Genomic DNA, 124,818 nt, shown 5'->3' with positions numbered 1-124,818 from the left:
CTTGAACAACAAACTCTCTATGACTTCTCCGATGAAATTATCAGAAGAGGGAGAATGTTGCGTTATTCCTTTATCTTATTTTTTGTTTTTTGCATTTTAACTTTTATTATTTTTGTTATAATCTAATTTTATTTTATAAACGGCGTAACCTTACTTTTTTATATATTATTTTACTTTTTTGTATTTCGTTTTATATTCTAATTTATATGTTAGAAAATGTATAAATACCTTAACAAAAGAAAAAGAAATTAGTTAATAAAATATATTTTTACTGACTCGAACCCCGCGCAATATCGTCACCATCCATATTCTTTGCACATGTGAAAATATTTATGTTTTTATATAAATTTACAAAAACAAAAATGTTTACTTAGCCGTAAGCCGTATCCCTTTTCATTCAATATATGCCTTAATTTTATACTATTTATTTTAAACATTTTCTTTTTAAATCCCTTATTTTGGCATTTTAATTATATCCTTTTTGATATATATCATTTATTTTATTATAACAAATAAAATATCTCTAAATAAAATTTTCTGCTGCCAGCCAGATGGCAAATAAAGGAAGAAAAAAAAATTTAACACGGGGATTCGGAATTTTTAAATATTAAAAAAAATCCGAATAAAACGTGGGGAATCAAGATTTCGAATCCCGTTGGGAAACCAAATCCCACAGGATTCCTTGCCTAAATAATCAGGATGATGAAGCTATGATGGAGACAAAGTGATTATCACCCATCAGGTAAGAATATTTTTGATATTTTAATGATTCAGCTCTGAGAAGAGAGTCATGTACATTATTAGAAGGGGTGCAAGTAAACCCCAGACTAAGGTTTTACCAAATACAGAGGGGACTATAGTTTTCCCGTTAGGGGTTTTTTATCTATGTTGAACATGGGTGGTTCAAGAATGCACGGCAGATTTGACTTATTGAGAAATATTGCAATATGTGTGTTAATTTTGTTGTGACGATAATTTTAGATAGGAATTTACAATGAAGCGCATGGCGTCCAAAACAGTCTGAAACCTGATTACATTTGTTACAAGTGTATTAGTTTAAAAAGTATGCTCAGGCGCAAATTGATAGCATAACGAAATGAGTGGTTATCTATTAGTTGATTGTTTAAAATACTGGGGTAGGAATTAAACCATTCATGGCCCGAATTGTTGTTTCACAAATGTTTAATTATTCGATAACATGTATAATTTAAATAATAGGCAATAAAAATAATTTTTAAATATAATTTTAAATGGATTATTTTTATGAAGTTGAAACATTATTTTCAAGCCATTTATACTAGAGGTTTGCAATAAACGGGTGTGGGAGGGCGAAAAAATTAAACAAGGGCGTGGGTGGAATGGTTATTATTTTTAAAACAATGATCAAGCGGATCGGATGAATTGAATATTTTTCAAACAGAATAAGCTTATATTTATAAAAAATTAATTTGGGTATATGGCTCATTTGTTATCAAAACAAATTCCAGAAAAAATGAAGTTTCAGAAGAAGGATTATTATAATATTTTTTGAAATTTAAGTCTACCATAAAACTAATAAAAAGGAAAAAATAAACTTTTATAAAATGAGAAATTAAAGGATTTGGAATGCAAAAAACCTCTATCTTCCTTAATACTAGAAAATTAGTCTTCAAAGGGTGACGGGTCATAAATAATTGAATCATTACTTCCATACTCTAAAAATAATTTTTAAAATATTTTATTTTAATTCACGTCATTATATTTTAATTTTCTTGTAGCAACGAGTTGAAGAGATCATGGACCACAATTACTATGTGAGAGTGTGATTAACTGGGTTTAAAATTTATAACGGTTACGGTTGGCTAGCCTACCTTCCGAATTGTCATTGTTTCCCTCCAAAATAGAGTGATGATTATTAAACAATGCTCAAATTTTATTAAAATAAAAGTTAAATAACCTTTAATAACTAAAAACAACCAAATTTTATATAACCTTTTTTAAATATATTATACATTTGCTAACTGAAAAAATATTGCAATATTTTTCTTCCAATAATAATAAACTTCGGTATTGTAAACAAAAGGATTAAACATTGTTTAATTCATTAAATATAATAAATTAAATTATTGGATATGTACTTGAGAAAATGTTTTGAAACTTACAATGGGTTTTAGGATTTTTCATTATATAAATATGAGCCTGATAATATTATCCCTGGTCTCCCCCATTAAAAATTTTAAACTATAATTGCAAAACATATAAGAATCATAAAGCCTGATATCCTTGCCCACCTCTTTAACCCTGTTCAAAACGCTTTAAATGTTAAAAGATAGGAGCTAAAATTCCCACTTTTAACATATATAGGGATTTAGAGGGAGTTTTTAAGAAGTGGACCTGACTTAATACAACTTTGTTTTATTCTAAAAAATTTATGAAAGAATATATTTATATTTTTTGAAATGCCAATATTTTTGTATATCAATTTCACCTATAATTATTATATTGCATTGAGATTCGAAAATTTTATTTAATGTTTATTCGATAATATAAACTAATTTAGGAAAAGATCAAATCAGAGTCTGGTCTTAACTCTTTCTGGTGGGAGGATTATTTTTTCAGTTATAGTTTAAAGTTTTATTGGATATTACTTCCATCAATCATATTAGTGTCGTAGATTTATATTATTATATATGGATTTTTATTTTTATATGATCGTTGATAATAGGTAATTTTTGTAATATATTTTAAAAATTGGAAAAATAAAAAATTAAGTATTTTACGATATTAAAATTTTTAATTTTAATTAAAGAATTTCTCTATTACATAGGCCGATATAAACCGCTACAATATCCAACAATTTTATTTTACTCCTTCTTAAAAGTTTGTCCATTATATCCTTAAAAGATATATGGAGGCAAATTTGCACATAAACGTTAAAAAAAGATAAACATAAATTATTTTTATAAGTTTCTTTATTTCTAAAAAAATAACTTTCCTAAACTTTTTAAAACATATTATACTTCATAACATATTTAGATTCATTAGACCTCCATAATTATATATTATTTATCCATATTAGTCCTAGTTTATTTTTTGTAACTTATAGTTTCCAATTTGTTGCTATATATGAAAAGCACGATGTATTTGTAAAAGGAGTAAAATGAAAGATATAAAACTGAGCCAATCATAATTATCGGAAGAAAGATTAGAATTACTTTGCAATTGAGATAAGAAGCAGAGTTGTACATTTGCTCAAAATAAAAATTTGAAGATCGTAAAATTTGAAGATCTTTTATTTTTTAAAAATTTTGTGTAACGATCTTCAAAGATCTTCATGATATTTATTTTTTTACCCCTTTTTTAAAAGCCCAGATGTTTTTCAATTTTATTAATATAATATTTCTTTTATGTTTTATACCTCTCCTCCTGCCTTGATGAAAATTGAAAAACATCTGGGCTTTTAATAAAGGGGTAAAAAAATAAATATCATGAAGATCTTTGAAGATCGTTGATCGCAGCGATCTTCAAAGATAAAATTTTTAAAAAATAAAAGATCTTCAAATTTTACGATCTTCAAAGATCTTGCTCAAATTTTTGAGCTAGATCTCGCTCAAAAATCTTCAAAGAAGATCTTTTGTACAACTCTGATAAGAAGTTTAACGCCAATCACTTTATCTTCTTTACAGCTGAAAGTATTTGATCAAAAGTATATGCATAATATTTATCATATGTTTAATTAGAAGTGGGGTCCATGTTAAAAAGATGTTGACCAAAAACTATTTTTGGCCCTCTTTTCAACACAAGACATTTTTGGGTATTTTTTGATTTGAGGAAAAAGTATTTTTTCAAAATTTATTAAAATTAGGTGATATATTTTCTCCTGATTAAACTCGGAGTTTAGCATCCCTAAAAGAATCTCTGCGGAAATTTATGTTTCATTACTAATCCCAAGCTATATATGACCATAAGTGGGAAATAAATTAAATTTCAAAATATTCAAGATAATTCTATACTGAAATTACATTAATGAAGGATTATGGGCAACAATAATCCTAGTATAAATACAGAGAAAATGTTAGCCAAAATAGAATATTAGACATCTAAAATAGCCAATAAAGATAATTAATCACTAATCAAATATGATAATATATGAATATAATAACCTTTTCTTTCGCTAGAAATATTAAACTTTAATTTTAATATTCCTCTTTATATACTTTATATATTATTATACCCCTATCCGATAAACTAAAAGCCCATAATAACCGAACTAATAAGTTTAGGTTCTAGGAGTTGTTTTGTTAGTATGTGGAATTAATAGTTTAGGAAATAAGGGTTGGTTATAGCTGATAGTGAGAGTTTAAAGATAAAATTGAATATTTGATATGTTTGAAATTTGTAAGTTTTTGTATGAGGGAGTTTGTAGAGTATAATTTATGAATGAAAAAATGTTTTTCTACTTTTTAAAATGCTGGAGAAAGTTATAAAATTTTTAATTCATTATTTGTATAAAAAACTTTATTATTCAAAACGATATGTCACGTCAAATTTCAAGTTATTTTATTTTCTAATAAGTCTAGTTAAGAGCATGTAATTAAAAAAATTTATCTTTTAAAAATAAATAAAATAGTTTAAAAAAATGTTAGAAAATTCACCTTTAACTGGGTATGATGCTGCAGTTATTGTTATATACTTTATTCTAATTCTTGGTATAGGATTTTATGTAAAAAAATTAATAGTCTCATTTTTACTTTTTCAGTCTTTTTTTATAGCAAATCGTTCAACTATCTCAGGTTATTTTTTAGCTGGAAGATATATGATATGGCTTACGGTATGTTAAATTTTTTTTCATCACAATGATTATTGTATTTAATTTTTCAATATAATAATACTTTTTAAAAAATTAGGACATTTTTTAAATATAGATTCAAATTACTCTTGTTTTACATCAAATTGTTATTACTAATTAAATAGTCAGTAAATAGATGTAGCCAGGGAAGGCCCTTCTTAGAAATTTGCCAATTTTTTTAAATGTCATCTTAAACTAATAACCCCCATTCTCTACATGCCCACACCCTCTTTCCCTCTCAAAATTTATATAATATATCAAATGATGATAGAAAAATAAGGAAATTAATTATTTTTTTAAATAATAATAGTTCAAATTTAACTGTTTAAAAGCAACCAGAGGCCTGCAATAGGTCATCCTATAGATTTTTATGACAGTAGAGTGGCCTATTTTTGAAAAATAGATTTAAAATGGCTTGTAATTCAAAAAAGCAATAGGCAAGTCAAATATATTGAATATCACTTGATAACAATACAGATATTCTAGTTTTTCATAAAACGATATTCAATTTTTGGTGAATAATGAACTTTTTATAAATTTTTAATTTTTTCATACCTCTACATGAAAATGTTAATTTATTATCTTAATTTTGCCTTTATTTAATTTATATATAATAAATTAACTAAAATTTACAGATTATTTTATAACAAAATAAATCAGATATTTTTTAAATAAGTGTCAAAAAACATGTTCTGCAATGAAAATATGGTAATAGGTCTTGAATAATCAGCTTGTGTAAATGAGGAGTAGAAGGGGCAACAAAAACTATGTGGGGCAGCCAAATTTTTGTTTCTATGTGTTGATTTTGCTTTCCTTTTTTTATTATTTGGATTTTTTTTGATAATTTTGCTAGTAATTATGAGCTTAACTCAATCTGAAACAGACTCCTCAAATGCCCTTAAAAAACTATTGGTATGGGAAGGCAAACTGCTGGTTCTAGAATTAATAACCAATGAATTGTATCATTCAATATAAATGCACAGGAAATAAAAAAATGTAAAGTAGTATTTTTTATTGACTTATTAACTTAATAGAAAAATAATGTGAGAGACAAGGGGTCCATACTAACCCAAAATTAAATATGCACTATCATTTTAATTGCAAAACTATTTGGGGTATTTAAATGAGTCCTTCAATTTTCTCACTTAACATGTCCTTGCAGATTTGAGAAATCCAAGTTAGTTGTGACCTGCCTCTAGTTCATTAGTTTATCACTCCGAGATCGAGAACTTGTCAGTTTACATTACTTAAGTCACTACTTAGCACATGTCCATACTATTTCAGTCTGCTCTCATTTATATTTTCCACAAAGCTAGAGTAATTTTTTTAAAGAAATTATGATGTGTGTCATGAAAATTAGAATAGCGTAATGGCTCGATTTAACCAATTTTAAATTGAGATTCTTTAGCCAAAATAATATTAGGCACGCCTCGAGATTTCTGTTAATAAATGTCTAAACCTTTTTTTGCCATCTATGAGAAAAATTTCCAGGTTTGCTTAATATTTTTTGGCTAAAATATTTATGGTGAACCGTTTTTTAAAAAACCAGCCGTTTATAATAACACTAAATTATATATATGAGCATTAAATAAATATTAACGGTCTATTATATAGGTTCCTTATATTTTGAACTGATGGCGCGGGCCTGATTTATGATTTTTCAAGCCCAGTTCAGATTTTAAAATTTTAAAGCCCAGTTTAGATTTTAAAATTTTTAAGCCCAGTTCGAATTATAGTAATACTAATTTCTCCAATTTTAATGAAACTCCCAATCTTCGTTGAGAATTCAAAGACTAAAAAAATTACACAAATATTGAAATAAAGAAAAAAATAGATATAATTACTAAAATGTTATCAAAACCTGAAAAACAAATGAAAATCAAAGACATCGCTAAAAAAAAACTTAAACACAAACTAAGAGAAAAACAAAAACAACTCAACAAATTCCCGAAACTACAAAAATCACCACGCAGACAAGAAATATAACTCGCGAAGAATGATTTTCTTTATTAATAATTCCCGAAATAAAAAACAATTTTATCACCATAAAAATCCGTAATTTTTTATATAAAAAGAAATTAATTTCATGAAAAAAAAATAATAATAATAAATTTTACATATATGTATTACATCTAATCTAGGTTGATTGGCATTCCGCGTTAAAAAAAATAAATAAAACATTCACGTATTTACAAATACGACATGCCACCCCTTTATGGGATCGTGGCATATCGTCAGATATAAAACAAAAAAAAATATCTAAAAAAACTTACAACATCATTTCAAGAATATTTTTACACATGATTTTCTTAAATCGACATTGGGTTAACCCATAAATCTTCAGCGCCTGCCGTCTGTGGAACACCAGCTGTTAGCGTACTGGTCACCACTCTTTGCAAAATATCCTCTCCACTTATACCTCGGGATCCATTCCAGAGTTGACCACGAGCATCAAAATGACGAGTATTGATAGAATGTCTCTCCCTATCCCTATCCGACCCTGAGGGAACTGAGTCCGTTGGTTGTCTCCCTTCTAAATCGTGATGCACGCGCTGTCGTCCTTCATAGATTTCCACTCTTGGGTTTTCAGATATTACTTCCAAAGGTACGCGAGTCTCCCGAGATGGCCGGGAACACTGATGCCGCAAGTGTCCCACCTCCTGACAATTGAAACACTTTTTCCGTCTACTCTCATACGTCGGTGGTTGATTCTCCTTCCGGCGTCCTTCTCCCAGGGTCATACCATCGTGCTTCTTGATTAATGTGACCTGGAGATAAAAATCTCCAAGGTCTACTAAACGTGAGACTGTTTCCATTTCTCGAAGGTGATAAAATATTTGTGGATAACTGGTTCAAGGCTATACGTGGACCTTTTCTTTATTTTGATTTTCAGAAATTAGTAGTACTGACTTAAAAAAAAACTTTATAACAACAAAACTTCAATTTAATAAAAAAAAATATAATTTACCGGTTCAAGAATATGCGTTGACCTTTTCTTTATTTTAGTTTACAGAAAATGGTAATAATGATTTCTTGTTACAAAAAAAATTGACTTTATAACAACAAAAACTTCAATTTAATAAAAGAAGTATAATTTAATATTTCGGAAAATTTAATTGAAAAAAAAATAATTTTATAATTAAAAAAAAATCTTTTACAAAAAAAAAATTTAAATTAACTAAACACTTTTGTTATTTAATTTTCCTTTTTAAAAAAAAAATCACTTCATACACAAAAACAAAATCAATCCATGATTGCGTTCCAAAACACAAACACGTTTTAAACTTTTCCTATTTCCTTTTACGGTATTCCACACATACACAGACCATTAAATTATAAACAAGAGAAAAGGGGGGGAAAGGGAAAAAAAAACTCAAACAAGAACTTTTAATTAATTATATTTTTTTTTACTTAAAAAAAATATTTTCCCAGTACCAATACCAATGTTCAACAACCATGATTTATCCTATAAGGCTATGAACAAAAATGTATTCACAAAATGAATTACAACTTTTCTATTCCTTTTATTTTTTACACTTTTATTCATTTACAATACATATATTACCACAATTTCAATCTTTTCCCTTGTTTATTACCGACAGCCGGAACATTAAACCAGTTTAACTTAACATTACATATACATACATATACTTCAATTTCCCGTAGTATTACCGAGATAACCTCCTCATTCAATTTCACTTTTTTACATAACATCTATCAATAAATTCTAATACCATCATATAATAATACATAAACTTAAACAAAAAAGGTTACCGACCGTTCACGTACATTTTACTCCTTCCTGCTTTAACTTTGCATAAATATATATATTTACCACTTTAAGATGAGCCCCTCTCCTATTTGATCCGTTAACTTCCCATTCCCACATACAATATGTTACCCAACCCTTCATTTACACATTATATATTTGCTCGGAAACGAGTCTAATCCTTCGGGATGCACCTTCATTTTATTTATACATATATTTTCATATTTATATAATCATATGAGGTACCTCAGATTTACTTCCGCGGTCTTATATGATCATTGTGGCGCATCACTGTGCCGCCCATTTCTAATTGAATCAAATTCAACTTTGAACCTCTGTTTACCCCAACAATGCCCCTGACCCATTTCTTGCCTTTCCCGTCAAACAAACGAGTCCATACTTTTTCTCCAACTTCAAACCTAATCTTTCGGTCCTCCAAAACTCCCTTCTCGTGACTCTCGGCCCTTAGAAAATCTAGGGGAACCCTAGTCCTCCGACCCAAAAACAATTCAGCAGGTGTCACTCCCTCCTTATTCCTAGAATTGAGGTAATACAACTTGGCCAAATACACCCCATTCCCCTGATTGCCGGCCTTTCTTATCCAATTCTTAACAATTGCTACCATCCTCTCAGCTTGACCATTTGAGCTGGGATGATAGGGCGGAGTCAAAATGTGTCGAATCCTAGACTCTTTACAAAACTGCTGAAATTTTCGCTAACAAAGGCAGGTCCTCCATCAGATACAATGGTATCCGGCAATCCAAACCTGGCCATTAATGCCCTCAATTTCCTTACCACAATTTTCGTGGTATATCCATGTACCTCCTCGTACTCTATCCATTTCGAATACGAATTCACTACTAAAAAATACGACCTTTTGTCTAAATCGAAAAAATCAACATGTAAGCGTTCCCACGGTTTTCTTGACCTAGGCCATATCTGACCCACCTCCTTTCGGGGCATCGCTGCACACGAATTACACGGTTCACATGTCCTTGTAATATTTTCAATATCTTTTCCCATACCCGGCCACCAAACATATTCACGGGCCCACGATTTCATCTTCCCTTGACCTTGATGTCCAGCATGTAACAAATTTAAAATTTTACCCCTTAATTTGAACGGAATTACAGCACGATTACCCCTCATTAAACAATCATCTATCACAGACAATTCCTCCTTAACCTTTTTAAAAACTTTACAATCCTCCTCCCAAGTCTTTTTCCCCATTACACATAACTTTATCCTAGTCATTTCTCTATCTCTCAATGTACTCAACTTAAGATCCTCCCAATTGGTAGGACCCCCTTTGAGCATATGCGAAAGCGAACAAACCAGGGCTTTTTCACTGTTCCGAACCTTATCCTTGTTCCCTTCATCATTTTCTTAACTTAATCCTAATCGGGACAAACTATCCGGCAAACAATTCTCTTTACCGCAACGATATCGGATCTTCACATTAAAGCTGCCCACCAACAACAACCAACGTTGTAACCGGGGAGACATCATTAACTCCCGATTGTTTTTCCGAAATAAGTGAATTAACGGTTTGTGATCAGTAAAAATTACAAATTTTTTACCAATCAAATATTCAGGACATTTTGTCAACCCGAAAATCACAGCCAGGGCCTCTTGTTCAATCACAGAATATCTGGTTTCCACCTCACGAAAAACACGCGAGAAAAACAATACAGGTCTCTCCAAGCCCTCTATTACCTGTAATAACGCACCACCAACTCCTTTATTTGAGGCATCTACCGCCAAAACAATTTCCAAGTCATTATCAAAACACACCAAAATTGGCTCTTTTCCAATTTTTTCCTTTAAAATTTCAAAAGCAATCTGCTGTACATCCTTCCACTCATAATGAATTCCTTTTTTCAATAAATCATATAACGGCGCCGCCACCTTTGCAAAATCTTCCACGAACCTATGGTAATAATTGACCATACCCAAAAAAGACTGCAACTCAGCCTTAGTGTTAGGCCGTTTCATGTTCGATATATTCTTCAAATTTTTATCCAAAGGTTTCACTTCAATTCCATTAATCCGATGACCCAAATATTCAACCTCCATTACCCCCAGAACACTTTTCTCCTTACTAGCTCTCAAGCCTTTATCACGAATTCTCCTAAACACTTCCTCCAAACGTTGATTATGCTGCTCCGGCGTCACTCCAGTAATTAACACATCATCCATATAGTAAAATACTCCTTCCAATCCTTGGAAAACTGACGCCATGGTCCGTTGAAAAATGGGAGCAGATACACTCAACCCAAATGGTAATCTACAAAACGCAAACAACCCCTTTGGAGTCGTTATCGTCAATAATTTACGGATTTCCTTTCTCAAAGGTAACTGCAAATACGCCGACGAAAAATCCACCTTGGAAAAATATTTCGCACCCTTCAACTGAGCCAAAATCTCTTCAATCCTAGGCAATGGATATTTAACCTCCACCACCCATCGATTTACCGTGACCCTGAAATCCGCACAAAGTCTCAATTTACCATTTGCCTTTTTAACAGGCACTAACGGATTTGCCCAATCGCTATATCCCACAGGAATAATAATGCCGTCCTTCACCCATCTATCTAATTCCTCATCGATCTCCTTCCTCCATTCGAAAGGAACTCGCCGACAAGTCAAAAAGATAGGTGAAAAACCCTCCCTCAGTTGAACATCAACTTGGTAATCATTTAAACACCCTAATTTTTCATCAAAAATAATGCCATACTGCCTCACTAGAATAGGAATAGCTTGATTAACCTTATTCCAATCCTCTTTTCCCCCGGCCACAATTTGCTTCTCATTTCCCTTATCATTATGATCTAACTTACTCGATTTCTCCATTATCTCCTCCGAAATTTCACAAATTTTATTATCAGTATTATCCAAATTTTCACTCTCTCCAACATCCATTATTACATTATCACTAGTATTAAAAATATTCCAATAATTATTGGGAGGACCAAGCTTGGTAATCCAATCCCACCCCATAACAGTCTCAACATTTTCCTTTACTACCCATAAATCAAGGAAAAATATAGTATCATTAAGATTAACCCCCAATTTGGCCTTTCCCAACACAGCGACTTCCGATCCATCAAACTGCCTGACACACATAGCCTCTTTTTCCAGTTTTCCCCCAGGCCAATACTTATAAAAATTCTCCTGCGACATTAGAGAAATACTAGCCCCGGTGTCAAATAGCATTTCTATATTCCTATGATCAATTTTCAAACTAACCCTCGGACACAAACATGGTCCATCTAATCTCTCCGTCATTAAAATATCATATGTTTTAATCGGAGAATCAGCGTTTATTTTATCTAAAATAATAATTTCATTGGCATTCTCATTGCCCCTTAAATTCAACTCGGAATTTAAATTTTTATTACTGACAATTACATTTCTTTTAACAAGATTTGTGGGACATCTTTCCCAAATAAAATTCTTAACATCCCTTCTAAAAGGATACCGAACAATATTCCTCGGATATTGTTCCCACCTAAATCGACTAACCTCCCTCTCAGAGGAATTACGAGAATGATTTCTTATTTTAATTCTATCATTTCCCTCATTTCGACTAATAATATATGTTTTATTATACAAATTTTTCCGAACTCTCGGAGCCCCAACTCCTATATGATTCACCTTGCAATCATATAGTCAACACGAATTTCGTGATACTTCCATGCAGTCCACAGCTACATGTTCCGGCCTTTTACACTTAAAACATAATCGGACCCCATTTAAACTAACCATTTTTACATTGGCATTTCCTATATCAGGTCTCTTTAACGGAAATCCATCTTTAAACCTTTGCTCGGGGACTACGCAGGTATCCCTTTTATGTCCTCGCCATCCGCAACGATGGCAAATGATCATTTCAACAAATCTTTTATTTTCCTCGTAATCATTAAATTTCTTATTCATATTTCTATCACTCACCTGGCTCTTAACCGGACCTTTGCTCTCCTTCATCAACGCATTGATGGCCTCTTTCATTTCTTTCATTTCCAGGAGGATCCTATCTGACCTCTCCCCAACATTTCCAGCCTTGATTTCCTCTAAAACATCTTTTAGATTACTTTCCAAGTCTGCTATTTTCTTCCCATAAATATCCGATATTAAATTAAAATACGTTTCTGCCATTTTCTTTTTATAAACATCTGACACCGCAGTGTCCTTCTTCCAATTGCAATACATGCCTGCCAGTACCGCAGTACCCCTTTTTACCAACAATTTCAATATAATAATCAATAAATACATCATTAATAATATTCCCACAGTAATCAACTGTTTACCTAAATCCAATTCATTAAAGTTCTTATAAATAACTTTATAACCCAAATCCTTATAAAAGAGAACCTTATCCCCAAAACTATACTCCCCACTAGGCCTAAAAAAATAAACCATTTGCTCATAAATTTTCTTTAATTAATACTAATAACCAATTACAAAAATTTAAATATTTGTAGAAAATATTAATACAGCACCTAAATTAAAAACTTCTCTATTAGAATCGTATAATGGTTAGTACAAATGCGCAGTCAAAAATTCTTAAAAAAATTATATAATTAAAAATTTTTTGTTTTACCTTCTAAACCGAATAACTCCTAGGAAACTATCAGCGTCACAAGACACCACTAAAAAAAAACTTAAACACAAACTAAGAGAAAAACAAAAACAACTCAATAAATTCCCGAAACTACAAAAATCACCACGCAGACAAGAAATATAACTCGCGAAGAATGATTTTCTTTATTAATAATTCCCGAAATAAAAAACAATTTTATCACCATAAAAATCCGTAATTTTTTATATAAAAAGAAATTAATTTCATGAAAAAAAAATAATAATAATAAATTTTACATATATGTATTACATCTAATCTAGGTTGATTGGCATTCCGCGTTAAAAAAAAATATAAAACATTCACGTATTTACAAATACGACAATCGCAAAATACGTCGAAATGTCTACGGACCGGTTCATATTTTTAGACGCGATACATTCCCAGAAATAAATGTAGATCCTCTAAAATAGTATAATATTCAAAAAGAGGGAGTAAGAAAAAAGATTCTTTTATAATTGAAAGATAAATCATACTTAATTGAATAATAATCTTAATATCCAGGAGAAGAGAAAATCCCCCCCCCCCTCCTCGGTAGTCCAAAAACGAAAAAAACCATTAGTAAATATATCAAAAATATAGGCGGTCTAAAAAAAGAGCTGGAAAGGAGCCTGATAGAAGAAATACTCTCGGGGAAATTATTATTCGTCAAATCTATTGTGTAAAGAATATTCCAAGATAAGAATTATATTTCTTAGATGAAACTGGAATAAACTTGCACGTTGTACCAATCTACTCCTGGGCGCTATACAATGTCCGTCCAATAATAAAATCCCATCCTCTAAAATGTAAGCATACTTTGTACAATTGGTATTGAATGGGTAATCCATTATAAAATAATCGAAGGAGCTTTTAATGGGTTATTATTCCGTGATTTTATGACAGAGCTTATCAGTGTTTTACCACCATATGCAATTATTGTCATGGATAATGCATCTATCCAGAAGCAAACTTATCGATGCTTATAAAGGTAGTATTGAATACTACCATATTCACCTAAGCCAAATTTCATCGAAAATTGTCTTAAAAAATAAATATTGAGCAATCAATCCCCGCCCTAATTCAAGAGATGAAACTGTTGGGAATATTATTCAGGTCTTACACGGATTTATTCTTTATGATTTTACTAACTTTTACAATCACATGCAAAGCTCTTTGGAGTTAGGTTATCGCGGACAACTGATTAATTAGATAATCCTTATAATTGATCTGTATTAATAATTATAATATTAACTCTTTTAATTTCTAAAAACGTACCATCATCAAATTAGTGGAACAATGGAATGATTTGATAAATTTTATTTATATTTTTTATGTATTAATTATTTTATCGAAGTTATTATATTATTTTATGGTATTATCATATTTTTATCTAAATAAATGGATACAAAATTGCAAAATTGATTACATTTAAGAAATTCTAAAATATTTTCAAATATTAAAAAGACTAAAGACTTTTTACAAAAAATGATTTAGAATTTTAGATGAAATTTAATCAAAAATCTTACTTGAGCATTCATAAAGAATCTCAAAGAAATTTTTTCATTTTTCGTCACAAAATATATATTTACAACATAATTTCTTTTTATTATTTAAACATGACGATTAATCTTAATTGCTTGTCCATATTTAATTTCAATATGTATTAAATTAATTAGAATCTTATTTTGTTTACCCCATTTTATTGTATATTTAATAATGACTCGTTTCACTGTAATAGGAGACAATCTATCCAATATCATCTGATTCTTTTTCGGTCAATTGACCGAAAGTATATTTCACCGGTCAAATACTCTAAAAAATTTTTTGTGATAAAATATATTGCATAATTATTGTCACACTTTAATAGAATGACATCACATTATTAAACAGTTGTACTATCTGCTGGATGGAACTACCCACCTTGCTTTTTAAAAGAAATGGCAAATGTCTTAGTAAACCTTCCATTCATATCTTCTTTTTTTTTCATAAAGGAAAATTTACGTTTGGGGTAATATTCATGAAAAGAACCGAAATCGATTTAAACTTTGACTACGGGAAGATTAGTTATAATAACTTATGATTAATTTAAAATATAAAAGGTAATAATAACAGTTGAATTCGAAAAAAAAACTGCCAAAACAAATTCTTTCTTAAATAATTTTTTGCACCTCAAGAAATTCGTAGTTTACAGGGTCTAACTTGAGAGGTTAAATTTTAGGTAGGCGATTCTATTTAAAAATCGCATACGTGGAAGAATGAGAGGCGATTAAATTTTTACTTTAATTAAAATTTTTTCTAAAAAATATGTTTTATTAATATTGAAGAAATTTTTATAAAATGTGATTTTAAATTCTTGGGGTAATTAGAGCCACCATTATATTGGGTTAGATCGGCAAATTAAAAGTATCGGCTGATATTCCATATTTTAAGATTGTACTATAGGACTATATTAAAAAAAACTCAGGTCTCAATGCTATTGATCTACCAAATATTTCGATATTTAATTGAATAAAAATTATTTGAATAACTATTATATGATCAAGGTCGGTGGCTCCTTGTTCGCTAGCAATATTGGGAGCGAACATTTTGTCGGCTTGGCTGGATCTGGAGCATCGTCGGGTATTGGAGTTGCGGCATTCGAATTCAATGTAAATATAATTTTATAAATATTAGTATCATATAGTTTTCTTGATTTATACTTTAGCAATCGTGATTAAAGTTGCTTAGTGTAAAAATGTTATATAAAATTGTAATCATTCTGAGATTAAGTGACTATTTTATATATAACATTCCTACTTCTTATTAAATGTAGTTTAATTTGCAGTTTCTTTTATATTTCTAATATTGAAATCCCACCTTTCTGAATTATAGTGGGACAATTATTATCGATTGCCCAAAATTAATCTATTCGAGTAATTTTATTAAATTGATAGCATTCCATGCTCAAATCTGTTTTATTATTTTTTTAAAAAATTGTTTGCTATTATAAGAGTGACCCCTAAAGATTTTAAATAAAATTCCTTATTTTTCGTATATTTTTTTTTAAAAAAAGTGTCAAAAAATTTTATCATAATCTTTTATATTAAGCCAAGACCTTTTACATTTTTTTTTATATTTTCTTCGATTAATAATATGGCCAAGAATACTTAATATATATTTTTTCTTCTAAATATAAAACCTAATATATTATTTTCGTGCCCACGAGGGATAATATTTTTAAATCTTATGAAAATAATTTAAATTTATTATAATGATTTTTACAAAGTATGAAACTCTCCGCCCATAGCGTTTAAGAAAAATAAAAATTTTATACAAGAGGAGGGTAAATTATTGATTCGCTAAAAGATCTTTATAAACTTGATATAAATATTTGCACGTAAAAAAATAAAGTTTTTAAAAAAATATACTTAATATATTTATTAAAAATTTTTTATTATCTAGGCCGCTATAGTTCTACAGTTGTTAGGATGCCTTTTCTTACCCGTTTACATCGCCAGTGGGGTTTATCTTTTTATATTTTATATATATTCTTTTTTTAAATTCCATGCCATTAATTTTTCCAAAACATTAAAAAAAAATCTTAACCTTTATTGTCTTAAAAATAAGATTGGTTTTTAATTTTTTTTATATATTGTTTTTAAGAGATAATCTTATATTTTTAACCCGCCCTCAGAATTATTTGTTATATATAATTACGTAAAACGAAAATTTTTATATAAAAGGATCATATTTGTTTTTTTTGACCTCTTATTTTAAACGTTCGTATATATATAAAACAAGATACTTTTAAAATATTGGTTATTAATATACCTTGTCTGCCAATGTCAATAAGATTTTTTTAATTTTATTTTTATATATGCGATGACGCACGCGAAAGGCTTTTTAATTTTTATATGACACCATTTTTAAAATAACCTTTTTATTTAAAAAAAAACACAAGTATATAAATTTACAAAAATTAAAATAAAAATTATATTTAAAAAAAAATCTTATGTTATTTATAATCTTATTTAATAATAGATAAGTAAGATTACAAATTGTTTATTATGATAATAATAATTCATCCATTTTTTATAACCTAGACCTGGGCGAAGAGATATTTGTATGTACCGATACTCACGATTTCAGTTCAGTATATGTGCAGTGTTAAATGGCTAGATTTGAGCCTAGTTTTGAAAAACACAATATTTTATCCAGAAAAATATTGCGCAAGCCTTAAAATTTTTTGCTCACTGAATTGAGGTGGACCTTTTAAAAAATCGGCTAAAATCCAGCCGTTAAACAAAACTAAGTAACGTATCGACGGATACTTTCAATTTTAAGTGAAACAAGTGACCGATACTTCCAATAATAATAAATTAATTTTTTTATGCAAATTTCTAAACCTTTACTGAATCCTCCCCCACGATAATTAAACATGAATTTTAGAAATGAAATGATAACATATTTAAAATTTAGTTAGAATATTCAGAGTACTTTGAACAAATAATGAGAGAACAAAATGGTCTCTTTTGATGGTATTGCTTATTTGATATTCATTTTTATAGTTGGTCAGGGTTCCTTTTAGAAAATTCGACTGTATGACCGATAATTATTTGGGTGGGTTTTAAAAAAAAATAAAAAGAGAATTTTTAGTTTTGGAACATTTGATTTAACATATTATTCTCCGATAAATCTACACAATTGCGATGGGTCGGATGCTTAGTTAATTACATAAATTAGTTATGAATAAATAAAAAACGATAATATTGATTAATTATCTTGACTTTTTTTTCAATGAAATATTCTACATTTTTATTCTTTTCATAGTGGGAGGGTTTAGGCCAATTAAAAGTCTGCAACGGGCGGGAAGATTTTAAATATTGGGCAAGTGAATCGGCTGGTAATATTAAAATATATTTTGGATGAAATGAGCAGATTGCGTTTATATTTATCAGATATGTATAAAGGTCATAATTTTAGTGCCGGCACGGATATGTTAATATTGGTGTCATTAGTTTTCGGTTTAGGCTAAAATAGTGGCATCGGTGCATTTCTGATTCTTTTTACGCTAGACAGGTTATTTTGATTACCAATTAGGTTTTAATTTATATATAGCTGGGAAGTTTATAATTAAATCCATTTAAATATTCATTCTTTTCTCATATTTTTGACTGCCCTTTTGAAACCATATAAAAATACGAACCAACATCATTTTGAATGTTTAAATTTTAAAAAAATCGATCGGGCTTATATTAATAATTATAATAATTCAATTTTAAAACAATTAGCCGTTATAATATGTGAGTCATGCTAAGATACTTTATTCTATCTTTTTACGAGATATGCTAATTTTTATGTGTATCATGGATCGTAAAGGTCTAATTTTTAAACTTATCTGGCTCAGATTTTTTTAAAAGTTTCATTTTCAAACCCTACAAAGGTCCGGTTATTTTTTTAAAAAATTCCCGAATTACGGCGCCCCTGGTCAGGTCTTTAGGTTTCTTGATTTATATTAATTTAAAAAAATAAAATTGAAATTTATAAAATAAATTTCATAGAAATTATATTTATCATAGAAATTGCGACTTGATATTCGAATGAAACCTTTAATTACGTTATTAAAATATTTTATCAACATAACCTTAAATATTACCTACTTCTTCTTAAATATACCTACGTCTCCCTCGTGATCATCTCCATGTAGAGTTCTTTCCGCCTCAGGGGTATTTTAAGACGATAATCACAACCTATTTCCTTTACAGGTATGGCAAATAAGAATGGCATTTGAATAGTAAGCAACAGATTTGCACTTTGTTTCAAAATTATTTATTAACAACATTTAAAAAAAAATTATTTCTATTCTCTCTTAAATATTTTTATGATTTATAAAAAACACCTATTTTTTGTCCATTTAATTCCCAAGAATTATAATATTAAAATAAGCATATATAAGGTTTAACATTTAATTTTTTAATTAAAATTGTATATCATCTAATCCACCCAGGCGAATACACTCCCAGAATATATGAAGAAACGTTTCGGGGGAACTCGTATTAGGACTTATTTAGCCTGTCTCTACATAATTTTGTACATTTTTGCCAAAATATCGGTAATTTTTTTTTGTATAATTAAAATAAAACATGAATTTTTTTTTCTCCTTCTTCCTTTTTTTTAAACATGCCTTTAGGCTTTAGTATTGTAGAGCTGTTATATATTTTTTGGAAATACTTACTAATAGTGCGCATAAATTCAGTGTTTGCTTTTTGCCATACTTTTTTTTAATAAAAAAAACGTACACATGCACCCATCTTTATATTGAGGCTGTTTTTGATTTTATATTTAAAAAAAGGAGTATGTTGTCGAATCAGGACATGGACTAATTGTTTACTACAATTTAAATAAAAAATTAAATAGTTTTTAAGGTTAAAATCTTTATTGAATTATGACCAAAAATTTATGTTACACAAATATAGACTCTTTTTAATAAGAATATTATTGAAAGATATAAATTTTTTGGAATAATTATTTTTCAATTATAAAATATAATCCTTATCAATTTTTTTTAAGGTTGACTTATACTCGGGTGCGCTATTCATTGAAAGAGGGCTTAATTGGAATATGTACACGTCGATTTTTTTCATCCTTTTTATGACTGTGATATGTACTGTAACGGGTCAGTTTATTTATAAAATTATTTTGATATATGGAAATTATCGTTATTTGTTAAACGGAAAAAATATTAATTAATTGCACGCGGAGTAAATATGGGAGTTAAAAGTATAAAATTAGAAAAAATATTTTGTTTGGGATTAAAATAAATTACTAACAAAAAACTAAAACCCAAAATTGCATAATTTATATTTATCAGGTGGCTTGACTGCTGTGATGTATACCGATACGGTCCAAACGTTTTTAATAATCATTGGAGCAGCTGTAACCGCTTTTATAAGTTTGTTATAATTATAAATTAAATCTCATTATAACTATCCCTTTAAAATATTTTTTTATTTGTGCATTGTTTTTTTTTTAAAATATTACATTTTTTATTTGCTTTCCATGCAATGGTCTTTTTATAGTTTAGATTAGATCCTTTTAATGTATTTAATTATTCAAACGCAATAAATAATTGAATTATCAGCAAATTTTTCACCTATCATACCGATCCAATATTTGTATTTATTCACCATCTCTATCTTTGAATCAATTTTATATAAAAATTAATAACATCTATTTAAAAAACTTTCACGAATAATTTAGTGTATTTTGTTTTTTTTTATTTTCCAAAAGTTAATAATCTCATTTAAAATATAGGCTGTTTATGGCTGAATGTAGTGTTAATTAACCGATTTTTAAAAACGGTCAAATCAAGATTTTTGCCATGATATTATTACCTAAGCCTCGTAATTTTACCAATAGATACACAAACCTTTCTACCATCTGTGGGCAAAATTTTTAACCTTGAGTAATTTAATTTTATCTAAAATCTTGAGTTAGTTATTTGTAAAAATTGGCTAAGCCTAGCGTTTAAACGGAATATGACTCGTTAGATATTTTTAAATCCCTTTGTTGCAGATAATATAAAAAAAATAATGTCTATTTTTATCTTCTCATTTTAATATATTCGATATTTTAAATATTACAAATAAATTGAGTTTATGTTCTTTTTATTAATTTATTATTATAATCAAAATATCAGATCAGTTTTTTTAAAAATATGGGTCATCCGATATTTTTTTAAAACGCTAAATATCAGCCCGATTCGATATTTAATATCGGCACAACCCTACTATTATAATTTTATTTACCTCAAGACGTTATCTCTAATGTACCCTTGAAATTAATTTTTGATTAAATATTCTCTATTAAAACTAGGTATAAAGCGGGTCGGAGGCTTCCAAGCCCTCAAATACAAATATATGAATGCCATTCCTACCGGACTTGAAGAAACATTTATAGCCAATACAAACAGTTTTATAGAATCAGAAAAACATATCCTAACCTCGCAGTTCAAAAATTTCAGTCTTTACAATGAAAAAATGATATCTCGGTTTGTAATTATAATATGCTATAACAATTATATTTTATTTATAATACCATCAACGAGAAAATTTTACCATATTTGTTTAAAATTTGAATTGAATATAATGCTTACTAATTCATACGGTTTAGCAACCTTAATCCAACAATAACTGGGTTCACCTTCTGCCCTTATAAATATCTTTCCTCCACCTCTCACGATCCTTGGATCTATAAGGCTATAGCCTATTTTCGCTAGCTATTCTGCACCATATTCACCCATCTCTTCTGCCTTCTACAGAGCTCTGTTCCCATCATCTATCTCATGATTAATTTCTTCACCCGATTTGTGATCCGTGCATAAACCATCTCGACTTATTTCTCCTTATATTGTAATACCTATTTTCTATCCACTGGGTTATCTATTACTCAATATAAGCATTACACATATTATCATCGTCGTTTTTTTATTGAGGGTTTACTGGGTTAAATTGCACAAATTTTTGTGTAAGGAATTATCTTCTTATAAAATTAATTAGTTTTTTGTATATCTATTCATTCCCATTTCAATTAGAACAGTGAATCATGTCAGCGATTATATTTTCATTATTGTACACATTTGGAAATGCTAGGTTATATAATTTATATAAAATTATAAATTTTTTCATACAAGAGAACTCTACTCTGAAAAATGTAATCAATTTAGAAATGAGCTTAGGAATAGTCGGGAGTTTTAACTCCTAAATTCAGAGTTTAATTTTTATAAAAGACTTTACCAAAGATTCTTTGAACTTTAAATTAATTCATTTTAAAAAAAATATTGATATAAATATTTAAATTTTAATTAAAATTAATTTGATTCGACTTATAAAAATTAAGTTTAAATAAATTTTTAGTAAATTCGCTCCTGAGTGTAAAATAAAATATCTTTCATGATTTATAAGAACAGTCAGATAAATATATTTGAAACTTTAAAAATATAGCACAATAAATATGAACAATTTAGTTTTTTGAACCATATTTAAAATTTGTTTTCTTCGTATTCTCGATTTTCCTCTACAATTTTCCAAATACAGCCAAAATGATGAAATTTTAAAAGTTCGCTTATTAAAAAACTGCTTCGGGTCAAAAATTATTTTAAAAAATCAGAGCCAGTTTTAAATAAATATACCAGAGACCTGCAGATCCGGCTCTTATTTTAATTTTTTTAAATATACCCATGGCGGGCTTATAATTTTTTTTAGAATATTCCGGCTGGGCTTAAAATATATATTTTTTTAAAATACGCCGGTCTAGTCGTATAATCGCCATTATTATATATGAAATTAAAAATAAATATAATTTATTTTATAAAAATTCGGGCCAGACCGGGTCTGAAAATATAAAACCCGGACTGGGCTGGACATCCAGGTCGGACCATTTAAATGATACCTCTGCAGGTCTCTGAAATATATGACCTTTGTTGGTCTCAAATATCAAAATGGAGTTCAATTTTTTAAATTATTTTAATCTTTGTTGATTAATAATTTCCAAAGTAGCTACCTACTATTATTCGTTATTAAGCCATCAATGCATAGTTATAATAGCGATACCAATTTATTATTATCGCCCTATTTATTGACTTGTAATTATTATGATCAGAAAGGTATTCCACTCTTTTTAAAATAAACTACTTTTTTAAAGGTACAATAAAGGTTGCAGCTTGCCTAGGATAGATGCTTGGGTCTTATTACGTAATGCATGGAACTCTGATGTTCCTTGGCTTGGAATATTTCTCGGGCAGACCACTGTCTCGCTATGGTATTGGTGTACTGATCAAGTTAACTTATTCAGTTTTTTATTATATAATATTTTTTTGGAGTAGAAATAATAATATTTCTAATTTTTATATATTTTTGATAAAAGTAATGGTAACGCGTTTCTCTTAAGTAAAGCTTTGCATATTTTAAATTAACAAATCTTAAATTTTATTAATTTAAAGTCCTAAGAATAATTACATGATTTTTGATATAGAGATAATAAAGATTATTGGAGAAATATGTATAATCTGCTACTTTTAAAAATATTTTTGAGCCAAATTATAAATTACATATTGAAGCCTATCATTTTTCTCAAACAATGGAAATATTATTTTAAATTTGATATTTGTTATCAAAGGCCACTCATTTATAGATTGTCTACATAATAAGCATATATACTTTAAATCAGATATATCTTTATAGCCTATAGCTATGTCTAAACTGATGCTATCAAGGGTATATTTAAATCATTGATTTTTTTTTATTAAAAGGTAGGATTTTATATGATCAAAACTTAAACATGGGGATTTATAAAAAAAATGTGATATCTTTATTTCATATTAAATTAAAGAAAATACCTTCATTCATACATGAAAAGGTAAATTTTAAACATATTATAAACGTAAAATGGATCAAATTTACAGTTTGAAACACTGGTCTCATTGTAATAGAAAGAAATAATTTTAACTACATTATGGAGGCATAAAACATGTTAAAAACTAACCGTTTTACAAATATAAATTCTCTAGCAAACAGCCGATTTTATAAAAGAACAAATTTTAAATATTTTAAAAATTATCATTTTGTTACTGCTCTATTAAAAAACGATCCTAGTGACGTTAGACAGAACATGCTAAATGATAGTATTAAGGTCAATTGCAAAGACTTTGTAAAATAAATTTGTGCTAACAAATATTAAATGTTTTAGAAATTATTTTGTTACTCCTCTATTAAAAAAGAATCCTAGTGACGTTAGGCAGGACATGCTAAATGATAGTATCAAGGCATATAATTGCAAAGACTATGTAAAATATATTTGTGAAGAAACCCAAAAAATATTAGAAAAATAGTTTATCAAAAAGTTATGAATAATAGTAAAAAGATTAGCAGATTTTTTTAATGATACTAATTTCAATCACAAAATCTTGTCGAACATATCAGATTATGTCGAACAATGATTAACACACTCTGTATTAATAAGTAAATATCCAACAAAATCATCAAAAACGTTTAGTAAGACAATGTTTTCGCCTTCCACAATAATTTCTTGAACCTTGGTTGTGTGTATTTAAAATAAAATTTTCGTTGGCGATAATACAGAAATAATTTTTAATCAACTTTTATTGTTCATTTAATTATTTATCATTTATTAATTTATAATTAATAGAAATATATTAAATTAAAAGAAATAGGAAATAAGAAACTTTTACATGATTTTTTTTTATAAATTCATAGCATAATGTATACTATTTTTTTTTAAAAAAATTATAAATGTTAGTTATTATTTTTAAATATCGAATAAAATTGAAAGTATCGGCCGATCCAAACGACTTCGAGAAAATGTTTGTCCAAGCGGATCGGTCCAACTTTAAATTAATTTGAACTCCTGATTAATCTTATTAATATCGTTTAAATAAAGCACAATTCAAATAATGTGATTAACATATAAAATTTATTATTAGATAATTTGATCTATTTACTCATTTAAATCCTTTTTGAGCAGTATTTTTTTAAAGCAATTTTCAAATCAATGTAAAACGTTTGACAAATTATTTTAATGCTAATTAAAATGTCATAATTTTTTTAAAATCAAATCCTAATTTTAGATGATGGTTCAGCGAGCCTTAGCCGCTAAAAGCTTGTCTCACGCCCAGGGTGGCACGATATTTGTCGGCTATCTTAAATTATTACCCTTGTTTTTACTCATAATACCTGGAATGGCCAGCCGAGTTTTGTACACAGGTTAAAAAAAGATATATTGCAAAGGCTTCACTAGCCTACAATCTCAGGGGGCTCAAAAAATTATTTTCTTTTTTTAGCTAATCTAAAATTACCTTTTTTTCTTTTTATTAAAAAAAATTTAAAGGGCGCGAACCCCAGCGCGCCTCCCCTCCCCTAGTGACGCTACTGATATATTGCCTTAAATAACATTTCGAAGACTTAATATCATTTTCCAATCCATGATATGAATATTATTAAAAATAACCTCCTTTAAAAAGAGGAAGATTTAATATATTTAGTTTTTACATATTCAAAAAGTGTTTTTTTTTCTTTTGAAACAAGTTTTTTTCATTAATTTTATGCATATTTTATTGAACTTAAATTTTGTCATTCATTTTTAGAATGGTCATGCCAATTATTCTCAATCCATCTCAAATACCTCCATTTTTTACGAATGTCCATCTTCGATTTAGATTCACCTCCAACGCATTTCTCTCGATATAAGCTTATGTATTCTTTCCATTATTCCCCGTCAGCTTCTCTCTTTAATGCTCAAAACCCAATCATTACCTTTTTTTCGAACACGGGGGGGGGGGGGGGGGGTGTATATATTTATATTTGGAGTAATGAAAGATAAAGCCAATAAAAACTTGTTAGTATGTGGGATCAATATTACAGAGTTGCAGAAGACTAGGCTAAGATTCAAGGAAAGCATAAAAAATGTAGACATTTTGTGTATTAAAAGACTTCCCCTCACGTTGAACTCAACTGTAAGATTTTTTTATGAAACAGATTGACTTTAAATAAAAATGAAGAAAAGGGACGTCAAGTCAGAAAAGAAAATAGATCGATTTTGGGAATGATAAAAATGATCGTATTAGCAATGATAAAATCATTAAAAATAGAATATGGGAGAGCTGGTCAAGGTAGTCTAGTGGAACGGACCATATAATTATGTTGGAAGGGGGAAGGGTAGTAGATTTTGGCAGAGATGGCAAGTGAAAAAGGGAAAATAGGTGAAAAAAATGGAAGGATTCGCCCAAACAGGATATGAAGATTAATACTATACACAGCTGAAACAGTTAATGGATAAGAATTCGCCGATAAGATAATTTTGGACAAAATGTGTGACAGCAGAATTTTAAATAAAGTGTAGGTGAAGTTGTCTAAAAAAATTAATTTTTTAAAAAAAAATCAACTCTGAAATCATAAGTGATTGGAAATTGATTTTTTTTAAAAGAATATTATAATAGAAAGATTTAAAATTTATTATATCGAAAAAAAATATTTGAAGTGCCCGGTTGAGCTGATGATCTATATTTCCTATAAATATATTATATTAATTTGTTAAATAACTTTAGACTTAGTGGCCTGTTCAGATCCAGAAAAATGTAAAAAAATATGCGGGAATAAAGTCAGTTGCGCCAACATAGCATACCCTCTTATGGCTTTCGATATATTGCCCCCTGGTAAATTACTTAATTATTTGATATGACAATATATTCCAAATATGTTTTGGGTTAGCATAATTTTAAAAATAAATTAGATTTCGCATAAAGGTTTATCAATTAATTGTTTATGAGAAGTAAGGTGATATATTTTAGTTTTAAAAAAGTGAGTGCTATTTAACGAAATAAAAATTTAAATCGGATATTGAGAGTCTATAATTTAATTTAAAATCTTATATAGAAAAATCATTTTAATATATATAAAAGGAATGAAAGGCGTCATGTTTTCTGTGATGTTAGCAGCCCTCATGAGTGATCTAGCGTCCGTTTTTAACAGTTCTAGCACCTTGTTCACGATTGATATATGGCAAAAGATTAGGAAAAAAGCTAGCGTTAAAGAGCTCATGATTGTTGGCAGGTTAGATTTTCAATATTAATACAATAACTGACATTTTAGCGGTAAAATAATTCGAGACCAATTTTTAAAGTTTTTTTTTTGATAGCTCGATTAGGGCAATAGATATTTTATAATTTTTTTTTAAAAAAAATTGATTACATTATGATAATTTAGAAAATAAAAATCCCATTTTTTTTAAATATCAATTTTCACACAAAATGGTCACCAATTATTTTGAAGTGAGGAAAATGTGACAGCAATTATTTTAAAACAGTTTAGTTATGACAGTTCATGGTCAAATAACAGTAGTCTATGTTTAACACAGTCATTTTTTAATGGTACATGTCCCGAGTCTGACCCTGCCCGAGATTTCTAATTTAATAATATAGATTTTAATTTAAATGAAATAAAAACATTAATTGCATTGTTTTAATTTCAGAAAATTTCTAATAACCGTTTTGTTTTAATAAAAGAGGAAAAAGTATCTATTTATAATTTTTTTTAAAGTATATTTTTAAGTTTAGCCCGATTTTTTAACCCTAGCTAGCCTCGATTTTGATATTGAGTTCTGTGGTAAGTTTTCTTATTGTATTAGCATGATAAGATCATTATTGAAGTCCGAAGCATTTGTACACAATGGCTCTTCTTTCAGGACGTGATTTAGTTTACTCTGAAATTTTCCTTCCTTATGTTTTTGGGTGTTTTCGATTTTATCTTCCTTTACTTCTAAGATAGGTATATACTTCACGCTCGCATCATTTACTCACTTTTGAATCTGATTCAATACCTCTTTACTTTCAGCATTCGATGAACTAACTTGTAATAATAGAACTTAATGTGACTATTTGTTGATAAATTTAAATTGGATATTATTATTTCTGAATATAAAAAAATAAATGGACAATAGTAACTTCTTTTTTTTAAATGAATAAAATATTTTTAGAAAAACTTTTTGAAATTGTTTTTTAACAATGGTTTCAATTTACTATATAACTAAAAAATTTCTTTTAAAAATTCAATTTATAATTAAATTTTTTATAATGATTATATTATTTGAAACTCCTCCAAGAATTTCTTCGTAAAGAATTTATCATCAGGAAGGAACTATCTAAAATCCATTTCATCGTCAATAGAAAAGAAGCTTTTAACTTGTTTTGTCGAATTCTATATAAAAAAAAATATACAAGGCCGCTAATCGCAGAGACATAAAAAACATCTTTTTCTCTCACATTATCTGTGCAGACTAGATGTTACTTTAAATAATTCTATGTGGATGGTGTGAATGATATGGATTTTAGATAGTTCCTGATGTCGATGACACATCATGTTCGGAGAATAAGATTGGATGAGGTAAATATTTTTTATCAAAAATTAATTACAAATTTTAATTATTTTTAAAAAATATTTTATATTGTAAAAAAAAGCCAATATAAAAGATTTTTCTAAATATATTTTCATGACTGGAACCCGATAAACATGTTGTGCCCAAATACTTTGTATTTAAATTTTATCCCTTTCCCGAACTTATAAGTACATGCCTAAATTTATTTTGTGTTCTCATTTCAAAATAAATTAAAATATAAATTAGATGCTTCGTTCTCGTAATGGTGGCAGCTAGCGTTGCTTGGATCCCCGTAATAGAATCATTTCAAGGGGGGCAATTGTACATTTATATTCAGTCTATGGGCTCATATTTAGCTCCTCCTATTGCTTGTGTGTTTCTTTTGGCCGTTATGTGGCCAAGGTGCAACGAACAAGTACTAAAATGTTCTTATTCAGATAAATTATAATTTTGTGTATTTATTATTAGGTTTCTTTTTTATAGCTTTTTGGAAAATTATAATGGTTCATTACGGGTTCGGTTTGAAAAACTGATTTATTATTACACAATGATCATAACCTTTGAATATGATTTGTTTTTGTTATATGCATTTTTAGGGTGCTTTTTGGAGTCTAATGCTTGGCCTGGGTATTGGTTTGATACGTATGTTTCTAGATCTAGTATATAAGACACCTAGCTGTGGAAATATCGATACCCGCCCGGCCCTTATAAGGGTTCATTTTTTATATTTCGCTGCAATCCTTTTTTGGATCACGTCCCTTTTCTGCATAGCTATTAGTCTCTTAACGCAACCGTTACCAAAAAAATACGTGAGATTTATCATATAAATTAATGCTCAAATTTTTCACATAATATATTAAATGATTTGAATAATGGTGTTTTTAAAATATATGAGATACTAATAATATGTTACAGTTATATAGTATTATTATAATATATTTATACAAAATTATTTTTTTTAGTCAATACTATCTATCATTAAATACTTTTTTAGCTCATAAAGACTACTTATTGGACCAGATTTGCCAACTACGAAACCGCGAAATGCTTTACTTCTAACCCAAACTCAGAACACCAACTACTCAATAAAACACAAATACTTAATTCTACTTCATATCCTACAGCTAATGGTTCCAAGTTCACAAAATTATCGACAGGTCTCAACACAAATGGCAACTTTAATGAAAGCACTAATGATAAAATTGGCGATCACAAAAATAAAATTAACAACGTTGATTTGATTGCTTCCTCGCATAGTAATATACACTTTTAAATTAAATTATAAAATTTATTCGAACTTTTATTGGAAAGTTTTGGCTTATTACAATTTTTGCCTGACAAAATAAAATTGATTGGTTTATTTTTTTTAATTGGATAAGCTAATTTTTATTATTAAGGGTATTTTGTTACCGTTTTATAAGGAAAGAAAAATAATAAAATTTGAAATAAGTTTATTTTATAGAGTTTTATTGTACGTGAATTGTCAATTTATACTAAACATATAATATAATATATGATTAGATCAAATTTTGCAAACATCTCAAGAACCTTCGCAATCGTCGCAATCTCCTCTCACCGAAAAAAACAATCCCCAAAACGGCAAATGCTCTAAAATCCATACCATATGGATGTGGTTTTTGGGATTCGAACACAATTTATCGGAACAATCAATTTTAAACGCGCAAAATTTGGAAGCAATTCATGCTGAAAGATTGGAAAAAATTCAATCCTTAAGTCAGAGCCCTATAGCCGATTTTATCATCAAGGCTAATGTTGTTCTAATCATTTCCTTGGCCATTTTTTTGATGCTCTATTTCACTTTTTAAACACAAATCTCCCCTCCCCTCATTTAAAAAAAAAATTGTTTATAGAGTTTTCGTCTAAACACATTAAATAAAAATGCAAAAGATTTCCCAAATATTGCTAATCGATGGTTAATTTTTTGTTAACTTTAAAGTTAGGTATTTTTTATACCAATATAAATTTCGTATTATATTTCATAGCTATGATCATTTTAATATAAAGAATATTATAAGCTGTCTAAATTTTATTGTAAAACTAATATATTTGCATGTACATGTCATCCAATTTATCCATTCCTTCATATTATATAGAGAACATTTTAAACTAATTCCCAAAAATACTCATTTATTATATCGATATTCATGGGGAAACAATAATTATATTGACTAAACTATGTTAATTTTTACAATTTTTTTTAAACAATTTAGTTATAATATTTTTTAATTAATATATCATGACATAAAAATTTACTTCAGAATAAACGATATATTTTATTTTGACTATAATATCCTATAAAACTTTTCAAATTTATTTAAGCCATACACTTTATTTTGGGCAATGACATATAATAATGCCTATACTGACTTTTCATCTATTCATTTAAATGTGCTAATACAAATCAAAGCAAAATGGCATATTGCCAGCTAATTTCTATTAAACGACTCTTCAAAATGCATTTAGTTTAGATACATATTATACATCATTGGTTTTGAGATAGGAAATGAAATATTCATAAAATTAAAGAAACGCCGATCTGAATTTGGTATGACGTATTTGAAAAATTTTGCCATCATTTATATAAACGATGTCTATTGTACTATTTAATACTTTTATTTTAGCTTATTTTCTGGCTTAATATATTGTTAGTCGTGGAAGGTGGCAATAATGTTGTTGTGTCTGTTAATAAATACATAGGAGAAAACTTTATAAGATTAAATTTTATACACTTAAAATTTCATTATAATAATTTATAAAATTAAGAAATTCAATCTAAGTTTTTTTTCAAATATTATCAAACATAATATTCCTTTTTCGAGGGTATAGCTTGCAACTTTTAAATATAATCTGTTATATAAATCAGATCTATAATTTGATTAAGAAGAACACTTGTGTCTTAAAAAAAATGTGGCTTTGTTTAAAAATTTACTTTTTAAGTTGGTATTGGGATTGAGTAAAGTGGTAGGTCTTTTCGATTTTTCCAGAGCCCCAAGTAAGGTCGGATTTACTGAAAATGCAGCGTGTTCGTTGTGGGGCATGGATGGTATTGTACTTGTTACACTATTATTTGTGTTTCCGTTAATCTTTTTAACTCTTACTATTTTACCCGTAAAATTGTGCCACTCCTCCGGTAACAATAAGAGTATGAATCCGAACAAGATGAAAGCGTAAGATATTTGCAACATGCGATTGAAATTGAGATTATTGAAGTACATATCTATAACTTAGCAAATAAAAAGAATGGAAAGGGGTGGGGTTATATTTACTACCATTTATATATTAATCATGATATCAGGGTTGGGTATTTGATCGGTTAAATAAAATTCAGACAATTGACCGATAGATGGGTAAAATTAAATGTGTATTTGTTTTTAAGACAAAATTAACTTCTTCTTTTTTTATTCTATAAATAATGTTTCATTTGCATTGGTAAGCTTTTGTATTTAACTAAGTTATCATTTTTTTTAATTGTAAGCTATAACCAATTTTCTTAGTCATGGTTTTAAATCGATTTCAGTTCGACTAGTTTTTTGTTGTTGAAGAAGTTGAACCTGGGTTTACTATGACATTTGCCGCTTCCCTTAAATGGCAAGGAGGATAAAGTCCCTTCCACCAGTACTGACATCTAATTAAATAGATTAGCAGCTGCATTCTCTATATTTTGCTTATCAAAAGATGCTTTAAAATGGAAATTTTTTTATATCAGCTAAAATATCCTAGTAATCCTTTTATTGTCGTAAACTTCATCAAATTTATTACTCAGGTAGCATTGTGGGCAGTTTTATTGAGATTTTTAAAATTATTTAAGCATGTTAATTGTTATTTCTTCTGACGAAGAACATATTGGATATAGATATATTTTATTTATTATGTGGGTCAAAATATTTATCCTTTATTCATAACAATTGTTAACGATTGAAGTATGCTTAAAAATGAATCATTTTTTTTATTAAATTTGTTAATTGTCTCATACATATTAAATATCCGGATTTTCACTTACGTGAAAGGGAAATTGCTCGCGAAGTTAGATTTTGCAAACTTTTCTACATATTTTAATTTTTGTCGATACTATCTTATTTACCAAACATATAATACCTTATCTTGATAGGCCTGATAGTCAAAATATTGTCACCAAATTTGAATAGATGGTTGTCATTTGATTCAGTTCTTCCAGATTTGGACTACTATAAATATGGTTATTTTCACTTAATATCGCTTTTTTAGGATTAGGGGTCTGATTCGTTAAGGTGTTCTTATCTCATTTCATCAAAGTGCGTGTTAATTATGCGATATATTTAATCTTTTTATATTTAACCGACGAAATACATTTTTTGGTCAATTAACCGATTTTCCAAGACCGATAAAAAAAATTTATAAGATATATTTTATAATATGGAAATAAAATACCTGCATTTATTATAACACTGAAACAGATTCCTAGAGTCGTATAATTTGAACAAGCTATCAAGGGCCCAAACTCAAGCAAAAGAATGTGTGCTACGAGAAAAAAATTATATAAAAATTTTTAACAACCCTCTCTTTAAAATGGCTTTTTTTAATCAGTGGAGTAGCCAAGGCCCCTCGTGGAAAATATTAATAGGTAAAATTTAGTTTTCATAATATTTATTGTCCTTTATTGATATTTAGGGGAAAATTTGCTTTCACTTCTTTTAAATTGATAAAATCCCCCTCCTTAATTTTGTATTTCTATAAAATCATCTTTAATATCCTATTTCAGAAAAAGTGCGTGAAAAATAATCTTAGAAATTATTTTAATTACATCACTAAGATTAAATTTTTTAATCAAATTTTCAAATAAAAAATAATTTCGTTAAAATTTATATTATAGAATATTAAAAAACTTTCCAAAACATTTGGCCTAGTGTTGTTAAATTTTTAAGTCTAAAAGTACAATAAGTTTTAATATTTACTACTAAACAATTGTCAACCCTAGCGCTTAAGGTTAAAAATTCATCTACTATAATCGTTTTCAATTTTGTCGTAAAAAATCAATCCTTACTTTGGTATTAAATTTTCTAAAGATCGCACAACTCTTTTTTATGGTAAATCTATTAAATTAATATGGATCAAAGCAACAGCCAGAGCTGATCATATTTTTAAATACGATTCAGGATTGATTTTTGATAAAGATGAAATCTTTTTTATATATATTTAGTTTGCTTGAGATTTTAAAAATATAATTGAAAAATAATTGATTTTTAAATCAATTTCAAATATGATATTTAGACAGTTTTTATTTTGCTTATAACTGGTACCTGTTTATTGATTGGAAAAACAAATTGATGAATTGATATGTATTTGTATACTAATCAAGTATTACATATTTCTATAACATTACGCTAATTTTGGTAATTTTTTCTTATGCTGATAATGTGCTAGTCTTTAAACTCTACCAAACGAGTTAAAACAGTAAAAAAGGCACTAAATATAAGCTTCAGAATTGTTTCCCGAAGTTTGGCTGACTTCACTCTTAAGGCATAATTCCATAGTTTTTATTGGGCTTATAATTTGGTTACTTTTTTATGGTTGGCGAAATTGATTGAAGAATTAATAATAGATATTATATATTAACACAAACCAGATATTTAAAACTTCTATGCTCACCATTATGGCATAATGCCAATTTTTTCCCCTTTTAACCATCTACCAAACAAATTAAACAAAAAAGAGTAACAATTAAGCACTATTTAATAGTTTGGTATGAGCTTGAATTGGTGTTTCTAAAAACTTGGTTCACTCTATGATTAAAATGTGTTGTAATAGGTTTGATTTTGTTTATAAAACGGTTTCTATTTGTGGGTGGCAGAACTGATCGTAGAATTAATAAAGTTAGGCACTAAATATTAGCCAAAACTAGATATTTAGTTCCTCTATATTTTCCATTCTGATACGATGCCAATTTAGGCAATTTTTTTTATTATTTTGCTAATAACTTTTTTCTCTTTCTGCTGTCCACCAAATAGATAAAAATAATATACAAATTAAGTACTAAGGTTATATCCTAGCTCAACTTAATTTTGGTCCTTAATTCTATTCATAAAGGTATCCTTGGACACCATTTTTTGGATTTTTTCTAAAAATAATATTTAAAAGTGTAGTTTTATATTTTTTCCAAATTTAAAAATCACTCTTCAAAACTGCTTTTAATAATTTTTTAAATAAAATAGACGGGTAAGAACACAGTCTAAACCAAAGACCTTCATGGGCCTTAATTTTTTAGGCCCAAGCCCGGCCCGGACCATATTTAATATCAAAAAAATTCCCAAGTCCGGCCCAAGCCCATGATAAGTTTCAAAAAAATTTCCTAAACCCGGCCCAAGCCCATATCCAAAAATTTAATTATTATTTATTTAATGAAAATAAACAACATTTAAATATATTTAAGCAATTTGTTTACAATATTGAAATTTATTATTATTAGAAGAAAAAAGGCAATATTTCTTTAAATTAGCAACTAATAATCTAAATTTAAATTTAATAATTTTAGGTCCAAGCCCAGCCCAAACCCTTAAAAAATTTTTTTTAATCCAGGCCCGCTAGAAAATATAATATTAGATGGGCCGGGTATGGGTCTGCGGGCCGGCCCGGCCCATGAAGGTCTCTGGTCTAAACATATATAAAGTTTTAGGAATAAATGCATTCAGTCATTTTTAATCGTGAGGTTGGCCAAAATTTTCCATTACTTTTTTTGCTTAATACATTAAAACATTTATAGGTACTAATACACGAGACATCAGCATTAATTTTAGAATTAGTACTTACAATTATTCCACCAAAAGGGAGATCATTTAAAAATATTACATAGTTTAAAAAGCAATATAAAAATAAATATGGAAAAATAAAAAATCAGAATTTTTCAGCGAGATCCGGCCAAAAACCGTGAAAATAGGGATTGGATAATCCCTCCCCCCTCCTTTATAATTTTGACTACGCCACTGTTTCTAATATTATCTTACAATATAAAAATATATATTTTGTCGCCAAATTTTTAGGTCACTTTTAACAAATACACCCACCTCAACCCTTCCCTTACATTGAGTTCTAATTAGTCTTAGTAATGCTTTTATTTTACAAATCAAATATTTCATTTATTTGAATAATATTCACAATTCAGAGTATCCAGATAAATTATCAGAATATCAATTTAAAACAAATAAAATTTTATTCAAAATTTTATTTTTTAAAAAAATTAATTTATTATTGAAATTTACGAAATAGAATTTGTACGCATGCCCCCTCATTCATAGTTACAAAACAAACTGTATTTTTGTATTCGGGCTTACTAAATGAGAGGTTACCCAAAATTCACAGTTACTAATTAGTGGCAAAATTTAGAAAATATGCTGTATTATTTTATATTTTTATATACTTGACCACGAATTCTCCCTAACTGAGAATGCAGGGTAATGTAAATGGGAGAATCATTTATTTTCTTTAAAAAATTTTTGACTTTGCACACACCCTCGTTTTCAGAATTTAATACGCATAAAATAAATTGACCCAAGTTAAAGTTATAATATTTTTTTTTTAAAAAGTTACTATTTTATTTATCATTAAAAACAAATAAGAACAATCATAAAAAAATTAAAATCTTGGCAATAACAAATAGTGCATCCTGTCAAATAAGGATTTAAAATATTTAACCCGTCGTTTATTCATCATTATATATGAAAAAATAAATGTTTTTGAGTAGTGTCTGGCCTACTCGGTAATGAATCATATCACTGTTGTAGCAGTTAGAGAAAAGAAGAAATAAATTTAATATAATATACTAAATGTCAGTCAATTTTTATGACATGAAGATTAATTTTCCTTGAGGGAAGAAGAGGGAATGGGGAGATCACGTGATGCCAGCTGAGGGAAGAACAAAGAATATACATTGGATGTCTTGGACCATGTGATGGAATAGTTATTGGTTATTGGTTTATATATTTTTATATTAGTTGTTTATCATTGTGAATAAATAATTTGAAAGAACTCTTGGAAATTTAAGTATAGATTAAGCTAAAGGGAAGGGTTGAGAGTAAGGGGCTTCTTTATAATCACCAATCGAATAAATCTGGGTGCAAATCCAGCAAGGGCCATATTTTTTTCTGAAGCCAACCAGGTGGTTCTGTGCTACGGGATATGGTACAATTTCGGAAGAGATAGTGTGATTCTGTTATTATTTTAAAAATGGTTCCCGTTCTAAATCACTAAAAATTTGCTAAAAACAAAAAAAAATTGGAAATTTTGCTTATAACTCTAGAAAATTTTAGTACAATTGATATAATTATAAATTAAGTTTTTTAAAAAATTGCTAAAAATGAGGGAAATATCAATATTCTGAAAATTAATTTTCAATTTGTGAACCATTCTGGGATCTTGATGATATTTCCTCCATTCTTAGCGTTAAACTCAATTTAATTTTACTTTTCTGACATTTATTAATATTATTTTTAATATTACCTTTAAAATTTTCTAAGAGATATAGGCGAGATTCTTAATTTCTTTTATAGCTTAGAACCAATCCCTAAAAATTGGGGCATATTGAACTTTAATAAAATTTGGTGGTCAGTAAAAATTTGAAAAAATTGGTCATAGTTTTGGAAATAGTCTGACGGGATTTATCATTAGTCTCTGGCAATAACAAAAAGTAATTTTCTCAAAAAACATATGCTGAAATTTTCAAAATATAAAACTAAACTGAAAATGTTATTGTATATAAATATTTAACATTATAAAAATATTATTTATTATTCCAATATATTTTTACTTTTAGAATAATATTCGTGAATATTAAAATAACAGCACTACTAGGTCATAGATATAAACAAATAAGATAGCATGTTATCCCAAAAATATTCAATGTATATTATATTGACCTGTGTGCAATACAGCTGATGCCAAAAGATGAAGCCACTTGACACGTTTCCAAGATACTCGTTCTACTTTGGTGAAATGAAAAAGTATGGCTACCGGCCAAAATAATAGCAAATTGGCGATGCACAGCACAAAATAGAAAAATGCCATTTTGTTGAGTAAAAGAGTGAAAGGGGATAAGCGAGTTGATATATCCTTGTGACCTAAATAATTAAAAGCTGAGGGTGAAGTCTGACTTCTTCTTATCTTGCTTTTATTATTAGCTAAGGGGGATAAAAGCGTAGTTTGGCTTAAATGGTTTAAATGAGTGTCTCTTTTACTAATTTGCAGATAACTTCTAGCGGCTTCATCAACTGTAATATTGGCAGAATATGTCTTATCGTTATTGATGTTGTGATCACTTCCAATGTTGATATCATTACCCATTTCATTTGGATTAGCTAAAGAGTGGGAAGATAGGGGGTTATTTTGCGACGAAATGAGAGGGGAGTAACCGAAAATGTTTTTAAAATTGACCTGAAATATAATTCCAACAAAAACTGTAATTATTATTAGTGATAATCAATATTAGTTGTATGAAATATTTAATTTATTTTTTCAAGGTTATAATTTAGCAAATTATCAGATTATCCGTTTTAATTAATAATTTAATTTAATTTTAAATAATTGAAGCAAATTAATTCTTATTTATATATAAAAAGTATTATCGTTAACCATGAAAATAAGGAATAGAGATGCCCAACGGATATACTTAGATTTCAAATTCTCATTATTCTGCTCAAATCAAAAGGTTAAGGTTAAAAACTAGAAGAAGAAAAAATAACCTTCTAATCACGTGACTTATTTGACTTTCTAGTTACATAAAAAATTTATAGTTAGAAAATTCCTGACACTGGGCATCATACCAGAAATGACTTTATAATATGAAATATTCATACAAATTTATTTTTAATAATTTTTATTTATTTAAATTATTACTTTGAATAAGGAGTACAAAATCGAAGAAAGAACGATCAATAAAACATGTCCTAAATAACTCAGGAAATCCCCACGATAATGCGTGATCAGTATAATGCTTGTTATAAAACACATTTTAGCTATAATCTTGACGCCAATTATGAGGTCAGAAAAAAAAAATTACAAAATTTTACAATTAAAATAATTTTTTAAACAGAGGTCTGAAAAACAAAATCTTCAAAGATTTTGTTAAGATTTTTTTTTAGTCAAAATTTTAAAGTAAAAAATCTTTTGAAGATTTAAAATTGGAAGAACAAATTTTTTTTTAGCAATTTCAAAAAAATCTTTAGGAACAAAACTTTTAAAATATTTATGAGACCTATAGAGGTACCATTTGCATGGCTCGGCCCGGATTTTTTTTCAATAAAATTTTTCGGCCTGGCATGGATAATAAAATTTTCAGGCAATGCCCGAATTTTTTTAAAATATATTATATTTATTTTTAATTTTTATAGCTTATAATGGGAAATTAAAATGTTTGGTTTTAGAATATATAGCCCGGCCCGGTTATTTTTTTAAAAAAAAATTTCAGGCCCTGCCTAGGTATTTAAAAATTTTTTTAGGCCCGGTCCGGGTATATTTAAAAAATTAAAATAAGGCTCCGGCCCGTTTTCCCGAGGGGTCCTGCAGGTTTCTGATATATTAACCCGAATCATATTTTTATGACTTTTTAATGTTTAAGAGGCGGATTTCAGTTAAATATTGGCCTTGCCAGGCAGTGGCGTCATAATCTCTATATCATTAGGTATTTTCCAAAAAAATGTAAAAATTTTAGGTTCTTCAAAATTTTAAGGTGACTTAAGCCCCTGCCTCCTCCTCTATACGCTAGCTGAACTAAATAAAAGAAAATCATAGTAAAATTATGATGGTCAATAGCTGCCCTCAAAAAAAACTATAATAATCAATAACCATATACCGCGGGTTTCACAAAAAGACGAAAACTTTTTAACTAGCAACTTATGTTTTTTTATATCTACAAATTATGTTTTATAGTAAACGCTCTATCCAAGTAGGTGTTGCAAAATAGCCCGCAATTCTAAAGAGGTGGGAGGCGAAAAAAGTCAGCCTTAAAGCTTTCGGAGTATTTTAAAATATTATATAAATCCATTATTTATTTTAATATAAAGGAAAGATTGACAAATCTTAATTACCTATTATATCTCCCAAAAAATTAATTTTACATTACACTTTAAAAATTAAATCCCGATAGTTGGGCGTTAAAGTTTTAAATAAAGTCTGAAAGCCGAATATTTTCGTTTCAACAAACTCAACCGATTTTAGTTTGGCGAGAAGACCGGTTATAAGTTTTGGAATCAGCACAAATTGAGCAATTTTGCAAGGCCTATTTCGGTCAATCAGTATCTCTTATTTCACTATAATAATTTTTATAATTAATTTATTTCTCATTATTTCTGCAAAATTTATAAAATTAGTTTAGAGGCTATGTAGCGAGCGAGAGTATTCTTAAAGGCCCGATAATAAATATATGATAAATAAATTTACAATTAAGCTTTTTAAGTTATGCCCCTTAAGGCAACATTTGTTGACCTCATTAAAAGCAGATGAAATAATCATGGAAAAGAATTCCTCAAAAAAATTTTCCACTAATAATTTTTTTGAAAAATTATAGGGAAATACCCACCCTTCCTCCCGGAATTATTTTTCGCTTATCACGATAAATATACCAAGAGTAGCTAGTAAATTAATCTGACGAGTCACTCACCTTCCAAAAATTATACATGAAATGCTATTTTGATAATTAAAAAAACATTTATTAAAAACGACCTTGTGAGCCAAAAACTTTTCGTGCAGAATGACCCAAGAAAAAGCGTAGACGAACGATATTTGAGACGAATATATGGTAGTTATCTCAGAAGGCGACATTAAAAAAGAAGCCAACAGGTAAAAATACAAAGAGCTGGACCATAAAAAGCTGAAAAAACATAAGCGCCACAGTGCTTTTCTTTTTCCTTGAGATTTACGACGAGGATCGAGTGATAGTCCGAATAAGGTCTTAAGGTAAAACCTTTGGGATTTAAAAAAAATACATACATACAATATTAATTGATCGGTAATAAAAGTAATACCTAATCTGCTAGAAGGTTATAAAATTAATAAACTAGCTTTCCCTAAATAAAAATATGTATGACATTTTTTACTTCGTAAAATCAAAGTTTAACGAATATCACTTTAAAATATGTAAAATGAGTTTAAAATAATACTTTTGGAGTTGGAAATGATACTCTATGAGGTAGTATGTTTAATATTTGTATTATATAAATGGTGATCTAGTGTTGTCAGAAACCTCAATTTAGATGCTTTAAAATGCTCTTAAAAGAGTGTTAAATCAAAGTTTTCGCCAAAAAAATGTTACCTTAGCCTAAAGATCTCCTATATAGATGACAGAAAAGCGTGTCCCTCTTTTGACCAAATCTACAATTTTGATTTAGCAGTTTTTTAAACTTACTAAATCGAGGCTCTTGATAACACGAAATGAAATCAATCCTTAACACATTAAAAAGATGAGAAAAAAACTAAAAACTTGAATTTTTGAGTATATTTTAAGGTTTGAATTTAAAACTTCAAAATATCGCTATTCCCGAACATTCTGTCCCTCGAGGTATTATTACCATCCTTTTTTTCATTGAAACTTCGTTGTCTCCTAGGTATAGTACCCAATGGATTCGAATCGCCATTAGTACGGTAAGTCGCTAGAGTTGAAGCGATCGGCTTTACTAGCAAGCCAAAGCACCTCCTTGTGTATAAATTGCAGGCTAAGAAAATAACGGATATGGACATTAAAAGAGTTGTGGAATAAATGATCGCTACGAATGCTGGAGCATTGAAGGGTTTAGAAGACTGTTTTTGAAGTTGATAGAATATTTGAGTAGCACTCGGCCATGAAACGCATATGCCCAGAGTCACGAATATGCCCATAAGCCTTTTTCTAAGTGACGTCCCCATTTCTGACCCCGAGTCATAGTTGTCCATTTCAAGTTTTAGTTAATGGATGAAGACATCGATACTTTTTATTTATTTATCTGCTTCGAGAAATTTTTTTTTCAAGAGAAAAAATTATTTTTAAGGAAAGGTTGTTTACAACTCATATATGAGATAAAATCATTTTTTTTTGAAATATAAATTTAAAAAAAGTATTTGTTATTTTATTAATATTTTTAAAATATTTCATATTATTTTTAAAAATATTAAATTCGATTCCATTAATTATTAATATTCTATTCAGTGAAAAATATTATATTATTCGTAAATTCCTTATCACAGAGAAATATCAAGTCAGCTTAAATATAAAAATCAATTCTAATAATAAATGTTATTGAGATATAATTTTAGACAATCTTGAAGGGAAAAAAAAACACATGATAATTAGATTATTTTTATACGATAAGAAGCATAATATATTATTATATTAAATTAATTATAAATTCTAATCTTATTTTAAAATATGGTAAAAGACAACACATAAATTAACTAATAATATGATGATAATATTTTGGCACAGAGGTAGCCTAGATAGCTCATATTATTTAGGCAGGCCAAATTTAAAAAAATAGAGAAAATATTCAGGCTTAGTTAAATAAATTTAGGTGGCTCTGCGGTTTAAAACGAGGGAGCCTAATTCGAACCCGGGACTTTTTTTCCCCAAACAAAAATATTTGGATTAATAAATTCAACCAAACACGATTTTACACCTGAATTCGGATCCAGACTGAGTTCAGAAATTTTAGTGATATGACTGATTTCTAGTAAAAAAAAAGAAAAGATTAAATGTCATCAATAATTTTTTGTTTTCACTGCTAAATCTAAGTATCATAACTTTAATACCATTTTTCATTTGTGTTCTTCCGCTCCATGTTGACGAAAATACCACAATTTTCATAGATTTATTAATATTACCTTATAGAGCATAATTTACACAAATAATGTAACTATAATGTAATTATTAGATTTGAGTAACTGTAGCTTATTACATTCTAGTTATATTATGGACAAAATAAATTTTTAATAACACTAATTCAAACCTATATTGAATTATCTTATGATAATCTAGAATTATTTAAATTTAATAAAAACTTTTTAAAAGCCTTTACGAATATGCAGAAAATAAATATCTATAAGAACTTTCGCCAATAAAAATCTTTAATTTATTTTATAATATATTCGCTTAGTTTTACTAAGATTACTCTTACCGGATTTTTAATCAACAAATTATCATAATTTTCATTATTATTAATTAGTGGCACAGCATCGAAATTATATCAAGCTTAAAGTATTCCTTAGTAGAAAAAAGTTTTCATGATTAAAATTATGTCACTAGATTTTTATATAAAATGACTTTAATGTGATTAAATGATAAGATAATTCTTAGTGTTAATTTTTATAAATCAATTCATTTTTTTATTCTAAATGTTAATCCAAGCCCTTAAAAATTAATCAATAATTTATAATTTAAATTATTTATTTCTAACCTTTTGGAATATCTTTTAGGCCTCTAATTTAAATATGTTTAATGACGGATATAAAAAAAAATTGGCCAGAAATTTTAATTTTTCTCATTTATTGTTTTATTTCAAGTAAATTTTTATTTTAGAAACAAAGCAAAATTTAAAATTTTTTATTAAATAATTTTTTTTGTTGAAAAATTATGCTAGTTTTATTTTATGTTTATGATAATGCAGATAGCTTGAGGGGTTTTTTTAAGGTATGTAATATTAAAATAATATTATTTTTAAAAAAAATTAGATTTATTATCAAATAATGATTAAGATTCATGTTTATTTTAAAAAAATCTATTTAAGAGCTACACTGATTCTTGATGGCTAGCGCAAAGAAGGGAAAAGGGAGAAATAATCGTTTTTTTACGTTAGAGCTAAATATCAATTTGATCCGAAAAAAGTACTTATTTTCTCTTATGCTCAAATTTGGGAATTAATCAATTTTTACTAAGAGTTAAAATTAGAGTAATAAGAATTTTCTTTCCCCAATCTAAGATTTAGTAGGAAATAAAAATTAATGCAGTTTTTATTTCGTTGGATATAACAAACTGAATATATTTATCTAAAATTAATTAGAGAAATAAAAAATTATATATATATATTAAAAATAAAAATCTCTAAACCTTTGAATATATTTATCTAAAATTAATGTATAAAATATTCATTCTCCTCAGGTATTAGCTAAGAAATTTTAAATAATTTAAAATTGTAAAAGCGTATCCCGTTTAATCAAAAAGGCCTTCGAAATTGTTATTGTAAAAATCTATTTTGGCTGATATAAGTTGAGAAGATATTTTACCTCTTTTCCAAATGAGCAGTTTGTTGAAACCACAGAGGCATGAATATATATTCGCAACTATGAACGATTATTTTTTTCTTTTTTCAGCAATTCTTAATAGATGATAATTGCTATTTATTTTTATCATCATTTATGATTTCAAATAAATTTATTTCAGTTTTTTTGTTCTTACTAAATTCTTACATTCTTTTTATTAAGGGTTCAACGATTTAAATCGAACTGCATATAATATAAAGTATTATTCATTATATACCACTACTTTTTTTAAAATATAAGATGCTTTTATTATCTAATATAATAAATATAAATACATTAATTTTTTTTAAGAATAACTTGATAAATATTTCATTAAATCTTCCATAACAATAATGTATACACCTCTTTAAAATGTTATAAATAAGTAATTATTGGCAATTAATATAAAAATCAATAAAATATATAAAAGTAGAGTATTAATACTGCTTCACAGTATGAAGATGATGATCGATGTTGTAAAGGCATTAATAAATAAACTAAATATTTTTAAAAGTTTTTATATTTGGATTAATTTTCTAAATTAAAAATGATACTGGGAAAGTTGATTTTCGATTAAAAATAGAACAATTTTAATTTACTTATTGAGATAATAAATTGTCAAAAGCGTTTGGAATAAAAAAATATGGACTAAATATACTCAGCCATGCTCAAATAGAATATATTAGGTTATCAATAATTTGAATGCCAACGAGATAAGTCATGATTTAAAATATAAATATATAAAAGGGCATTTTAAATTATTCTCAAATTATCTTTCGCATAGAAAATATCCATATAATGATTACTGAATGGGGTAGTTGGAACCGAGCGAAAGTGATCAAGATATCTAGGTGACCTAGATGTTTCCCTGTAAGAATAAGGATTTTTTTTAAAAAAATTTAATTTTTTAAAAAATGCCGAATTTTAGTTTTAAATTTAATAAAATTTAAAGTTTTTTTATAAACGATCTCGATACGATATATAATAAATTAATTGTTTATTGAGTTTTAATCTAAATAATAGATTTTTTTTTGAATTTCACCTAGAATTTCATTCTTATAGTAATAAAAATATTGGGAATCGAATTTATATCGATACATAATAATTTTTATTTTACATTTATAATAATATTTTCGGTAATTTTCTTATATGAAATTAGCATGCAAAGCTATGTCAATGGAAATGCATATTAAAATTGTCAATAAATATTGATAGTAGTTAGGAAAAATTACAACATTGAAGGATGTGGTATTTAAGAAATAGCATGAAATACTAATATAATTATGTCCACTCATAAAACTTTAATATTAAGCAGGTACAGGGTTAAAAAATCAAGGGAATTGATTTTTTATACTAAACTTTTTTTTAACAAAAAAATATGTTATTATAATATATCATTTTATATATTAAAAAATAATAATTACATTAAAACTTTGGCCTCACTAAGCACTGAAACTATACCTATTTCTCAGCCAGCCAGGGTCCCGCCTATTAATGAAAATTCTGATTAGGTATTTTTTATTTTTGAAAATATGTTATTTTTATATCAATCATAGCAATCAGTTTGATAAATAATTAAAAGCAGGAAGAATTATTGGATAAATAATGAAAAAATTGCCATAAATATCTATTTTACCATAATATTTAGTGCCTTATTTAATAATTTTCCAATTAACTTCAACAACCACTAAAAATAACCGTAAGCTAAATAAAAATATCACCACAGCCTAGGAGTGAAGTCAGCTAAGCTTCTGGTAGCATTAACTCTTATTAAACTTATACCAATAATTCTTCAACCTGTTTGGTAGATTGTTGAAAGAAAAAGGCATACAGTTTTTCTAGGCAATAAACAGAAACCAGTTATAAACAAAATCAAAGCTGTTTAAATATCATATTTCGAATTGTTATTTAAAAATTTACATCCAAATATACGGTATAATGTCCTTCCCCGATTCAAAATATTTTTTAAGGTATGATTTTACGATATATATTTTGTTTTTTTCTCCTTAAAATGTAGAGGCGAAATAGCTAAGATCTCAATATATATTATCGAGTTAAATTTTCAAAATTTTAAGCATGAAGTTTAAAAACTTTTGAAAAAATTGATTATAAACTTTAGCAAATATTAAATTCTTGTGTTGATTCGTTTTTAACATATTTTCGCGTTTATTTAAATGAATAAATGTAAGAGGGGGTTTTATTAATTTTCAAGGAAATGAAAGCAAATTTTGGTCTATAGAAAAATTTTTGTATCGTGTGCCGCATGATATATTTTTTTTTGTGTTTTGATGTTTTGTCGCGTGACTTTTTGCTAAATTTTGCTTAAGCTTAAAATCTGTATGCTCAATTTAACAAGCTGATTGCTCAATATATACTTTATATATAAATATTACCTTATGATTCTTTCACATTTTAGAAAATACGATAGTTATAATACTACTATGTATTACAAATGCACCAAGCTATCATGTGCAGGTAAAGGGATATTTAAAAACAATATCTTTCATGTATCCAAACAATGCACTGGTATATTTTTTATTAATCTTATATAAAATAATCATATTATAGCTCCTGCCTGCTTAGAAATAACAAGACTAAGCTTACAAGTTGTATCTATAGACACACAAAGTAAAATATAATTCTAATTTTATAATGTATAAAAATCAATTTTATAGCTGATCCCATATGTGTACATGGTGTAGAAGTAGCCACACAAAGTAAAATATAATTCTAATTTTATAATTTATAAAAATCAATTTTATGATATTAATTTAATATTAAATACTTAAATAGAAAAAACTATCTAATCTGTAAAAGTCAAATTTTTGAAATTTTTTTAAATTTCTCGCTTCAAACTTATAGGGGCCATTTTGACAGCCATTTTAGCTTATTTGTCTTTTTGATATTTTTAAGAGTATATAAAGCGGACCCGAACCAAAATTTTACCTATTCATATCAAATAATGCTTATCTTTTAGTATATATTATTTCTTTATCAAGATAAAACATATAATTTAATTTTATAAGTGAATGATAAAGGAAAGCTGAGAAATATTTTCCCTCTAGCTATTTTTGGCGAAATTCTTGATACTAATAAAATAATTTTTATTTTAACGTTATGATTAATTTATTAAAACTTTTATATATAATATCTATAAAAAAATAATAATATAAACTTTAAAATAATTTTTTAAGAAAAACATTTGGGTTCCTAAAAAGTAAATTTAAAAATATTGATTTGTATATTTATTTTGTCTAAGAAATAGGAATTCCCTAGGTTCCAGTGTATGCGATTTAATTTTGTGAGCTAAATTTTTTTAAAAACTAGAAGCTATAGGAGCGAACTGTTCATTGGTAGATGTTACTGTTGGTGAAATATGGAATTGCTAAGGCTTTTAAATTTTTTTAGTCTCTGAAGTAAGCAGATTAGCTATTAATATAAGTGGGGAAAATGAGACACATGTACAATCCCAAATAAGAGATTTGCCCATGGCCTAGGGAATAATGGTCAGAAGGGTCTTAGGCCATTATATGATAAGAGGTTATGGTTCTAGAATTTTGAGTATAGCCTTTTTTAATAGATTTAAATATTTTTATTTTGATTGGTGACGCTGATGTCGACCTTGAATTTTGATGCAATTGAGACCATGCTTCCCTTAGCATTTACCAAGAAATTTATTTTTAAAGAGAAGATTTTTAAGAACAGAGATTTTTGGCATAATTTGACTTAAAAATGCCAAAATCTTTTGTAATATTCATGCAAAAAAATACTTTCAAGATGAAATCAAATATTTTTTTAGAATTTACAACGTAAAATAATCTATAGAATGAATACAATATTTGAATTACTCTCGATTATTTATATTTTCTAATGTCAAAGAAAGATATAATAATAAATTAAATAGTCTTTATTAAATTTGATTTATATTCTACATATAACAGTTTTATAAGATACGTTATCGGATACGGGTGGATAACAAAAACAAATTAGGTTGCGGCATTGGTGGAAAAGTTATTGGATGTATTATATCTCTAATTTTTATTTCTATACGTTCTCCCCCCCCCCTACTTTTTTATAGCGGCCACAAAAATTTAATTATTAAAAATAATGGAAAAGCATCAGGTAACATGTTTAATGATTATAATTCCAACTCAAGGAAATTGCCGTTACAATAGCTGATTTATTTAAATTTCTATTCGTCTATTTATAATCGAATGACTGTCAAGTTTAACAGGCTATTAATAAAAAGTATCAAATTTTATTCTAAACCCTAGCATATATCTCTCAAACTTTAATAAATTACCTTGATAACCCATATCGCTTTAACCTTTAATTCTACTCCTTACTTCAGATACTTGTTTAATATTAAATATATTAAATAATTTCTTCAGTTAAACATTCCTTAAACTGTTAATTGATCTAATTCAATGTTCAATATGGTATAGACAACTTTTGAGAAATATATTTTCATGTGCCCTTGGTCTCCTACACGATTTCTTTTATAATCTATAAAAATACAATATATCTTCGAATATGAGAATTTTATTTTAAATTTAATATTCACATATTAAAATTGACTACATAATAATAAATTTACAACGATTTTTAAATTGCTGCGATTTACAAAATAATATCAGTAATTATAATAACATTTCATTCCATAGTCGGATTAACGTGGATTCCGGATAAAATGTAACCATACCTACCATCCATATTGATAACAGGGTGCGTTCGGTCAGGCAAAACCTAAGATATCAACATATTATTATAATAATATACTTTATTAAAAGATTTGGTAAAACAAATAGATATTCAAAAAATCTAATTTTGTTAAAATAAAAAAAGGTATACCACTAATTTATTTTAAATAAGAATCCAATCTTTTGTTTTTGCTGCTTAAGTGCTAGCTTATTTTTACACTATCAAATTCGTTTCATAATTTTTTTTTTTAAACTCCGATTTTCTTGATTTTATCCTAACCGACATAGATGGGTTTATATAATATTTTGATAAATTTAAACCAAAATTTTTCCAAATAGTTCGAGTTTACATGGAGTTTTAAAACTGGTTAAGTTTTAGGTACATAAAAAATTTCTCCTGGACCCGGTACACAACTCGGGTTCCGATTCGGTTCAAAGCCATGGTAAATATTTATATCAGGCTTAAAATTATTTTTTATAGTATGAATATTTATCGACCTAGATAACGCTGAGCAAAAAAACGATTAGTATTTTACGAATACCATAATACAATTTAAAAAATACTTGTCGGAAAATAGCCTTTTCTTCATTTAATTAAATATATCTAAATATTCTAAATTATTTGTTTATAAGCTTAGTTATAAATAGAAATGAAGATAGCTTTTAATTGTTTTTAGCCTGTCCAGTAAATTAAAATAGAGATGTACCAATATTAAATATAGGATCGGCGTCGACATTTTATAAAAAACCAATCAAATATTACAATTGTTTTTGGATGCTTGTAATTATATAATATTTTTTATTTTATACATAATTTCCTAATAATAAATGAATAAATGAGAACCAAAAATTTCAATTTATTTGTAACGGATGTTTAAAAAAATTAAAAAAAGATTATATTGTTTTAAAAAGAAAAAATAGTTAGTTAAAAAATAAAAAAAATATATAATTCTTTTGTTATATAATATGCAACAAGGTATGGATTTGAGCCTATTTAACGCGTCAAATATATTTTAAATAAAAAGGTTTTTCTTTGGTGGAATTAGAGAAAACATTCGCAACTCCATCACGAAAGCAACACAAAGACATACTAAGTAATCTTTTGTTAGTTGCCGTAGTCTCAGACACCTATGGATAGTTTGGACCCGAAGCCTTAAAATTATTCAAAACAATAGGGCACAGGTTTAATCACAGGTGATATAAAAGAAGCTTTTACCTATAACAAAAAAATATATATCGAAATTTGCCGACCAAACTGTATATCTATACATGGGTCATTATGCCCGCACTATTTTTTAAAGTTTTCTATTCTTTTTAAATATTATTTTTTCTTTTAGATATATATTTTTACAATAGATATGTTATCAAAAATTTATCTTATTGTTTAATAGTGAATATAAAAATAAAAAATTTATTATTGAAAAATTATCATGTTTTATTTTGGTTTCCAGCTCAAATAATAATATTTTTATAAAAAAAACCAAAGTTTGGAATGCTAAAAAGGATTAAGATTTCTCAACTTTTTTTCTTCAAAATGGTTAAAATTCCTCATATTTTTGAAACGAGGTTCCGATATTTAAATTTGACCTGGTTCCTAGTATTAGGGTTCCAAGCCCTTTTTAATAAGCAATGAATTTTGTCAGGATCGCTCTCATATCATGACTCATGAGTTATATCTACAATTTCCGATATCTCGGGTAAGGTTAACAAAATCTATCATATTATTTCAGGGTCCTAGAAGCATTAAAATGAGCCTTGGTTCTTATATATCTTAAAGGGAAGTTCTGATCATAGATTTGATCCTGCTTCGAGGATTCAGATTCCAAGCTCTAAAATCAACTAAAACTTTTCATTTTGAAAGGTAAATTTTATTTAATTTTTCTATAGTCAAAAATATCGATTTAGCTCTTTTGGAGAAATCCCAAGGTTTAGATAATATTTTTTGGCTAAAATCTTGATTGTCTTCTTTTTCTATAAAAATTGTTATAGAATAAGCCTAAATGAGATTGAATTTAGAAATTTTATTTTATTAACAAAAAGGAATAAAATATCGATTTTTTTAAAAAAAAATTAAATGGATATAATGACGGACGAGTTAGATAAAATGAAATTGTATATTTTTTTGCCGTGTTACTAATAATAATGCAATAATGAGATGGAAGAAAAATAAGTAATAATATTAAATTGATATTGGTGTATATGATGTCCACATAAGCTTTGATATAATACTAAAAATTTGAAGGTCATAATTCATTATAAATTCGTGAATAAGTAAGGAATATAAATTTTTTTTAAAAAAAATTTACTTATATAAACCGATAACTTAGTTAGTATAATGGGGAAAAAAATGGAAATGTTGGAGATTAATATTCATATAATATTAATATATCAACCTTCACTGCAAATATTTTGTAAGGTTTAAAACTTCTATCAAGGTTGACGATGTCAGTTAAGAAATAAGAAAATTATTTAAAATTCTATCATAAGTCCTTTCCAGATAGACGTTTTTTAAAAGGATTTCCTCTAGCATTTTTTTTTATCTTTAAACAAATTAATTTTTTATTAACGATTAAATGGTCTTTGTGATGCCGGTAATTCTACAAATTATAAAACGGGCATTGGAAATCTCTTTGAAAACTGTTTTGTTTAGAAATAGGTTTAAATAATTCAAGCTAAAAATATCTTGCCCCCTCCTCTCCAAAAGCCCATCATTAGACAAGGGTTACCCTAGAGAACTGCACGGGCTGTCCGTAGCCCGACCCGACCCGGCCAGAGCCTCGGGCTCGGGTCGGGTTCGGACATCAAAAAAAAAATTCCTCGGGTTCGGGCTCGGGTCGGGTTGTAAAAGCTGTCCGACCCGACCCGACCCGAAAATATATATAATAATATTAATATCTTAAATAGTTAGTATAATTTATAATATTAATTATAAAATCATATTATTTAATATTTATCACATTTTAGGATTAAAATGTCAATCATATTAACATGTCATGATTAATTATTATTTTATAAACCTAACAACCGGATACCAAACTATTTTATTACTAAATTGTGTTTCTCGTAAATTACAAGATAAGACATATTTTATGTAAGTTTTATTTATTATTTAACAAGCCTATACATTGTCTTTTTTAACATTTGTTTTAACCCTTCACTACAAAGGTAGAAAAAACTCCCTTAACTACAAAGGTGGGGTCTATTTTACCCCAAATTTTGATTAGATATATCTCAAAACATATTAAAAATTGAGATCTAAAATTTTGAGTATATATTTAAAAAATATTGGAGATAATAAATACAAAATCTTAGATTAATATTTACTTCCAAAAAAAAGTTAGACAAATTTTCCTAAAATTACTGAAATAAAATTTTCTTTTTCAGTACTTCCTTTAATTATTTTATTATCACTAAATAAAATTCAAATTTTATTAAATCAATGTTGAATAATGATAATTACATAAATTTTATAAAAAAATATCATATATCAAAAAAAATATTAATCATCAAATATGTAAAATTATTAAAAAATAATAATGTAAATATATATCTTAATATTATTATTGAATATTTTTTTCTTAAGAAACTACAGAGGTGGTAAATACCTTTTTGGACTTCTCTTTATGGGAGGCTGACAATGCGTATTCTGATGCTAGCGCCGAAGTTGACGAGCTAAAAAAATATCTAGATCCGAAATTATGTGTTGATGACGATAATATTTTAAAATGGTGGAAAACAAACCATTATGAGTTTCCAAATTTAAGTATTTTAGCTCTTAAATTCCTGGCTATCCCTGCTTCGTCGGCTAGCAGTGAAAGGGCGTTTTCAGCTGCTGGTAGGGCCTTTGAGGAGAGAAGGACTCGTTTAAAGCCAGATAAACTGGACGCCTCTTTATTTATATATCATAATTATTCACTTTGTGATAATTTTGATAATGATATTGATGAGGTCAATATATAATATAATATGTTCATTATATTTTTTATATATTTATTAACTTTTACATCATATCTATATTCGCATAAATGATGCTTATTATATAATCGTTATAATTTTTAAATTCGCTTGTATATTAATCGTTTTATAATATTTTTTACAAATTTTAAAAATGCAACTTAATATATATCTTGAATAGATTATGGCCGTCAAATAAACTTTTATTTAAGGTGGCTGAACTGAATAAATACACATAAATTTTTTTTTGGTTATTATAATATTAAAACTTAAATTGCAAAATTTTATTCGGGTCGGGCTCGGGTCGGGTTGGATTAAAAAATGTGTGCTCGGGCTCGGGTCGGGCTCGGACAAAAAAAATTTTAAATTCGGGCTCGGGTCGGGCTCGGGTTGCGAAAAAATTACTTTGCAGTTCTCTAGGTTACCCAGACTTTTAATGGAGGTGAAAATGATCACATCCCATTCCGAGAGGATAAGAGTAAAAAGAACTATATACTACTGGTTGGAAAAGATCAGCTATCTAAATTTTATATGATAAAATGTGTTTTTTAGGTAAAAAAAACAAAATATTTTTACGTCACAATATTTGATGGCATTAAAATATGAAGAGTTTAAAAATAATAAATATTATATATTTAAAACGATTTAAAATAATTATATATACGCCTGATGATTTTGCTATGGAGAAAAGATTTGGGCTTCTACTTGCCAAATCTTGAGGCTTACACAATATTATTTTGGCTAAAATCTTAATCGGGCCATTTTTTAAGATCGACCCAAATCGGGTTGTTTGACAACCCTATATTAGAAATATTAAGCTTATATAGATTAAACGCCATCTATAATATAAATATTTTTTCCTTAACCATACTATTAAGAATATTAGGATAAACGCCATATTTTTTTAAAATATATTATATTTATTTTTTATTTTAATAGCTAAATGACGATTTCAAATATTTAGTTATTAGACTTGCCCTAAAAATAAGTTAAACAGTTAGGCTTAGTAGAAAAATTGGCGAAAATTATAGGCATTGGAATGACAGCTCACTTATATAAGTTAGCCAGGATGTAGGACTTCGTTGTGTGAAGGTGGGGGAGTTCTAAAATACTAAATAAGATAATCGGAGAAAAGACAGCCTTAATATGTTTTAATCAGAGATGCATCCAAATTCACAATTTCCACAAAATAGGCCTACAAATTTCTAGTAATAATAAAAGTAAAATATTAGACACCATCATGAGGAAGCCTAATACTCTACTTTTAAATAATATTCATCATAAACCTGATTTAACTAGTTTCTTTTAAATTTAATAATTTGTTTGCTAAATTAATTTTATTATGAAGAATAAATATACAATACAATATATTGATAGACATTTTTATGGCTTAAAATTTAAAAAATATTTTTGTAGAAATAAATGGAGACTAAAAAAAATTATATATTAAATTTGTACCAGTTGCCTTTCATGTTTTAATCGAAAATTTAAAAATGTCAATTTAAAAAAAAAAAATTAAATCCGATTTTCTTTAAAAAGGGGAATTTTATATGACCAAACTTTATAGTTGGATATTATTTTCCAACCAATGATTTATGAATAGAAATTATATATAATTTTATGATAAATTTAAAGCATTATATTCGATTTTTATGATTATTAACTTTTTTAAATTTTCACGTTAAAGATTTGCCAAAATTTAAATCTTGATTTATGACCGTTAGAAATACTAAAGTAATAAAATTATTTTAAAAAAGGTGCATTTGATTAATTTAATAAAATTTATGTAATATAAATTTTTTTTTAATATATATAACTTACTGACGATTAGGGATAGGCAAAGCGCAGCCGGTTATAAATTTTTGCACAATTTGCCTGGCCCGTTAAAATTTTACGAAAAATCAGGTCCGACCCATTATAATTTTAGGAATAGAGTCCGTCATTTTTAATATATGTCTAACTTTTAGTGTTGTTAAACGGTTCGATTTGAGCCGATTTTTGAAAACGGCTAACTCAACATTATAGCCAGGAAAATATTGCCTAAGCATCGAGATCTTGCTAATAGATGTTCAATCCTATATGCCATCTATGAGCAAAATATTTAGGCTTGCATAATATTTTTCTGGATAAAATATTGAGTTAGCTGTTTTTAAAAATGGGCTCAAATTGAGCCGTTTAACAACACTACTAACTTTTCTCAAATGGCAATTGGTCACTCGCCCAGTTTCTAAATTAGGCGGTTTAGGCTTTTTGCCTCTCAATATTTTATCCTCATCATCATTATTTTTATCCAGATTAACAAACAATTTTATTATCTCAAACTTCATATGTCCCACCGATCATTTATTAGCTGACGCAAATAACAAATGGGGGCTAATATACCCATTAATACTCATTTGCCATCAATCATCATATACAAAAAAAATTTCACACCTTAAATTTTAAATACCAAACCGTTAGTCAATCCAATTTAGATTGCGTTTACGTCTAAGTTGAGACATCATACAGCCCTTGAATCAAATGCATCACCCGTCGATTCAAAAGGTAGGCCTTAATTGTATTTTTAGTCAAGGGTGCCACATAGCGATGAACCCTGTAATAAGTGTTAACAGCCGCCCACATTCCGAACCATCTTGAACCCACAAATTTATCTCAAGTAGGGCTTAAAACATAATGGTATGACAACCATATCCTGGGCCCTAGGAAAATCATTAATATGGACATGTGTGTCTCTTCATTCTTCGACATAAATATCAACTAACACAAGCTCAAACAAAAAAGATAAACAAATACAAAAATTTCAACAACTTCTTATTTACTCATAGTGACTTCCGCCATTTAACATATAAATTTTTTCAAAATCTACAATACAAACAAAGTTAACGTATTTTTATATATGCGTCAAAAAAATCAGATAGAAATTTTTAGATATATGGTTCCTTTTTGGGAACACAATTATGAAATTGTATTTTTAATTTTATAGTGTTTTAATATTAGTGTTTTAAATATGATACTAAATTAAAAAGGAATTTAAATATTAATTAAAAATTAAGGCTCGTATATTTCTCTATAGCTAATCGAATTAATTTGATTTTTATATCTATACCATTTAATATAATTAATGATTAAACAAGGAAGTGGATCTATTAGTGTGAGGGCTGCAATGGTGTGGAATGCTTTAAAAACTTGATGATAGATTGAATCAGTATACTTATAGTGGTGTAGTCAGGATGTATAGTGAGGCAGAAAATGGATTACTGTGGGCTTCTATCCTAAATCCCCATTTTAGGGCTTTAAAAAAATTTCGCTATTTTTGATTTTCGCGTAATTATTTTTATTTTGCTTCTTTAAAATATGTATTATCTTTATATCATCTGAACAATTGGAACCACTAAAATCTATGCCAAAGTTTAGTGCTTCAAATAATATACAGTATAAATAACAACAATATTTTGGTCATTATGGCTTAATTATATACTAATTTAGTCCATCAAATAAGATAAAATTGTAAAAATTGGCATCATGCTAAAATTGAAATATAGGTGTAAATATCTGTTTGCGTTAATTAAATTTCTAAGTACTTATTAATTCAATAAGTTTTACGAATCACAAAAGAGAAACTAAGTAAAAAAAATGAAAAGATGTCATGCTTTAAGTGTGAAGTGAGCCAAGAATAATTCTGAAATTTATAACAAATCATAATTAGTATTTGTTTGATAGAAAAATTATTGGTAAAAAAAAAATTGGAAAAATTATATCATGCCAAACCAAATAAAAATTATGGCTTGAAGTCAGCTAAATTTCTGCAAGTATTAATTCTGTAAATTATCTAAATTAGTGGGTATTTATTACTTCAATTTTGTAGAAAATTTAAAGAAAAATGTATTGTTAGCAAAATAAGAAAAAATAGCTAAGATTGGTGTAAATACTGATATGAGCTAATATTCTAACCTGTGAATCGATAAGAGCCTCGTGATTTTGTGCTTATAAATTAATAGTTATTACAAGTATATTGCTAAATTCTAATTATATCTGATTTGTTTTAAAGATTATATCAATCAATTTTAATTATAAGTGCACAATTTTTATAAACTTTTCAATTTATAACATATTAATTTTTTTTCTTCTTTTTTTGAATCCAATATATAAATTATATCATATAGTATTATAAATGACAAATCGAAATGTAGTATTTTTGTATACAAAAGTTTTCAAACCAGTTTTTAATGGTTCGAACCGAACCGATATTTTAGGACCGGATCTAAACTTTAACCGTTAGTTTTATCCGAATCTGAACCGATATTTTTCTGTTCGGATACCTGCTTATAATAATACTTCTTTTCCCCATCTTTTTAAAAATATATAATTTTTTTCAAAATTTAATATATTTTCCAATCAATAAATACAAATGGCATAATGGAATTATAACTAAAATAGATAATATTAAGAATGTACATGCTACATTGGATTCAAAACATATGGCGAGTTCCCAGATATACGCTATGCTTCTCGCTTGTGAACTGAGTTTAAAATAAGTCAATTCACAAATTTCTTAAAATTAATCACCAAAAAAACTAAATAAAATATGCTAAATTATTTCAGAAAAATAACTAAAAATAGATCAATTTTAACTAATAACTAGGTTGGGCAGTATTTAATCATATCTAATTAATTCTATGACTACAATGTATTTTTTGTGATAAGTAACTGTAATTAATTACATCTTAAAAAGAAGTTAGTAATTATAATTAATTACAATCTTTTACCTTGGACTCTGACAATAAGTCCAATAATTGCTACAATCTTACAATCAGTAAAAGATAAATCTAACAAATGTAATCCAAATTTTTTTAAAATAACAGATAAAACTACAAGCGCTGTTGGTGTACTTTGAGATCAAATCGTAAAGGACCATAATCAAGCCACCAGTAATTTCCTAAAACATATGAAAGTATATTAAATTTTAATATTTTTCCTCTACAAAAAACATTCTTCTATGTTAACACAATTTAATCATTTAAAAATTTTTTTATACGGAATAATCAAAAGCAAATATTCAACAAATTTTGCCAGAATTTATTTTCAGTTATCAAATGACTAATAATTTAATTGTAAATTTTATTATAAATCTAAAGCATTGTTCTTCTTTATCAGCACCTGAAAAAAGATTATTCCTTCCTAAATAAGTATTATAGAACACATTTAAATTACATGTTTAAAAAATAGATATTTTTAAAAAAAGTTATACGTATTTTTTAAATATTAGTTAAAAATGTATTCTATATCATTTGTTGATTAGGGTAGAAAAGAACTTCAAATAATAATGCCCATATCTATTTATATTTAGACATCATAAATAATATTTCATTTTGTAACACAGAATTTGATTGCAATTTTAATTTTATTATAAAATAAATTGTAATTATTACTCTAGAAAATCACGTTTCATGTAATTAGTAATTAATTACCGTTTTTAGAAAAGGAATTAGAATTTATAATCAATTACAAAAAATTTATAGGTAATTGTAATTTGAAATTTATTATAATAAATATGCACATGGATGATAAATAATATTAATTTTTCAATTATATTATCCAAATTTACACGTTTTTATATTATATTTGTTGTAAAATATATATTAGACTGTAGATTTTTTCCCTTTAAATTGTAATATTTGTAAAATAGATGATTTTGTGGATTTTTTCTTAAAATTATATTTCATACTAACTATTGTATACATTGATTCATTGTAAAGAAAAATTTCGATTTAAAATTTATTCCTGATTCAATTTTTTGATTTAGTGGCCAAGCTTAAAGATTAATTTTTTTTCATGAATTTATTTGAGCTTATATTTGTAACATTAACTAATAAAATACTCAAATATATTTACTAGTCTAGCATTTCTTTTTAAATGTATACATATTTCAACAATATTGAATATATAAGATTTTATCAATAAAATATTTAAAAAGAAAAAATAATGTTCCGTTTTTTTCTAGTCCAAGCAAGCCAAAAGAGGAAGGCATTCATTTTATAAAACTGCACATCAAAGAGTTGATTAAAATTTGAATTATTCCTCTATTATTACCAACAAAATTTCTATTTAGAATCGCCACTAATCAAGATTTTAGACATCATTTGATATGGCTAAAACAGTATTTTACTGAACATTTTAGATAGATTTGATGTTTAATTACCGTGATTTTTTTAAAAATATATCCAAATGATTTTGTGATTGAGAATTAGCATCTAAAAGATTCCTTGAGATTGATATTTTTAACTTTTTTTGGTAAATCATTTTATCCATTCATTTCGGATTTCTTCACAAATTTTACATATTGGTCATTGACTTAAATATGGTTGGATACTTTCTGTTAGCAGAGTTAGGCAGGTCCTCCAGAAAAAGAATCTTGTACAGATACAGATTCTTTATAAAAAAATGAATCTAAGATACAGATACTAGTATCTTTTTCAAAATATCAAAAAGATACAAGATAAAAGATACTTGTATCTTTTACTAAATTAGAGTATCTTAAATACAAGATATTTTTAAATTATCATTATCAATTAAATTAGATTAGTTTATAAAATACAGTTTTTATTATTTATTTGTGAAGAACATAGCATACACATATAAGAATGAATATTTGCAATAATTAATAAAATATTTATTAATGAATTAATTATAATAACCAGGGATTTTAATATTAGTTTTTGCCCATTAATAGCTTAAACAGGGAAGGGAGAGCAATATATTTAATGGGAGTTGAAAATTTGCAAATAAAAAAAAAAATTAAATCAAATGATTTCTTAGAATTTGCAGGTTATTTTCTGTGTTGTTTTAAATATAGCTTATATTCGGAGTATATGGCTAAATAGCATCTCTAAAAAAAATATACTAGTTATATTTTATTCATTATCTTTAATAAATATTTATCCTTACTTGATTGTGATATTTATGTATTTTTAAAATTAGTTTATTTTCTAATATGACTTATTTTGTCAAGTCATGATTATCAAAAATATAGATTATTAATAAATATTTATTTATTTTACAAAATGCGCAAGATATAAAAGACATAAAAAAGGAAAAATTTATTATTATTTTTATTTTTTGGTTTAAAAGACACACGCGTATTTTTATTTTAATATATTATTGTGCTTTAAAAAATTGGAAATTATTATATTTCTTTTTGCCCGATCTATACTAATTTGTATTTGAAAATAGTTGTAAAAAAATTATTATTAATAAATAAATTATTTAGTCTTTAAATTTTGTGTCGTTTTACCTAAGTCCTCATAAGTGAGGCAGTTGAATATATATAAAAAAAAGGATACCTAAGTCCTCTTAAGTGAGGCAGTTGAATATATATAAAAAAAAGGATACCTAAGTCCTCTTAATTGAGGCAGTTAAATATAAAAAAAAAGGATACCTAAGTCCTCTTAAGTGAGGCAGTTGAATATAAAAAAAAAGAATACCTAAGTCCTCTTAAGTGAGGCAGTTGAATATATAAAAAAAAATACCTAAGTCCTCTTAAGTGAGGCGGTTGAATATAAAAAGGGGATTACCAAAGTTTCCTATCAATAAGCGATTTTCACAATAAGGTCTAATAAGAGCTTTGTAGCCCGGAAGTGCTGCCCGTTTTTTGTGAGATTTTCACAAGTTATAGTAAGCTCTGTCGCACATAAGTACTGCCGAACTTTTTTTTACAACTACCTTATATTATAATTAATTTATTAAGAGCCTTTTAAAATTATCTAATGTTATATATCAACTGTAGCTTAAATATTTCCTCTAATAAGAATTTGCTAAAATAATTATATATAAAATATATTAGGGATGTGCCGATATTTTAATCGGATCGGGCCGACTTCACCCATTTTAAAATATCGGTTATCGGCCAATATTATAAAATTTGATCCAATATAAAATGGCTTCTTTAACAAAAATAAAATGTTATAAATTTTTTAAAAAAAGTTATATCTAAGATCATTTATTTTTATAAATAAAATCGAAATCCATTTTTATGTATATTTTTTTAATAATAATAATTAATTAATAAACATTCTGCCATCATTCTGTTTATAAAAGTGTGCCATATTCTCTTCAGAATCTATTTTTAGTGAAGCTGGTGATATTGACAGTTACTATCGCTGCAAGCTAACCTCTGATAAATTGGAAATAATGGTATTTCTAAAAAGAAATCTTGGATATATTAATGTTAAATATTTATTTCAAATTTCATAATATAATTGTTTATTACTTATTATGTATATAGATTAATGTTATTACTTATTATATAAAAGTGAAATGTTATTACTTATTATATAAAAGTGATTTAACAATAAAAATATTTTATATACTTTTAGAATTGCAATTGAATTGAATATAAACTATAACTGATCAATAAAAAGTATATTAAAAATTAAAACCATTGGTATCTTTACAGAATACAAAATTAGATATGATATCGGATCGGTAATCGACCGATATCAGTTTAATATTGGGAATATCGGATCGGCCTCCAAAAAGGGTTATCGATATATCTCTAAAAAATATATATCCAAAATTATTTTAATTTGATATTCAACCATTTTATAAAAAAATTTAATAATAATTATCTTAGAGGGACTTAAGTATTGGTATTATTATGTTAATAATTATAAAATAAAAATGTATAATATACTTTAATATGTTTAATTAAGAAAGTTTGTAGAGGAGTTTGTTGAACCTTTAATAAATTTTTAATTGTGCAATTTTGACATTCAGCTTGTACCTTGTTCTTTTTCACATGAATTACTTTATAAAATTTTCCATCTAGAATTTTAAGATTCGGATTTGATTCAGGAGAACCTATCTCCATAATTTCATCTTCACTACTATCATTGTTAAACATTCTACAAATTAAAAAATATTACATATAAAATATATCCTTCTCTTATTTAGAGTTTTGGTGTTGTTATTTTTAATCTATCTATCTTTGTGACCTGTAAAATTTCCAACTAATTTTGGTTATCAATATATTTAAAATATAGCGGGAAAAATAAAGAAAATAATACAAGATTTCACGAAGAAAATAAAGTTACATTGTGTGATATGTAAATGTTTAAACATGAATATTAAAAAGAATCTGTATCTGTATCTTTTTAAAGAAAAAGAAAAAGATACAAGATTCTTTTCAAAATAAAAGATCTTAGATACAGATACTAGTATCTTATTAAAAATATCAATAAGATACTGAGTATAAGATACAAAAGAATCTTGTATCTTAGATACATGTATTCGCGGTACTGTCCAACTCTGTCTGTTAGTGGATTCTATCTTATCTCACTAGAATCCTCCTTAATAGAGAAATTAAATATTTGTTCTTTTACGTTTACCTCTAAATCATTTGCAGATTAAATATATGATACGAGAAGCCTATCAATGGTTAAAATATTTTCTTAAATATAAACTTATACTAATAGAATTCCAGATCTTAACATGTTCTACATTATCCATAACTATGCTTGTACAATTAAAAATATTTTTGTATTTTATAGTTATCTTTTTCAAAGGGTAACTTTGATTTTCTAATATTTGTAAATTGTTTTAAAATGTACTTCTTCATGTATTTAAATTAGGGATGTGCTGATATTAAATATATGATCGATAAAAACCGGATCGAGTCGATTTTCAAAAAAATTATCCAATCCAATAGCTTTTTCTTTATTTTACGACTGTATATATTTAATATTTTTTTAATTTTATATGTAATTTTATAATAATAATAAATTAATATAAAAAAGAGCAAAAATTTATTTTCATTGCTAAAAAAATCGAATTATTTTAAAAAATAGAATAACTATATGATATTTTATTATCAGTAGCAAGAGGAGGATTTAAAGATATCTAATGAGTCCATTCAGCTTTTGTTGTTAAAAGGCTGCTATAAAAATTATATTCGAAAATCTCTATGTTTAAAACTTTGATCGTATATAATTTAACCCTTTTAAAAAATATGAAATAAATTAACCCCGTTAGGTTTGCCCTATGCTCCTCCCCCCCTTCCCAAATTTTTTTAGATCTAGTTACGATACCTGTAGGATTTCTCTATATAATCTAATCATGCGACTTTTTGCGATAATCGAAGGCATGTTTGTCCTCACACGGATATTCCATAGTAAAATGGGTCTTCATTTGTGTTGGCCCTCTAGCGCCTTCCAATGATAGATTGACATTAAGGTCAGAGGATAAGTTCAATAAATATATTCCTTGGTAATATCTCATCGTTACAATCGTTTTGACTTCGATAGCCATATTCAGAACTCAAGACTTATGCTTAATAAAAAACTCAGCAAGATCCCTTAAATGAAGATTTTTAAGGTCAAAAATTGGACATTTAGATCGTCAAATTTTCCTCCTATATTCACGCATATTCTACAAGGATCCATTATTATTAATCCCAATAATGGACGTGGTGGCTAAAGATGTATGAAAGACTTCCACGAAAGCTCGTATATGTATTGATTGCAAAGAGTGAGGCGGAAATATTATTAAAATATAAGCGTGAAAAATGACATCTATAAAGTAACAAATTCATCGATTCCCAAAATGAAATCGATTTAAAAAAATAAAAATAAATCATGTCAACAACTCTATTGTATTGCTAATTAACCTGATGTTCGCGAAGCCATGTTTCACTAATTTGCAAATCTATAAAACAGTCGGTCTTTTTAAGGGCTTGATAACAATCTAGGAGGGGCTTTTTATATATAATAATTTATTTTATATTAAAAAGCTAAATAAAAGATTTCTCTGAATGATTTTAATTTAATATAATTATATTATATTATATACCTACCTCTCTATATTGCGAATATATAGCTATTGGTCTTGAATATTTTAGAAACCGCATAAGTGATAATGCTATATGTTTAGGATGAAACTTGGAGGCAATTATCAATGAATCCATGCTTCTGAAATCGTTAAAATCTCCTCCTTGAGGAAATATGATCTCTATTGCCTTTTCTTCTTCATATTTCCTTTTTGTCACGATTTCAATGTGCTTGAGTAACTTTACGTTATCCCTTTTTGGCAAGCTTAAATCATCATCATCTAAATATTTTTTGCCATTACTATCACATACTGTATTATGGTCGTCCTTCTATAATATAAAAAAAATATTATGAAAGAGATGACTATGTCAGCGTAGTGTTGTTAAACGGTTAGATTTTGCCAATTTTAAATTAAGATTTTAGCCAAATTAATTATAAGCAAGCCTAGAGATTAAGTTAATGAATGTACAAACCTTTCTGCCACCTACGAGCAAAATCTTTAGGTTTGTGTAGTATCATTTGGCTAAAATGTTAGGTTAATCGTTTTTAAAAATAGAGTCGTTTAACAACACTTTGCCAGAATAAAGGATTTTTTATGAGTTATTTAAAAGGTTTGAGCCTTTTCAAAGGTAAAAATCTGATTTTACCGGAAATGTATTTCAGCATTTTGTTTTTAGAAAGTATAATTAATCTGTGAATTTTAGAAAATTTTGTCATAAACTTTTAATCCTCGTTTAATTTACATTAGTTTTTAATATATATTATAAATGAAAGTTAACGGTAAAATTGTCCGAAATTCGTAGGGTAGGTATTAGTGATTGTCGCGGCGAGCCCAGCCCGAACAGGCCCGTAAAAAATATTTTGCACTAGTTGTCCGGCCTGGATAGTAATAGCTTTTTATGAAGGAAAGGGCATAAATTTGCCGAATGCCTAATTATCAGCTTTAAATACATTTTCAATTCGCGACTCGTAAAAATATTTGCACAATTTATCCGACCCGAAAATTTTTTGTTTAGCGGGTGGATTACGCTGATTTCTAGTAGGTATCCTACATATGCTGAAATACATTTCCGATAAAACTAATTCGCGGGAAAAAAATTAACCCATTAACGCTAATATATGAATTATATTAACTATAACAGCTAACAAGTAATAGAGTAAAAAAATAACAATAATTTCAGGGTTGCAATAATAAAGATCAGTTTCGGATAGGCCAATATTTTTTTTTTATAAAAGACCTGATATCGATTTAATTTACCTAACACTTTCTCAAATTGATCAGAATCTTTAACAAGTAATGTCTCTAGAGCATTTCCACCCTAACCTTAAGATCGATATTGGGTTCAGATAAATATTGGTTCTACTGGGGATCGAACAAAAGAAATACAGATGATAGTAGAGTTATAATGGTTTCCCCTTTAACAATAAAATTAGTATAAATAAGAAAAGTATTATAAATATTTAACGGGCGAGTTAAGAAATAATTTTAGACATTCAGTATTTTTCTGAGCTTTGAGTATTCTCATAGTTTAAGGAGTTTCAGTTTTAACTTTGAGCGATTAAATAGGTCAATTTTAAAATATGAAACTCGATAAATCTGTGGTAACTTTGATACCATTATAATTTAGCATCGATAAAATAAAAAGTATTCATGATTTTTACATTTTGGAAAGAAATGTGTCACCTAATTAAGATTGAAGTGGCTATTAAAATGAAACGATTACATTAAATTATTTTTACAAGTCCTTTTATGTCTATACACCCAAATATTTTATATCCCAATAAATTAGATTCTTTAATGCGGTAACTCTTTATTATTCTTCAATTAAAATATATTTAATTTATTTCCACTTTTAAAGAAGCGTCAAAAAAAAATATAATTTACAATACAAAATTCCAAATATAAAATTCCAAAAAAAAATATAAAAATAAATTCCAATTATGATAATTTTCCGTTTTTTGTCTTTTATAGATTCTCAAAAATAAATATATATTTATTAATAATAAAATAAAATAAAATAATTTCTAAAACAATGATGACTCATCCAAATACAATATTAATTTATATAGCGATGATTCATCAAAATTACAAATTTATTTTTAATCCTATGATTTGACAAATAATAAAACAGAATAATTTGATCATTAATAAAAATTTTACCCTTCTTGACACGCCCCCTTTTATAATGAGCCCAAGTCCCCCTCATCGCTCTCTCCTAGAATCCCCTCCAGTTCCTCATCCGTTATGAGGAAATTCAATATATCACCCACCTCTCTGCTGAATATTCCATCCGGGTCCCGGTCTACTCCCTGCGCCTCTTCCGTCCTTGAGTTCATGGGATAGGCATCCACCAACTGATTTCCCCCCGAGGTTTCTTACGAAATGTCCACCACGGGCCATTGCATCTCGCCCAGAAGATAATAGTTTCGGATGGAGGACCGGCCTTCATAAGTGGACAATTCAAGTCTTTTTGTGTGGAAACCGGGGCGAGACATATTTTGACGCCACCATATCATCCGAGCTCGAACGGTCAAGCGGAACGAATGGTGTCGATTGTCAAAAATTGTTTAAGAAAATTAAAGTATGGAGGTGGGGAAATTTGGGGAGCAGTAGCTTATTACAACAACTGTCGAAAGGGAGAGGAACAATCTCCGGCAGAAAGGTTTTTGGGGAGACGAACCAGAATATTACTGGATTTATTAAAACGGGACACGAATCAAGAAGTGGAAAAGGAGAAAATTGAGATGTTGGAATTCATAGTGGGTCAAACCGTGTGAGCTAGAGTATATGGAACTACCAGGAAATGGGAATCCGGGAGGATCGTGGAAAACATTGGGAACAAGTTAAGTCGAGTAAGGTTCGCCGATGGAAGAGAGGGAATACGACATCGGGATCAGTTGAAAAGAGGTGTGGAGCCCGGAAGATTATGATCGGGGGTATGAAGTTGGGCGATATATTATCGAAAATGAGTGAAAAGAAATACATGTATAAAAGAATTTGAAATTTAAAAGGAAGATTTAATAGGTATCGGGATATAATATATTTTATAGTGCTCAAGTTGGGCAGGGAAATAATTGCTCTATTATAGAGCTCAATATATGCGTGCAATGGAATGGGTATCCCAAAAGAAGCCCGAAATAAGTACTGGAGCTTTTATAATGTCTCAGTAGAATAATAATTATTATATGGAAAAATATCTGGGAAAACATTTATCGGAAAGGAAGATTTAATAGATATCGGGATATAATGTATTTTATAGTGCTCAAGTTGGGCGAGGAAATAATTGCTCTATTATAGCACTCAATATATAAGTGCAATGGAATAGGTATCCTGGAAGAAGCCCGGAATAAATTTGGGAAATCGTTATCTGCAGGGAGATTTAATAGGTATCGGGATGTAATATATTTTATATTGCTCAATTTGGGCAGGGAAAATATGTTCTATGTTAACGCGCAATATATACCAAGCTGTGAAAATAACGCCGTCTAATAGCGTGTTAAAAAAAAAAAGAAGAAGATAAATTTATAAATGGGCTCATTAAAGGAGATGAGTTGGGGAAGCAAGTGGAAAAAGTTATAATAAAAAAATAAAATAAAGATAAAAATTTGCGAAGAAAGGAATGAAAGATTTAAAAATTAAAGACAACGGAATAGTTGGCAAAATCGATCAATTAAAAAGAATTTTTGTTATGAAGTAATTATAGGCCGAGATCATAAATTATTAAATTATCGGTAATGTGTTAAAGATTGGAGGAAAATGTTTGAGATTTGAAAATGTCATTGCCAAGTAAAGAAAAAAAAGAATGATGTGGTAAAGGCCAAGATCATAAATTACAAAATTATATAGAATGTGTCAAAGATTTGGGAAAAATGTTCGAAATTCGGGAATGTCAGTGCCAAGTTTAAAAAAAGGGGGAATGACTTAATAATCGTGGGTATATATGGGAGAAGTAATAAAAAAAAATTTTGTTTGCGAGTATTCACTTTAGAATTAGTTTGAAAGAAAATAAAATAATATTTCTTTTTATTTTCGTAATTTATTCTCGTAATTACTGGAAATTTTATTGGTGGAGAAAAACTGATACAAATATCCGAATTCTTAAAAATGGCGATAAATAAAATATGGTATATTGGGGATACAGTGATCCAGCTAATAATTCGGCCTCGAACTAATTTTGAACGCAGGACGGCAAGAAGAACATCTTCCCGGGTACAGCCATTGGAGGATCCACGGAGATGCTTCAGATGTCAACAAAGGGGCCATGTACGGAGTAGGTGCCCACTGGATAGTCGAAACGGAAATGAAGAAACGGAGTACCAGGTATCATCTCCTATCAGATTGGTAGCCGCGGCGGAGATGCGACCGGTAGCCGAGATTGTGGGCCAGAGGGCAGATATCCTATGACAAACGGAGGGAGAGCTAGCAGACCCAATTCCGCTATCTCTGGGCGAGATGCAATGGCCCGTGGTGGACATTTCGTAAGAAACCTCGGGGGGAAATCAGTTGGTGGATGCCTATCCCATGAACTCAAGGACGGAAGAGGCGCAGGGAGTAGACCGGGACCCGGATGGAATATTCAGCAGAGAGGTGGGTGATATATTGAATTTCCTCATAAAGGATGAGGAACTGGAGGGGATTCTAGGAGAGAGCGATGAGGGGGACTTGGGCTCATTATAAAAGGGGGCGTGTCAAGAAGGGTAAGATTTTTATTAATGATCAAATTATTCTGTTTTATTATTTGTCAAATCATAGGATTAAAAATAAATTTGTAATTTTGATGAATCATCGCTATATAAATTAATATTGTTTTTGGATGAGTCATCATTGTTTTAGAAATTATTTTATTTTATTATTAATAAATATATATTTATTTTTGTGAATCTATAAAAGACAAAAAAAAGGGAAAATTATCATAATTGGAATTTATTTTTATATTTTTTTTTGGAATTTTGGATTGTAAATTATATTTTTTTTTGACGCGTCTTTAAAAGTGGAAATAAATTAAATATATTTTAATTGAAGAATAATAAAGAGTTACCGCATTAAAGAATCTAATTTATTGGGATATAAAATATTTGGGTGTATAAACATAAAAGTATTATAAGAATAACTACTAAACGGGAATTGAAAATAAGAGTAAATTTATGTTAAACGAATCCTTATTATTTCCCAGATATTTGAAAAAAAATTCGCATGACCAATCATTTTTGAAAATCTTCACATTAAAATCTCCCAATTGTATTTAGAAAAAACTTCTTGCTAAAAACTAGGTTCTAAAAATTTGTAAAATTGTAAAAATGAATATTTTTTAAAAGAAAAAAAATGATATGAAGGTATTATTTTATAAAATTTCTTCAAGCTACTATAACCCTTTAATATTCTTTCCCATAAATATCTAAAAGTTGGGGAAAATGTTTAAAGGCGAAAAAAAATTTGTTTAATTTTCTTTTAATCAATTAAAACCTCGACATAGGGGGGCGAATTTTAAAAACAAATTCAGATTTCGATTTATTTAAAGCAGAGGCCTGCCGGTCAGAAAATGGAATATTTTTAAAAAATCAGGGTAATCTTAAAAATTTTAAAATGAAATAACCAGGTAGGACTTTTACAATTAAATGTTAACCTACGATAATATTTTGCTTCAAGCTAGGTATATAACAGGTAATTTAGGATAAGCATTAAATTTTCTAATATTTTTTCGTTTAAATTATACTAAAACTAGTTTCGGGTTAAGATCCTAACATTATACATTATATGATTTAGGGTTACTCGATAATATTTAAATTAGTTAAGTTTAATTTAAACTACTTTTTCTTTTATAATTTTGGTTAACCATTTTATTTAAGAAATCTTTTTCAGGAATATATTTTCCAGAAAATTTTATTTTGTTGATTTCCTCAAAATTTTTAAATATTTTATTTGGAAAATTTTATTTCGTGGATATTTTTATAGAGATTTCTTCTATTTTATTAATTTTCTAAAAAATAGGTAATTATTTTTTAGGATCTAAAAAATAGGTAATTATTTTACAGGAAATTTCTCTCTAGCAGGCGCGTAACCAATGGGGGGGGGGGGGGGTAATCCTCTCTCATCGCAAATTTGACTGTTTTCATAAATATCATTTTAAGCTAATAAAAATTTTACTCACCCCTCCCCCCCCCTTCAAAATTTTACAAATATTTGAATATCAATTTTCCAACATAAAACTTATTTTTTATAAATAATTTTTTTTTTAATTTTCTTTCCTTGTGAGTACATTAACATTATTCAAAAATATTAATAAAAAATGGAGAAATTTTTAGTCAAAGACAAAGATATTGAAATCAAACGGTATATAATTTATTATTAAATATATTTATTTTATGAAATTCAAGATTATTAGTTAGTGAGTTAGAATTAATAAATAAGTATTTTTAATAATATTTTAATTATTAATAAATATTTAATTTTATATTTTTCTTTAGAACAGAAGATAAAATTTAAATTTGTCTGAGCATGTTGGCTTAATTTCCCGATATTTTGAAGTTATTTTATATTCTTGCATGTTTGCCTATTACAACATGCACGAATGAAAGGACATTTTCAAACTTGAGAAGGCTGAAGACATTTTTACGAAGTACTACTTCAGAATCTTGGCTAAATGGATTATCTATGTTAAATATTCATAGAGATTTAGTTCCAACGACGAACGAAATTCTAGATAAATTGGCAAAATCCACATGAAAATTAAAAATCACATTATAGTTATAGTGTTTAATAAACTTTTTGATAATATTGTATTTGATAGAAGTTATAAAAACTTGCTTATTAAATTATTTTGTCAATATTTTATACATTGTGCAATTAATATTTTCAATAAAAAAATAATTTATTCTACTTATATTGTATGAGAATTTAAGCTGAGACTAGTTTTTAAAGCAAATTTTAAAATAAATTGACATTAAACTTTATTTCAACTTTACATTTAAAAAAACTTTATTAAATATAACATACCTAACTTAAAATAATAAAAAATAAGCTTATAATATCGATATGCACAAATTAATAAATAAAAGTTAAAAATAGATATATAATTATTATTAAATTATGAATAATTATTATTAAATTATGAATAATTTAATAGAATAGCTAAAACATAAAACCTGGTTGAAGGCCAAGCAAAACTGGCCAAAGGCCAGCTTAGGGGATTTGGGGGTGAAGTCCCCCCCTCCAAAAAAAATTCCACCTCCCATAAGAAAATCCTGGATATGCCACTGCTCTCTAGGGAATTATATTCCTAGATTCCATATGACACATCATGGAAGGTATTACATTCCTAGATTCCATATGACACATCATGGAAAGTATTACAGGGTGAATTCTACTATCTCTGTGTACTAGATTACATGTTTCATTAATTAATATCATCTGTCAAACTTTTCAGCAAAATCCCCCTTAACAAATTTTATATTTTACAAGAAATTAAAAATGGTGAACTATTTCACACCTATCATGCAATCATATGCAAATATTAACTATATTATATAGTTAACAAGATTACACATTTCCAGGCTGCCTTCTGTAAAGGTAGGTCAAACACTCAATAGATACATATAATAATGTAGACCTGCCATACTTGAAAGAAATTAAAGAATATTTTTTTAAAAATCTTTGAATTTAGATGGTAATAATATATCTTTCTTAAATTTATTATTTTATCTAGTGCTCCAAATTTTTTTGTGGGAGTTGAATTATTATATTGATTCATGTATTTATTGGGTTTTTCAAACCCAATCAGTTGGGTTCATATGAAACCAACTCCAATGCTAATTTTATCTGTTTTCTAGCACCTGAGCTGAATCCACAAATTTTTGATAAAAATAATTTTAGGCAATTTATTTTATAATTAAAAATACCTTTTTGATAATAGCAATCCCATTATTATCACAAAAATCTGAATTCTCATTTATGGGTTTATCAATACTATATTGCAATTTCATACCCATTTTAAGAATATTTTGAAAATTAACCGAAAATATGGAATTAAAATGAGATTGAGGTAATTGCATATAATCTATACAAGTTCTATAAAATAATTATATAAAATTATTAGGTTTATTATATACCTATTTGGAAAATCTCCATGATATACTTGTATAATAGTTCCTTGCCCTCCTTGCTTTCTTAATAAAGTTCCAATAATTAAACCTTGACAAGTTTCAAATACCATAATTTTTTTATTTTTATCACTATTTACATTATATAAACAAGTTAAATTGGCTAAATCTTGAAATGATATGTAACAGATTTTATTTGCACATCTAATACTCATTACCTTCCATATAAGAGCTGGAGTTGGTCTAAGCAAAGCTAATTCCAAACATATTTTACGTTTTTTTCTTTGCACATACTTTAACAAATATTTAAATCTTTTTATAAATTTACTTTGTACTTAGAGTACTCACTTCTGTCCACAAAACTTGTATTAGACCTAGCTATCTCATTAGAGATTATTTGATCATCAATAATTATTTTATTTTCTTCATAACTTTCATTGTAATCTAAATTTAATATTTAATTTGTTCCAGAAATTAAATTTTACTATTTAATACAATTTTATCGTCATAGGTAGATTGACGAGACCTTGTAAACTTTCCATCACAATAGACATAAAATGAATCGTAATGAAGACCTATAAAATCTTTAAGTGAAATTCTAAAGTTGAAGATTTTGATATTTCTACATAAAACATTAAAATAAAATTAATGAGGAATGAGTGTACTTATTTTTCTCGATTTTATAACAAAATATATAATGAGGATTTTGTAATATAACATGATTATTATCCTCAATAATATTCATTGATTATTATCCTCAATAATATTCATGTTCATGAGGATCTTACTTTTATCAGAATATTGACAGGATCCTGTCACAAGTTACATAACCCGTTATTATTTACTATATTGTCATACTATTGAAAATTTATTATATATTTTTCTTTAACACTAAAAATTAGAAGATTTTATTATCTACTTGATTTATAATTTATTTCTGAGTTTTGTTAAACTAAGCATTCCTATTCGATTTCATTAACCATCAAATGTTTGTCATAAATCTGGCATGGAAAATGATAATATGAGTGTAAAATTACACAGATGAGTTTAATTTAAAATAAAAAAAAATTATCTATGAATTTATAGAAGACACGTATCAACTAATAATTAAAATTCTTTTAATTGAAAATGATATTTTAAATTTATAAACTAAGAAAAATTATCGCTATTTTTTAGAAATATTAAGTTATTACGATGCGTTTAATTAATTTTAACCTTAAAATCAATTTTATTTATATTTGGGATTTTCTATCTAATGCCCCAAATTTGTACAGGTGATGCAAGTAATTATGCATCAATCTTTTTTTTAAAATAATGGCAACAGCTTGTAATTTATTGTTAAAGATAGCTAATAAAAATGTTAGGGATATCAGATCATTTGCATTATATCCTAGTTCAATTCATAATTACATTACGCCTAGCAAGCAATTATTTTATCGAGTATGACAGATAGTATTAAATTTACATATCTTGCATAACATTCCTTTATCTAAAAATTAGAAATATTCTGAAGATTTAAAAAATAGAATTATGACGATACCCAACATTATAACAACAGCTAGATTATTAGTTACCCCAATAATATGTCTGACAATAACTAAAGAATATTATATTACTTCTGCTATAATGTTTGCCTTAGCAGGAATTTCAGATCTTGTATTTTTCTAAGCTATATTTTTATCTTATTATAAATATAGTTTGATGGAATGATTGCTCGAAATATTCCCAATCAACAATCCAAATTAGGTGCAATTATTGATCCTTTGGCTGATAAAATCTTAGTTAATGCTGTTTGTATAACATTAACATATATGGAGTTAATTCCAAGTATTATACAAGCTATAAATTTTAATAACTTTAAAACTAGTTTATGTTGCGTTTCTCATAATATTCAGAGACATTGGTATATTAGGCTACATAGGATATATCAAATTCAAAAAGTCTATTCTCAAAAATAATAAAAACTTCAATGAAAAAATTAAATTTACTCCCACTTTTTTAAGCAAAGTATTCAAATTTTAAGTTATGTTTTTTATTATTAATGTTAGTGCAATACAGCTCTACAATTATCAACAGTAACTACAGCCTTATTATCACCTATATATCATTACCCTTCTTCACACCCTTTAATGTCTGCATTATAGTAATAATTAATTTATATTTTAACTTTAAAAACTTAATATATCAATTGATCAGAACCATATTTAAGAAAAGAGCTATTTTTTTCATCTTGCATATTTAACTTATTTAATTTTAAAAAAATATATTAAAGCATCGCAACAGCCTCAACAACTCTTATGTCCGGAATTCAATATTACATTATGAGACATCAATTTATTACAAAAAATTAATAATTCAAATCTATTTTTAAATTAATTATGAATTTAGTCAAATAGTTGTATTGTAATAATTTTATTACTTTATTATATATGTAAATATTAAAACAATTAAATGCATTGTATTTATTAATGTGTATAAAATATACAGATAATCAATCATTTTCTGTAATAAAATATAATCAGAACCAAGTTAATCAAATTTTAGGACCAATTCATTTTGATTGCCTATATCCATTTGTACTTTTTTACGCATGTAATATATTGGACAGTCTTGACTATATTTATTAATAAATGGAAAATTAAGTCAGATTAAATTTAATCCACATTTCTTTTCATATTTTAGGTTATAAATCAAGCACATAAAATCCAAGCTAGGCCTAAGAATTTAAATATACATTACTAGTAAAAATTATAAAATCTTTATTTGGATTCAAAGAATTTATTGTTTTCAAAAATGGATATTTTTTAACAAATGATGAATGGATGTGATTTTAATAAAATAAATGAATCCATTAGAGTACAAAATGCAAATGATAAGTTTATTGAAATTAAAACTTCCTAACATAGATTGCATTAATGAATATTCTTAAAATTGAAAGATAAAAGTAAACAATCTAAAATATTTCTATGAAATATGAATACAGCATCCATTTATATCTTATTAATGTGATAATAGCAATTGCAGCAAGGTCATATATTCCATTATTTTAAAAAAGTAAGGATTTAAAAGATATGCTGGTATAATAAATATTATCATGTCAATAATCAATAAAATTCGAAGGATGTTAGACAGACCGGCCTTAAAACTCATAGGCAAGAAAAAAAACTTTATACACTGGAGATCTGAGCAAGGAATATTATTTTCGACAGAAGATTTCCAATCTACTTTTGCAATATATTGTCATTGCAAAAATTTTAATTGTGAGAAAGTGATGATATTGTATTCACAAATAACAAAAAATATCAAATATTATAGCCCCCTTAAAAATAACTTTGTACAAAGGACATCTTCGTGCAAGCTACCCGAACATCTTTGGCATTCAGTCCATAATTCTGAAAAATTTTGTTCCAATTCATTTAGCTTTAAAATCTAATATACAAAAAAATATTAAAAAATTTTGTAATTATCATGCCAATTGCCCCTAAACGATAATAGATTAAATTTTTTTCACGTTAAATAAATTTTGTAATTATCATATCTGCCAAAGAAAAATTAAATAATATAAATAAATTTTAAAAAAACACAAAAAGATAGCAGAATTTTTTTTAAATAAAATCTAGTTCTAAGAAAATTATAGATAGGGCTTTCGAGCACATTTAAAAATGAGTAATATATCATTATACCAATCGAATAACGAATAATAAATTTTTCAATTCATTCAAAATAATCGATTGTGAATAGTTTATTATTCGATCCGTTTTTGAATAGTAAACGCTCTACCCCACATTATTAAATTTCTATAAACTTAATTATTTCTTAACAAAAAAAATTTCTATTGTTTTAAAACTTTCGTTTTTTATCAGTTTATTGAAATATTCTTTATGTGTATTTAAAGATAAGTTAATAAATTTACTTCTCTTTGATAAACTTCAGATACGACGGGTAAACAATGATTGCATATAATCTTAGAATCAGCTTTAAGATGTATAATAAGTGATTTTACAATGGTTTGTTTGTCGTTTTTTTAAAACAAATCGTCGCCTGAAAATTAGATTATACCATCTGTAACTTTACAGAGCAATTTTAAAAACTGAATTTCTATTATTTTCAATCTGATTGTAAAAATTTAAAAAAAATTGATTTATGCAAAAAAAAACAATTTTGACAAAAAGTGGATAAATAACCTAATTCTCAGGCGACGAAATACATATTGCGATTGCAGAAGGTTAACAATTGTCAATATATTAAGACAATTGTATAAATAATATAATTTCACTTTTAAATTAAATTATAATACTTTTGGCGCTATATAATATTGTTTTGCAATTCAAGCATTGGGCATGTTTTGTCGTGAATTGAGATAAGCTTCCAGTTTTCGATATTGGAACGCTTTTGGTAAGAGTATGTTTTCCCCCTTTTAATTTTTTTATAACAATGAAATATTATATTAGTATTCTTTTGTGACGACAAAATCATATGATCTCCTAACTTGTTGTTCTTGACTCACAAACTATCTGAAAATATTATTTTCTGTTTTAGGGTATTAACAATCAAATGTTTAAGTTTAAGAAGGTTATATTTTATGAAAAATAATGTCCAATAGGATGCTTTCTAGGCTTTGAGTTTCAATCCCAGATCCTTATTGCGTAAAAAATAACCACATTGATAAGTCATTATCGAACAATATCCAATTCAAATACTATGCTCATTAATGCAAAATAATCACTTGACTTGATATTTTAAAAAATGTGCTAGCTCTAAAATGTATTATGTAGCGATGGGATATGGAACGTAATCTCTAGTTTTTAAATCATTTACTGAAAATAATTTATTATCTTAATCTAAAAAATACAATCTAAAAAACACGTATGCTTTTCAAATATAATATTAAGTTTGTTCATTATATTCCTGTATGTTTATAAATTTTTTCAACGAAATATCTATAAAATAGTAAAGTTTGAGTGGAATGATTTATTTTTAAATAGTTTGCTTTTTTTACATTTTGAGGATGTCAAAAAACATATCATCCAATTATTTTTTTAGCTTTGCCCCATATTTTCTCTTAATTCGGTTAAACTTTTTAGAATGAAGTATAATAAGGATATGAAGGTTGATTTTCTCATAATATTAAAATAGTATTCAGCTTTTATTCATATTTCGATATAAAATAACAATAAACCGTCTTCGATTTACATCAAAATATTAAAAATTAAAAATTCAGAAAAAAAAGTAATCCAAAAATATTTACAAATTGTTTTGGAGAAAGAAGTGGAGGAGAGCCTTTAAGAGTCCCCAACAACTCCTTTATATCTCTTTATTTCTGAATCATTGTATCATAAAAAGGGAGGAAATAATTCATAGTATATGTATATCAATTATAGCAAAATACAGGAATCCAAACTGAACCGTATACCTACCTACATTTTTTAAGCCTGAACCAATAAAAAATTTTATCACATAATCTGACTCGAACAATTAAAAAGGCATATAACCGGTTTGCATTATATAGTAGTTATAAAATAATTGGAGAGTTATTCCTATAGTATTATAAATTATTGCAGATTAATATATTTTCTAAATCTTTGTTTTTAAACTAATAATATATTATAATCTAATTGAATTTTAATATGTGTTTTTTTATGATGAAATTTTAAAAGATTTGATTCTCTAAATTAATCATTTTAATAAGTAGGTGCATGATAAGATTCAACCCGGTATTTAGAAAATCCATATTTTTTTTTGTAAATCAAACCTCATCTGTTATTTAACCTGAACAGATATTCCCTTAAGTTAGGATCTCTGCTAAATGATTAAAAGATGTAATTAATAAGGAAATAGAAATATTTACTCAATAATATTGATTCCGCTTTATCCCCCAAAATAGGTTCAAATATCCTCAAAAGTGGCTTAGATATTTGATTATCTAAATAATATTGTGTATCGATTGGTATGTTATTTTCTAACACATATATTGGATCCTTTGTAATAAAAAAAAAACTTTTTTAACTAAATTTTTTGAAAATTTAAATTTGTAAACCTGAAAAATTATTGTTTTTTTTAAATAAAATAAACATTATTAAATTCAAGAAAATCCAATCACCAATCTTGTGATGATGTCAAATGCTAATTATATATATTATATAATACCTCCGCTCTTGTATAAGCTGGCGATCCTTTTGAACCAGCTATGATAACGTAAGGTATCCTATCTCCCAATGATGGAGCACTGCCCGGGTCTCTTTTTCTCATTCTTACATTTATAAATTATGATATATTGAAATTAATAAGTTGAATATTCCTCGTGGATCATAAAAAAAATTTTCTTCTACAAATTGCATAATGAATAATTATAAAGTATATTTTCCTTGTTAAATTAATTATTAGTATTATCTTTATTTTATTGGTAATATTAAAATTTAATATCATATTTGATTTTTCATTTTTAATCAATTGACATCACATTACAATTAACATTTTTTTATAATTATCAAATCATGTATAAAACACCATAAACAATGTTTATATTGAATAAGGTTTTTAGCAAAAATAATAGCCAGATCTGATATTTAATCTAGACACATTTCTAATTTTAGTTAATAAAATTGATTTTAACCTATTTCAAAAAAATATTTATAATATTGCTAAATGTTGACTATTTATTCTTATATAAAAAAATGAGCCAAATTTTTTCAACTTTTCTTGATACTTTTTTGTAAATTCAAAATAAGCCTTTGCTTTATTATTATTGGTTCCCAATTTTATCCAGTATAAGTTTAATTTAAAATTGTATATTGCCGCCAGAGACAAAATAGGCAAGGAAAACCAAGATTTTTTTAAACAAGTACTTGTGAGCTAGCTCAACGTGGGCTTGTTTGCCAGCATATTCTTTATCTGTTTTGGTAAGTTCTTTAGTCACTACAAGTTGAGATATGTCTATCTTATTGCACAAAAGTTCCGATATTATTTGGATGGCATGATTGACGGCAGATTGGGGGTTTCTTAATAATATGTTTTTCATAAAAATTATCCGCTTAAATTTTTATTTATCGATTATCTTTCATCATTTTGTATAACTGCAATGGTTGCTTTTTAAAGCTAGAGCAAAATTATTTTATTGAACCCAATGTGTTATTAAAAGTTGTGTTCCTCTATAAAATCATATTGATAATTTAGGGCTACTGGAGCGATAGAGAGGGGGCCTCAAAAAATGTCACAAAATGAATCCCACCAAAACATAGAAATGAGAAAAAAAGTTTATTATTTAAAAATATAATTTTTGCCCTATCAAACGCGTTCAGCAATTTTTAAAATGTATCTATAGGTTGGCAGAAGTCATTCTAGAGCATTAGCATATCCACTTAATAATCAAGAATTAGTAAACCAATCGATTAATTTTTGAAAAAAACAATGATATTAAATCAAAATAGTCTAAGAGCTTTTAAAAAAAACCTTCCAATCAAAATGGTGTGCAGGCAGGAATTTATGAGATTCGATACTAGAGGACAATTGTCTCGCCTAACAGTCTCAAGACCCTTGCAATCTAGTTTATCGTAAGCCTCTGGTTTGGTGTAAGAGAGGCCAGCGTAACGTTTTTTGTTGATTAGCAGATAAGGAAAATATACCTTTATATTGATTGTTAGTTAAAAGGATGGCAACATTCATTTGCATTATGTGATAATTTGTAAAAATATTGAAATATAAAATATATTTTTTTAAATGTTTTCCAGAAATTTTTATAATAAACAGACTCATATTTTTATGTTAACATATTAAATATAAAATCAAAGACTAACTTTCTCGAATTCGAGTAAAATGGGAGATGGAAAATGTTTAGAAACATATTCAGCAGCTTCTCGCCCTAAATTCATTGTTTCGGCCAATGAAGTGAGCCCAAATTTAATCATGACAGAATCAGTATCACCATATACTACCTTTATTTTTAAGTTTTAATAAAAGAAAAACATTAACCCTATTTCAATAAATGTAATAAAATTTATTCTATAACATATAAAAATGGCCTTTCCTATTTTCAAAAAGTTAATTTTTATTATGAGATTTTATACCTTAGCATCATGCGCAAATCCATTACTGATGGTGTAGTGATCTTCAATGACTTTTTTAGTTTGTTCGATCATGAGTCTACCATAAGCCGTTACACTCTAAAAAAGTATTTTATTATTTAATTACTTTAAATTAATGGTTCAATATTTTGAATAGTGTTTTTATTTTTCAATATACAAGTACAAATACTAATTGTAAAATGTTCCAGTACACTTTATATAAAAAAGGTACCGATTTTTTAAATATCCTATCAACCAGGATTAATAGTATTAAAAAATATCTGTTACTGGCCAATATCATTAAATTAGCCCATCTGATATATCAAAGTGGCAGATGCAAAATTATGTAGGATATAATGGTTGAATTTTTTTGTCTAGACTAAATTGATAATTATTCTTTTTAAAATTAAATTTGCTTTATATGTTATATATATTATATTGATATTCTTGTTTGATTTATTCAATTCCTATAGACATTTTCCCCATACTGTTATTTATAATAAAAAAAATTGGATAGTAATATCAGCAAAAATCAGATCGATCGGAAAGTGGTATCGGTACATTTCTACGTTATTTTTGTTTATATAGCATGTTAGTGGACTCTTAAAATAATTTTATGCAATCAATTATTTCATTAGAATTTCAACTAATATAAATATATCTAAACCATAAGGGTTCGACAAATCTTATTCAGAAAAACCTTAAAGAACCAGTTACAGGAACTAAAACTATTTAGAAAGCTGGAACTATAGGTAAAAATAAATGCAGCACTAGGGGTATATACATAATTATTCTATAAAAAGATAATTTCAAAAAATTTAGTCTTTTTTGATCCCGCTCTGATACCATTACTTAAAACGTCAAATTTCCACATATATTATTTAAATACAAATTTTATTAACATTCTAAATGATAATTGTAAATTATATTTACTTGAATAAGGAAATAATTTAAGGGAAAAAAACCCTCTATGATATTCATATATTTATATAATAAAGAATTTTGGGATAAAAAATGTAATAAATAACCTGAGAAATTTCTAAACAAGGAAGTTTCCCATTTTGAGCCCCGGTAAACCCATATACAGAATTGGCACTAATCTTTATGGCCAGTTGTCTTCCATCAAGCACTTGCTTTATAAATATGTCAGTTTCTGATTTTAACGCCAACTTGACTCTTAGAATATTGTAAAACAAAAAAATAGATACATTAGAAATAATATTATTTTGGAAATATTAAATTATCCTATTTATCTCACTGTAAATTAATTTATATTATGTATGTGATCACGTATAGTGATTAACCCAATCCTAAAATATTAGTTTTAAAAATCTAACAAATCCATGAAAATGAAGAAAGAATAGGACAATATTTTTAAATTGGAAGATCCGATGTTATCAAAATGTGAATCAAAATTATTCATAGATTGATAATATTGTATTGCATAATTTTTTAAAAATTAGGATATCATATTTTCTTTTTTTTGGTTATGTTATTATTAAAAATTTGAGATAATATCGGATCGAACAGGTGTCTAGAAATGCGTAGATGTTTAAGCTAAAAAAATAAAATATTATGAGGAAAATAATAGCTAACAAAGATCATTATAAAATTGTCAATAATGTGAATGATCATAAAGGCATAATAATGAGCAAATTGTTCACATCAGACAGTAAAAAAAATCAGCTAATCCTGGAAAATTTAAATAATTAAATTTATATATTTTGAAAAATAATGATAAAAACTATTGTGGCAAACTTTTTCCTAGCGGTCATCAAATCAGTCAGAATTTCGGGTAATATACCAGTGTAAACGGATTGTTTGACAAAATGGTTATTAGAGGGCGTTGTTGTTATCTCATCATTTGAAATTCTAATTTGTTAATAAAAAAATAAAATAAATTTAATGAATATAGTTTTTGGATTTGAAAGACAAGGATTCAAATTGAAACTGATAAGCGATATTATTTACCATTACCCAAAACCGTTAAAAATAAAGGCGTGTAAGTCGAAACCTCTAAAAAATATATGAAACGATCAATTGTTTAAAGGAGCAATTTATATGATATTCATATCTAATTCAAATTTTATACTATTGATATATGAATAGATAATTAAAATCACCCGTATTTGTCATGCAAGACCAGAGTACTGTAACAGAGATTGTAAGCTATCATTATAGAAGGGTACAGGGATGAAAAATCTAACGTAGTAATGGGTGAATCGTAATATCTTTTAGATAAATGATAATTAAATTGTATACGTTATAATGATTTTATAAGAATCAGAAGCATAAAAAGTAATAAACCCTGAAATTGTGTGCTCAGCTCAGTAATTAAAATTTAATTTACAAATATAAGAAAATAAAAGTAAAGTCAATTAGGTAATTTTAAAAATCTGAACATTGATCATTGTTGATATAATTTAGAAAACAAAAAATCATTGAATTTAAAAAAAAATAAAGCTGATTCAAATCGCAATTTAAATTTGCTATTTCTATCCCTAACCTAATTAGTAAATATTATTGTATATTTGTTTATTAAGAGAGAATATAAACTATAGTAGTTGTTATTTGAATATAATTCAGAATATCGTAATAAGTGATCGAGTATAATTAGATGGAAGAGAGAGAATAGGTAATTTTTACAGTAATAGGATAATTTTTGATAAACTTTGATAATTCTAAAAATCAACGTCAACCACGACAAAGATACTAATGTTAGAAAAATATAGAATAGGTTCAAATCAGAGTATGAAAACAGAAGTAAAACCTTCAGAACTGCTCTTTTTAAAATTTATAAAAATAGAAACAAAATTTTATTTCAGGATGCAGAAGCGTTTAGTGGTATGTTTTAATATAAAATGCTTTGTTTTTTAAATTAATGTGGTATTTTTTAAAATACTAAAGCTTGCGTTTTTTTAATGCAAAATAAAACGCTTACAATGGACGACGTTTAAAGTAAATTGTTCGGGAAATATCACAAACCGAAAATTTCGTAAGCACTATTATCTAGCTTATTTTTTTAGGATCATGATTAAGAAAACCCGACTTAATCAAAATATCCAGATAACAGCTCAAAAAAATCTGACCATTAAAAGAATAATGAATTTAAAAAATAATTTAAGGGATTATATTATACAATATATAAAAATAATGTTAAAACCCTTTGATAGGTTCAATGACAGTTGCCCCAATGAATTCTTCCCCAGATTCCCCTTGATAAGCAGGAATTATCAAATTCTTTTCTTTGGCCTTTGATTTAAAAGGATAAAATAAAGAAATAGTAAAATTATGCTCACCTTATTCTAAAACTTATGAATAAAACATTTTATTAAAACTAGAAACTAGGAATTGATCATATAAAGCAAATAAAGGAATTATAAGGAATCTATGAAGAGGGAGTCATCTTTAAAAGTTAAAATAAGTTGAATTTTTCCTATGAAAGAATATACTATCTTTCATTAATGTTAGATTTAAATTAAATGAACTAATATTGTATGCTAAAAAAATGTACCCATCCAATGGAAAATGAAAGCATTATTAAATATTAAAACGAATTAAGATTAAATGTATTTTTATGATAAATGTTAGTGGTGGAAAAAAACAAAATAAAAAACGTTTGTTTCAACAAAAAACACTTAAAATTTATTAAAAAATATTTAAAAAACGAAAAAAAACGGGTTTTTGAATTCTTATGTATAATAATTTATAAATATCGGAACCCTGCAGAGGTCAAATTTTCGAGCCAGGCTCAAGCTTGATAACATTTCACATTTTTATTCCCTAATCAGGTTTTTTGTAATTTATTTTTTACGTCCCGCAAAGATTTAAGGGTCGCGCTTAGGCCTGCAGGTTTCAATAATATATTATAATGGTATAAAACCTTTCTCAGGAGTTGACTCAAAACTTTAATCTGCTGTCCTCGAGTTAGCAAATAATTAAGAGGAACTCCCGTCACTCTAGCCATTTCAATGTGATTGATCAAGCACAGCAATTTATTCAGTAGTCTAAGAGGAAGATAGGCGTCTTTCATACAATAAACTGCCAACCGTCGGCGGGTTTGATCGTTGCCATTCTATAAAAAGATTTTAAAAAAATTAAAAAATATGCTTTTTTTCTAATCAATTTAATTTAAATCCTTTCAATTCACCCAGTTTTTTTAGAAATATGCTGGTTAAAAACATTTAGACTGTTTTTTTTATTCATTAAGATTGGAAAAATTATGGTGAAAAATAAGTAAAAAATAATGATATTATGACTTATCAAATCTTTATTCCTACAATAAAAAGATGAGTATATAAAGAAATCAGGTGGTGAAGGCACATGGTAAAATAAATATAAAAATTATAAAATGTGTAAAATAATTGAGTTATGCCACCAGAATTTCGTGAGTAGGGTTTGATTTATTTTTAGCGAGAGGATTAGATTCTATCATATAGTGGTAACACCTTAGATTTAACGAATAATAATAATTTAGCCGTTTAAATAATTCGTGCTTTAATTTTTTTAAATAAATCTAGATATAATTAATAAAATATATAAAAGCGAAAACAATAATAAATTATTTTTTTCACCATCTTTATTCCAAATCGGGAAATTGACACATAAATCTAATGTGAAATAAGAACATAACGGTATGAGATAATAAAGATTCCAAGCATAATTATAATAATATACATGGAAAAGTTGAAGTGGAGGCAGTTTTATTCTTAATGAAGTTACAAGCCCGCCCAAACCAAAGAATATTATTCAAAGAGTGTTTATTTCCATTTTTAAAATTCTTGCAAAATAATTGTTTTGGCAAACCATGACGTAGGGAGTTATATATTATAAATATTTGGCTTATAGAAAGTTATAAACATTTATATTATTCAACAAGCTATTTATCATTCAACATGCTGAACAATATGTCGTGAACTTCCTAATAAATAGACCCCGAGCTGCTTGAATAGTTAATAAACGATTACAGGATTCTGGTTTAATTTTCCTAGTTTTTTTATGTCCAAAGCTAATTGGGAAAACTTTACTTTTTTTCGCAAACAATCAATATGTATTATGATGCAAATGATGAACAATATGATAACAAAAAGAGAACGTGTACGATCCGATTATTAAAAAAAAGATCAGCATATAATCCAACACATGTATATAAGAAAAAACGAGAGATAACGTTGTGGTCAGCGCTGACCAGCACTTGAGCCATGTTTTTTATAAATTCAAAAACTTTCATCATAAATCAACAAAATTGATCATTCAAATAGTATTTTTATACCCAGTATATAATGTCCCAAAGAACAATAAAAAATGTTGCAGTGAAATACAAATATATTTTTTCTCTCCTCCTCCACCCTCTGTCAAAATATAGGCTACTAATAATCGACACTGGTCCTTCTTTTTTTTATTAAATTATTAGAAATTATAATCAAATATATTTTAGAATAATCTTAAAATTTTTAGCAAATTTTACCCATCAATATAATCTAAATGACGTTATAAAATAAAAAACGTAATTAAACCTTAAAAATTATAGCCTAAAATAATTTATTATATAACTCGCAATCAAAGACCCGGAGTGAACCGTAACGAAACGTTAAACCATCATAAACCGTTATAAATATCAGAACCGTAACCGATATAATTATTTTTGAAGGAGTAAAAGAACCTTTATAAAAAAAGATTAAACCGGATCAGTTTTTATATTTTAGTCAACAAAATTTGAATATCCAGTATTATATAAACTTGCTCTTATAGTACTGGCGGTTCCTGCATCACAAGTTTCTGTAGAAAAGGCCTTTTCAGGGCTAAAATTTGTGTTATCGTCACAACAAACAATCCATTTATATTATAAAATATATTACTTATAATATATTTAAAAATGAGTTATTTTGAATCTTATATATTTTTTATATATAATTCATAGATGCTTATAATAAAAATAAATTAGACGATGGTGTTGTTTCAATAAAAAAAAAATTTCTAACCATAATGAACCATTATGAACCTTTATAATAAGCTAAACCGAACCGAACCTTTGTAAATTTTTTAAGTAGTAAAATAATTTGTCGAGCTCGTTTTTGAAGATTTTACCACCATTGAATTTATGAAAAATCACTGCTTAATATATTTCCAACATTTTGGTCACGAACATTTTAGTTATTATTTTATGTGTGTGTGTAAATTACTTGGATTGAATGAAATATTAATCAAGCAATTACAGTCTAATTATGTAGATTGTCGTAAGATATATTACTTATATATATATAATATATATATACATAACTATTTTATACTTGTAGATCCGTAATAATGGAATGTTGAACATCTTCTTTCTGCTCTTCCAAAAAATGAAAACTGACGGCATTTAAAGAATAGGACCTGAGTTTATGTTCTCTGAGTATTATCTAATAAATATTTTAAAAACCCATAAACAAGGCTTTATAAATTTTAATAAAAATCGTGGTGTTTTGATGAAACTATCTAAGTTTCCAAAATGCTAAGTAACATCTATCTTCCCTTCCTAACATTTTTTATTTAAAAATCCATATTTTTACTATAATGAATGTTATTTAGAGTCTTAAGGAGTAGCTCGTTATCTTTTAATCTTATGGTCAGTTGTATCATAATCTTGCTCCGTTTATATCTTTTTATTTATCAATTAATTCTTAATAATTTTATCTGTTCCATTTTTTAGAATAAATCTATTATCTGGTAGTAAATTTTGAAAAATTATATAATGTGGTACCTTTTTCTCAAATACGTGAATAAATCTGAATTTCAATTTTAAATACATTCGAGAGCCATTTAAAAATTTTAAAAATCCAATCATTCCGGAATTGTATTCCAGTCCTATGTCGTGAACTTTTGAACTATTCCTAATTAATATATTGACTTCACAAATGTTCATGGCAAAATTATCTGAAATTCACTAAGTATACTCTACACGTGCTAACATACATTCCCGATAAAATATGTTTTCTCTTTCTCATATTTAATTCGCTCTCATAGATAATTTAAAATTAAATGATTATCCTCAAATGAGAATTCTAGAATGTTCGTTATTCCAGAAAGATAACCAAAATATATATAAATTGTCACAATATAAACTTGAAATAAATCGAATATGATCCTCCCTTCCATAGCTATAAGCTTGTTCTCCCTTCTCCCCATTTGTTTGGATTGAATGGTAGATTCTCTGAAACCCGTCTTGAGGTAGGATATTCTGCCGAGATAGAAAAAATCGGACGCCTATAATTACATTTATACGGTTATAGTTAAATTTAAAGTGGTTTATGGAAATCATATTATATTAAGACGAATAATATAATAAATTAAACTGAATGGAAAAATATACATAGAAAATCTATTTTAAAATTGGTGGTTATTTTTATAAGATAGGATATATCTTTTATTGCTCAAGTTAAGCTAATTTTTAAAAAAAATTGTATAAATAAAAATAATAATTACTTTGATAGCATTAGCTCTATTGATAAGATAAGGGAAATCAAAGTTTTGTATGTTGTAACCAGTTATAATGTCGGGATCAACTTGTCTAATAAATTCAGCCCATTTCTAATTCATGATAAATCGTTTGAAAATTTGGTGATAGCTATAATATGTCGTATTTAAGAGTGGAAAATAGTAAAGGCAAACTTTTGTATCCATTATTTATTTATTGTATTGATTGCAATAAGACTTAAACGAATATCGTCTACAATGGTAAAATAATGTTTAGTCCATTGTTTCATTAAATTGTTTTAAAAATTCTATGACACTAGTGGATTTTAAAGAGAATTGTTATTTATAATATTAAACGGATGGATAAACATTTAGGGAGGAAGATAAAATAAGAGATGGGATAAGATGGTGACCAATAGCATGATAGGACTATACCAGGGGATGGTCCTGATCGTGGTAGAAGCTCGGGAAATTAAATATATAGTTAAACTGGTGCATATTGAACGGTGGAAAAAACTATTCTAAGAAGCCCTCAAATTAATTATCAACTTTATAATTAATTGTTCTTACAACTTGATCATAGGATGTTTAATCTTAATTTAAAAAGAATATCTATCAGTAGTTTAGCTCAAAATTAAATATTTATATTCCATTTTTTTATTGGCCAATTTTAGAATTCAAATTGTAATCTAACAACATTAAAATATTTAAGAAAATAAACATAAATCAACAGGTTTTAACGCTAATTTTCAAGTTTGAAATATAATATAAAAAAAATACCAATATCATTTACCGTAATCTTTCCATCATTTATGAAGGGAAAAAATGTCCTTGAAATAAAAATCTTTACATTTTGACGAAACGAAAAAAACTGTAAATAAAAATGTAATAACCTGCAATAGTTGTATCTCTTTATCAAAACAATACACGTCGCTTCCTACTATAGGAGCACAAGTATTCAGTGTAAAAACGTTTCGAATAAAAGGAGCTGACTCACTATGTTTGGCTACCATATTGCCTATTTGGATAACGGAATCAAATGCCGGGTCAGGAAATACTCCTTAAATAAATTTTAAAATTTCGTATTTTTTAAAAAAATATATTGTTCGAATGATAATTTAAATCTCACCTTTTCTATTGGAACACTCTATATCGAAGCTTAAAATTCTAAATGGGGCAATGTGGGACCATTGTGGTTCGTTGGGTGAATGAGAGATAATGTCACCCCAATACGGAATGTCCACTTCTATTTGGCAACGAGTTATTTTATTCTTTTCGCCTTTCCTTAAAGAAAATTTGGTAGGAGGCAGTTCTATCCAACTTCCTCCGACCATTTTGGAATCAACCATAAATCTGTGAGTTGGAAAAAATATAAAAAGTAACTTCAATAAGTATTTTTTTAAATTATCTTTTGATAGCCTTTAATAAGATAATTAAAATATATTATAAGTAAGCGAAATTATTAAAAATCAGAACTTAATCGATATTTACAATATTTTGGCATTTATCTTAATCAAGCATAAGAAATAAAAGATAAATAAAGTATTCTAATATTAAAAAAATATAATAAATAAAGTTATGTATAGTTATATATAGTTAATAACAAATAGAAATTATAAAATTAATATATGATAGAATTAGGCATTACCAGGATTATCATCAATTCAAGGTTAAAATTAATAAATTTTATGACAATGATATAAAATTTTTGGCTGATTCCAATTTATGATGCTATTTAAATTGGTAGCATGATGCGCAAATGGGGATTTAGAAACAATTGAAGATATTAAAACTTTGGATTTAAGCCTAAAATTTATGATAATCCTTGTATACCCAGATTGTATTAAAATGTAGATATTAATATCATTATGATATTATTACACATAAATATTCTTAAACATTTTATAATTTTATATAAATTCTGATTTTTTTAAGTTAACTTATATAAATTCTAGTTAGGGCTGTAACGATATTAAATACCGCATCGGGGATAACTTGGACATGAGAAACAAAAAAATTCATGTTTCGTGGTTTGCTACCGATTAGAGTTAATTATTTGCTGCATTTAAAAATATTAATTTTTTATTGACATTGGTTCAAAGATAGATGGTAAATAAAAATCAATGAAAATATTAATTAGGATTCAGTTAAGTTTTGGGTGAATATTGGATCAAATCGATAAAAAGTTGATTGGGATAGCTCTAAATCTAGGATTCTATACTATATCGTTAACCATATTTTCTTTGATCAGGAAATTATGTTTAAAGGAATCACATAAAATAATAGTTTTTCTTTAACGTCAATTTAACAATTATAATAGTTAGTGTTATTATAGAGCAAAAAAGATTGTGTAAGATTGGTGTTACTCATAGATAGCAGAAAGGTTTGGGCGTCTATTAACAAAATCTAGAGGCTTGCGTAATAATATTTTGGCTAAAATATTAATTTTAAAATCGGTGAAATCGAAGTATTTAACAACACTATTTGCTAATTCTATATTTTTTTTAAAAAAACTTTTTTTTATCTTTATCAATGATACTTTTATTACAACATTATTTTTTATGAAATTCAGTAATTTAAAGTGGTAAAATTTTAAATTACTAAGATATTGTCAATTACAAGATTTCAGAAATCGGGATAATGTGATGATTTGATTGATTTTGGGATAATTTTTTATTAATAAAAATAAATTTTTAAATGATAAAACTTAATTTTAAAAACTATTTTCTCTCATAATTTCGGAGGGAATGGCATAAATTCTTTATGGCCAAGATAGATATGTGTGAGTATTATTTATCCATATTATATATAAAAAAAAATTTGCCAGATTATATCTGTATAAAAGAATGGAGAAAGTATGGATTTTAATTCCCTAATCAACTCATTTTTAATTCAATATCCTTGAATTTATAAAATGTGGTAAATATTACCTAAAAAATACGGAAAAAAAATAATAAGCAAAGCAGGCTATATTTTTTTAGAATGATGATTCTCAATCCTTAAGTAAAAAAGATCTTTCATGTAAAATAGAGTATATAAAGACATCGATAAATAACCTTATCTCAAAATCAATATTGCTTTCGTAAGTTTGGAATATGGACTTATCTGTGTATGGGGTAACAAAGTTTCTTTCCAATATCCTCTTGGCAACTGGTACAAGACGAGGTAGAGCAAGTGAAATTTTTAAGAAATTGGACAACTTGTTCCCATGATATCCATATAAATCTTTTTTTTAAATTTTATTAAAATCATTTGAATAATTAGCAAGTTTTTATAATATGACATGATATTAAGGTTATCATATATCTTAAAATAAATTAAATGCTATTAAGTAGTACTACAATAGTAGTTGAATTTTTAATTCTATTTTTCATTTGATAAATATTATATAAAAATATAACATTTGTTGTAATTAGAAATCGTTACTTTGCCTTTCGACATTTTCTAAATCCATAATGCAGGTAGTCAATTGTGTTTTGCTTTTAAATTCTGTTCGTAAAGATTCATGCAATGCTTGCTAAAAAATAATATATGAAAATAGGTTGTTACACTTGAGTGGTATACTGAGGCATAGCAACATCCCATAGATTTGTAAATTATTATTAAAAATATCTAACAGTATTTTGAATTAGTTTTAATAGCCCCTTATTTTATGGTAAGCTATATTTTGGAAAGCTTCATAATGATTTTTAAGGTATAAGCATTTTTGGAAGCAAAAACGGACATTTTAATTTTCTAAATTTTCTAAAAAATATATTATTATTTGAAAACATGTTTAAACTAATATTTATAAATTCATTGGATAAAAAATTTTTATTAGATTTTTGTACTAAAAATAATAAATATATAGAATTATTAATAAAGAAATTTGAGTGAAATATAAGAATTATAAAATTGGAGGGGAGGGGGCAGTGCCGCGCCTAAAAATTCCTATTATTTTTCCCACATTATCATTCAAGAGTTAAATATATTAAATATCATCATTTAAGTACAAAGTTAATCTGACTAAAAAACTTTTTTAATACTTTAAATAAAGGTATATCAGCATCTTTAAGATCTGAAGGTTTGTCAATATAAAAATAGGGAAAAAATCCATGAACATGGCAGGTCACGCTGTTGCCATCTTTAGTTGATCCATACATCCTCACAATAGAGGTTTCTTTATTAATGCTTAAAGGGTCAGTTGGAGTACCTGAAAATAATTATTATTTATATTTAAATTAAAACAATTATTGATTGTTATTTATATTTTTATAAGGATATCATTTAGTGTAATTATTTTTATCTTTAGAATAGGTTAGAAATTAGGGCATCCTAGTTTAAACTGATCCTTTAAAATTTTATAATAGAGTTCTTTAGTCCTCAGCGCCGCCTTATTTATCCAAGCCCTTCCCATAAATATATTTTATACAAATTGTGACCCAGCCTATATAAATCTTTTATAAAGGATAAAAAATTTATTCTACAGCTTTAAAAATATTTGCAAAACTACTTTGGTCTAGTCTGGTTAGTAAAAATATTTTGAATTATTTGCCCAAGCTTACCCAAAACAAATTTCGCTGGGCTTTGCCAACCTCTACAATAAAATGCATATCTTAACTCAAATAGGGGTCATAAAAAATATATTTGTGTAAATGTATCTGACGTTGACTATAGAATTAAATATCACAATTAAATTTAAATATAATCAATAAATCGAAAAGTAAGATGTGTCTATTTTAAATATTGGATCAGATCAGGCCATATTAAGCATTTTAAAAAAAATTGCTCAGGTTGATCTATTTAAAAAACGAATACAACATAATATTTTAATTATTTTTGGTTATTTTATCAATCTATATATAATGATAAAATAATTTATATTTTATACATAATTTCATGTAAAAGGAACCAAAACAAAAAAAAATAAAATTATAGATAGAATAGAGGATAAAAATTATTTGTAATATTATCTGCTCAAGAAAAGGATTTTAAAATATTTGTTTCAATAAGCTATTGTTAAGCAATTCAATTTAGCCAATTTATAACATGCTTTTAACCAAGAAAAAATTATTCAAGCTTGGAGATTTAATTAACAGGACCGAAAGAGACATTTAAGCCATTTTAAAAAAAGGCTAAATCAAGCCAATTTAACAATATTGTATTCAGCCATAGACATATCCCATATATTAAATGAGATGCTTAACTTTTGGAGAATATACATATTATGACAATGTTCAAAGATTGATGGTAAATAAACTAAATATTGAATTGGTATCAAATCAGTTTTGTGTAATATCACAAAATATGGAATTAGAGAAAATTTATAGGCATATCCCTTAAAAAAGGTGACTAAAATAAGAATCCCCGTAAACTAAGAATCCCTGCATATTATAAAAATAATATGGATTCTTATTTAGTCCACTCTTCAATATGATTTAGAAAATATTTTTTAATTTAAAAAAATACTGGTAAATTAATTAAAAAAACATTTTTTTCATGACTAAAATAAGAACTCCTAAGAATCCTCACTAATTATAGTCTATTATAAAAAAATAAGATTCAAATTTATCTCTTCAATGTGATTCAGAAAATGTAAAAACTAATTTTGAAAAAATTTTTTTAAATAGTGGGACATTGAAAAAACATTATAAATAGCAGAGACCTGCAGGCCCGGCCCTAATCCCGGCCGTATTTTAAATTTTTTAAATATACCCGGGCCGGGCCTAAAAAAAATTTTTTTAAATATATCCGGGCCGGGCCTTAATATTTTTTATAAAAATTTTTACATTATGAGTTAATAGTTACAAGATTATATTATATTATAGTTATGATTAATATAATATTGGGTGATGGTTAACACACCTAACACCCACAGATCGATCTAATTATTAATCTCCTGCAAATTTATTCAAAGTATTAATATATTTTTTTATAATTCATATCTAAATTTTTACAACATATTTTACCAAAACAATCAAATAAAGGAATATCTTAAAAACCCCAATATTCAAGTATTAATAATATATTTTTTATAATTCATATCTAAATTTTTAGAATATTTACCAAAACAATCAAATAAAGGAATATCATGGCACAAAATACTAATGATATAATTAATAAAATTAAAAATAATATTTATTCTTTTAGAAATACAAATAATAATTTAAAATCTGAAATATGAGCTAAATTTAACATCATCATAGATGAAAATAAAAAAAACATTGGCTATGTACAATGTAAGAATTGTTCAAGTATATTATCTTATAATTATAAACATGGTACATCACATCTAAAAAGACATAAATGTGATGGTAAATCCATGAAAATTAATAAATTTTTTTACACCTGAAAAACCAACCTATAAATGTAATATAAAATATTTAAAATTATAAAATAAATTATATTAATATTGTGCAATTAGATTATATTTTCAAAATACTATTTATTATACATGCATTTTTTTAAATAGCGATTTATTTTTATTTTATAAATTAAATAGTAAATTAAATACAATATATTATATTCTCAAAATATTTTCCATTTTTATAAATTAAATATTAGTTTTATTTTTTTTAAATGCAATATAAAATATAGTAAATGCTCAAAATATTATTACCATTTTTATGAATATTAGTTTTATTTTTATAACAAAAAATATAGTATATGCTCAAAATACCCATTTTTATAAATAACAGTTTTATAATTTTTATAAATTCAATATAATATTCTCAAAAATATTAGCCTTTTTCATGTATTTTTTAAATAATAAGCGATAATACTCGCTGAAAAATATGGTAAAATACCTCATAGGTGAATTTTTGTATATAACAGATCGAATATAATTTTAAAAAATTCCGAGCCGGGCCTGAAATTTTTAAATCCGGGCTAGGCCAGGCCGTAAAAAATTTTTTTTAAATTAATCCGGGCCGGGCCGTAAAAAATTTTTTTTAATTTATCCGGGCCGGGCCGTAAAAATTTTTTTTTTTAAATATCCGGGCCGGGCCTAAAAAATTTAAAAGCCGGGCCGGGCAATGCCGGGCCGTGCAAATGGTGCCTCTGCAGGTCTCTGATAAATAGTCTATTAATTTCAGATATGCGATATAAAAATATTTAAATTTAAATAATATCTTTAATATAATCACATAAAATTTTAATTATCATAAACTAATAATCGATCTTCGTTCATGAATTCCTCAATCGCTAGAGAGGGTGGCGGATTAGCAGGTTCGTGAGGATGGTTATTTATGGGGGGCTGTTTAATAGGCGTAGGAAATGGGGTAACAGGTCAGTCGACTGCACATCCTGCCTATTTCGTGATCTACTGTGATTAGAGAACCGACGCTCACAGTATCTAACATAATGATTCCACCCACATCTAGGGCAGATTATGGAATTCTCTTTCGAGTTTGATTAGGCCGATACATCTCCCAACCTTTTGGTATTAGGTCTCGTCTTGATATTTTTCATTTGGCCATAAAGCCTTGGTCCTGACATCTTTAAGCCAAATATAAGATTTCTCAGATTCATCAATGATTCTGGTTTGAATTCGGATGCCAACTCTGCATGTAGCTGTCATCTATAATTTAAAAAAATTGTAATAAAGGCTGTTTCTCCTATAAGGTTTTGCAATACCCAAGATAAAATATAAACAGGGCTGTAATTATTTAATCTATAATAGGGAGTTTATAATATTAATCTAGGTTATTTGTTAAAATATTTAACACCGATGCCGTATTTTTTTTATTTTTAAATACCTGGGTCAAGATATTATACTTTTCATTACTTAAAATTATCTATTTAAAATAATAGCTATACTACAACCCTATAATAAGAAAATACTTTGACTTTATTAATATACTTTAACAAATAACCCAAAAGAAAGAAAGAAAGAAAGAATATTATAAACTCCCTATTATAAATTAAATAATTATGATTCTGCTTATATTTTATCTTAGGTATTGCGACCTTAAAGAGACAACCTTTATAACAATTAATTTTAAAAGATGCTAGTTTAAATGTATAAATTTCGTTTATAACAATTTTTTTAATATTTAGATGGCGGCAACTACATAGAGTCGGCAATTTCCTCATCCGAATTCAAAAGAGAATCATTGATATATCGGATGAATCAAATATTTGGCTTGAAGATGTAGGGCCGAGGCATCAAGGTTTTATGGCCAAATGATAAATATGGAGACACGACAAAACAAAAAAGAGATTGGGAGATATACAGGCATAATACAAATTCGAGGGAAAGCCCCAATTTGCTATAGATACGGGGGAAATCACTATGTTAGATATTGCGAGCATCGCTATTCTAATCAAAGTAGATTATGAAAGGCAGGGCGTGCAACCGGCTGCATCTATTATCCCATCTCCAGTGCCCATCCCATTTCCCGCGCCTATTAACCAGCCTCGAGAGAATGTTAACCCTCCTCAAGAACTTGGTAATCCACCAGCCTCGATAGCGGTTGAGTAACTTATGAACGAAGATCGATTATTAGATTATATTAAAATTTTATGTGATTTATTATATTAAATATATTTATATTTTAAATATTGTTATATTACATATCTGAAATAAAGAGAATATTTATTTTGAAATATTGGCTCAAAATTTTCATCTTTTGTTGTAAATAGCAACTATATATTTATTTTATAGGTTAAAAATTAAAATATATCATGTGTAAAAATAAATACTTGAAAATATGGGTCGGGTTTTCTCCGACTCCAATTTAAATAGGCAATATCTTTCTATAGAAAATTTATCTAAATATCATGTAAAAATAACAATAATTTTAACAAAGATTTTTTACGGCTTGGCCTGGGTTTTTTTTAAAAAAATTTAAGGCCCGGCCCGGCTTTTTTTAAAAAAATTTAAGGCCCGGCCCGGCTTTTTTTAAAAAAAATTTCAGGCCAGCTCGGCTTTTTTTAAAATAAAAATTTCAGGCTCTGCCCGGATTTTTTTAAAATAAATTATATTTATTTTTGATTTTTATAGCTAATAATAACGATTTCAAATATAGGCTGTTTTAAAAAATACAGCCCGGATTGGGTGTTTTTTTAAAATAATTCAGGCCCAGCTTGGGTGTTTTTTTAAAAAAATTTCGGGCCCGGCCTGGGTATATTTAAAAAAATTAAAATACTGTCCAGCCCGGGGGCCGGGCCTTCAGATCTCTGAAAAACATACCAAGAAGTAAAACATCTGAAAGTAGATGGAAAGGTTTGGATCTTTTGAATATTCATAGGCATTTGACGACAAGCAAGGATGAGATAATTGAAAAATTAGCTCAATCACAACGAAGATTTTACATTGTAAATATATAACATACAAAATGCAATTATTCCTAAGAAACTTTTTGTGTAAAGGCTAAAAAAATTCAAATTTCTATTTTGGGTCATTTAAGTGATTCTTTACATATAATTTTTTTATAATTCATATAAATTTTAAATTGTGTATTAGAAATAGTTATTAGTCATAATAAATTTATGCTTGATATTTTTAAAAAACAATAATATTTCTTAAAAATTTTTATCATCCCCCCCCCAGACCAAATTCCTGCGTACTGTAAAACTTAATTACATTTGGTTCAGGGGGGGGGGGCATATAAATATCGGATCGGTTTTGAGCCAATATTGGAAAATATTGGATCGGTGAAAAATATGTGGATCGGCACAGCCCTAATGATAATTTAATGTTTATTGTCAATTTAATTAGTATTATAGCCTGGATGCAGCTGAAATCCACTTTTAGAGTTCTATATTTATAAATTTCAGGGATCATTAGCAAATGGTTCTAATATTTGCTATTGATTTATTAATCTTGAATGAATTATATTTCTGTTATCCTATAAGTTTCTTTATAAGCCAGTTTTTTGAGAATATAACAATATTAACTAGTAACTCATAACAATATTTTTTTATAGATGTCTAAAAAAGTAGCATTTTAAAATCCATATAACTAGAAAGTATATCTTATTTTTTAAATTAAATTTAACTTTTTTATTAAAGGGGTTTATCGAATTTAATGTGTTTAAAAATTTTTAAATTTGATTAGGTTATAAGGAAATTGAGAAAAAATTTTAAATTTAAAAAAAAATATTCTCTCAAGATTTTATTCCCAATAAATATAAGTTAATGATTCCTTAATTTTTAAATTAGTGCAGATTTAGCTAGTTATCAGTTCTTAGAATGATTGGCAAAAATATTAACATTTTCTGAATCCTTTTTAAGTCATAAACATAATTCAATATTTATTTTATTTTAAAGACATGATCTATAATTTATTTATTTTAAAAATATTTTTTTTAAATTAATTTTTTTCTTCTGAATAAACTTGATCTATTTTTATTTTTTTATATAGGGTAAAATAGTAGATTTGTAATAAATCATTAAAAATAATAAAACAATGTGTGTTTATATTTTTGCATATTACTTAATGATCTGTATTCAGTAAAGACTATATAAGATAAAAAAAATAAACATCAAATGTATATCAATATGGTATACAAATTTAATTTTTACATGTGTTTTGTCAAAAGCTAAAAAAAATTTATATAAAATATATACCAACATGGAAAATAATAGTTTTAAAATCTGTTTTGTTATATATTATATAAGGATTGTTATTTATTTTGTAAGTAATGTACAAAAATATAAACACATATTGTTTTACATTTTTAATGTTTTATTTCAAATATAATATTTTAACCTGTAATAGTCCAAAATTAAAGAGGATCCTTATTTTAGTCATGAAAAAAATGTGCTTGTTTAATAGGGGATTATTAGTTTACGAGGATTCTTATTTTAGTCATGTTTCTTAAATAAGAAAGGCATAACTAAGTATAACAATAGGCTATTTCTGTATGAAGCATTAATATTTTATCTCCAATTTTGAATAAAAATAAAATAATTTTTAAAATTACACATTCACATAATAAGTGTAAAATGAGAAAATATAAGATATTTAATTTGAATGATGCTCCTATATTTAGTGTTTGCAATTAATATTATGAATCAAAAGAAATAAAAAATATATACAGCTTTGTTGAAATTGTGGTGATATAAAAAATTTAAAATAATAAATTACTCTCAAACTTATTTATATATATTTGACACAAAAGAATCAAACCAACTTATACAATATCATTAAAAATTCATTTGTGATTCAACATATCAAAATGGTGCAATTAATATTTAATATAAGAGTATCTCCTTATACATAACAATATTAAATGTAATATTTTACATATGTGCCAATATGGTAATATTTGTTTTTACCTATATATGAGTCAATATCAATTTGTTGAAAAATCAGTTTATCAATAGATTCATCCATTGATAAAGCTGGAGGTCTTGCCCATTTTAAGTTTATATTATCTTTCAATGATTTTGAATCTAAAAAATATAAGAAAAATTAATGATGAATATAATAAGTACTTATGCTAATTTCCTCAGAATTTTGTGATTCCATTTCCATTTCTTCAAACATTGCCAATTCCTGCTCAAAAGTCGAAAAATTTGGGGTATCGTCATAATCATCATCATTGTCCACCCTAAAAATTATTAGACGTTATCTTAATTATTATTACTTCAATTTTTTAGCAGCATAGTTATTTGCATTACTAAATTTTTTTGGTTTATATTTATTCATATTAAAATTTGTAATTTTTAAATTTATTATGCGCGAAATCTCATCCTAACCTTAAAGAGTTATATTAAATAATGGTTTGAGCTAAAAAAAAAAAAAAAGGCATGTATAGGTAATACTTTTACAAGCGAGTAAAAATAAATATATGCCTCGTGTTTTACAAATATTGATATCTATATATGCATAACATTTTTAAAATAACTGTTGGTAGACCGGAACACCTTAACTAAATAATACATAATATTTTTTGTTGAAAATAAAAACTAATATTTTTGTTTTAATTATTTTATAGCTAAATGTACCATTTATTTAAAACTGTTGCATATCTTACTCCAGTTTATTAATATTTGAACATGTACATCATTGTGTTTGAATTAATTATTTCTTATATGATCTATATGGCATAAGATGGGAAGGAGATTAATAAATTTTTCAGGGGCTTCTTCTCCTATATTCCATTTTCTAATATGATAATAGGTTAATTTTAATAAAAACAACTAATATTCATAATAAAATTTTCTGCAGACCTTTCACCAATTTTAACTTCATAAAATGTAAATTCCATAATAAAACTAAAATACAATGCCTATTGGGACTACGATCTTAATGATAGAAAAATACATTTCTAGCATAATCTTTATTGTAACATTATCTTTTGAAATTGGCCTTTATGCAGGTTATATAATCACGTTTAAATAATCAGATACAATTTAAATTATTAATGAGTGATTATAAATTTTCTCTTTGATCACAGTTAGATTGAGATTCATCATTAACAACTATTAAAATGTTGTTAATTTTCAATTGAAATAAACTATATTCTACTTGAATCAAGACCTCTTATTTTTATGAAATTTTTATCTCCTAGCATCAACACTAAAGATAATTATTAATAACTTTTATTTAATTTAATGTACATTTATCCCTTTTCAAATTTATTCTAATTTTCTTCTCCCTTGTTTTCATGATTGTTATAAAATTTCTAATTTTCACTTGAAATTGAATCAACTTTCTTAAGAAGATCTTGCTACAAGATTAAATATTTATAGATAATTTATTTATTAATTTAAAAAAATATAGAATTACTTTTTTCATTTCCAATCTTTACAAGTATTTTCAGATGTACATAATATTTCACTAAGAAATAAAATTGCATTGTGCGCAAGTTTTTACATAATTTATTTAATTTCAATGATATATATTGCTTTAAGCTAAAAAATTATTAACTTTAACATTCTCTCTTACAAATTATTGTTTAAGATATAGGCATACATTTTTGAGGGACAAGGGGTGGGGAGTGAGGTAAGGAGGTAAGGAGGATATTTTTATAAGCTTAAAATTATATTCACAAAAAGAGACATATTTCAGAGGGGGGGGGGGGTCCTCCTGTATAATATTGTTAAACGGCTCATTTTAAGTCGATTTTTAAAACGGCTAACTCAATATTTTCGACAAAAAAATATTGCCTAAGCCTCGAGATTTCGTTAATAGATGTCCAAACCGTTGTTCCTTCTACAAACAAAGGCTTGCGTAATCTTATTCTAGATCAAATATTGAGTTTTTTTAAAAATCGGCTCAAAACGAGCTGTTTAATAACACTACTCCTGTCTACGCCTATGCACACATACCAATTTTTTTATTTTCTGGTTAGTGGGAATTATTGTTGTACTTTCTTTTATTCAGTTTTTAAAATTAGTGTTGTACGGCCCATTTTGGGTCTATTTTTAAACAGTCCGATTAAGATTTTAGCCAAAACTATATCCTGCTTGCCTAGAGATTTTTCTCATAAATAGCAGAAAGGTATGGACCTCTTTTTGCCAAATCTCTGGGATTATATAATGTTATTTTGGCTAAAATTTTAATCGGGTTGTTTTTAAAAATCGATTCAAAATGGGTCGTTTAACAACACTATTTAAAAGATATAAAGTGCAAGTTTGTTTTTAATTTTTTCTACCATCCATAACTGTAATATTTACTTTTTAAACCAGTAGTCAGTTTATTTGTAAATGCTGTTATGTATGTGTTAACAAGGATATTTTGATTATTTCTTACATTAGTCAAATTGTATGTTTTTTCATATAATTTTAATAAGTTAAACCTAAAATCAACATGATTTAAATCTCTCAAAAAAAAAGTGTAACATATAAATTATATTATTCGAAATAAATGTAATCCGGCCAAAACCCTTAGAAGGTATCCTAAGCCCCTCAAATAAAATTTATGGAGAAGTCACTTAAAATACTAACCTCCTTCCTCCTCAGAAGTCCTGGATGTGCTTATATAATTTAAACATTATATTGTATCTTATATTTAAATACTAAGAAAAAGTATTATCTATAAAAACTTTACAAATGGGAACGTTTTATTCTGTACAAAAGTTGTAAAAATGTGAACGTTATCATATATTTTTCAATAATAACGGCTATATTCAAATAAATTTTGTATTTAGATATTGAAATATAGACTTCTGAACGCAACAACTTATAACAAGGTATTTTATTACTCCTTCCTATCAAAAGCATAAAGAGGAATTTAAATATTTAATTTTTTGGCACAATTATGAAATTATAATCATATATTTTTTTTAATTAAATACTAATTTTTTCATTATTAAATATAATTAAATTTTCATTGCAAATATCTTCAAAATTCCTAAGGAAAGAAAAAATTGGCATCCAATCTTTGATTTAAGAAGCACTTTGTTATTCATTCAATATAATCCAAATTTTCAGGAATGTTAAACTGAGTATTGATTATAGATTCTTCAACGTTGAATTTTCTTTTTAACCAAGACACAGAGCTAAATAAATTATCTTGATTTGAAAATAATTATTAAATTTTAAAAAAATGGTTTATATTACCCGTCCATATATTAACAGCATCTTTGATTTCCAAATTTTTTTCCTGCATATCTTTTATGTACTTGGGATCACAGTCTTTGTATTTGAGTAACTCTTGTTTTAAGTCATTAACAATTATTTCGTTGGCGGATATAGTTTTCATGATATCATTTTTTTCATCCTTGTTTTCAAATATATTAATGTAATTAATTTTTATAATAATTATAAGAATTCATTATTTTACTATTAAAGCCTATGCTTTTAAGTGGTAAGAGACTAAATAAGAGATAACGTCATCTTCATTGTTTTTATTAGTAAAATAACAACACCATTAATGGTATCGGTATATGAGATGACTATGTTACCACAAGAATAGGTTGTTATTTTGATTAATTAAATAAAGTCACTGATTTCTAACGGGTCCCGATCCAAAGTGTAAAATACTAATATTGGAAATATATCTCTAAAATAATATTGAAAGTAATGAAGGTCAACGGTCCTGTCCTGTCAGTCTTAAAGGGTCAACTGGACCGATAAACGGCCGGACCGATCTTTTTATTTATTTTTATTAATATTTATGTTTGCTTAATTATTCAATTAATATTATTTTTGTACCTATTTTTTTGTATATTTTATTTATGTTATTTTTCTAGAGGATAAATTTTAGTTTTTGTGAATTTTTACTTCATTTTTATTTTGCAATATGAAAACGACAAGTTAAGAGGCATTTTACTTAGTCCCAATAAACAAGAATTAAATACCGTCCTTTTTATTTAGAACCAAGGAATGGATCAATCATTTTTAAAAGACCATGGTCCAGTCCGGTCCGAGTGCTTCGGGCCGATCCGGAATAAAAACCGGACCGTGACCTTCACTATAGAGAAGGTAATAAATACATACCCAGGCTGAGAATGCGCGTATGCAGCGGGGGGGGAGAAGCCAAAAAATGCAGATGCCTGATATATTTTTCAAAAATATTAATGTTTATATTAATTTATATTTGTTAATATTTATTCCTGTCTCATATTAAATATATATTTAATTACATTTATTTATCACATTCATCTATTAAGTTATTTTATCAATTAATTTCGATTTCAAGTTTTCATTGGCGTAATATTTACCTATTATTTTCAAATTTCTAGTGATATTTATCTACCATTTTCATATTTCTAGTCAAATAATAATTTTTCTTAAACTCCTTGTCCAACAGGGAGAAAGAAAGTGCAAGCTTGTCCAACGAGATGGAGTCTCCGCCATCAAGCAGTAACAGCTTTTATGGAGTTAGAAGAGTGGATTATTAATGCTATTACTGAAATATTGCAATGGCTTGAAAAATATTTCCTCAGAAGCAAGAAAATTATTGGATTCAATACTTATTTCAATTTTTTTTTCTCATTAGAATGTATTATTTAATTATACAACTATTTTATGTAATACTTTTCAAAACATGGCATTGACTTGATTAAGAAGATGCAAATAGTGGAGAGCATTTTATTAAAACTCAAGGAAATCAGGGCTAATGTTGATGAAGAATTTCAATTTTATATGTTATTTTTGAGTCAAAAGGAGAGCTATACGTGTTTAATATTTGTCTCCCTCGACTTGCAGCAAGGCAAGCTCATCGTCAAAACATAAGTATAAGATAAGTAGAAAGTATTATAAAACTATTAAATGAATGGTTTTTAATTCATTATGCAGCACTTACCAATCTGCAGACAAAAGCCTTCCCAATCTTTTTCAGATGGAGATAGAAAAAAAATAATATTTATTTGATACCTTATTAGCTGAATAACTGTTTAAAAGATTAACTAAGATGTAGTCCCAAAAAATGCTATGGATGTTTTGTATAATTTCAAACACATTTTAGATTATATTCCCAATGTATTAAAATGATTATATACACTACCGGCCATAAATGACTGCCCACCCTGCATTTTTACATAAAAAAATTAATAACTTAAAACTTTTTAACTTATTGGGTAAAAGCGAATTGATTAATTAATTTAAGATGTCTAGAAATGTTTAAAACTCGGAATTTCTATAAATCTTTCGATGAAATTTTAGCCTTTGAAAATAACATTTCAAAAATGACCAATTTGGTAAAATAGGTTTCACTAGTTTTTTTCAGCAACAATTTTAAGTTGCCCATTGTTTTTTTGGTAGAAAGTCATTAATCACATTCTAATCTGCTTATTAATACCTATTTTTAATTATTTTAAAAAAAATTCCTAAATTTTTTCTTGTTTTAAATCATTGTTTAAAGAAACTTTCAGTCTTTATAAATATTTTAACGAACATTCGACTAAAATTATTAAAAGAAAAGAAATTTCTATTCCAACTAAATGTAAAATAATTAATTTACACATAAGTGGTAAAAGTAATCGCCGAATTGCCAGAGAATTAACCCTAGCTCGAAGAACAGTCGATGGTATACTTATAAAAGATTACGCAACAATAATACAATATCGAATCCAAAGAGGCCTGGAAGACCCCGCAAAACGACTTTAAGCGATGATAGGTATATAGCAAAGATCAGTAAACGCCAGAGTTGTTAAAGTAGCGCGCTACTTGTATCGCTATCTTTTTTGGTAGCTATAACTAATAGCGGATACTTTTTTTGAAATTATTTACTTTTTAGCGCGCTACTTTTTTTAAAAGTATAGCTACTTAGCTACTTTTAAAAAATATAATGAATGTAAGTATAAGCACGAAAATTTAAATATAGTACCATAATTAATTATAATTTTTATGATTTATTATTTAATTTTGAAAAAAAAAGAAGATGTAGGCTTGGAAACACGAGTATCAACAAGGACGCGGGTTCAATCCTGGTAAGAACCATAAAAACTTTCAAGTTTTTCTTCGATGACTGATGTGTAAAGACATATGGTATGATGAATTTCGGAGCTTAGAGATGACACCCCGGTCACCGACAGGCCTGGACAGCCGGGTGCTAAAGATACCTGTCCAATAAACAAAATGAAGGACACAAATGAAAATATGAATATGAAAGCTAGGGCGTTCCCTCCATGCGACGCGCAGGGTGTAGACCTCCATCCTGTGAAAAATAAAGTAAAGGTCAAACAAAGAAGACAAGACTGGCAAGTTTGAATATTGAGACGCTTAAAGGTAAGACGAGAGAATTGGCATCAATGTTGAACAAGAGAAAAGTTGATATAGCGTGCATACAAGAGACGAAATGGAAAGGACAGAAAACTTTGATGATTGGAGATGGGTATAAATTGTACTATAATGGACTTGTTAGCAATAGGAACGGTGTCGGCATCATCCTCAGCCAAGACCTAACCTCTTCAGTAGTAGAGGTCAACAGGATCTCTGATAGACTAATGAAGATAAAACTCTGCATTGGTCAATCAATACTACACATCCTATCAGTATATGCTCCTCAAACGGGTTGCAAGGAAGAAGAGAAAGATGACTTTAGAGCTATCTTTGATCAAGCTGTAATGGAAATCCCTAAGGATGACCTAGTCATAATTGGTGGTGACTTAAATGCGCATGTGGGGAAAGCAAGAGATAGCTACAAAAGGCATCATGGTGGTTTTGGATACGGAGAAAGAAATGATGAAGGAGAGCACGTACTGAAATTTGCGCAAGCCTTCGACCTTGCCTTAACCAACACCTACTATAGGAAAAAAGACAGTCATTTAATAACATATGAAAGTGGTACTAGGAAAACACAGATAGATTACATGCTAATCTCTCGCAGAAGATTAAAAGATGTAATAGACTGCAAAGTCATCCCAGGAGAAGATATCGCCGCGCAACACAAGCTACTAATCATGGATTTACAAATCTCAAATAAATCCACTCAAAATAAGATAAAACTGGAACCATGCATCAAATGGGGCAAATTAAAAACAATGACAGATGCCTTTGCAATCAATGCAAACATTGAAACAATAAATTGCTCACACCTTTCATCCAGATTAATAGACACTGCAAAATCGACGCTAGGCTTGACAAGAGGAGGCAACAAATCACACAAAGAACTATGGTGGTGGAATCAAGAGGTACAAACCACTATACAGGAGAAAAAAGCCCTTTATAAAATATGGTACAAATTTAAAAATGCAGATGACAAGTCAAGATACAAAAAATCCAAGAGATTAGCTACAAAGGCGGTGGCTAGGGCCAAATCTATGGCATACGATGACATGTACGAAGATCTACATACCAAAGAAGGGCAAAATAAAATATACAGATTAGCCAAACAGCGAGAAAAGAACTCTAGGGATATAAACGGAGCTCCGAAAGTAATCAAAAATAAAGATGGGAAATTGATAATAAAGGAAAAAGAAATAATGAATAGATGGAAAGAATATTTTCAGGAGCTTCTCAACTTTAATTCCCACATATTGCATCTCGATGAACACTCCCCTTGTCAAAACCTTGTACAATCTATAACAGAACAAGAAATAATCACATGCCTCAAGCATATGAAAAACAACAAAGCTAGGGGTCCAGACGATATTCCAATAGAAAGCCTTAAAGCACTAGGAGATGATGGAATACATCTCCTCACAAATCTGTACAATAAAATACTGGGAAATGAAGAGATCCCTCAAAAAAGAGGCAGAGCTATCTAGTTCCTATCTTCAAAAATAAAGGGGATCCACACAATTGTCAAAATTACAAGGGCATAAAACTAATGTCACACTGCTTAAATTCTACGAAAAAATAATAGAAAAAAGGTTAAGAGACGAAATAAGAGAGACTCAGTTTGGCTATATGCCTAGAAGATCAACAACTGATGCTATTATCCACGCAATTAGGCAAATGAGTGAAAAATACAGGGAAAAGAACAAAAAGCTACACATGGTCTTTCTCGATCTAGAAAAGGCCTTCGATAGAATACCAAGAAAACTTATCTGGTGGGCGCTACGCCACAAAAAAGTTCCCGAAAAATATATAAGAATAATACAGGATATGTATATGGGACATACAACAATGGTCCGTAGCACAACAGGTACTTCAGCAGGCTTCAAAATAGCCGAAGGAGTTCATCAAGGGTCGGCTCTCAGCCCACTTCTCTTCATTACAGTAAGATGTATTAGCACAGTCTATACCTCAAACAGTCCCGTGGAATATGATATTTGCAGATGATATTGTGATACTTGCCGAATCCAAGGATGAAATGAAAGAAAGGTTAGTGAATTGGATAAATATCCTAGAAACGCACGGATTAAAAGTAAATAGAGAAAAGACAGAGTATATGGTGATAGGAGGAGATGAAACGGAGAGTATTGATATAAATGATTGGCAGATATCCGCAATTGAAAGCTGCAAATATTTGGGCTCCACTATACAAACAAACGGCACAATAGAAAGAGATAAAGAATAAGATTAATCAAGGGTGGTTAAAGTGGAGATCTTTATCTGGAGTGCTATTTGACAAAAGAATCCCACACAAATTAAAGGGAAAAATCTACAGTTCCATAGTACAACCAACTATTCTATATAGTTCGGAAACATGGCCAAACAAAGAATCAGACGAGAGAAGTCTACAAACTATGGAGATGAGAATGCTGAGGATGATTGCTGGGGTAACAAGAAAGGATAAGGTGCGCAGTACAAGAATACTAAATAGTTTAAAGGTAGTGCCCATTAAGACTAAGTTAATGGTAAACAGACTTAGGTGGTATGGGCACACAATGAGAAGGCCTATGAACTACATAGGAAATAAAGTTGAAAGTTTGGAAGTGATGGGCAAACGTAAAAGAGGAAGGCCAAAACTTCCATGGGGCCATAAAGTTAGAGCCAATATAAAGAAGTATAAAATAGATAAAAGAGATTGTATGAATAACATAAAGAGGAGAGAGATGTTGAAGGAGCTTACCACCAGAAAAGGTGAAAGCTAAAGAGAAAAAAAAAAAAAATTATTTAATTTTGAAATTGAAATATATTTTCAATTTGTAATTTATATTTTCAATTTGTATTATAAACCTAAATCACCTGTTAATAATTTAAAATGGCATCGCATATGGATATCCAAATCGTTGAAAGTGATTCAGAGTCAGACAATATTAATGAAATGGAAGATACCAGGGAAGAAAATAATATTCATAGCAATACTTTCCCATTCCCTAGATCTCAAAAAATTTTCAAGATAAATATTAAAACAAAAACTGGCTTCAAATTTTTATGTTTAAAATGTAAAAAAAATTTTCCTCAAATCAATCCAGAAGCTATAACCTCAAGAAACACCTAAAGGTAAATTATCATTTTTACATAAAATAATATTTATTTTATAAGACTGTTGATGCTAATAGTTTTAAGAAAATTGAACAACATTTAAATAAATTTGACATAGGTGAATCTACATCCAAAAAGACTAATTCCATTCAGACAAAATTAATTAATAATACAAATGCTAATATTTCTCAGAAATTAACTGATAAAGTTATTGTGGATTTTATAATTGATACAGTTCAGCCAATGTCCTTGGTTGATAATCCATCATTTACTATGATGATTAAAGCTTTATCACCTGGTACAACTATTTTCTGTCGCCAGACACTTGTGAATAAAATAGCAGATAAGTTTAAAGTGATGAAAGATGCTTTAATAGTAGAATTATCAGAGATATCTCATATATGTACCACGGCAGATAGTTGGACACATAACAGAAGGTAAACACTTATTTATATTTATAAATTGATCTGATTAAATATTTTTAGAGCTTATTTGGGAATCACAGGCCATTGGCTAGACCCTAGGACTTTAAAAAGAAAATCAGTAGCATTAGCCCTCAAAAGGATAATAGGATGCCAGATATACGATGTACTTGCAAATAAAATTATTGACGTCCACAAGTCTTTTAGAATTCATAATAAAGTTTGCAAGATGGTGACCGATAATGGGTCCAATTAGCTGAAGGCCTTCAGTATTATAAATTAATTTTTAAAATATTTAGAGTAATAAAATTAAATCAAGTAATAGTTAAGTTATTAATTAAATTTTTCAGTATTTACTTAAAAGTTGTTTAATATTTCACATTATATATAGAATTTTTATTAACTAAATACATACTTTAAGTAATAATATATCATAATTTATATCAAATTATAAAAAAATTAGTGAATTTAACTAATAAAATTTACAACAGAGATGGATTATTTCATTTGTATTTATTGCATAGTGTCATTGAGCTTAACATTTAAAATGATATGGTTATTGAATATTTCATGGATGATTAGATTTTTACTATATTTATTTCTTATTGATTAATATCCATCAATTTATATACAGTACAGAGAATTCAATGCATTCATTTGATAAAATATTTTTACTTAGTTACATCATAATTCCTGAGGTTTAAAATTTAGAATAGCAACCTAATGATTTTACCACTCCATTTTTGATAAATATCACTACTCATTTCTATTAAAAATGGGATGAATAATTTATTCTATTTGTTGTAAATGTTAGATTTAATTTGCATAAAGAATTCTTTTGGATTTTGGTGTACTTTATATTTAATTTGCATAAAGAATTCTCTTGGATTTATTATTATAACGCGTGATAAAAATATTATATTTGAATAGTTATGAATATTAGTTATAAGAAGATTGAAAAGAGTATAAAAAGGCCAATTTTTACCATACAAAAATATATTTTTTAATTATTAACTTTTGTATTTTATTTTTATTATTTTTATTTTTATCTTTATAATTTGTTAATTGATAATGTTATAATTTTGAATAAAGCATTAGATTGATTTCGTGATTCCTAATTATTATTAATTTCTTTTTTATATATATATATTTGTTTTCTATTTTTATATTTAGGTTTGATTCACAATGACAAACTTCCTCATTGTGACAATGGTGTTGGAGAGAGGAGGCGACAGTACCATTACAACTTTCAGTCTAATGCCAACCAAACTCCATACAAATGAAAGAAATTCAAAACGGAAAAGGGGTAAGAAAAATATGAATTTGACAAGATGATATTTAAAATGTAGGTTGAAAAAGAGAAATTATTTTAATAAGATTAGGTTTATGTAGGAATTTAAAATAAAATTAAAGACAAAGGTAACATTCATAGTAGATAAGATATAATTGTGTTTAGTTATTTAAAGGTGATAATTAGGAATTTTATATTTAGAAGTTACTGGTAAACTAAAAACCATTGGAATTTTGAAACTAATAAAGACTATGATATTTTAGATTTTAGAATTATTATTAATGGATCACTAGAAATAATTATGACAAAGAAAAAGAAACATAAATTGCGAAAGTTAATATTAAACTAATAATTTGCTAAGACATAATAATTAAAAAATTCGGTGAAGAAGATTAGAATATAACTTTTGTTAGGAAATAGTTGATTAAATTCTTATTGAATTTAACTTTTATTTTAAGGGCTGCGAGAGATAAAACAGCCTCAAGGATTAATGTGAATGTAGTATATTAGGTTTTAGATTAACCAAAAATCTTCATAAAGAGAAACGGCTTTCGTCATTAGAAAATTTATGCCGCAATCGAGCTCAATTAGAGATCGGATTTTTATTTTTTTGAATCATAAATAAGATTCGAGATCAATTATGCAACGGAAAGAAAAACATCTTTAGAAATATACATATCAGTTTTCAACAACGGTGGTGCGAAAATTTATAATGTTTAGATTTCATAAGTTCTTCAAAGACGTGGGGTGAAAACCATAGTGATTAGAGTTAATAGGTTGTTCATAAACGTGAGTATGAAAACTTTTATGATTAAATGTCATTGATTTCTCGACAACGTATGTATGAAAAGAGATTTATATATTTCAGCAGTTTTTTTTTAAAGACTTGAGTAAAAGAAAGATTTTGATATATATTGTAGAATAGGATTTTTAGATATAAATTTAGTATAAACATGGCTGAAAAGAAGATGAGGATCAATAGCTAAAGGATGAGTACAAGTATATTTTTCAATGAAAATATGGGTCTAGGCTTCATTAAGGGGAAAGGGGTGATAGAATTTGATATATTTTTATAATTTATTATATATATTTTTGTTACGTATTATAAATGTAAGATTTAGTATAATTTATGCCATTTATTAAAGGCAGAATTAGATTAGTTATTTAAATAGATTATTTTAGGTAGAAGTAGATTAGATGTGATTACCCGATATCTCAGCAAGGGCAAACTGTCGTAGAAGACCCGGAAGTCTAAAAGATAGATACGATTACAAGAATTAGAGGCAACAACCAATCGATTACAAGAGAATGATAGGAAACAAGCTACGATAAATTGTAAAAACGATTAAGATCGACTAGCAAAAAACAAGAGAGGAAAAGAAACTGGATGTCATCGATAATCGTTCATCAATCGTGGATAGTGGAAAACAGGCGTGTATCAAGTTCGTCAGTGGCCTACAGAGATAAAAAGCGGATCGTTTCACAGGGTGACAAGCGACAGAAGATAGAATCCAAAAATTTCAAGCGACAATCGGATACAAACGGTCGTTCGAAACTAAGAATACTAGACAAGAGTCAGCCTTCGTTAGAACTTACAAGACAGCAAAGATTAAGAAGAATAAGTCGAGATCGAAAGAAGATTGATTATTCGCAGAATGTTGGGTCTAATTTAAGTAGGGAGGTGTTGTAAATGTTAATTTAATTTGCATAAAGAATTCTTGTGGATTTTGTTGTACTTTATATTTAATTTGCATAAAAAATTCTCTTGGATTTATTATTATAACGCGTGATAAAAATATTATATTTGAATAGTTATGAATATTAGTTATAAGAAGATTGAAAAGAGTATAAAAAGGTCAATTTTTACCATACAAAATGATCTTTTATAATTATTAACTTTTTGTATTTTATTTTTTAATTTTATTTTTTATTAATCTTTTTTATTATTTTTACTTTTATAAATTTGTTAATTTGATAATGTTATAATTTTGAATAAAGAGATAAATTGATTTCGTGATTCCTAATTATTGTTAATTTCTTTTTATATATATATATTTGTTTTCTTTTTTTATTTTTAGGTCTCAAAAGCCTTACTTTCAACATTCCTAATTATTATTAATTTCTTTTTTATATATATATTTCTTTTTATATTTAGGTTTTGATTCACAATGACAATCGCCTCATTGTGACACTATTTAATATGAATATAGAATATTTGGTGAGGATAATGCTGAAGGTGAGACACAGAGAGATTATTTAGTAAGGCAAAGCTGATACTTTCTGATCGTCGCTCTAGACTTGGGGATGATAATATTGAAATGATTTTATTATTAAAATTCAACAAATTACCATAAATATTTAAAATTTATTACATAAATTTTTTTATAATCAAAATTAACTATATTTTAATATTTATAAATGTTGATTTTTATATATTATTTACTATAATTACATTATATGCAAAATAAATAAAAAATTGTTTTTATAAAAAGTAGCCTAAAAGTAGCTAAAGCTACTTTTAAAAAATAGTAGCTAATAGCGAGCTACTTTTTTTTAACAATTAGCAATAGCGGTAGCGCGCTACTTTTAAAAGTAGCGATTAACAACTCTGGTAAACGCAATAGACGTTTTGTCGCCTCAGAGATAGTTGCGGAGATTAATCTTACTGGGGAAAGCCTGAGTGTCACAACTGTGAAAAAGCGCTTTAGGAGCTTTGAACTTTATGGTAAGGTAGCGGTCAAAAAGCCACTCTTGAGCATAAAAAATAAACTCAAGCGATTAGATTGGGCACGAAAACATCAATTTTGGACATCTGCCAACTGGTACCACGTCTTATGGAGTGATGAGTCAAAATCCAAAATCTTTGGTTCTAAAAGAAGGCAATATATTCGCCGCTCAGCTGGAGAGTAAATGAATGATCACTGCATAATTCATACAGTCAAATTCGGGAGAGGGTCTGTTATGGTGTGGGGGGGCTTTGGTGCCGGCGCAACCGCCGACATTGTCAAAATTAAAGGAATTCTAAACAAGGAGGGATACCGGCAAATCCTTGAGGACCATGTGATTTCATCAGGAAAGTGTTTGATCGGAAATAACTTTTTATTTCAACAAGATAATGACCCAAAGCATACATTCAGGCTATGCAAAGATTATTTACAAAATCTACAACACGGTATTCTCGAGTTGATGATTTGGCCATCCCAGTCTCCCGATCTCAATACAATCGAATTTTTATGGGATCACCTTGATCGACAAGCGCGAAAAAGCCCAACCTCTCATACGCACCTTTGGGAAATATTGTAGAGAAATGGAACAATATCACTTCCGAATATTTAAAAAATCTCATCGAAAGATTATCAAAAATTTTTGCAGCAATTATTAAGAATAAAGGTGGTCATATTGATGAGACCAAAATTTGATCTTAATTAATTGCTATGTCTTTAATTTTTTATAATTTTATGCAACAATATGTAAACTTATAAATAATATTGATAAACCTCATATTGTGTGTTATTTGTCTTATTTTAAGAAAAATGTTAAGAAATAAATATTTAAATATTCAAACAAAAAAATTGATCTAAATCCTGATTTTTATTTTATAAATCATTTTTGATTAAGTCATGCATATCAATAAAAATATTTGATTCTATATTTTATATTAAATTTATTTAAAGTCTTTTTTCTTTACAATTAAAACTCCATTTATACACATGCATTTAAATATTTATCACCTCTGATTGATAGTATCTGTTTCAACAAAAGATGTAAAATTTTAGCTCTAAGCTACACCAGGGGATGAGATATAGGTGTTCAAAGAACAATGCAAGATCTTAAATTCCTAAGCATTAAAATATTTATTCCATGATATTCAAAGAGCTTAAAAGCTTTTTTATTATATACAATTTTAATATTAATGAATAATTAAATTATGAACAACGACGGAAAGCTGGAAATCAGAAGATAGCTCTAAAATCATTATTTTTTATACAATTATAATATTAATAATAAATTTAATTATGAACAACGAGGGGAAGCTGCGGATTTTCATTTGTATTTTTCATTATTAATATATAAATCTTAGGTCAAGGCATGATAAAAAAAGTTGGGGCTTCCATGTGCCATTATCATTATCTACAACATTTAAATATAACCTAGCTATTTAATGGCTTATGCTTAAACCGTAAATTTTACAGCATTGTAAATCATTTCTAAAAGCAGAAAAAAATTCTAGTTATGCTTAGCAGATAAATTATCGATTTTAAGCCATTACCTAATAATTCACATATATTAACTTATCTTTATTATTGCTTTTTATAAAAAGGTTTGTTTAAATTAGAGTTCAGGATAGAACCCGAACTCGTCTTTAGGACATTTTGATGACCCATATCAAAAAAAAGCCTCAAAATAGGAAAGTGATATTTTAAATTGTTTAGGTTATAAATATTTCAATATTTTGCATTTCCTTTTAATTGAATAACAGATTAAAAGTATGTCATTTGCAATTACAAAAAACTAATAAATTAGTCTGTAGCATGGTTGCTGCGCAAGCTATTTCTCCGTGTTGTTTAAATAACGCACTACTTTTTCAGTAGCTGTAGCTTTCGCGCGCTAAATTTTTTTAAAATGGATAGTGGTAGCTCACTAATTTAGAACGCTACTTTCAATTTTATGTAATAACTTAACTATATATAAAAAAATTTAAAATATTTTCTAATTAATTCTAAAATCATAATCTTTTGATTTAATTTAATCTTAAAATTTATATTTAAAAATATGCATTATAATTCTAGTTTTCAAAATAATTTAAAATTTCGACAATAAGAGATTGATATTGAAGATAATTTTTTCAATACAGGTGCGTTGGTTATAAGAACCTCGAATTACTCAATAAAAATTTGATCATAATGTATAAATTTATGTATTTTGTGTCTTTAATAATACAATTTAAGAAAAAAAAATATAAATATTTTCAAAAAATGACTTTTCTGCAAAACAAAGATAAACAATTTTGAGCTAGTACCACTTTAAGACGATGAAACTCACCAGATATGAATATCATCAATATGATTATAAGTAAGAATATAAATGGAAGAAATAAGAATTCCATTTTTCATAAATACATCTAAGTGAAGTTGTGAGCTAACATTATATATTTTTTTAAAGTTATACAGAATTGAAAAAAAAAAATTAATTTGAGACCAAGCCGAAAATAGTTCTTTTTGTTGATTTTCTGCAGTACTCAAAATATTTTTTTTAAACTAATCTGTATTATAAATGTAATCATAAAAATTGAAAAGCCAAATTTTATATTAAATTTTAAAATTAATAAACATTATCGATATTATTTTATAAAATCGTTTAATTTATTATTGAGACATGGAATAAGAGAATTAATATAAAAAAAATTATATTTATCTAATTTATGTTTACCGATTCCTCCTTGCCCTTTTTACAATTTTCGATCATTTCAACAAGCTGATTCTTTTTATTTGAGCATTCTAATAAGTCGTTTTGTAGTTGAACGATTTTGACTTTTCTCTATATTTCGTTTTAAAAGAGATAAATGGTCGATTAACGCAAATAGTGGTAATAATATACATTATCTACCAAAATTGAATAATATACTCCTGACCCCCTCCCAAACGCGTTCTTATTTAAATTATTGAACGTTTTTCAGGAAGTAATCAATAAAAAAACACTCATAAAATTTGTCTACTCCCATAAAAGTATAAGGCAAGTGAGCGATGCCTGAGCAATTTAAACTTATTTTTAATTTACCTAGATAAGCCACTTTCTGATTTCTCTCTTCACAATCCTGAGCATAACTTTTTGCATCATATTGTCCATTATCACTTTTATAAGGCTGTTTTGGATCTTTATTGACAAATCAATACCCTTACTTCCATCAATGTGCATCTCTATCCAATAATCTTTCAACTTCTGCTAGATATATTCAAACCCCCCCCCTCAATTGCTTCTATTTCAATCCTTTCTCACAATTCCTTGCTTGTTTTCCCCTTTCTCACAAATACCCCACATATCCATCTAACCATTATCATCTATATTTTCTCCAATATAGCTTTATATGTCACTTCATTGTCTCTGTTTTACTGCTATAAGACTATACAGCTTCTATTACAGTTTACATAAACTTTTTTTCTTCAAAACTTCAGAGACGTTTTTATTTCTTAGTTAAATTAATGTATATAATGGAATAGTAAGGAAAGTGTAGGATTGGTGAGTTAAAACCTTTTTGAGCATAGATATTTAATTATAATAGTAGTATATTTTTTTTTTAAGTGTATAACTTTTGGGCTAAGTTTTCAATTGTAACTAACACAATTAAACTATAATATTATTTTTATTTTTATTTTGGATGATGATTTGCAATTATTTAAAAATTATTAGCTTATATTCTATTATTTAAATATTTTTGATTACCCTGGTTATCTTAAAACTATATTTGAAAAAAAAGTAAAAATTATATAAATATATCTTAAATTCTTTTTTAACCAACAAATTCATTAAACATTAAGATTATTTAAAAAATCAAGCTCCCTAACAGAAATCTTCTAAGGGTAAGTTAAAAAAACATTCTGCAAAGGATTAATAAAATAGATGGTTAGCATTTAGGTTAATCATTATTAGTACATTCAATAATTATGATATATTATAGTAATAATGTATAAAATATTTATTTAGTAATATGCAAAAAATTTACAATTTGTCCTGCTTTACTAGGAAATGCCCAATAGTATATAGAGGACCCAATTTTTTCAGAATTAACTAAATCATCATCAACTAAGGATTGCACTATTTCTTTGACTATCTGAGAATTTATCTTTTTTTCTTTTGAAGCAAATTTTTCGATTTCTTTTAATTGAAAACAATCTTTCTTAAAAAATATTAATAGTGAAAAATATTTTTGTAGTATCTTAAAATATTTAGCAATGTCTTTTAATATGTTAATCATAAATATACTTTTTCATAAAAAATTTCTAGTAATTTGCCTCTTTTTTCATCTTGAGTCATTCCCTTTTTTCTTGACTAAAAAATATTTAAGCATCAATAGCAAACATTAAATTAAATTTATACCATTTTTAAAAATTGTGGTTGAAAATAGGATTGGTGAATTTAGTTATGAATATTAAATATCGTCTGCTAAAATAAATATATAATAAAAAGGTATCATTGTTACTAAGAGTTTTTAGGATGGTGTAAGTAAAATATTGTTATTTTTTATATATGTTGATATATACTTGTGCACATAGGGATTAGTTTCAAAACAGATATGAATCTAATTAGAAAAACTTTAACGAATGTAATCATTGTCGTAGCCAGGATTTTCCTAGCGGGGGGGGGGGGGGATTAAAAATTTCTGTATAATTTTTCTAATAAAATATTGATTCATCCGTATTTAAAAATCGGCTCCAAAAGAGTCATTTAACAACACTACTCTCGACTTATTTAATTATTTTATAAAATAGATATTATTAACTCATTAATATTTTAAAATCAAAATTTCTTTGAAAATATTCCCCATAGATTTTTTAAAAATTGCCGCCGCTTTTTCTTTTAAAAATATAAAGTGAGGTTCACCACAATCAAGTAGTAGAGATAAATGGTTCAATATTTAGCAAATTTTGAGCCTACTCTAAAAAAACCCAAACCAAATTTTAAGCAAAGGAGATCATCTTAACTTTAATCGCGAAATATCGACCAAATTTATATATTACATATCACATCATTATTTTTCAAATAAAACTCATTCAAATTTTCTTCTATCTTTTAAAATTTAATTTAAAAGGATTTGAGATACCATCAACAAAAATAATATACTATAATAATTTATTATAAATGAGGGGATTTGTAATTATTCAGGTTCAGGGTTGCCAGGTTAAAACTTTCAAATTGTGGGAGGAATTTTATAAAAAATTTTATTTTGCTTGAGAAATATAAAATTTACGGGCGAAAAATTTTTTGCCTGACTTCGGCCGTGTTTTGTGAAATAGAGTAGTTGTCCTCTCCATTAATTCTTATAATTATTTTATATAGATATTAATAAAGTTAATAACGTTTTGAAATAGGTATAGGAATACATGCTCATATATTTTTTCCAAGTGTGGGAATTTTACATTTAAAAAAATTATACCCATTTCTCAAATGTTTGTATATTTATTTGGGAGTATTCTGGGGAATCATAAAAAGTAGAGAGCATAACAATCCTAAATACAATATCATCATCTTACCATATTTTTTAAATATTTAACAAACTACATAATCTATTAATTGATAGTTTTTATTTCATGGTTTAACATTTATACATTTTTAAATAGAATTATTAAAATCAAATTTTAATTGCTAATGCTCTAAAATTGTTTTGGTAAAATATCTGCTTCAAAAAACACTATTAGGGCAACAATTAAACAAATGAAAATGACATTTTTAATAATAGAGCAGTAAAATTTATTAACCATTTTTATAACAGAGCTTTAAAATAATATGTGAATCTGTATTAACAAAAATTTTCATTGCAAATTGTTGCTGTTGCATATAGCAGTATGTAGACAAGTTCTTAGCTTAACATTTCAAGTGTTAAAGAATTTAACTAGAATGAGGTTTAATCCCAACGTTTATTTTACCATTCTTGCAAAAGATAAGGAAAAATTTCACAGTTAATTTTCAAGTCAATTGTAAAATGTAACTAGTCATTTAACAGATCGAGTTTAACAAAAGAGAACGTTATTGAAGAATTTATAGCATGGTAATCGAGGAATTGGTTGAATGAGTTCGATTTAAGCAACGAATCCCTAATTGCCGGTGTTAATTGTGTTCAATTAACATAATTTATTGTCATGTTAATTTAAATTTGTGATCAGTTGAAATAATTTATTTTAATGTTGATTGAGTATTAATTTGAATATCTATTGAAATGTTTTATTATATATACCAGTTGATTGTTATACATATTATGATTATTATTATTTGATTTTTAAAAGTAAAATAAAAAGAATTTAAAACACAAAATATAACTTGTTTACTATCCTTCATGGTGCCCCAGCGCGTTTTTGTAAAAAAAAAATAACAAAATATATAAAATTTAAATTTAAAAAAAGTAAAAAGAAAATTAAATTCGAAGGATATGACTTGTCTTTTTTTTAAAAAAAAAAAATAGTCAAATATTATTCTGATATATATACATATACAAAAGGTTAAAAAAAAATTTTTTTTTTAAATTTTGAATTTAAGGCGATTAATTTGCCGGACACTATTTTCATCGCACATATGCTCGTGATATGTGTGGTTGTGATGCTACGCAATTATATGTTAATGAATGGGAGACCGCATATTATTCAAGATAAGAACTTTATGTTCATAGATTGCGTGATCACAAAATGTTAAAACTTACCATTTTACGCCAATTTATATTTTGATACGCTTATTATGCTACAAATTATAGTATATAAATTGAATACGAATTACACATTTTTTCATGTTATAGTATTTTCTTATCTATTTTGATAATTTAATTATAAAGACATAATATTATCTGATTTTCATTTATAACTCAAAATTAGAGATTTAGAATAATCTAGTTTTTCTTTAACTTAAATTTAAAGAATTATCCAATTTCCTTTGACGATTTAAATTCAATGAGATTGAATTATCTAATTTCCTTTGACGACTCAAAATTAAAGCATAGGATTTTTTTTTGATTTGCTTTGACGATATAAAATTTAAAGACATATAATTATTTAATTCCGTTTGATGATGAACATAATTTTTTTTGTTCGATATGAAATTCATAACTTAAAACATATAGTATTTTCTTAAAGTAAAATTTTTATTATGGACAATAAACTTAATACTAATTATGGACAATAAACTTAATGCTAATTATGGACAATAAACTTAATGCTAATTATGGACAATAAACTTACTGCTATATGCGATCCGTATCTCAGATTTCCAAAACTTATTGGAGAGATGACGGACACATACCTTGATATGGTTGAGACATACTTTGAGGATTACATTGCGTCTGACGCATCTAAGGCTAGGACCTTATTAGGTAACTTATCGTGCCCTGGCTCTGGGTGGTGGACTAATATGAGATGACTACCTAATCTATTTATATGACTGCCTAATCTATTGAGATGACTACCTAATCTATTATATGACCAATGCTTAATATGATCAATGCCTAATCTATTGAGATGACTACCTAATCTATTGAGATGACTACCTAATCTATTGAGATGACTACCTAATCTATTGAGATGACTACCTATTGAGATGACTACCTATTGAGATGACTACCTATTGAGATGACTACCTAATCTATTGACATGATCAATGCCTAATCTATTGAGATGACTACCTAATCTATTGAGATGACTACCTATTGAGATGACTACCTATTGAGATGACTACCTATTGAGATGACTACCTATTGAGATGACTACCTATTGAGATGACTACCTATTGAGATGACTACCTATTGAGATGACTACTATTGAGATGACTACCTAATCTATTGATATGAATACCTAATCTATTGAGATGACTACCTAATCTATTGATATGACATTGATATGACATTGATATGACATTGATATGACATTGATATGACATTGATATGACATTGATATGACTGCCTAATCTATTGAGATGACTACCTAATCTATTGACCAATGCTTAATCTATTGAGATGACTACCTAATCTATTGACATAATCAATGCCTAATCTATTGAGATGACTACCTAATCTATTGAGATGACTACCTATTGAGATGACTACCTATTGAGATGACTACCTAATCTATTATATGACCAATGCTTAATCTATTGAGATGTCTACCTAATCTATTGAACTTAAATTATTAAAATAAAATATTAAAACGTAACTTAAATTATTAAAATAAAATATATAAAACGCAAAATTTGAAAAAACGCGAAATATTATATAATAATCTTTTTTGATTTATCATTCTTACGGAATTCTACATATTTATCATTCCATATTCCAAAATTTTTATTCCAAATTCTTTTTTCCAAATTTAAAATTTTATTCCGTATTCCATATATTCAAATTTGCTCAATTATTCCTTATGATAATGAACGTAACAATTTTATCCAACCTACTAAAACGTATGGACTCACGCGACTCAAACATAGACTTATGCGCTCACCGAGCAGTAACTTGATACTTTGTTGAAGAGGGAAATGTTAATTGTGTTCAATTAACATAATTTATTGTCATGTTAATTTATATTTGTGATCAGTTGAAATAATTTATTGTCATGTTAATTTAAATTTGTAATCAGTTGAAATAATTTATTTTAATGTTAATTGTATTAATTTGAATATCTATTGAAATGTTTTATTATATATACCAGTTGATTGTTATTATGATTATTATTATTTGATTTTTAAAAGTAGAAATAAAAAGAATTTAAAACACAAATTTAACTTGTTTCCTTCAGCCGGAACAAAATAAATTTAGAACAAGATAGATAGGAATTGTATGAAAACCTGATTACCATAAATGATACGCCTTGTTTAATAAGTAATCAGTTGAAAGGCAGAAGGGATTCGTTCAAGGAATGAATTAAGCAAAGTAAAACATGCAAATTTTCCTTAAAAACAACAAATTATGCAATTTTTAATTTAAAGTATTAGCAAGAGTCTTTCTATTCATTTTATTTATAAATTCTGATTCGGCTCGTTAAACTTTTGTACGTAATTTTCTCTAGTACATAAAGATCATTGGTTTATTGCGTAAAAACTTGGTGAGGGGGTGGAGTAGGGGTACGATATTTTATATATTATCAAAAATAAATTTAATGATAAGAAAAATTTATAATTATTAATAAATATTTATTATCAATCATTTAAAGATAACATTTTAGTAAAGATTGAAATATATAAGCTCGTGGCTAATATTTAGAATACGATCAGCAACAACTAGAGGTCTGCAATGAGAGGATTTTATTTTAAGTCCCCTCCCCACCCAAACTTTGGGTGGTAGGGTTTTATAAAATATTTTAACATTTGGCGGGTGGCGGGCGTGTTATAAATATTTTTAAAGAAATATGCGGATAAATTTTTAATATTTTTCAGGTGAAATGAGCAGAACAGACTAGAATTTATTTAAATATTAGGTTTATTTTTCATATCTCTAAAATAGCCATTAAAATAATTTTTAAATAATGGGCGGGCTGACGGGTTAAATAATATTATAAGATAAATGGATGGTGGGCGAGTTGAATATTTAAAATAAGTGGGCTGGCTTGAAAATATTTAAAATGAGTGGGCTGGCTTTCTTGTAGGAAACCCACCCATTGCAGACCTCTAGTAATAACTAGTTTATTATCATCAACTAATGATTACCGCCAAATAATAATTATTTGTTATTTCTGTCCTAATAATCATGAGAATGAGGCCTGTTTAATTAGAATTGTTTTGAGAATATATATGGTGGCTCATTATCTTAAATTAATATCATGGTATTGTTAGAGCAAAATGGGAAGGTAAATATTTGCCCGAAAGGCGCAAATTTTTTTAGGAGGGTAGGGGTAGATTTGAGGAAAGTTTCCTCATAATAAATTTCCTGGCACGTAGACGCTGACTACATAATATTTTATTGTCAACATGTTCTTATGAACTATTTTTTATATATCAATCTATCGTAAAAAAATGATTAATTGGTAAAAAGGCATTCCTGATAAAAATAATATCAATTTCTTTCATAGTAAATTACAATCTATCAATATGAAAATTTCAAATTCCTATTTAATCATTTAGATTTTGTAAAAATTGGACTATTTCTTGCCCGTAGTAAAATCGCCTAAATCAGCAGTCGAAAATATTCGCTAAGCCCTGTGGCAAGGCTGGTGGATATTTTTTGAGTTATCCTTTAAGTTTAAACGTATCGAGGCTGAGATGATAGTTTACACTTAAAAAGTTGGTTCAGCCTTTTTAGAGTTGGCTCAAAACTTATTAAAAGTGGAGCTAGTTATTACTACTACTTGGTGGTGAAACTCAATATATTTAAATAAAGCAGAGGCGGCGACTTTTAAAAAATTTTACAAAAATAATATAGATAAACATATTGAAAAATAAAACTTCTTGCTTCTCTCTATCTACCAGGTGACTATAAAATATATGAAAAAGATTTTTTAAATTTTAATTTTTATAACAATAAGGAGAAACGGGATTTAAATATAACACTTTTAAATAAATATAAAATTTTTAGGCGGGAAGGGAGGTCAGCCTTTTCTCAAAATTTGAAAGAGGGCTAAAAATAAAAAAAAATTAGTGGAGACTTAGCCCCGCCCCCTTGCAACATACCCCTGATAAAGGTATTATATTTTCACTGAACTATTCCCGAGACATTTAGAGATTCTAAATCTGATCAACCATCCAATAATGCCGAATCATTTACAAATTTTGATACTTTAAGTTCAACTTTAAATAAAACTTTACCATTTTTTAGGAGAGACACCTATTAAAAAAGGTAAATGAAAAATATCGTGCATATAATTTTTTAAAAATTCAGAGAAAAATTAAAGAAGCTTTTAAAATAAATCTAAGGGATCGAAATAAAAATAAAAGTTCAATATAAAATAGCAAATAAAATGAAATCAAAATTTTTTTACAAGTTCTCGGGACAAAAATATACTAAAATTTGATAGTTTCCAAAATTTTGGATTATAGATAAAATGAAGAATCAATTTTCAAGCTTAAATTTTATGGACAGATAAAAAATCTTTCGAATAAAATGGAGGGAAGATTTCTTCTTAAATATAATTTTAAATATGATATTTTTTAGTGCCAAAATAGCATCGAAAAAACTAACCTCTAAAGGGTTAAATAATTTAGTACTAGCAAATAAATAAGGTTTGGGCCCGCTATCGGCCATCTCTGTTAATCTTTATTATAAATTTAAATGTAGCAGAGTAGCGCGCTACTTTTACTCTCAAAAAAGGCGCTAATCGCTATTTTTCAAAAAAGAGAATCGAACTACAACTCTCGTAACAAAGAAAAGGTACAATATTTTAATTTTGATATTTAGTGTTATTAAAAAGTCGAGTTCACCCGACTCCGACTCAGAGTCTGAAGTCGTTAGTCGTGAACTCGAGTCGTGAACTTGAGTCGTGAACTCAAGTCGACTCAAGTCGTGAACTCAAGTCGACTCGGTCGTGAACTCAAGTCGACTCGGTCGTGAACTCAAGCCGACTCAAGTCGTGAACTCCAGTCAACTCGAGTCATGCACTCAAGTCGATTTGAGTCGAGAACATGAGTTTTCCATTTGAATCGTGAACTTAAGTCGACTAGAGGACGAATATTTCGAATAGGTATATCGTTATTTTTAAAATTTTGTGAAATTTTTTAAAGCAAATGGGTAAAATATATATTATAAACATGTTAAATTAAAATTTCAATGGAGATCTACCATAGATAAGTGACAATTATCATTTTTAATTTTTTATTTAATTTTTTTGAACTTACAGGGTAAAATAACAAATTGTAAACATGTTAAATTAAAATTTCAGTGAATATGTATCATAGATAAGTGACATATCTAATTCTCAACTCCCTTTTGAAATTATTTTAATATATATATTTTGAAATTATCACATTACTCATATCCATTATTTTTAAATTAGGTTAATATGATCTTGTTGGGAAACACTTAAACCTCTGGGCAGATGATAATAGTATCATATATGTTAAATTTTTTGAGCCAACCGGAATGGAGTTGAACTAGAAAGATGCATTAATATAAACATGATATTTTTGGGAACAACAAATTTAAAAATATTTTTTCTTTAATCTTTTAAATCAATTTTAAATCTTAGAAACTACTATTTGGATATATCTAGTAAAATATGCCCCCCTCTGATTATACTATTCATGCAAAAAATCTATTTATATTGTTATTATCTAAATCAGTCATATATATGAATTTTTATTTATTAAAATTTCAATGTAAACAATAACTTTATAATGAAATAGGTTATATAAATAATGATTTAAAATATCACATTATTTAACAATGTACGATTAAGCTTTATAATTAAAATATCATCAAGTATATCTTTGTCTAATCTTGTCCTTAGAGAGGTTACAGTTAGTGCTAATGCACTAAATGCTCTCTCAACTGAGACCTGGGTGCAAGGAGCAGCAAGAATTATTTGAGATAATATAATTCTGCATCTTATTTTTTTTATTTTGCATTATATATATAAAAAAAATTTTGTAGTTTTTAATTTTAAGTTTAACTTTCTTGTTTTTTCCTTTTATTTTTATTTTCACTTGTTTATTATATTTTGAAATAAAAAATCAGGAATTAATAATGTTATATAAAATAAAAAAAATGAATAAAATAATTGTTTTATAATAAAACCCCCATTTATAAATTTGGGTGGGATACATTTATTTAATGTTTTTTTTATTTAAAAAATGCATTTCATTTTCTTTTCTTTTCGTTTTTCCCATTGTCTCTTTCTCTCCCTCCTTTATTTATTTTTATTTAATGTTTTGCCTTATGAATTAAAAGAAAATAAAATATCTCAAAAAAATTAGTAATGTTGTCATATCTGATATCAGATTATAGAACTTTTTTCTTAATTGGTTCATTCAAAGGTCTCCTTGATTATTTTTTAGTAATTTTGCCCTGATACGATAACAATGCGTTAACAATATTTATTTTAAATTTGATAATTTCATGACTTTATTCTCTTTAATAAGATGCAAGATATACTATATTTTGAAAATTTTGTATTATATATGGGCGCATTATCCTTAATTATTAGTGAATTCAAAGGCAAAATGGATGATAATTCATCCAGGTAAGCTTTAAATTTTATTGATGTAATGGTACCCAAAACCGATACGTTTTCCCCCTTGAAGGAGGGAGTTTCATCCATA

The 124,818-nt window shown here is 27.0% G+C and overlaps 7 protein-coding genes across 19 annotated transcripts; 3 read left to right on the top strand and 4 right to left on the bottom strand.

Moving 5' to 3' along the window:
- The first annotated feature begins 4,583 nt into the window (after positions 1 to 4,583).
- On the top strand, positions 4,584 to 30,290 carry LOC135930369 (sodium/glucose cotransporter 4-like). Its single transcript, XM_065467154.1, has 16 exons — positions 4,584 to 4,702; positions 4,739 to 4,810; positions 15,762 to 15,866; positions 16,660 to 16,719; positions 19,205 to 19,309; positions 19,768 to 19,873; positions 20,069 to 20,149; positions 21,073 to 21,247; positions 22,900 to 23,035; positions 24,842 to 24,977; positions 26,318 to 26,425; positions 26,672 to 26,822; positions 28,390 to 28,558; positions 28,740 to 28,952; positions 29,138 to 29,399; positions 29,665 to 30,290. Exons 1-16 carry the CDS (start codon positions 4,619 to 4,621, stop codon positions 29,967 to 29,969), a joined length of 2,268 nt encoding a protein of 755 aa, XP_065323226.1. The 5' UTR covers positions 4,584 to 4,618; the 3' UTR covers positions 29,970 to 30,290.
- A 129-nt stretch (positions 30,291 to 30,419) lies between these two features.
- LOC135930370 (uncharacterized) lies at positions 30,420 to 42,702 on the bottom strand. Of its 3 annotated transcripts, none has more exons than XM_065467156.1 (8): positions 42,552 to 42,672; positions 40,646 to 41,108; positions 39,850 to 40,090; positions 38,026 to 38,151; positions 37,050 to 37,563; positions 32,572 to 32,661; positions 31,094 to 31,387; positions 30,422 to 30,843 (listed from the first exon to the last, which is right to left on the bottom strand). In XM_065467156.1, exons 2-8 carry the CDS (start codon positions 41,053 to 41,055, stop codon positions 30,782 to 30,784), a joined length of 1,737 nt encoding a protein of 578 aa, XP_065323228.1. In that variant the 5' UTR covers positions 41,056 to 41,108; positions 42,552 to 42,672; the 3' UTR covers positions 30,422 to 30,781. The 3 variants fall into 3 exon arrangements, with proteins under 3 accessions (XP_065323229.1, XP_065323228.1, XP_065323227.1); XM_065467155.1 differs by having other exon boundaries at positions 30,423 to 30,843; positions 40,646 to 41,105; positions 42,552 to 42,702; XM_065467157.1 differs by lacking the exon at positions 42,552 to 42,672 and having other exon boundaries at positions 30,420 to 30,843; positions 31,094 to 31,381; positions 40,646 to 41,273.
- Positions 41,195 to 57,520, top strand: LOC135930372 (uncharacterized). 9 transcript variants are annotated; one of them, XR_010572745.1, is made up of 10 exons: positions 41,195 to 41,357; positions 42,882 to 42,978; positions 45,809 to 45,918; positions 45,961 to 46,020; positions 46,068 to 46,109; positions 49,118 to 49,286; positions 49,823 to 49,953; positions 56,909 to 56,997; positions 57,182 to 57,232; positions 57,346 to 57,520. XR_010572745.1 is itself a non-coding variant. In XM_065467161.1 (6 exons), exons 2-6 carry the CDS (start codon positions 42,899 to 42,901, stop codon positions 49,228 to 49,230), a joined length of 405 nt encoding a protein of 134 aa, XP_065323233.1. In that variant the 5' UTR covers positions 41,195 to 41,357; positions 42,882 to 42,898; the 3' UTR covers positions 49,231 to 49,584. The 9 variants fall into 9 exon arrangements, 1 of the variants encoding a protein (XP_065323233.1); XR_010572751.1 differs by lacking the exon at positions 49,823 to 49,953 and adding an exon at positions 44,840 to 44,903 and having other exon boundaries at positions 45,809 to 45,867; XR_010572748.1 differs by lacking the exon at positions 49,823 to 49,953 and adding an exon at positions 44,840 to 44,903.
- On the bottom strand, positions 47,974 to 71,743 carry LOC135930371 (tRNA (adenine(58)-N(1))-methyltransferase non-catalytic subunit TRM6-like). Of its 2 annotated transcripts, XM_065467159.1 has the most exons (8): positions 71,629 to 71,743; positions 71,449 to 71,585; positions 71,292 to 71,407; positions 70,973 to 71,256; positions 70,763 to 70,931; positions 62,893 to 63,195; positions 62,707 to 62,793; positions 47,974 to 48,138 (listed from the first exon to the last, which is right to left on the bottom strand). In XM_065467159.1, the coding sequence occupies exons 1-8, from the start codon at positions 71,706 to 71,708 to the stop codon at positions 48,046 to 48,048; spliced, it is 1,269 nt and encodes a 422-aa protein (XP_065323231.1). In that variant the 5' UTR covers positions 71,709 to 71,743; the 3' UTR covers positions 47,974 to 48,045. The 2 variants fall into 2 exon arrangements, with proteins under 2 accessions (XP_065323231.1, XP_065323232.1); XM_065467160.1 differs by lacking the exons at positions 71,449 to 71,585; positions 71,629 to 71,743 and having other exon boundaries at positions 70,973 to 71,132; positions 71,182 to 71,256; positions 71,299 to 71,380.
- Positions 71,744 to 72,277: 534 nt separating this feature from the next.
- Positions 72,278 to 73,563, top strand: LOC135929946 (probable cardiolipin synthase (CMP-forming)). The gene is made up of 6 exons (XM_065466701.1): positions 72,278 to 72,403; positions 72,464 to 72,619; positions 72,661 to 72,790; positions 72,831 to 72,970; positions 73,012 to 73,106; positions 73,236 to 73,563. The coding sequence occupies exons 1-6, from the start codon at positions 72,278 to 72,280 to the stop codon at positions 73,312 to 73,314; spliced, it is 726 nt and encodes a 241-aa protein (XP_065322773.1). The 3' UTR covers positions 73,315 to 73,563.
- LOC135929945 (DNA polymerase delta catalytic subunit-like) lies at positions 73,422 to 98,150 on the bottom strand. 2 transcript variants are annotated; one of them, XM_065466699.1, is made up of 26 exons: positions 98,052 to 98,150; positions 97,900 to 98,015; positions 97,741 to 97,857; positions 90,504 to 90,670; positions 89,905 to 89,995; positions 89,535 to 89,703; positions 87,608 to 87,831; positions 87,372 to 87,538; positions 86,488 to 86,592; positions 86,128 to 86,268; positions 85,314 to 85,424; positions 82,907 to 83,098; positions 82,187 to 82,275; positions 81,147 to 81,254; positions 80,782 to 80,895; positions 80,052 to 80,199; positions 79,027 to 79,122; positions 78,757 to 78,894; positions 78,413 to 78,585; positions 77,809 to 77,961; positions 77,111 to 77,213; positions 76,812 to 76,941; positions 75,261 to 75,377; positions 74,877 to 74,938; positions 74,295 to 74,392; positions 73,422 to 73,577 (listed from the first exon to the last, which is right to left on the bottom strand). In XM_065466699.1, exons 1-26 carry the CDS (start codon positions 98,111 to 98,113, stop codon positions 73,493 to 73,495), a joined length of 3,276 nt encoding a protein of 1,091 aa, XP_065322771.1. In that variant the 5' UTR covers positions 98,114 to 98,150; the 3' UTR covers positions 73,422 to 73,492. The 2 variants fall into 2 exon arrangements, with proteins under 2 accessions (XP_065322771.1, XP_065322772.1); XM_065466700.1 differs by lacking the exon at positions 85,314 to 85,424.
- A 2,666-nt stretch (positions 98,151 to 100,816) lies between these two features.
- Positions 100,817 to 116,211, bottom strand: LOC135930163 (meiotic nuclear division protein 1 homolog). Its single transcript, XM_065466946.1, has 6 exons — positions 116,194 to 116,211; positions 115,864 to 115,929; positions 115,604 to 115,777; positions 114,313 to 114,420; positions 100,972 to 101,131; positions 100,817 to 100,923 (listed from the first exon to the last, which is right to left on the bottom strand). Exons 1-6 carry the CDS (start codon positions 116,209 to 116,211, stop codon positions 100,817 to 100,819), a joined length of 633 nt encoding a protein of 210 aa, XP_065323018.1.
- Positions 116,212 to 124,818: the final 8,607 nt, after the last annotated feature.

This window comes from Gordionus sp. m RMFG-2023, chromosome 5, assembly GCF_954871325.1.
Source record: "Gordionus sp. m RMFG-2023 chromosome 5, tfGorSpeb1-WG-v2, whole genome shotgun sequence".
Lineage (NCBI taxonomy): Eukaryota > Metazoa > Nematomorpha > Gordioida > Chordodea > Parachordodidae > Gordionus > Gordionus sp. m RMFG-2023.
Note: the sequence above shows the minus strand (reverse complement) of the source record. Positions and strands in the feature narration are given on the sequence as shown.

Excerpts from the sequence above, each read along its gene's own strand:
- LOC135930163 (XM_065466946.1), bottom strand. Across the intron at positions 114,421-115,603 it reads CTAGTAAAGCAGGACAAATT|AGAAAAGTCAAAATCGTTCA; the intron begins GTAAATTTTTTG and ends AACGAAATATAG. Across the intron at positions 100,924-100,971 it reads TGCTGTTAATATATGGACGG|ATAATTTATTTAGCTCTGTG; the intron begins GTAATATAAACC and ends TTTCAAATCAAG.
- LOC135930370 (XM_065467155.1), bottom strand. The coding sequence starts at position 41,055 with ATGGACAACTATGACTCGGGGTCAGAAATGGGGACGTCACTTAGAAAA. Across the intron at positions 32,662-37,049 it reads ATCAGCTGTATTGCACACAG|CACACATTCTTTTGCTTGAG; the intron begins GTCAATATAATA and ends TTTTTCTCGTAG. Across the intron at positions 31,388-32,571 it reads CAGTGTTATAATAAATGCAG|TTATAGATATGTACTTCAAT; the intron begins GTATTTTATTTC and ends TTATTTGCTAAG.
- LOC135930372 (XM_065467161.1), top strand. The coding sequence starts at position 42,899 with ATGGCTAGCGCAAAGAAGGGAAAAGGGAGAAATAATCGTTTTTTTACG. Across the intron at positions 42,979-45,808 it reads ATCAATTTGATCCGAAAAAA|AAAATACGATAGTTATAATA; the intron begins GTACTTATTTTC and ends TTCACATTTTAG. Across the intron at positions 45,919-45,960 it reads TGTATCCAAACAATGCACTG|CTCCTGCCTGCTTAGAAATA; the intron begins GTATATTTTTTA and ends ATCATATTATAG.
- LOC135929946 (XM_065466701.1), top strand. The coding sequence starts at position 72,278 with ATGGCAACAGCTTGTAATTTATTGTTAAAGATAGCTAATAAAAATGTT. Across the intron at positions 72,620-72,660 it reads TAGCAGGAATTTCAGATCTT|TTTGATGGAATGATTGCTCG; the intron begins GTATTTTTCTAA and ends TTATAAATATAG. Across the intron at positions 73,107-73,235 it reads CCTTTAATGTCTGCATTATA|CATCGCAACAGCCTCAACAA; the intron begins GTAATAATTAAT and ends AATATATTAAAG.
- LOC135930371 (XM_065467159.1), bottom strand. The coding sequence starts at position 71,708 with ATGAATATTATTGAGGATAATAATCATGTTATATTACAAAATCCTCAT. Across the intron at positions 71,586-71,628 it reads TATAAAATCGAGAAAAATAA|AAATATCAAAATCTTCAACT; the intron begins GTACACTCATTC and ends TGTTTTATGTAG. Across the intron at positions 71,257-71,291 it reads GTGAGTACTCTAAGTACAAA|TATGTGCAAAGAAAAAAACG; the intron begins GTAAATTTATAA and ends TATTTGTTAAAG.
- LOC135930369 (XM_065467154.1), top strand. The coding sequence starts at position 4,619 with ATGTTAGAAAATTCACCTTTAACTGGGTATGATGCTGCAGTTATTGTT. Across the intron at positions 19,874-20,068 it reads TGTGATATGTACTGTAACGG|GTGGCTTGACTGCTGTGATG; the intron begins GTCAGTTTATTT and ends TATATTTATCAG. Across the intron at positions 26,823-28,389 it reads GAGCTCATGATTGTTGGCAG|ATGCTTCGTTCTCGTAATGG; the intron begins GTTAGATTTTCA and ends AATATAAATTAG.
- LOC135929945 (XM_065466699.1), bottom strand. The coding sequence starts at position 98,113 with ATGAATAAATATAAACCAAAAAAATTTAGTAATGCAAATAACTATGCT. Across the intron at positions 80,896-81,146 it reads GTCTTGCATGACAAATACGG|AATTTCAAATGATGAGATAA; the intron begins GTGATTTTAATT and ends TTAACAAATTAG. Across the intron at positions 77,962-78,412 it reads CACACCATTTTGATTGGAAG|AAACCCCCAATCTGCCGTCA; the intron begins GTTTTTTTTAAA and ends CATATTATTAAG.